This window comes from Loxodonta africana, chromosome 15 (assembly GCF_030014295.1).
Source record: "Loxodonta africana isolate mLoxAfr1 chromosome 15, mLoxAfr1.hap2, whole genome shotgun sequence".
In the NCBI taxonomy this organism is placed as follows: Eukaryota; Metazoa; Chordata; class Mammalia; order Proboscidea; family Elephantidae; genus Loxodonta; species Loxodonta africana.
Genome location: NC_087356.1, coordinates 2,078,167 through 2,198,026, shown reverse-complemented (window position 1 = coordinate 2,198,026; position 119,860 = coordinate 2,078,167). Strand labels below are relative to the sequence as shown.

Sequence of the window (119,860 nt, the reverse complement as noted above, 5' to 3'; positions counted from 1 at the left end):
CTGGGCCCGCTGCGCCTCCGCATGCGCGCACCTGGGCCCGCTGCGCCTCGCGTGCACGCACTCTCTTAATGGTGGCACTGACTCCACCGGGCTGTGAGGAGAGCGCACGGGGCACGGAGTCGGGCTGAGGACCCTCAGGGCCCAGCTACTCGGCGTTGCCGGGATGGCACAGGGGGCACTGCCGGCCCTCGGCTTCGCTCAGCTTAGCTCAGGGGAGAGTATATTTATCGGGAACCTAGGTATGAGGATGATGGTGGCAAAACTAGGAATTGGCAGAGGTCAAGTTTTTCCCATTCTGGAGTGGCCTGAAGAAAACAGTGCAGGAGACAGTGTTTTCAGCACCCTTCACCTGCCTCGCTGCTGCCCCACACCTGGCTTTGGGTCTCCCTACTTCCTTGTCCCATCAGAGTGATTATAGTGAAAGGACCAGAGGCTCGCAAAGAAGTCCTGGCTGCAGGCCCAACTGGCCCCTCACTAGCCCTATGGGAACGAGAGTGTTAAACCTACAGGGTAGCTCTCTTGATGAGAAAGAGCTTTATAAAGTGAGGAGAGCTGGGTGAGCAAGCCAGGATTGTTGATATTATGAGACAAACATTAATTGACAGTGAGACAAGGCTTACAGCTTTAAACCCGTCGTGGAATTTCAGGTTCTTTGACTTCGTGTCTTCCCAGCCCCTGGAAAAGTACTTGAAATTTATCTGCTCGCCTTTCTCACACATTAGGCACACTGAGCATTCAAGATAAACACGTGTCTTTCCCAATAGCCCTGGCCTTGTGTAATACCCCTGCCCCAACTGCCATCCTTTACAGTTTGCCTGAAGTATGGAACCTAGAGGAGAAGCTTAGAGAAACCTCAGTGCTAGCCCAGATGACAGCGGTGTCTGGGAACATGAGTCATGATATTTCCTAATTACACAAGACCTTTCTTTCTGAGTGGGGTCCCTGAGTGATGAACAGTTAACATGACAACTGGAGGTTCCCCCCAGAGGCATCTCAGAAAAAGGCCCAGCAATCTACTTCCCAAACACCAGCCATCGAAACCCTTATGGAGCATTTTGATCAAAGGTACCTGATCAAAAGGGGGAAAATGCAGAACAGATTTCCAAATTATCATAGGTTTCAGACTTCTTGGAGCCAAGGGAGATGGATGAAACCCTGAAACTATTACCCTGAGGTAATCTTTAAAGCAAATGGAAAATATTCCCTGAAGTCTTCTTAAAACCAAACAGTAGTTAGCTAGCAAAAAACGTCTGCCTTGACCATCATGCTGTTTTAAGAACTAGCTGTATGGAATCAAAGTGACAGTGACTGGAAAGATTAGACAGGAAACTTAGGGGGCAGTGAGCTTCTGTAAATGCGGGAGGAACAACTCAGAAAAGGAGGTGAGAATGGTCACACAACTCAGAAAATGTCATCAGTGTCACTGAATTGTCCATGGAGAAACACTTGTGTTGGTGTATGTTTTCTGTGGATATGCTTGACAACAACAACAAAATAAAATTTTTAAGAAAAAAAGGAAACCTTACAGAGCAGATTTCTACTCTGACACACACGGGATCACCATGAATTGGAATCAACTCAAAGGTAACTGGTTTCGGTTTAATCATCAGATAGTTATTTCCAAGCAGGAGTTGGCAAACTACAGCCCGTGGGTCAAACTCAGCCTGAGCCAAAAAAGGTTTTTATATTTTTAAATGGTTGGGGGAAAATATCAATAGAAGAATACTCTTTTGTAGCACACAGAAGTTATATAAAATTTCGCTGTCCACAGATAGCTTTATCACACACAGCCTCGCTCACTCCTCTGCATACGGCTGTTTTCCCTGCATCAGCAGAGTTGAATAGTTGACAACAGACTATAGTGGCCCACCCATCAATCCAAACTGCACAGCAAACTGCAAATCACGGTGACGCAGGTCTGACTCAGTGACGTTCCCAGTGCTATGCATCACTGTACCAGTTTTCCTTATTTTTTTTAAACTGGTGTCTACCCATCATGTCAAAACAAGAAAAGTAGACTTTGAATATCACACTTTCAAGGCTCAGCAGGGTGTGGATTATTTTGTTGTTAAAATAGATGGAAAAGTATTTTGTTTGTTATGCTACACTAGTATAACCCGTTGCCGTCAAGTCGATTCCAGCTCATAGCGGCCCTGTAGGACAGAATAGAACTGCCCCATAGGGTTTCCAAGGAGCGGCTGGTGAATCCAAACTGCCAGCCTTTTGGTTAATAGTCAAAAGCTTAACCACTGCACCACCAGTGCCTGGCTATACTGCTATGCTAAAAAAAACCAAACCCACTGCCGTCGAGTCGATTCCAACTCAAAGCGACCCTATATAGCTGTGCTAAAAAGATATGATATGGGTTGGCTTTACCAGCCTAAGCACTCATCACAGTATTCCTAACTCAGGAAAACAACAGTCAGACAAGTTAGGGGATTTAAAACAGACTATCTCATCACAGCAGAAATTCTTGACAAAAATGAAAATGAGGCTGCAACTGTGGGAAGTTCCTGAGTGGCACATTTGTTAGGCAAGCAAGGAAAGCCACTTACCTGTGGTGAATCAGTTGAAGTGTTTGATGGATCCAGAAGAAATAAACTTGCTTAAGATAATTAGCCTTCTGGTGAGAACGGCTACCAAAGACTTGAGAAGGTTGGGAGAAACAATAATCTGAAAAACAAGGCAAATGGTTCTGAGTGGTTTTCCTTGGCTCTTGACAGGAATTTCCCATATTGCTCAGTTGTTGTTTATTCAAGAAGTCAAAGTAGAGCTTGAAAGCACTGAAAAACTTGCCTCTGTGGTTAGTTTACATGGAACTACAGGTGAGAATATTTCAAAGAAGGTGAGAAAACATGAATTCAGTACGATTTCAGCTGGCACCTACTAAGACGTGCTATAACTAATGGTGCAAAACCTTATGTGGAGCAGAAAAAGGCTTCAAGGAACCACAACCAAACCCACTGCTGTCCAGTTGACTCTGAACCACCCTGTAGGACAGAGTAGAACTGCCCTGTTGGGTTTCCAAGGAGTCACTAGTGGATTTGAACTGCGACCTTTTGCTTAGCAGCCAAGCTCTTAACCACTGCACCACAAGGGCTCCGAAAAAGGCTTAGCTGGACAAATTTACAAAGCTCGTGAAAATGTAGTGTTTAAAGCCTATGACATTCATTGCATAATTCATCAGTAGGTACTTTGTGGAAAAGAGTTGAATCTACCCTGTTTTAGTGAACCAGTAGTGTCAATGGTGAGCTTTGTTCACCTTCGTGGGCTTAATCATCATCAGTTCTGTGAATTTTTGTTAGAAATAGAAGCTGAATATCCTGACTTGCCCTACCACGCAGCAGTTTGATGACTTGACAGTAGTAAAGTTTTATTGTGATTTTTGAGCTCCGAGCCGAGAGTAAAATTTTTCCGAAGAGGAAGAACTGGCTTCAACCACTATTATCAAACACTGAATGGCCTTGGAAATTGGCTTTTGCTGCTGTGTTGATGTTTTTTAATCAACTGAACCTACAGTTACCAGCAAAACGGCACATGTATGTGAAACTTATACTGCAATGAAGTCATTTCAGCAAATTTATTTGAATCACAAGAGATATCAAGCAGCTTAATACCCTTTCTGTGCTGTCAGAAGTTAAAACGTAGTAAAATTTCCATTCCCACGCAAATTTGCAGACCTACATTTTCTGAGAAAACCTGGCGTAGTGGTTAAGTGCTATGGCTGCTAACCAAAAGGTTGCCAGTTCAAATCCACTGATGCTCCTTGGAAACTATGTGGTAGCTCTACTCTGTCCTATAGGGGTCACTATGAGTCAGAACTGACTCGACAGCAATGGGTTTGGTTTTTGGTTTCTATTTTCTGAGATAAATCACAGCTCCAGCAGGGTTTTTCAGATCCCAATGCAAGTGGAAAGGACATTTCCGTATTTCAAAAATCCGTTTAACTGTGCAGTTGAGCTGCTTCCACCTAACCTTCAATTAAAAAAAAAAACAAACCCTTCAATTAGCAAGGATTAATCTGCAACTTAACGACATGCTAGAAGGCAAATATCAAAGAGGAGAATCTAATTATAAAAATGCCTTCCCAGCAATGTGTACGCTCAATTAAAATCATATGCTTGTGGAGTAATACCAATATATAGCAGCATCTGGTAGGGTGGTAGTTGAGAACTATGGCTGCTAACCAAAATGTGGGCAGTTCGAATCCAGCAGGCACTCTTTGGAAACCCTACGGGGCAGTTCTACTCAGTCCTATAGAGTCGCTATGAGTTGGAATCGCGTCGACGGCAACAGATTTGGTTTAGTTTGGTATCTGTCTGGAGGAGCCCTCGTGGTGCAGTGGTTAAGAGCTATGCTAGCCATGGCTGCTGACCAAAGGGTTGGGAGTTGGACTCCGCCAGGGGCTCTTTGGAAACCCTGTGGGGCAGTTCTCTCCTGGCCTCCAGAAATCGACCTGATGGCAGTGTGTTATGGGATCTATATGAAGAGGTTCCTGGTGGCACAAACGTTTTGTGCTCTACCTCTAACCCAACAGCTCATGGCTCAAACCCACCCAGTGGGGCCGCAGAAGGAAGCCCTGGTGATCTGCTTCCAGGAAGGTTTGGTTGTTATTAGTTGCCGTCGAGTCGGTTTCGACTCCCAGTGACCCCATTTGTGCGCAGTAGGGTCAGTGACCCCATTTGTGTGCAGTAGGACTGCTCCATAGGGTTTTCAAGGCTGCAGCATTTTGGAGGAAACCCTGGTGGCGCAGTGGTTAAGTACTATGGCCGCTAACCACGAGGTCGGCAGTTTGAATCTGCCAGGCGCTCCTTGGAAACTCTATGGGGCAGTTCTACTCTGTCCTGTAAGGTCGCTATGAATCGTCAACTCGACCGCAGTGGGTTTCAGCCTTTTGGAAGCCAATCACCAGGCCAGTCTTCTGAAGAGTTTCTGGGTGGGTTTGAACTGCCAGCCTTTGGGTTAGCTGTCAAGTGCCTAACCATTTGCGCCACCCAAATCTTTCCATAAAGATGACAGCCAAGAAAACCCTATGGAGCTCAGTTCTATTCTGTAACACATGGGATCAGCATGAGTGGAAATTGACCCCAAGGCAACGGGCTTAGTTTTGGGGTTTATTTGTATGAAAAGACATTTTCTAAGAAGAAATACATAAAATCTCCTAACAGATGAGCAGTAAGAGACGAACATTTGCAACTACTTTGGATGACAGAAAACACTCACTCTGAGTTCCAGTTAAATGGCATGCTGTTTCCTCTCCCCACCAAAAAAAGAATTCCATCCTCAGTAGGCCTGTATCACAAGAAAAATTGTGCTGTGTTATTATAATCAGTATTATATATTAAACTCTGTAAATGAAAAGTTGTGGAAGTTTATTTTCTCTTGTTATATTCGTATCTACATAATAGCCTCAATTCTGCCTCTTGGCCCACAAAACTTTAAACAGTTACCATCTGGCCCCTTACAGATATCTGCGTTTAAGAATCAAAATGTGCACATTGCTCCAGAAGTTATTTTTTAGGTTTTTTCTTTTCATAAAAATGATACATGCTCATTGTAAAAGTGCATACTTTATAGGAGAACTATAAGAAACTGCCCCCACACCCCAGCACCTGGAGATAAATGTTTCAAATTTGGGGACCACCTTCTAGACATGATTTATGCCTTTTCTTTCCAAAAGAAAGTGCCCCTTGAAAAAGCTAGTTGCTCAAAATGACCCTCAACAAAAGGATCCTGATAACATTGTAAAAAATCATAAATGCAAAACATGATCGTTATGGGAAGTGTGGAAAATAAAGTATGAAAGTATAAAAAATCAGTTTTTTAAAAATCCCCCTTGTCTTAGGGCTCTTTAGAGAAACAGAACCAGTGGTTGATATACACAGATCTAGAAGAACACAGAGAGCAGGGAGCAGGCAAGTCCAACATCCATCCACAGGTCAGATGCAGGCTGGAAGCTCCTGCCATCTTGTGTCTCAAAATCAATAGGTCAGTGTCTTAGTCATCTAGTGCTGCCATAACAGAAATACCACAAGTGGACGGCTTTAACAAAGAGAAAGTTATTTTCTCACAGTCTAGTAGGTTACAAGTCCAAATTCAGGTCGTTGGCTCCAAGGGAAGGCTCTCTCTCTCTGTCAGCCAGGAGGAAGGTACTTGTCCTCAATCTTCTCCTGGTCAAGGAGCTTTTCAGGCATAGGGACCCTGTGACCAAAGGACGTGCTGTGCTCCTGGTGCTGCTTTCTTGGTGGTATGAGGTGCCCAACTCTCTGGTTGCTTCCCTTTCCCCAGGGAAGCTCCCTTTACCTTGGATCAGAGAGGTGACCTAAGTAAGGGTGGTTTTACAATCCCACCCTAATCCTCTTAATATAAAATTACAATCACAAAATGGAGGACAACCACACATGGCCTAGCCAAGCTGATACACACATTTTGGGGGGGGACATAATTCAATCCACGATAGTTAGGCAATGGCAAGAATGAGGAGTAAGGTTATTCTGGCAAAATGTCTATTTATAACCTGGAGGCAGAACACACCTTAGGGAAACCCCTTTTTTGCTCTCAACTGATTGATTGAACCCACACACACACAAGCACACATTATGGAAGGTAATTTGCTTTACTTGAGGCCAAGTGACCTCATCACATGTAACAACTTCATAACAGCAACTAGACTAATGTTTTACCAAACAACTGGGCACTATAGCTTGGCCAAGTTGACATGTAAAATTGACCATCACAACCCTTAACCCTGCAGTATCAGTTAGGATCCCCAGCAGGATTTGATGGCACAAACTGGGTGATTGAGGATAGTTTAATAAAGGCCCTAAAGGGTCTGTCAGTTTGTTGTACTGTGGGGCTTGCGTGTTGCTGTGATGCTGGAAGCTATGTCACCAGTATTCAAATACCAGCAGGATCACCCATGGCGGACAGGTTTCAGCTGAGCTTCCAGACTAAGATGGACTAGGAAGAAGGACCCAGCAGTCTACTTCTGAAAAGAATTAGCCAGTGAAAACCTTACGAGTAACAGTGAACAAACAAATCTGTCTTGGAAGAAGTAGTACACCCAGAATGCTCCTTAGACTCTGGACATGTTATCAGGAGGGACCACTCCCTGGAGAAGGGCATCATGCTTGGTAGAGAGTCAGTGAAAAAGAGAAAGACCCTCAATGAGAAGGATTGACACAGTGGCTGCAACAGTGGGTTCAAGCATTGCAACAATTGTGAGGATGGCGCAGGACCGGGCAGTGTTTCATTCTATGGCGCGTAGGGTCACTATGAGTCGGAACTGACTCAGTGGCACCTAACAACAACAAAGCGTTTCAGGAAAACAAGAGATGGTTGTTGTACAACTAGGGGCTCACCCCCGAGTGAGGGCAAGGGGGAGTGTTTTAGTCATCTAGTGCTGCTATAACAGAAATACCACAAGTGGGTGGCTTTAACAAAGAGGAGAAGTTTATTTTCTCACAGTCCGGTATGCTAGAAGTCCGAATTCAGGGCGCCAGCTCCAGGGGCAGGCTTTCTTTCTCTGTCAGTTCTGGAGGAAGGTCCTTGTCATCAGTCTTCCCTTGGTCTGGGAGCATCTCAGCACAGGAACCTCAGGTCCAAAGGACGCGCTCTGCTCATGGTGTTGCTTTCTTGGTAGAATGAGGTTCCCAACTCTCTGCTTGTTTTCCTTTCCTTTTACCTCTTGAGAGAGAAAAGGTGGTGCAGGCCACATCCCAAGGAAACTCCCTTTACATTGGATCAGGGATGTGACCTGGTAAGGTGTTACAATCCCACCCTAATCCTCTTTAACAAAATTCCAATCACAAAATAGAGGACAACCACAGAATATTGGGAATCATGGCCTAACCAAGTGGATGCACACATTTTTTGGGAGGGGGACATAATTCAATCCATGACAGGGAGGGAGTTATTTGTTACCCAAACGTGGAGAGGGTAGCTATTTGGAGAAGGTGCCTGGTAAGAAGAGTGATCTTCAGTTGAGAGGACACAGCCAACCCTCCCACCCTACAGGAAGAGTTGGGTCCTCTCATCAACTCCCAATCTCCCTTCACTTCACACTGGCCAAACCAACTGGAAACCAGATGGCAAGGGAGCCCTTAATGCAGTCCTAGGCCAGAGCCCCGGGTGCAGGGCAGGATCACCCATGGCGGACAGGTTTCAGCTGAGCTTCCAGACTAAGATGGACTAGGAAGAAGGACCCAGCAGTCTACTTCTGAAAAGAATTAGCCAGTGAAAACCTTACGAATAACAGTGAACAAACAAATCTGTCTTGGAAGAAGTAGTACACCCAGAATGCTCCTTAGACTCTGGAGGAGAACAGAGAGAACCTGCAGAGGCAGAGAACAGGCAGCACACCGCTGGCAAGGGCGCCAAGCTGATTTTAGATAAGATCCAGTCTATGGTTCACGCTCCAAGACAACGCTGCTTCTGCGCGTATCTCAGGGTCACGCACGTGTTGTTGTTGCTAGTTGCCATGGAGTCAATTCTGACTCATGGGGACCCCAAGTGTGCAGAGTAGAACCGTACTCCACAGTGTTTTCACAGCTGCGCCCTTTTGGAAGCAGATTGCCAGGCCTTACTTCCGTGGCACCTCTGGGTGGTTTGAATGGCCAACCTTTCAGTTAGTAGTCTGGCAATTAATCATTTGCACCACGCAAGGGCTCCTTTCAAATTTGGGCCCATTGTGCTTGTCTCCTTTCAAAGGAAGCAGGACTCCTTGGAGGGTGACAGCACAAGACACCAGAACATCCAAAAGTAAGCTGAGCCTGGAATGTCTTGGTGATGTCAGAAAGTAGGGGTGCTGTTAGACCTGTCTCAGATGATTTCGGAAAAGATCACAAAGAAGCCACAGACAGGACTCCCATTGCTAAAGGGAATGGCAGGCTATGCATGAGAAAATAATCATAATCATTGGGATAAGCTGAGCCATGGGTCCACGGTGATATTTTCAGAGTAATACACTTGCATGCAGATTTTGTAAAATACTGCCAAGGCGTATCCACGCGTTTCCGATATTTTTACCGAAATTAATCAAATCAACTACCCTCATGTTTGGTTCTTTGCACAATATACCTATAAAAATATATACTGTATATACATAAAATACACGCATATATTATCTATGCATATAGTATATATGTATACGGAGCCCCGGTGGTGCAGCGGTTAAGAGTTTGGCCGCTAGACAAAGGTTGGCAGTTCCAACCCACCAGCCAATCCTCAGAAACCTTATGGGGCAGTTCTACTCTAACCTATAGGTTTGCTGTGATTCAGAATGGCCTCGGCGGCAACACGTTTGTTTTGTTTTGCTTTTTTGATATGTATATACTATATGTGGGAACCGTGGTGGCGCAGTGGTTAAGAGCTCGGCTGCTAACCGAAGGTCTGCAGTTCGAATCCACCATCCACTCCTTGGAAACCCTATGGGGCAGTTCTACTCAGTCCTACAGGGTCGCTATGAGTCGGGATGGACGTGACGCCAAGAGTTTTTTAATACTACACGTGTATATACTATCGGTGTACATTATATATAGAGAGATGCAGCTTGACATTTATGAACATGAAAAATAGACCACAACACTAACACAGCAAGTGGTGAAAAGCAAGTTACAAAGCGCCCGTTGTGTCTTACCTCTTCATACACGCGTGTTCATGTGTATTACATGCCCAGGAAAAAAGTCCCCAAGAGTGGATTCCAAAATGTTGCAGTGGTCTTCTGAGTGTAGAGGGCTTGACTAAGGTGGCGTTTACCTCGTTTCACTGCCTTTTGGAACTGCCTGTTTAACAATAATCAGCTACTGTTCTCACAAAATAAAAGTAACACAGACAGCTTCCAGCTCGTGAACAGGCTGTGTGCTCAGAGCTCCAGGGTGCCTTAGCCGACTGGAGCTCAGAACGCGTTTTCTGGACACAGGTGCGCCCCCGACGGCGGCTGCCCCAGGACCGGCAGGAGACGGCGCGGGCGGGTCCACGGGTGGGGACAGCCAGGAGGGCGGCTCCTGCCCGCGCGGCCTTCTCCCCGGACCCCTACCCGGCCGCGCCGCCGTCTCCCCGGGCCCCCGTCTCCCCGCGCCGCCGTCTCCCCCGGCCCCCGTCTCCCCGCGCCCCCGTCTCCCCCGCGCCCCCCACCCCCCTGCCGCCGTCTCCCCGGGCCCCCGTCTCCCTGCGCCCTCCACCCCCCGCCCCCGTCTCCCCCCCCCGTCCCCGTCTCCCCCGGGCCCCCGTCTCCCCGGGCCCGCGTCTCCCTGCGCCCCCCACCCCCCCCCGTCTCCCCGGGCACCCCCCCCCGCCCCGCGTCCCACTCGCAGCGACATCGCCCCCTGGGGGCGCCTTGGCCACCGCGGAGAGTTTGGGGTACCAATGAGGAGGGCCCACCTTGCCGAAGGGAGAAAGCCTAAGAATGAGGGTCTGAGCCGGCATTCCACTCTTTTCATACACAAGCAAAGTACTTTTTGCACGGTTTTTACTTTTTGTATGGTCTGTACATTTTGCACAGCTTAGACTTTTTGCACGGTTTGGACATTGACAGGCTTTTCCTCGGCCTTCTGGGGCGCTAGGCCCTGGGCTGACTGGTAGAAGCTCTTCTAAGCTCTTCTTTTCCTCTGGCAAATCCCTCAACATCTCACCCTGCAGCTAGGGCCTTATCTTACTTTTCAACAATGTTTGAGAGAGTAGTTTTTATTTTACGAATTTCACTCTGGGATTTTTAAAAAGGACGCGAGGTTTCCAACCAGGTCAACTGTACAGCTGGGTCAGGTCCTTCCTCCGGGGGACCTGCCCCCCGAAAGATTACCCTTGTTATCAGTGCTGTCAGTAGTGGGGTGCATGGATGGTGATCACACTGTCAGGGTGACACCAAATGACTGTCTATAAAATTTTCTGTAGTATTTCAGCAGAGGTTTATTATTTTTTTTTATAAAAATATCCTGTAGGTGGAAAGGAGTGTGCTGTCACATTATAGGGAGAGCAACTAGGGTCACATAACCATGTGTGTATGAATTTTTGTATGAGAAACTAACTTGAACTGTAAACTTTCACTTAAAACACAATTTTAAAAAATCCCTGTAGTTGGTTACAACAACAAAAACATTTTCCTAAGCCCAGCTTACTTGGGTCAACATACCCACAAGGCTGAACCTCCACGCGAGTTTCCGTCCTGAACCTCTGAACGGCCTGGGTTGGAGCCGTCGTTACCGCCAGTTACAGGGAGGCTTGGGGCCTGTACGCGCTCTGTGCTCTTGTTTTCCCTGCTGCTGTCTTTATAGTCACTGATGTTGTCAAATTTTCTAGTGTTTTAGCTACAATACTGTGGTAAGTAGTATTTGTGAACCTATATCAACAGCTTTTTTGAGAATAAAGTAGTGATTAATGGAAAAAAAGGAGTGATATATGGGAATTACAATTTATGGGTAATCTTATTACAAAAAACATTGCTAAGGATTCTGTATGGCCTGGTCTGGGGGGAAGTCTGTGGGGGGTGACACCATGAGTCACTGCACTGGTTGACACCAACCCTAGTGATGCCACTGCTTGTTGGAATGATCTGGAAATGAGTCCTAGGGTGCAAACCCAGCCGGCAGAAGCTCTGAGGCAGGGAACTGAGGACCCACTGGTGGGCCCACCCCAGCCCCCACGAAGGCCCGGATTCCCTGACACCCCCTCCCTGCCCGAGGTTGAGGAGGAAATTCGTCCATCACTGCAATCCATCCCTCAAGGCCCGAGGGTCCTTCCTCCCTGCAGATGGTGTAGGGAGCGAGAGGTAAGCACCCCCCCACCCCTGCTGCCCCAGTTGAGCCTGGGGAAAATCCAAACCTCCCTGAACCTCAGTTTTCTTATCTGATAAACACATGATAAAAGGAGTTCCTCAGTTTTCTTATCTGATAAACACATGATAAAAGGAGTTCTCTTTTAAGGCTGGTGTAGTTAATCTGGATAAAGGCTGTACGAGAATTCGTCTTGCAATTTTTCTGTATGTTTGAAATTACTTCAAAACAAAAAAGACAAAATGCATTTTATCCTTATAAATGCTTTAGAGTACTCTATTAAATTCAAAATACAACGCACATGTTAAACAAACATGTTACACTTCAAAAAAATTCTATATGTAATTTCTAGTTCATTAATAGATATTAAGAAACTCACGTTGAATCAGTCACTTCCTGCCTGTCACCCGTCTATGTTGACGTTCTTCAATAACAAATATGGTTCTCATGTGACACTACATGCCTGCATGTTCTTTGGTTGAAGTGACCCCATGAACGCCACACCCAAGTGAACCTTTGGGAAACACACCCACACAGAACGTGCCACACTTCAGCTTGGCAGTATGCAAGGGTTTGGCTGTGAGTGTGGAGAGAGATCAGGGCAGAGCGGTGTGGGACTTAGAAAATATGACATGACGTTGGGCCATGTCAGGAATGCTTCCAAATAACTGTGGAAGTTTTTAGGTGTACCCACAATATATGTAATATATGCTTTGAAACGCAGGTACATAAAAGGAAAGGAAATAAAAATCATCCACAACTCTACCACCCAAGATCACTGCTGTCAGCAACTTGGTTTACATAGGTTCAAAAGATGTGTACCAGAGACGGCAGAGCGGTGAAGAGCGTCAGCTTTGGGGCCCCAGCTCTACTGCCCTTCAGAAGAGGTCCTGGTAAGCTATTTGGCCACTTTATGCCTCAGCTTCTGTTCTGCAGCTGTAAAATGGGAAAAATAATACTTCCTTCCACAAAAGATTGATATGAGCACTTAGAACCGTGCCTGCATATAGCAAAGACAATAAGCATGTATTTAGTTGCCTTGAGTTGCTGTAACAAATACCACCAAATGGGTGGCTTTAACAAAAAGAAATTAATTTTCTCACAGTTTAGGAGGCTAGAAGTCTGAATTCAAGGCCCCAGCTCTAGGGGAAGGCTCTGTCTCTGTCTGCTCTGGGGGAAGGTCTTTGTTCCCTTTCAGCTTCTATACCTAGGTTCCTTGGCAATCATGTGGCTTGTATCAGCCCCATCTCTGCATTCTTGCTTGTTGGCTTAACGTGCTTTTATATCTCAAAAGAGATTGATTTAAGTGGTTAAGAGTGCAGGCTGTTAACCAAAAAGTCAGCAGTTCGAATCTACCGGTCAATCCTTGGAAATCCTATGGAGGAGTTCTACTCTGTCATATAGACCCAGTGATATAGGGTCGCTATGATTTGGAATTGACTCAATGGCAACGGGTTTGGTTTTGTTCTTGTTTTTATTGTGCTTTAAGTGAAAGTTTACAGTTCAAGTTAGTTTCTCATACAAAAATTTATATACACATTGTAATGTGACCCTAGTTTCTCTCCCTATGACAGCACACTCCTCCTTTCCACCCAGGATTTCCCATGTGCATTTGACCAGCTCCTGTCCCTTTCTGCCTTTTCATCTCACCTCTGGACAGGAGCTGCTCATTTAGTCTCATGTATCTATTTGAGCTAAGAGCATGCACTTCACGAGTATCATTTTATGTCTTACAATCCAGTCTAATCTTTGAAGAGTTGGCTTCGGGAATGGTTTCAGTTCTGGGCTAACAGAGAGTCTGGGGGCCATGTCTTCCGGGGTTCCTCCAGTCTCAGTCAGACCATTAATTCTGGTCTTTTTACTAGAATTTGAGTTCTGCATCCCACTTTTCTCCTGCTCCGTCAGGGACTCACTGTTGTGTTCCCTGTCAGGGCAGTCATTGGTGGTAGCCAGGCCCCATCTGGTTCTTCTGACCTCAGGCTGATGGAGTCTCTGGTTTATGCGGCCCTTTCTGTCTCCTGGGCTCATAGTTTCCTTGTCTTTGGTGTTCTTCATTCCCCTTTGCTCCAAGTGGGTGGGACCAATTGATGCATCTCAGATGGCTGCTTGCTAGCATTTAAGGCCCCATACAGCACTCACCAAAGTGGGATGCACAACATTTTCTTAATAAACTTTGTTATGCCAATTGACCTAGATGTCCCCTGCAGCCATGGGCCCCAGACCCCTCCCCTACTCCTCTGTCCCTCGAAGTGTTTGGTTGTATTCAGAAAACTTCCTAGCTTTTGGTTTTTTTAGGACACTGAAATAGATGTTCACTGAGGTCATTCAATTTAGCCTCATTTTAACCCTATAAGGGGGCCCTGGTGGCACAGTAGTTAAGTGTTTGGCTGTTAACCAGAAGTTCGGCAGTTCGAATCCACCAGCTGTTCCTCGGAAACCCTATGGGGCGGTTCTACTCTGCCCTATAGGGTTGCTATGAGTAGGAATCAACTCAGTTGGCAACTGGTTTGTTTTTTTTTTTTTCTTTTTTTAACCCTGTAAGGTTATGGAAACCCTGGTGGCGTAGTGGTTAAGTGCTATGGCTGCTAACCAAAGGGTTGGCAGTTCAAATCCGCCAGGCGCTCCTTGGAAGCTCTATGGGGGCGGTTCCACTCTGTCCTATAGGGTCGCTATGAGTGGGAATCGACTTGATGGCACAGGGTATAAGGTTATAGGTCAGGAGGCATTTCACCATCCAATATACAAGTTACCAAGCTCATGAGGGGCTTTTAAGTGACCTAGCACTCCCCGTTCCCAGCTCCCAGAGCTCAAACAACCTCATACCTTCCTGGACACACCAAAGACAATCACCAAGTCCCTCCGAGTTTTGCTCTGCATTCATCTCTAACGTTCCATAACCCCTGCCATGGTACCCCCTCAGGCAAACCTAACCTCTTGCACGGCACTGTGAGGAAGCCCTGTAGCAGGGGGAGAGCCTGAAATGGGACCTGGCTTTGAGATAAGTGAGACTAGCTGTCTTGGATTAGAAGGGAAATCAATTACCTTCTCTGGGCCTCCATATCTTAATTGGTAAAATGGGGGAAATAATAATCTATTTCGCCGGACTTTATGGGAATTGAATGAGACAATGTATGCTAAAGCAGTACTTTGCAAATGCTTGTCATATGATCTAAAAAAAGAACACCCTAAATCCATTGCCGTTGAGTGGATTCCAACTCATAGCAACCCTATAAGCCAGAGTAGAACTGCCCTATAGGGTTTCTGAGGCTGAAACCTTCGTGGAAGCTGACTGCCACATTTTTCTCCCGTGGGGCAGCTGGTGGGTTCGGACCACTAGGTAACAGCTGAGTGCTTAACCCCTGCACCACCAGGGCTCTTTGTCACGTGATAGGCACTCAATAAATTTTTGCTTAATCTGAACATTGGTCTCCTTAATCAAGTATCTGCTATGCAGGTGTGAAAAACAAGCAAGCAAACAAGAAACAGAAACCTGCCATGGTTTTCTGTTACCTCCTGGCTGAAGTAAGCATTCTTTACTACAAGACTATTTCTTCAATAAAGAGATTCCCAGCTACACGTGTAGCCACCCTGTTCCTATTCCTTACATTTGCCGCAGGCAGGTGAACTGACTCTGACAGCTCCCAGGACATGCCTGACTTCCCTGCTCCATGCTTTTAGCTCTTTTTGTGCCCCGCCCTCGGAAGCCCCCACCCCTCACTGAATCCTAGCCAGCCTTTACACCACGGGCAAATGCTGTCTTCTCTGCGAAGTTTCTCCAAGTCTCCTCAGAGTGACTCTACCTTCCCTGTCTCCCACAGTGCCCCTTGTGGCACTGACCATATTCAGACTTTTCATTGCAGTCATCCGCTCTGGTGGCTCTCTTCTGACGTCCATTTTTTTTTTTTTTTTAAAGAATATTTCAACTTTTATTTCTAGGATACATTCATCTGGAAACTTTTTGTTTCTTTACAGTTTTCCTCCTAAGAGAAATGAATACATTAAAAATATAATCCAACTACCAGCAATGTTTGTAACCAGAAAAGAATCTAAAATCTCTGGTGTGATGATATAGGATTTAAAAAAGAAAAAAAACTTCATACCAGAAATAAAGCCTGAATATTCTCTTTTCTTTAAAAATATAGTTTTTTTCTTTACTTTTCCATGTAAATCTTATAATCAAACATTTAGTTCTAAAGTCTATTTTTAAGTCAGCAATTACAACACTAGAGCATTGCTTTCTTTCCACTTTGTATCCTGTTCTGTGCTATGAATCAACTAATAATTGAAGAAGTCTTAAAAATGAGATGCCACCAGGCGATAGCAAGATTCACGATATACTGACCATAAAATAAACTCCCCAGTAGCGAACTGAAATCTATTTACAGGTTGTATTCTATTACGTTTATGAAATGAGCATGTATAGGAAGCACTTTTGCGAACTGTAAAGCTATTTTTTAAAATTTATTTTGCCTGGAAAGATTGGGATGAGGTGTCAGGGACACACGGGTGTGAAACCTAGTCCTTTTTTTCCAAAACTACTTAGACTTGTGGGGGGAGAATAATAACTGCAAAGAAGTTGGGGGTATGGATGCAGGGATTTCTCTTAAAGATTGATTGGTTTGCAGCAATGTACTATTTTTCTTAACTGAGAATAAAAAAGTGGGGAGGGCAAAGTAACAGCTCTCTATAGACCAATACTTTACACCAGACTGAGAGGTCAGGCCGTCTGTTTCCAAATGGGAATAAGAAACAAGAGAGCTTGGATGGTTTCTTCCCCACTTCCGAATAGGTCCTCTATGCAGAATTTCATTACTTGAAGTATAATCTATCCTAAAACAGTATTCAAAAACCCAACACAAATAGTTTGAGGATGGTTTCCCTTCTTTAGGAAGATAATCAAAGAGCCAAACTTAAACATGTACATAACATACCTGAACCACAGAGTAACACCTTCCTCCTACTCCTACAACTTTTTTAGGGTATTTGTAATACATGGAAAGGTAAGTAAAGAATGGAGACCTGGTGGTGCAGTGGTTAAGAGCTCGGGTGGCAGTTCGAATCCACCAGCCGCTCCTTGGAAACCCTATGGGGTGGTTCTACTCTGTCCTATATGGTCGCTATGAATCAGAATTGACTTGAGGACAACAGGTTTTTTTTTTTAAGTTTTTTTTAAAGAATAAAGAAGCTCAGTAACAATATCAGTGAGGGTTTTCCTCTCCTTTGCAAAAACAAAAACAACCCATTGCCATCAAGTCAATTCTGACTCATAGCCACCTTATAGGACACAGTAAAACTGCCTCATGTCTCTCCAGTCTTTTTAATGACCTTTGCTTTTTTCATGTATGGTGCTCTTGATGTCATCCCACAACTCATCTGGTCTTTGGTCATTAGAACTCAATGTGTCAAAGCTGCTCTTGAGATGGTCTCTAAATTCAGGTGGGATATACTCAAAGTTGTACTTTGGCTTTCCTGGGCTTGTTTTAATTTTCTTCAGCTCCAACTTGAACCTGCATAAGAGCAATTGATGGTTTGTTCCACAGCTGGCCCCTGGCTTTGTTCTTACTGATGATGTTGAGCTTCTCCGTTGTTTCTTTCCATAAATGTAGTCGAGAGGTCCACGTGTATAAACCAAAACAAACAAAAACCAAAAAACCAAACCTGGTGCTGAGTTGATTCCAACTCACAGAGACCTGTAGGACAGAGTAGAACTGCCCCATGGGGTTTCCAAGGCTGTAAATCTTGACAGAAGCACTTTGCGGGAGAAAGATGTGGCAGTCTGCTTACACACAGGTAACAGCCTTGGAAACCCTACAGGGCAGTTCTACTCTGTCCTGTAGGGTCGCTATGAATCAGAATCAACGCGATGGCAACAGGCTGGTTTTATACCTAGAAGTGGGGTTGCTGGATCATACGACAGCTCTATTCTTACTTTTTTGAGAAAGCGCCATACTGTTCTACATTTCTCAGTCTCAGCAGCAACAGATAAGGGTTTCAGTGTCCCCACATCCTTGACGACATTTGTTACCTGTTTTTTTTTTTTTAATCAATGCCACTTTTGGGGGAGGAGAGGGATAAGAGGGTTTCTCATTGCAGTTTTCATTTGCATCTCTAACAGCTAAGGACAGCCCTCTTGGCCCAGTGGTTAAGAGCTCGGCTGCTAACCAAAAGGGTCGGCAGTTCAAATCCACCAGCCGCTCCTTGGAAGCCCTATGGGGCAGTTCTACTCTGCCCTATAGGGTCGCAATGAGTTGTAACTGACTCGTCAGCACCTGACAACAATGACTAATGCTTTTGAACATCTTTTCATATGTTTGTTGGCTGCGTAGATGTCCTATCTGGTGAAGATTCTGTTCACGTTCTTTGCCCATTTCGTGACTGGGTTGCCTTTTTGCTGTTGAGCTGTTGCAGTTTTCCATAGATTTTAGAGATTAGACCCTTTTTGGAAGTCATTTCCAAAGATTTTTTTTCCCAGTCTTTAGGTTGTCTATTTACTGTTTCAATAAAGTCTTTTGATGAGGGTAAGTTTTTTTTTTTTCTTAACCTTACGAGGGCCCATTTATCTATTTTCTTCCTGCATTTGTTGTATGTGTTATCCTATTCTTATACAGGTCCCACAGTTTTCTCCCTGTATTGTCTTGCAGGAATTTTAGGGTGTTAAGATTAACATTTAGGTCTTTGATCCATTCTGAGTTAAATACAGCTGCGGAACCCAAAGGAAAGTAGCCATTACACAGACTAACTCCCGCTCGCTGGGTGCTTCGGGTTCCTCAGGCGGAGAAGGGGGTGATCAGTCTCCTAGAGTGCCTACCTCACAGGGCGAGAGTCAGAGGAAGAAGCGGGTGGAGAAGGGTCTAGGTCAGCACAGCGGGCTGGACAGGTGTACGTTCCGTTACGACCTGAGGGCCGCAGGTAGGGGGTGGGGAAGTAGAGTCACTGAGTCCGCCGCGCCAGAAGGCCGACGGAAGGGACGCAGGAACCAGAGTGCAGGGGTCGCGGGATCCGGGGAACCGGAGACTCAGAGGCGCCAGCCCCGCCCACCTCTCGGAGACGTGCCCTCCCCACACTCTCTGCGCGCGACCCGGAAGCGGAAGTGAGCTCCCGTCTTCCTCTCAGGGCGTCCCTCCTGCGTCTTCCGGCCTGTGGCAACGGGAGCGGCGGTTCGCGGCGTGTGGTGCGGCGGCGCGGAGCCCTGAGGGCCCGGCTGAGCTGCAGTCATGGCGGATGTGACCGCCCGCAGCCTGCAGTACGAGTACAAAGCGGTGCGTGAGGGCTAGGGGAAGACTCCGGGCGAGGGAGCCGGGTGGGGAGCGAGAGGCCGAGGAAGGCCGGCGCGCGAGCCGCGAAGGTGGAGGGAGGTTGAATCGGGCGCAAGTGGGGCTGCACGGCCTGTGGGCGCCCGCTGGGCCTGGCGGGCGGGACGGCCGGGGCCTCCTCGGAGGGCTTCCCCGGGCCCCTGAGCGCCGGCCGGGCCCTGCGGACACTCGCCGCCCAGGCCGGCCGTCGCGCGTTGTGTGGGCGGCGGGGGGTCAGGTCGCTCGACGGGCCGAGCGCAGAGCCGAACTCGGCCCTTGGTCCGCCGCAGTCTCGCGCGGTGCCGTCGCTTCTGAAGGAAACTGTTTATTTACTCCGTCTGGGGACTGTTAGCGCTTGGTGGCCTCGGCCCGTCCTGAGGTATTACCAGCTCTTGTCCCCGTAATTAGCAGCTGGCCCTGTTCACGTCAGAGCTCCGACAATGTGATCTTTCCAGAACTCGAATCTCGTCCTCCAAGCTGACCGCTCGCTCATTGACCGCACCCGCCGCGATGAACCCACAGGAGAGGTGCTGTCTCTGGTTGGGAAGCTGGAGGGCACCCGGATGGGGGATAAAGCTCAGCGGACCAAGCCGCAGATGCAGGAGGAGAGAAGAGCCAAGTGAGTACCAAGGGAAAGCTTTTTTCTTCACATTTAGAGCCCGTGTTTTCTTTAGCATTTGAGTTTCAAGTATATTTTGCAGAAATGCTTGGTGCAAGGTGAGACCTCGGTGGTTATTAAATTATCTTAGTGAAGGTAAACACAGAACGCAAGAGCTAAAGGGTCTTTGGCCTAGGTGAGTACATTTGCAGTGGAAAATAACTCTTTGTTACTTTTTTTTAGTAATCTCTTTCTGGTCCACATACAGATCTTTTCTTATGGGGTATTTTCAAGTTTCCTTGTCTCAGTAACTTTTCTTCTTCCATTCTTAACTTTTCACCTCAATTTCTTTCTTCTGCTTTTGCCTACTCCCAGCTATTTTGTTGTTACAACTAACATTTAGCGGTCATATTACTAAAGGTGCTTTGTTTCCTTTTAGTTTTCTTTACTTTTTGAGGTATTTCAAAACCTAGACAATGATTGAACTTTATCTCACCGTTTTTTTCCGAACATCTCTGTGTTTCCTCCATTCTCTGTGATAAAGTCTCAAAAATTCCTAGGCCCACTCTTGATTAAAGTAGTTATATTTGAAATGAGTGAATAGATTATTAGTTTTCCATTTTGCAGCATATGACCTCTTTTCCAATTTTATTGTACCTTGTTGGGAGTTTGTAAGAATGGCATGGTGGCAGTGTCACCCTTCCTTTTTGTCTCACTTTATGATTAGGGAGAGCTTCACCATCAGCATCAGCCAGCTGATCGCTATGAGATGGAGGTCAGACAGCCCTTGATCCTCCAGTCTTTTTACCAGTTCTGACACCGGCCAGCCCTCTCAGGAGCTGTCTGCTGCTCTGCTGAGTTCGATAACTCATTGCAGTGGCTACCGTATTGTCTGGTGCTGGTCTCCTGGTTCTGCTGCTGCCGTTTCCCTGCTGCAGCACTGTCTCCGATATTGGAGCTCTCTTTCTCTGTCTCCTGGGTCTAGGAGGTTCTCAGCGCAGGGACGCCATGTCCAAAGGATGCACTCTGCTCCCATCTCTTCTTCTTGGTGGTAGTGAAGCCCCGCTCTGTTCTGGGATGAGCTCATTTTAAGCATGGTGGGATGGCAAAACTGATAGTCTCCTCATTAGGGGGCCACGTACCGTATGTGCGTGGTTCCACCCCCACGGGTGCCACACACCTTATTTGCATTTTTAGCAAGCTGTCCAGTCCCCTTGGTGGACCACAAGCACTTTCTTTCTGTAGTCACATTCAGTCATTTGGTGGAAGTTATGAGACCATGCTTAGAAAGGCCACATAAAATCAGTCCTCACACCGCAGGAGTCAAGAGCAGTGGATTCCTTTGGAGCTTCCGTTTCTCTGGCTAGGAAAAGGAAATGTCTATGAGAGGTGAAAAACTAGCCAGGATCGGGTTACATAAGATCTTCATACGAAGTGATTCTTTTAAATGAATGAGGAGGCTATCTCATTGTATCAATTAGCGCAGCTGGTGCACCATAGGGCTCCTTTTCTGTCGATGAGTCCCATCAAGAAATGTTTCATGCTAGGGACTTAAGGTCAAGTGGGAATCATCTGCTGAGGTACAGGTTTCTCTTTTCAGATATAGGTGTGTATCACAAAACTGAAAAAGAGGGGTGTGGGTTTGATTTAGCCTTCGCTTGGCGAGGGAATCTTCTCTCTGTTGAACATCATATTGTGTGTCCATTAGGCGAAGAAAGCGTGACGAGGACCGGCATGACATCAACAAGATGAAGGGCTATACCCTGTTGTCGGAGGGCATTGACGAGATGGTGGGCATCATCTATAAGCCCAAAACTAAGGAGACCCGGGAGACCTATGAGGTGCTGCTCAGCTTCATCCAGGCTGCGCTCGGGGACCAGGTGAGGCAGCCAGAGCGTGAGGACCAGCATTTGGAAGGGAGAAGGTCACAGCTGGGATCACTGAAGAGCCTTGTCTCTGGATCTGCCTGTATGGGCCACACCAGTTGGCAGAAGGACTAATAACGGTGGCTCACGTTAAGTGACCGTTTTTTTCATGTGGGATGGCGCTTTCTGTGCCTGTTCTCTTTTAGGTCTCACATTCGCTCTGTGAGATAAGGTGCCGTTAATACTCATTTTCCATTTTACGGAAGAGTGACGTGAGGCACAGAATAGTAATTTCCCCAAGTCACAGAGGTTGTATTTGGCAGAGCCAGGATGAACCCAGGTAGTCTGTCTCCAGAAGCTGTGCTGTTAACTGTTACACGTGTGTGATTAAGTTGAGGACCGTGAGTCTCTGGAGGGTCCAGTGAAGTGGATGGTAAAGGAGATGAGGTCAAAGAATTACCAAAACTCTGGTGAGCTGGGGCGGGGGTGACTGCAGAATGCCTTTACCACCTGGAGACCTGGCAGACTGTTGTGGAGGTTGTATCCCTCTGCTTCCTAAGACCAGCTACCTGTGGTTTTTAGAAGCACATGAATGTTTCTTCAGTTAGGTGACTCAAGTGGCATTTTTGGTCAGCGTTAATGACCCTGGTCTGGGCCTGGGATCCTGCAGGTTTTGACGAGGTGCAGCTCTTCACATCCTGCTCGTCAGCGATGGTCTGCGTGTCATCCTTCTACATTGTCTCTGCTTTTTGCCACCAGCCACGCGATATCCTCTGTGGTGCAGCTGATGAAGTTCTAGCTGTCCTGAAGAACGAAAAGCTGCGGGACAAGGAGAGGCGGAAGGAGATTGACCTGCTGCTGGGTCAGACAGATGATACCAGATACCACGTGCTGGTGAACCTGGGCAAGAAGATCACAGACTACGGTGGAGACAAGGAGATCCAGAACATGGGTAACCGAGCTCCCTGTGTCCTTGACCCCCAAATGTGCATCTTACAGCATCGTTCACTAAAACCTTAAGTGTTAGTGAGTTCCCATGACCTTTTTGGTATTTACTGAAGAGCTATGATTGATGGACACCAAAATTCCTAGATTCCAACAGCTGTCTCTTGTGGGTTTTCCTGAGACCCTTGTGTTGTATGGAGTGTGGGAGAAAACTTGGTCAGAACCTGGGGCTTGAGTGACTGAGCAAGTGGAGCAGGGGTGACTCCAAGGTTAGCAGGTTGGAGGAGGCCTCTGCAGCCGCAGCACAGGTGGCAGCTCTGTTGATGACCTGTGTTGACGTGTCTGTGTTCCTGAGTCCGAAGACCACAGACCTAGCCTGATAAGAGTCAAATCAGGCCGTTGAGAAAGTCAGCCCCATGGTGCCTCTTGTTCCACTAGCCGTCCACTGCCCCTTCTTTATCATCCCTCATCGTTTCAGATGACAACATTGACGAGACATACGGTGTGAATGTGCAGTTTGAGTCTGATGAAGAGGTGAGTGATAAATGGACCCAGTGTATTCTCGGTTTTGAAGTTCTCACAGTAGTGGGACGACTTTTGGTGTAAAGACGCTCTCTAGTTTGAGCTACATACATTTTATGGAGTTGTGTGAGCGTTAAACTTAGACGTTAAGTATAATTTTGCCAAAAAACTGTTAGTTATCTTCAGGTTTTGTAAAACAAATTTAAGTTAATAATGTTTTATAACAAACCAGCTGGAACCACAAAAAGAAAGACGAGATAAAGTCCAGTGAATACCTTCATTGACGGTGTATTCTGTTGTTTTTCTTACGAAATTAGAAGATTGTCGTTTAACTTTTGCATTCTAATCTCACTGCCATAGTAATCTTCTATTTTTTCACTACCGTGTTCTACTCTCAGTTTCAGAAGAATGCGTATTTACCCTGAGTAAATAAGTCACAGTTGAAGCCACCGCCGGGGTTAACGTTGACCAGCTCACCAGAACGTCCTAAATATGTGCAAAGGAGCATGAGTCGGGCACTTGAAAAAAAAGTTTTAAGTTGCTTTAGAGTTCTCAGTGAATGGGTTTGGCTCCTAAAAGATAAAATGCCAGCTCTTGAATATTTTATGTAAGGACAGGAAAAAGGGATAACAAGGGAGAGCAAGAAGGAAGGGCACTGAACCTGAGACCAAGAAGGAGATCTGTATTTCAGTCCTGTATTTTGGGGAGGTCATTTGGCCCTTTCTGTCAGATGATTTAAGTGGATGACTGCTAACCCCCTTTGTGCACTATGGTTGCGGGCTTTTATAATTTTAAGTAGTAGCAGGCTAAAAGAATGTTTTTCTCACAGGAACTCATTCATTTAGCAAATATTATTTATTTGCTTATTTATTTATTAAGTACCTGCCTGAAATGTGACGCTGTGCCTAAGTACTGAAAATACAGTATTGTGCATACAGTGTGGTCTCTACATTTCTGCATCAGTTTCGGCTTTCTAAGCATGCTTCTGTGTAGCTCTTCTCTCCTGTTAGCCTAATAGCCTTTTTTTTTTTTTAAAGTACCGATTGTGCGTATGAGAGGGAGAGGCTGTGATTCCATTGTCCGCCCTCGTGGCCGCCTAAGGAGAGAAGTAGAAGCGAGAGTGGAAGCATCCGATGAATCCATGCCAGGCAGACTTAGAATAGCGAGGCCGTTCTGTTCAGTGTACTCTGGAATAAGGCTCACCTTGGTTTCAGTAAGCTCTTGGTTCCTCCCTGTCTTAGTCATCTAGTGCTGCTATAACAGAAATACCACAAATGGATGGCTTTGACAAAGAGAAGTTTATTATTCTCTCATGGTCTAGTAGGCTAGAAGTCTGAATTCAGTGTGTCACCTCCAGGGGAAGGCTTTTTCTCTGGAGGAAAGTCCTTGTAATTAATTTTCCCCTGATCAAGGAGCTTCTCAGTGCAGGGACCCAGGTCCAAAGCACGCACTGTGCTCCTGGTGCTTCTTTTTTGGTGGCTTGAGGTCCCCCCATGTCTGTCTGCTTGTTTTTCTTTTTTTATATCTCAAAAGAGATTGGCTTAAGGCACGATCCAGTTTCGTAGGTCTCATCAACATAACTGCTGCTAAACCATCTCATTAACATCGTAGTAATAGGATTTACAACACGTAGAAAAATCATATCAGATAAGAAAATGGTGGAGAATCATACAATACCAGGAATCGTGACCTAGACAAATATGGGGGGACACAGCTCAATCCATGGCAGTCCCCAAAGCCATTGCTGTAACCATGGAGCTGATCTTGGGTGACTCGAGGTTCTGTGGTGATGCCAGGATCAGCTCCTGATTATGGGTTGAGGCTGGGACCATCTCCACAGGAAGGCGATGAAGACGTGTACGGGGAGGTTCGAGAAGAGGCGTCTGACGATGACATGGAAGGGGATGAAGCAGTTGTGCGCTGCACCCTCTCGGCTAACGTAAGTACCTTCTTTCCTGCTGCTGCAAGGCTAGGTCATTTCTGGGGACAGGACTCCTTCCCCATGCCTGCGTCCTGTTATACGTTACTTATCGAGCAACCTATTGATAGGGTGAGCCATGATGAACATTTAGTGACGTGATTTTGTTAAGGTTTTTACTGAGTTATCGTTCATTCCCCAGGCGTGTGTCGATGAAATCTTAGTGTAAACTCAGTGTCACAGAGTTTTTCCCGGTAGAAAACTCTCAGAAGAATATCAGCTACGGGATGGAGTGTAGAACTTTGCCTCAGGTGATGAGAAAGCACTTGGGGCAAATGGATCTGGTGAACTGAGTACCCGGTTATTTTTTCTAGCTTGTAGCCTCAGGTGAACTGATGAGTTCCAAGAAGAAGGATTTGCACCCTCGGGACATTGATGCATTTTGGCTGCAGCGGCAGCTCAGCCGTTTCTACGATGACGCCATTGTGTCGCAGAAGAAAGCAGATGAAGTGCTGGAGATTCTGAAGGTGTGGCCAAGAAGGACAGGGTTTCTGTGGTTCTGTTCTGCACGTTTCTGTGTTCAGTGATCTTAGAAGACGGGGACAATGAATGAAGCAGATGGCTGCGTCCTTCATGCTGGTGTTGCTTTCTCCCTGCAGACAGCCAGTGATGACCGGGAGTGTGAGAACCAGCTTGTCCTGCTCCTTGGTTTCAACACTTTCGATTTTATCAAAGTGCTGCGGCAGCACAGGATGATGAGTGAGTGGGCCTGCGATGGAGGCTGTGTTGCTTTCACACTTTGGCGCCTGTTTGGCTTTTCCCTCCTCCGTTCTATACCTAGGTTGAGGGTTGGTTCCGTTTTTTCTTTTGATGTCGGCAGTTTTGTACTGTACCCTGCTGGCCAGTGCCCAGAGCGAACCTGAAAAGGAAAGGATCATGGGAAAGATGGAAGCTGATCCAGAGCTGTCCAGGTTCCTCTACCAGCTCCATGAAACTGAGAAGGAGGATCTGATCCGGGTGAGAGCTGGTTGGTTTGTCTGATTTCTGAGCTGGATTGTTTACTTTGACAAAGGGAAACTGGGTAGAAGATTGCAACGTAAGCTCAATTCCTCGTAAAAGAGAGAGTTTAAGGAGTGATGTATTTCTCTGAATTCTTTGGGATTTGTCAGTGGGCACAGATTAGAATGGATGCATTCACGTTGGTTGTGGTTGAGAACCCATCAAGCTGCTGTCCTCACCAGCACTCTGTGGGCCACTCTCTGTTTAAAAAACTGAAATACAGGGAACACAAGTGTTAGTTTAACACAGAACCCACACTCCTGCACCTCTGGGGTAGCTGTCGATGCTGAGTTATAGAGGCTGTACTTCTGACATCTTTATATTGCACGTTGTCGCTTTAGAGAAGCTTGTTTGCTCTGATCATCCTGGTGGTCTCTGTGGCAGGTATCTGAACGTGAAAGGCAGTCTTTCTGTTTTGGGACTTCCTAGGCAGCATGTTGTTAGTCAAGCTTAGCTAAACAGGCACTGAACAGGACAAGAAGCTAGGATGGCAGACAATTATTAGTTCTTTTTATCTCTCCAACTACAGGAGGAAAGGTGCCGGAGAGAGCGCGTGCGTCAGTCCCGAATGGACACAGACCTGGAGACCATGGATCTGGACCAGGGTGGAGAGGTAGTTACCGGGGCTGGCTCCAGGGGTGTCTGTGTGGAGAGGTAGTTACCATGGCCGGCTCCAGGGCTGTCTGTGTGGAGAGGTAGTTACCGGGGGTGGCTCCAGGGCTGTCTGTGTGAAGAGCTAGTTACCGGGGTTGGCTCCAGGGGTGTGACGCACAGAAAGCTCTTCTGTTGAGTGTCTTCTCTCTCTGTGTCTTTGTCTTTCATATCCTTAGGCACTGGCCCCACGGCAGGTTCTGGATTTGGAGGACCTGGTTTTTACCCAGGGGAGCCACTTCATGGCCAATAAACGCTGTCAGCTCCCTGATGGGTCCTTCCGTCGCCAGCGCAAGGGCTATGAAGAGGTGCATGTGCCTGCTCTGAAGCCCAAGCCTTTTGGTTCAGAAGAAGTGAGTGAATTGCTTTTCTTAGCCTTGCACTCAGTTCACCTCACTTCCAATTTGGATTTCAACCCACTGATCAAAACGTGGCTGTGTCTCATAGATAGATCATTCTAGAACCAGAAGGAGCCCTGGTGGTGTAGTGGCTGCTAACCAAAAGATTGTCCGTTTAAATCCACCAGCCGCTACTTGGAAACTCTATGGGGCCGTTCTCTGTCCTGTAGGTTCGCTATGAGTCGAAATCGACTTGACAGCAATGGGTAGAAGCTGCTTCAGGGTTTTCCCATTATGATCTTGAGCCTGGGGGACATTATTGGTCTTTCTGGACTGGCCTTCCATGGAGAGTTATGCAGGGAGGTTGCCAGGAAATGAAATCCTGACGGCCCTGCAGAAACAATCTGCTCAGGAGTGCTGCCAAGCTGACGTGAGTGGTATTTGTTCCTTTCAGCAACTGCTTCCAGTGGAGAAGCTGCCAAAATATGCCCAGGCCGGATTTGAGGGCTTCAAAACGCTGAATCGGATCCAGAGTAAGCTCTACCGTGCTGCCCTGGAGACAGACGAGAACCTGCTGCTGTGTGCGCCTACCGTAAGCACTGCCCCGGCTGTGTTTTCTTGTGGAATGTGGGCTGTGTTTCTGGTGGCAGGCTAGTTCTCCATCTGCCCACCCCGCCTCAAAACAAAAATCCCACGACGTGCTCTATTTTCTATTGTAGCGAAAAGCTCACGGTAGTTTGGGCAGTGAGCATAACCAGGTAAATGTGGCTTCTTATCCGTGGCCTTTGACTTAGGGTGCAGGAAAGACCAACGTGGCCCTGATGTGTATGCTCCGAGAGATAGGAAAACACATCAACATGGATGGGACCATCAACGTGGATGACTTCAAGATTATCTACGTTGCTCCCATGCGCTCCCTGGTGCAGGAGATGGTGGGCAGCTTTGGCAAGGTGAGGGGGAATGGTGGGTGGCTTTGGGAAGGTGAAGGGGGATGGTGGGCAGCTTTGGGAAGGTGAGGGGTTGGTGGGCAGCTTCGGGAAGGTGAGGGGGGGTTGGTGGGCAGCTTTGGGAAGGTGAAGGAGGAGAACTTTGCTGCTGAAGACGCTGAGTGCAGCTGTCGAAGTACTGAGACAGGCATGGTGCAGCTTTGCTTCTTGTATTAGGGTGTTTCTGGAATACCTTAGGCAGTGATATTTTTTCCCATTCCAAAGTTGGGACTTGGCCCAGAGACAGAGTTTCTGAAGCAGAACTGTCTTGAGCCCGTGTTGCACTTTTACAGGGGTTTGCTGTCTCTTTCATGCTCTCCATAGCAGGATCATTTCCATTATTGAGGGATGGTCCTGGTTACCTGCTGGTTTCCATTTCCCCCCCTTGAGCGCAGAGCTCTCAGATCTCTGCTTGCTTTATTTGCCTGAGTATAAAGCTGGGTTGATTTTAGGAGCATATGCTTATGTAATCTGACTCACTTGATAGTTACCGGAGGGGTTGGTAGCTATTCAATACCCTGGGCTAAAACTTCCCAGACTAAAAGGCAAGGTTATGTGGCCCCCTTCAAGCCCTCTTGCCTGACATACCTTTTATCACCAGCGCTTGGCCACGTATGGCATCACTGTTGCTGAACTGACCGGGGACCACCAGCTGTGCAAGGAAGAGATCAGTGCCACCCAGATCATTGTCTGCACCCCCGAGAAGTGGGACATCATCACTCGAAAGGGCGGAGAGCGCACCTACACCCAGCTGGTGCGGCTGGTCATCCTGGTGAGGGCGCATACAGAGTGAAGACTGGTCCTGGTCGGGGAGGACAAGCTTACGTGGGTGTATAGGCTAGTCCTGGAGGAGGGCACACTTACAGAGTGTGTAGACTGGTCCTGGTCGGGGAGGACAAGCTTACGTGGGTGTATAGGCTAGTCCTGGAGGAGGGCACACTTACGGAGTGTGAAGACTGGTCCTGGTCGGGGAGGACAAGCTTACGTGGGTGTATAGGCTAGTCCTGGAGGAGGGCACACTTACAGAGTGTGTAGACTGGTCCTGGTCGGGGAGGACAAGCTTCCGTGGGTGTATAGGCTAGTCCTGGAGGAGGGCACACTTACAGAGTGTGGAGACTGGTCCTGGTCGGGGAGGACAAGCTTACGTGGGTGTATAGGCTAGTCCTGGAGGAGGGCACACTTACAGAGTGTGGAGACTGGTCCTGGTCGGGGAGGACAAGCTTCCGTGGGTGTATAGGCTAGTCCTGGAGGAGGGCACACTTACAGAGTGTGGAGACCGGTCCTGGAGATGGGCGTGCTAACACTGACTGTTTCTTCAGGGCCTTTCCTTAGTGGGCTTCGTTGTTACCGTTAAATGAAAATCTGTGTAACTGAGAAACTTCACAGTAGGTGCATGGTGTCCGTCATACTCTTTATATTGTTTTGTCTGAAATGTTTTGAAATCAAAGTGAGCGGAAAGCTAACTGTGTCCTCCGAGAGCATTACAGGGCTTTAGTAGCTTCTGTTCACGGAGTAAAGGAGCCAGGGTTCTGTGTTCTGTAGCTGCAGAAGCACCCAGAAGGGAATGATGGACTGTGCGTCAGAGGACCCTCCACGTTGCTTTCCTGTGCTGTAGAGCAGGGACTGGCACTCGGGCCACCTGTCCTACAAGTAAAGTGGTTTTTTGGGAACGCAGCTGGGCCATTTGTTTGTGTGTTGTCTTGGCTGCTTTTGTGCATTGGAGAGTTGACTATTTTGCAGCTGAGATTGTATGACTCACAGGCATAAAATGTTGACTGTGTGGCTCTTTAAGAAAAAGTTTGCCAGCCCTTGGCTTTAGAGTCTTGCTGCTGAAAGCCCGACCTGCAGACCAGCCAGGGCATTGTTGAATGGGAGCTTGTTAGAATGCAGAATCTCAGGCCCCACCGCACACCTCCTGAAATACCGTCTTCATTTTAACAAAACCTGTCAGTGCTTTTATGCAAGCTAAAATTTAAGAAACACTGGTCTAGACCATGTGAACTTACCATTTGATGCATACTGTTTTTTGTTCTTGGTAAGGATAACTGCCTTGGTAAGGGTCCTTGGTAAAGATAACTTCATGTAAGTATGGCCTGATCAGAAGCTTCCATTTTAGTAAAAAAATTTACTTTTGAGTAGAGTTAGGAGCTCATTTACCTGAAGTATCGTATTTTGTTACTGTGAGTTGTTGTGTTTCACTGAACATGGGCAAAAAAGCTTATGGTTATTTCCTTGAGTTTTTCACGATGAATGTTATCTTTAGTCTTTGGGTGTGTAACAAGTCCTGAATTGGAATGCTCTCTTTTCTTTACTAGGTTATATAATGGGGTTATATGCCTACAAAATGGCACTAGTCTCAGGGAAGGGGGCTAGATTCCTGTGGTCCTAGAGTCAGTGTGCTGCCCTTCCTGTTCCTAGGATGAGATCCATCTTCTCCATGACGACAGAGGTCCTGTCTTGGAAGCTTTGGTGGCCAGGGCCATCCGAAACATTGAGATGACTCAAGAAGATGTCCGACTCATTGGTCTTAGTGCCACTCTCCCCAACTACGAAGATGTGGCCACCTTTCTGCGTGTCGATCCTGCCAAGGGCCTCTTCTACTTTGATAACAGGTATAAGAGAAGACTGGGGAAAGTTAAACTAGGGTAACCTTCCTGCTCTCCTCCCCCTTTTCCAAAGAGCTCTATTGATTTGGTTTTAAAAGGGCCTTTGAGTTTTGCTGTGTGAATCTCAGATACATGGGCTTCTGGGGCCATGAGGACTGTTTTACTCTCTTGGTATTCTCTGCCAGCAGCTTCACTTGTTTAATTGTTGGGCTTCTAGCTTCCGCCCAGTGCCTCTGGAGCAGACTTATGTGGGTATCACAGAGAAGAAAGCCATCAAGCGTTTCCAGATCATGAATGAAATAGTCTATGAGAAAATCATGGAGCATGCTGGAAAAAACCAGGTGTGTTCATGGTCCCTCGTGAGTTATGAGGTGTGTTCATGGTCACTTGTGAGTTTTGAGGTGTGTTCATGGTCCCTTGTGAGTTTTGAGGTGTGTTCATGGTCCCTTGTGAGTTTTGAGGTGTGTTCATGGTCCCTTGTGAGTTTTGAACTCTGTCCTTATGAATTCTTGATTTACTGACAATCAGGCAAGCTTGACAAAGAAGAAGAAACAACACAAATCCCCAGTTATTGTGAAAGAGATAGGATGTCATTACATGTCTTGTAGACATCAAGAGGGTAATAAGGGAATGTTACAAATTTGACAAGTTAGGAGAAATGGACCAATTCCTAGAAAAGCGCAAGCTACTAAAGCTCAGCTAAGATGAAATAGATAACCTAAATAGTCCTATAACTCTTAAAGAAATTGAATTTGTAATTCAAAAGACCCTGAAAAGGAAAGCCCTGGGCCCAGATAATCAGTTTATCTGTCTGCATTACTGAGTTTGTAGGACAGTGTGCTTTTATTTATACGACTGCATACGTAAAATTTTTGGGGTGACTTGCACTAAAAATAACGATGAAAAATAAAAACTAGTGAAAGGACGTTTTACCAAAAGTTAGTCTAATACAGTTTCTTTAATTGAGCGCGGAATTTAACCACGTTAACAAAGAAAAAGCAAGGAAAAGTGATAGTTTATTTCATTTGCCGAAAAGAAGCATATGAGTGTATATGAATAGAAATCTTTCCTTGGCACTGAATACTTGGAGGACTTTTTATTTTCCACAAAGTGGTTACCAGTCTCATGTGAGGACTTATTTCCTAAGTCTTTTCCTAGAGGATTATACTCATTTCATGTAATGTTATGGCTGATATTTTGCAGACAGATTTTTCATATGATTTAGAATTTTAGTAGGTGCTTGAACACAAATTCTTAAATGAGATTCCTGAGTTTGCATCCATACTATATTTAGTTTCGTAGTTCCAGCCAGGACTCTTTATCTTTAGAGTCTTGCCAGCTCTGTTGCTAGGCTTCTCCTGAGTTTGCTCTCGCTCTTGCAGTTTCTCCTCATTTCAAGACCTTGGCCTCTGGCCGTACCATGGTGCAGCCTCTGCTTCCTGTTGGGTGGTGCTTGGGGCTTGGAGAGTGCCTGTGGAGCCTGTCTCTGGGCTAGAGCAAACTTTGGTTTCTGCTTAGGTACTGGTATTTGTCCACTCCCGGAAAGAGACTGGGAAGACGGCCAGGGCCATCCGGGACATGTGTCTGGAGAAGGACACTCTGGGTCTGTTTCTGAGAGAGGGCTCAGCCTCCACAGAAGTCCTTCGGACTGAAGCTGAACAGTGCAAGGTGAGGAGGGGTAGGCCCAGGTTCTTATTCCCACCAGGTGACTGGCCTGCTGGAGGTCCCAGATGACTCCCCTAGGCCTGTGTTGTGGTGCTGTTGTTTCATGTGGGTAAGATTGATGACGTGGATGTGGTTCCGTGGGATAGGTCAGAAGGTGGGCTCTCATTTTATTTGCTCTGATACGAAGGTATTTACTTATTCCTTGGGAGAGCTCCCACATGAAGGCTCCCCTCCTTAACTTCTATTTCTGTTCCACAGAACCTGGAGCTGAAGGACCTTCTGCCGTATGGCTTTGCCATTCATCATGCTGGCATGACCAGAGTTGACCGAACACTTGTGGAGGATCTTTTTGCTGACAAACACATCCAGGTGAGGGAGGACAAAGCTTTTGGGGGAGCAAGTGGCTCAGGCTTCAGAAGACCTGAAGTGTCAGAGATTGGGCCGTGTGTTTGTCTCTGGCTCGGAAAGGCTGTGGCAGGGACAATAAGCATAGCTTACAGTGTAGAAGGGAAGATGAGTGAGTTTAGGAAAAGTGTCTGAGGAGCAAAGCCAGCGCTTTGGTAACAATGGAGCTCCAAACATGGGTTTGTGAGGTCAGGATCCTGTTCGTTCTCAATGTCAGGATAGCCTATATCTTCAATCGCCTTCCAACCTTCAGTTGATTAATATATAGGTCTGCATTTATGACTCATGTACCTCTGGAACCTTGAAATGTTAATTGGTGAATAGATGAAGAACTGTTTATGCTTTATGTTGTATTAACAAGTATTGAGACCTCAGTCCTGCTGGAAGCTCTGAGGCCAGCTGCTTAGAGACGCCAGCGATACTAACCCTCTGATGATGATAGCTGTTTTCCTTCTTACCTGGCTTTGCCTCTGTAGGTTTTAGTTTCCACAGCAACTCTGGCTTGGGGTGTGAATCTCCCTGCACATACAGTCATCATCAAAGGCACCCAGGTGTATAGTCCTGAGAAGGGGCGCTGGACAGAACTGGGAGCTCTGGACATTCTGCAGGTAGAGCCTTTGTGTTCATTCTCAGCGAGGAAAGGTATCTTGTGCGTGGCATGAGAGGATGTGGGAGAGACTAAGCGAAGGGCAGGTTTTACAGTGTAGGCGCCCTGAACCAGACCCAGAAGCTCTGTGGCATAGCCCTTGTACGTGAAATGGAAGGGTGTGGGCAAGACCAAACGAAGGCCGAGTTTTACAGGTAGGGGCCCTGAACCAAACCCAGAGTCTCTGTGGCCTAGGTCTTGGTGTACTGTCTCTGACCTAGATGCTGGGACGTGCCGGAAGACCTCAGTACGACACCAAGGGTGAAGGCATACTCATCACGTCTCATGGAGAGCTCCAGTACTACCTGTCCCTGCTCAATCAGCAGCTCCCTATTGAGAGTCAGATGGTGTCCAAGCTGCCTGACATGCTCAATGCAGAGATCGTGCTGGGGAACGTCCAGAACGCGAAGGTAGGGGCTCCGCCCTTGGAGCTTCTTGCCTGTCCTAGGTCAGCTGAGGTACCTGGGGATGGTCCCTGTTGTGCTCTTGGGCAGCAAGCATCCAGGGTTACCTATCCGTGCACCTCCATCTTCTTCATTGTAGGCAAACTCTCAGAAGATTCTTGGGTCTGTGGCCCATAGTTTCCCTTGTTACCAAGATCTTACAAAGGACTCTGTCTTTATGATGAAATACCACAAACTCTCAGAAAATGATATAGTATATCTTTGTAGTTGGGAATTGACTTTTAAAGGATCCACAGGAGCTTCTTATCTGAGCATCAGGAGTTCCTCATGTGGTCTCTTGTAGGATGCAGTGAACTGGCTAGGCTACGCCTACCTGTATATCCGAATGCTCCGCTCCCCAACGCTCTATGGCATCTCTCACGATGACCTCAAGGGGGACCCCCTGCTGGACCAGCGCCGCCTGGATCTGGTTCACACAGCTGCCCTAATGCTGGATAAGAACAATCTAGTCAAGTATGACAAGAAAACAGGCAACTTCCAGGTGAGGGGTTGGGAATTTTGAGGCAAAGATCTTGGCAGAAGTTGTAGGTCCAGGAGAAAACTTCTCAGTTAGATTTGAGCACTTCCTGTCTGATTCCCTACTGCTTGAGAGAGTAGAAAGATGGATCATGATTGGATTGAGCCCTTTGGATATAGGAAGTTCCAAAACGGTACAGTAACACCCGACAGTGCTTCCTCCCACATGGACTTAACGTTCACTGTAGGTCAGTTTATTGTGGCATCTTTCCTCTTCCACATGGGCCACTCACTTTTATTGCTGTGAGCTTATCCCATGGGTACCTTTTGTCCACAGATAGAGGTTGGAGCTTGTTGATGGTTAGCTTTGGACTGAGTCTTCCTTCTCTGTAGGTGACAGAACTGGGTCGGATAGCCAGCCACTACTACATCACCAACGATACAGTGCAGACCTACAACCAGCTGCTGAAGCCCACTCTGAGTGAGATTGAGCTTTTCCGGGTCTTCTCCTTGTCCTCCGAATTCAAGAACATCACTGTGAGAGAGGTGAGCCTCTGAGGTGTGCAAGGATGGGGAGCTGGTATTCCTGCAGAGCAGCTGGACGGTGTTTCCCCTTGGCCACCTGGCTTTTCCTTGACTTGTTTCTTCCTCATGGCAGGAGGAAAAGCTGGAGCTGCAGAAGTTGCTGGAGAGGGTGCCCATCCCTGTAAAGGAGAGCATCGAGGAACCCAGTGCAAAGGTGAGTCCTCTTGGGATGAGGACCAGATAGTTTCCATGATCCCCTAAAAGACAGACCTTCAACTGGGGTTTGTGCTTGGTGACCTCAGTTCTCCCAGTTTTTGCATCCTTATTGTGCGTCTTTTTACAGAGGGTAACAATTATTTAGTATTTGTAAATCAAAAACTATAGAAGATCTTGCCTGGCGTTGGCACCCAGAGCACTTTCTTGTATTGTTAAGTGATTGTCTTCATTCTGAGCTGACCTGGCTTTTTTCCAGATCAACGTCCTCCTCCAGGCTTTCATCTCACAGCTGAAACTGGAGGGCTTTGCGCTGATGGCTGACATGGTGTACGTTACACAGGTGAGGTCCGAGTTGTGCCAGGCTGCGGGAGGGGCCCAAACAACCCCAACTCCTAGTGTTCTACATGCATCTTGACGGAAGTAGGCCTGGCGCTAGTGAGATAGAAGGAATGCTTAGTTTGCGCTAGTTGGTTGCTGAACGCGTGGGAGAGCCACTCTGCTGCCTTAGTTTTGAGTGTATGGGAAAGGATACAGCCTTAAGAGAGAATGCCGGCAAGGCTTCATAGCCCCTCCGACAGGGAGATCCGTAAGGCAGCGCGTGTGTCCCTGCAGAGAAGTGACTTCCTGCTGTGATTACAGGGTTCATAAATAAATCCAGAAATGGTGAAGCTGCTCTTTGACTTTGCCTCTAAAGCTGAGTCACTAGTGCCCTGACTCTTGGGAGAATCCTAAATGCTGATGAACCAAAAGCTTTAAAGTCAGGCAGTGAACGTTAGGTTAAGGCGTATGGTAACCTTGAGCTGTACTTTTCTAACTGTCCTCAGTTAGCAATCGTCAGTTATGAAGAAGAAAAAAAGTAATCATAGCAGGAGTTTTGCTTCTGAGGTGGTAAGGGTGATGGCGTCAGAGCTTGAGGTAATTAAACTATATGCGTGTATACCGTATATAGAGTAGTAGCTGCATTGGGCTTCGGGATAATTGAGACTTAAAAAAAAAAAAAAATTTTTTTTTGTTGTGTTTTTGGTGACAATTGAGACTTAACGGGACGCTTTGTGTTTTCCCAGTCGGCTGGTCGATTGATGCGTGCAATCTTTGAAATTGTCCTGAACCGAGGTTGGGCACAGCTTACAGACAAGACCCTGAACCTTTGCAAAATGATCGACAAGCGCATGTGAGCTGGGATCCCTGGGCTGATGTGTGCTGGGAAAGCCCTGGCTCTCTGGCCCTGATGCACAGGATGTGCTGTGAACCTGAGCGGGAGTTGATGGAGGGAGGGAAGGCCATCTGGGTTGGGCTGGCAGGGACAGAGAGTGTTGCCTCTGAAGGCTTGCTGCAGCACCGTTTGGCGTGTCTGTCAGGAAGGACGTATCTTTTGTAGTCACAGCTCATCACTTGAAGGGTGTTTTGTTATGAGCCCTACCAACGGGACTGATGCCTTCGTTTCCTTCCTGGCTAGGTGGCAGTCCATGTGCCCTCTGCGCCAGTTCCGGAAACTACCTGAGGAAGTTGTGAAAAAGATTGAGAAAAAGAACTTCCCCTTTGAGCGCCTGTATGACCTGAACCACAATGAGATTGGTGTGTGGGAGCTGTCAGCCTTTTGTCCTGAGAACCCCGGGGTCTTTAAGCCTTCCTGCTTCCCTGGCTGCTGTGCCTCCTACCCTGACGTTCTACTGAAGTACCAGGCTATGCCTTGGTTTGGGGTCTTTGAAGTCTTCAGGGTTTTACCGAGAGTGTAATGGGATTGGCTACTTTCCGCAGTGGCCAGTTAGCAGGTTTATCAGGCTGACTGGTCTGCAGCCCTGTGCTCACCCTCAGTTCCTCACAGGTGAGCTTATCCGCATGCCAAAGATGGGGAAGACCATCCACAAATACGTCCACCTCTTTCCCAAGCTGGAGTTGTCGGTGCACTTGCAGCCGATCACGCGCTCCACCCTGAAAGTGGAGCTGACCATCACGCCAGACTTCCAGTGGGATGAGAAAGTAAGGCTTTGTTTGGCAGAGGTTTCAGCGTGGTCCTGAGGAGAGGTGGAGTGAAGGGGCCGCTGCCTCGCTGTCTCACGTCCGTCTCCTTGTGCTTGTGTTGGCAGGTCCACGGTTCATCAGAGGCCTTCTGGATTCTGGTGGAGGATGTGGACAGTGAGGTGATTCTGCACCATGAATACTTTCTACTCAAGGCCAAGTATGCCCAGGACGAGCACCTCATCACCTTCTTCGTGCCTGTCTTTGAACCACTGCCTCCGCAGTACTTCATCCGAGTAGTGTCTGACCGCTGGCTCTGTGAGTGTCTCCTCTCGGGGTCCCAGAAACAGGTCATCCAAGGCAATTGTGAGAATGTCTTGTGCTTTTTTTTTTTTTTAATATAAATTCATGTATTTTTTGTGGAGAGCATACACAGCAAAACATAAACCAATTCAGCAGTTTCTACGTGTACTGTTTAGTGACGTTGATTACGTTCTTCAAGTTGTGTAACCATTCTTGTCTTCCTTTTGTGAGTTGTTTCTCCCCTGTTAGCATAAACTCACTGCTCCCTAAGGTTCCTGTCTAATCTTTCTAGTTGATCTTATCCTTTGATTCCAGGTAGGTAGTTCTTAAAAGTATAATACCGAAGGCAGGTGTTTTTTAGTGGTTAAGCTGAAGTTTTGTTTGGTTTTAAGAAGACTTCAGGGAATATTTTTGGTTTAAGGCTTAAAGATTATCTCAGGGCAATAGTTTCAGGGGTTCATCCATGCTCCATGGCTCCAGGAAGTCTAGAGTCTGTGAGAATTAGAATGTCTTGCACTTTGTACTGGGCATAACTTTGTTGGCGGGGAGAGTGGTACCTGTGCCTCTTGGGGTTACCAGTGTTCCTGAAGGGGCTTTGGAGCTCTGTTAGGTGAAGAGTGTAATGCTTACCCCTTCATGTCTCTCCTGGCAGCTTGTGAGACCCAGCTGCCTGTCTCCTTCCGGCACCTGATCCTGCCAGAGAAGTACCCACCTCCAACTGAGCTTTTGGACTTGCAGCCCTTGCCTGTGTCTGCTCTGAGAAACAGCGCCTTTGAGAGCCTTTATCAGGATAAATTTCCCTTCTTCAACCCCATCCAGACCCAAGGTAGGTGTTCCCATTCCTGGGCGGTCCGTTGCCTGTGAGGCTTTTTAAGGTAACCCAGAGACAGGTATGTTCTGTGGCAGTAAGGAAGTAGGCTGCTCAGGTGCTTGGCAGGCCTGAGAGCTCATCACAGCCAGCTGTGTGAGCACAGCAGGATGATTTCCTTTCTCGAAGTCCTCATTACTGATAAATTTATTTGTGCTTTGGATGTCTCACTGAGGGAGGTCCCTAGAGCAAAATGTTGTCACTGCGTTGTCATTCCTCAGGCTCAGGCGGCTGGATGACTCCCCTGCTGCTCAAATGCTGAGGCCTCCTCCCCCATCTCGTTCTCAGAGCACTCACTGTAGGCGCTCCTTGATTTACTGCTACAAATACTGTTATTTTGTCCTGTTTTATAGGTAAGGAGCCACAATGGCACGGTGGTTAAGCACTTGGCTGCTAACCAAAAGGCAGTTCAAACCCACCAGCCACCCTGTGGGAGAAAGATGTAGCAGTTTGCTTCTTTAAAGGCCGTTGTTAGGTACCGTCGAGTTGGCTCTAACTCATAGCAGTCCTGTGTGCAGCAGAACGAAACACTGCCCTGTCCTGCGCCATCCTTACAATCATTGTTATGCTTGAGGCCATTGTTTCAGCCACTGTGTCCATCTACCTCATTGAGGGTCTTCCTCTCTTTTGCTGACCCTCTTACTTACCAATCATGATGTCCTTCTCCAGGGACTGATCCCTCCTGATAACATGTCCAAAGTACATGAGACAAAGCCTCACCATCCTCACTTCCAAGACAGATTTTGTTCTTTTGGCAGTCCATGGTACGTTTAGCATTCTTTGCCAACACCGCGATTCGAGGGCATCAGTTCTTTTTTTGTTTTTTTTAGAGATTGCAGCCTTAGAAACCCTATGGGGGAGTTCTACTCTGTCCTACTGAGTCCCCATGAGTTGGAATCGACTTGACGGCAGTGGCTTTGGTTTGGTTTTATAGATGAGGAAGCTGAGGCATAGAGAGGTGCCCCCAGGTGACCCGGCTAAAGGGTGGTAGAACTTGGATTGTAACCCATTCTGATGCCAGGGCTTAGACTCTTCCATTTTAGACTATTTTCTTGGAAAACAGGAGAATGTTGAAGAAACAGAGAAAGGCCAGTGACCTTTTGTTGTGTGTCATAGTCTCTGGGAGCCCTGGCAGAGTAGCAAAGGACACCTGGTTTCCTTCTTTTGTCACCCCGCAAGTCTCCATGGGGCCTGAACTCTTGATCATGGTCTCTTTTCCTTTCCATTTTGTGTGGGAGGGTAGAAAACGAGAAGGGAGAGAGAAGTGGCCAGTGAGGGTGTAGTGCGAGTCTCTCACACCACTCACTGGTCCCCAAGTACTCTTTTCTCTCTTGGAGCCTCTGTCCTGATGAGTGGCTTGCTGCAGCCCTCCCCCACCTTTGATACCCACGTCTTTGTCCTGATGAGTGGCTTGCCCCACCCCCCCCTTTGATACCCACTGCTCCTCTTGCTCTCAGTGTTTAACACAGTGTACAACAGTGATGACAACGTGTTTGTGGGGGCCCCCACGGGCAGTGGAAAGACAATCTGTGCGGAGTTTGCCATCCTGAGGATGCTGCTGCAGAACTCGGAGGGGCGCTGTGTCTACATCACCCCCATGGAGGCGCTGGCAGAGCAGGTGTGTGACGTGGTGTTAACACGTGGGCGTTCCATGAGTGATTCCAGATCAGGGTTTTCTCAGTCCCGAAACTTGCAGGCTCAACCGGGGCAAAGCTGTTTACTTTCCCATGGTCGTTTCTTCAGTTTGCATCCTGGAGGAGAGATTTCCCGTGCTTAAAGATGGTTGTGGGATCATAAAGCAACGTGTACTTTACAGACCAGTGGATCTCTCTGACTTCTCAGTTTTCCTCCTGACAAATGGCCTGTGGTGCTGTTTTGTCTGCCGTTCCTCCCCTGCCAGGTGTACATGGACTGGTATGAGAAGTTCCAGGACAGGCTCAACAAGAAGGTGGTGCTGCTGACGGGGGAGACCAGCACAGACTTGAAGCTCCTGGGCAAAGGCAACATCGTTCTCAGCACCCCCGAGAAGTGGGACATCCTCTCCCGGCGGTGGAAGCAGCGCAAGAACGTCCAGAACATTAACCTCTTCGTGGTGGATGAAGTTCACCTTATTGGAGGCGAGAATGGGGTATGGACTTGACTTTGCTGTGCAGATGAGGGGCTGGGACTGGCCAAGTGACCTTAGCGTTGGGCCTTACGTTTGGGTCTGAGGCTGACACAGGGGGCTTTCCCAGGAGAATTCTGCCCCTTGCGTTTCTCCAAAGGGACGCTGTGAGATTTTTCTTTAGTGCTTTTAGGAAATAGCATTATTTAGTGAGGATTGGCTGTTCTGGAGTGGGTGGCACCAAAGATAGGGGAGCTGCAGTTTGGAAGGAAGAGCTATGAGATCATTTCTGGGTGTTGGGCCGTTCACTGAGGGGTTACAGGGTAGATGAGGGAGCCCGTGCCTGCACTGAGGAACCCAGGGCAGAGGAGGAAGCCTGAGCCTATACTGAGGGGACCAGGGCAGAGGAGGGAGCCTGAGCCTGCAGTGAGGGGGCCTGGGCAGGGGAGGGGACCTCTGCCTGCACTGAGGGGGCCAGGGCAGAGGAGGGAGACTGAGCGGCACTGAGGGAACCAGGGCAGAGGAGGGGGCCTGCACTGAGGGGGTCTGTGTCTGCACTGAGGGGCCCAGGGCAGAGCAGGGAGTCCGAGCCTGCACCGAGGGGCCCAGGGCAGAGCAGGGAGTCCGAGCCTGCACCGAGGGGCCCAGGGCAGAGCGGGGAGCCCAAGCCTGCACTGATTGGCACAGGGCAGAGCAGGGAGCCTGAGCCTGCACCAAGGGTCCCAGGGCAGAGCCTGCACTGAGCCCTTCCTCCTCCTCACAGCCTGTCTTAGAAGTCATCTGCTCCCGTATGCGCTACATCTCCTCCCAGATCGAGCGGCCCATTCGCATCGTGGCACTGAGCTCCTCGCTCTCAAATGCTAAGGACGTGGCCCACTGGCTGGGCTGCAGCGCCACCTCCACTTTCAACTTCCATCCTAATGTGCGCCCTGTGCCCCTGGAGCTGCACATCCAGGTAGGACCCACCCTTACTGTTCTCGCACACCTCAAACAGCCAGCCCCCCCGGGTCTTGTCACCTTAACCTCTTCTCTTCTTCCCGTGTCCAGGGCTTTAACATCAGCCATACGCAGACTCGCCTGCTGTCCATGGCCAAGCCCGTATACCACGCAATCACCAAGCACTCGCCCAAAAAGCCTGTCATTGTTTTTGTTCCATCTCGCAAGCAGACCCGCCTCACTGCCATTGACATCCTTACCACTTGCGCTGCGGACATCCAGCGGCAGAGGTGGGGGTTGGGCCTGGCTGGGTGCATCCACTGCCTCTCACTGGCCCGACTTGTGGGGTGGATACGGGTCCGGGGGTTAGTGAAATTGGCCCACCCCAGGGTCCTCTTTTTGAGATTTGGGTTCTAACCTTGTTCCAGAAGGAGACTTGTTCTGTTTACGTGAGGGTGGGGTTAGCGCCCGTCTGGGTACCGCAATGGCTGAGGGACTATAATTTGAAGGGTTGTTTGCCAGAAATTGAACAGCCTGAGTGAGTCAGTGCTTGTGCTACCCAGGTTCCTGCACTGCACTGAGAAGGACCTGATCCCATACCTGGAGAAGCTCAGCGACAGCACACTCAAGGAGACACTGCTGAACGGGGTGGGCTATCTGCATGAGGGGCTCAGCCCCATGGAGCGGCGCCTGGTAGAGCAGCTCTTCAGCTCAGGTGAACACACACGCGGGCTCATGACTGACTGAGGTGGTAGCTGAGGGCTTCACCAATGCTGGGTATTAAACTTTAGAGCGTGGGTGATATTTTTTTTCTGCAGCATAGTAACCATTTTCACAATACTTACATGGTTATTCTTTGTTATCCCATTTGGTCCTTCCCAGAGCCTTGTGACATAGGCAGGACAGGTAACGTCACTCTTTGCTAGGTGAGAAAACAGGCAAAAAGGTGGCACTCTCTTGGAACCTAGTTTTCCAGAGTCCAGGCCCTTGGGCAGCTAGTCCCGGTTTTCTGTGGATACCGGACCTCCGAGGTCGCTAGATCTTAGAGATGCAATAAACTGCAGAGCTCTGAGTCCCCTGGGGAGGTCTGAGCACCATCGTCTCTCATTGACTGGTGGCATTTCATGCTAAGTGTTATTTTGACACCGCTTGGTGGAGCATCAGTGGAGATGTTTCTGCCAGAATCACATACTGTCACTCTCTGGCCATAGAATCTGGTGGGTTTGGGGCGTACCTACTTTATAGAGAGCTCGATTTTGCTGCCATGTGTTGAGCCAGCGCATGACTGAATTGGCATCAGCACCTTCAAGTTCACAGGGCGAGCTCTTCAGGCAGCAGTCTAAGCCCCAGTTTCTCTGGGCTTTGGATTCTGTTCCAGGATTACCTCATTTCCTCTGGGATAGTCTCCAGAGCAAGGCAGCGAGGGCACCGGTCTCTCTCTCGTAGGACTGCCTTAGCCCTCTTCGTCACAGTAGACTTCGTTCCCAGGGAGCTTTGCTTTGAGTTCAGAAACAGCGCAAGATAAGCCATTGCCTGTGCAGGAGGCAGTAAATCCTGCTTCACCCAGGGAACTCTGAACTCACTCTCCTTTCCGCTATGCTGCCCAGGGGCTATCCAGGTGGTAGTAGCTTCTCGGAGTCTCTGCTGGGGCATGAATGTAGCTGCCCATCTGGTGATCATCATGGACACCCAGTACTACAATGGCAAGATCCATGCGTGAGTATAGTTGTGGTTCAGCATTAAGGGAAACTTCTGTCCTAAAATAAATGTTTGGTTTGCAAATGTGGGTGTTAAAATATTCTGGAGAAAGTATTCTGTCCTCATATTATGTGGAAGGTTCAGACATGAAGTCTTCAGGGGCATTGTCTGAAGGCATTCTTTTTATGTCCAGTTCGTGCTGCTAGAAATTGTACTGAGGTGGCTGACAATAGGTTCCAGCGATAGAGTTGTAATTTTCTTGCCGCAATTACAGCAAGAGGTACGCTCCTTTACAAACAGTCGATATGCTGTTAACAGCTAGTCTGACGTTGAAGGATAAAGTGGAAGCTAACTTGTATTTTTCCTGGAGAAAAAACAGTTGGGAGTATAGAGCCGAGACTGTCACTGCTAGGTGTCTGTGAGAGTTTTTAGTCTCAGAACCTGAGGTCACGTTTGCTTTTAGTCATTGTCCTTCCATTGTTCAGCAGGTGGGAGAAACAAAGTTAGAGCCAGAAGGGATTTTTGAGATTCTGTAGTCAGCCTGTTTGTAGATAAGGAAAAGTGACTTGGTCAAGGTCACATGTGCATCTGGTGACAAGAAGTGGAAGGTTGGGGTTTTCTCAGAAAAAGCTTGAATAATTAACTCACAATAAATTTTCTGCCCAAACTCGGATTATTCTGAAATGGGTTTTATTTTATGGGGCAGTTTTAACGTCTTTACGTACTTCTAAGTTTGGATGACTTGATAACTCATGAAATACACAGCTGTTAAGTTTGAAAAAATTAATTTGCATATTTGATCCTTTAATATAGAGGGTTATTTTGTGTTTGGCTCTAAATGGGTTTATAGGAGTTATTTTGTATTTGGCACTAAATGGGTTTATAGCTTTGGCTCAAGGGCCCTGAGCAATCAGTTCACTACCCTTACACTTGAAAACTAAGGCCATGTGTGGGTGAGTGAGTGGAACTAGTTCCTAAGCACAAAAGTTCGTAAAGACAGTTGGGCTGCAGCTTGACGTCTCCCCACGCTTGGCGTTTCCATCTTTCTTTGCATTCTGAGGGAGTCAGACCTCCTGAGTGTGGTCTCTGGTGACACACCTGTTCCTTCTCCCTTGTCACCAGGTACGTGGATTACCCTATCTACGACGTGCTTCAGATGGTGGGGCACGCCAACCGCCCTCTGCAGGATGATGAGGGACGCTGCGTCATCATGTGTCAGGGCTCCAAAAAGGTGAGTCCTGGGTGCGTGTATTTTCTTAGGTACTGAGTTTTAAATTCTGTACTGTTTCTCTTGATGGGTGTCTTTTTAACAGGCTTTCTGTTAATTTCTACAGCTTTTGTTTTCTGCATTGCTTTCGTAATAAGCACTTTAGCCACACAGAGTTTTTCAGCCTGTTGCTGCGGAGTCCATGTGTTTAGGTCTCCTCCTCTGCTGGTTCCTTTGGTCCACACGCACAGCTCTCCCTGCATGGCTTGGTGTAGCCGGTCCCACTGCACGTTACAGCCAGTGATGCTGCTTCCTTAACTGTGTGGCTTCCTCTATTTTGTGACTAGCCGTGTGTGTCACACCGGGGCCATCCTCTGTTGGTTGCTCGTGGCTCTTCTTTGTGGCCATTCATTGTGACCATTTATTGTCGTCCACTCTTCGTTACCTCTGCCTCCCTGCCTGCAGGATTTCTTCAAAAAGTTCCTGTATGAGCCATTGCCAGTGGAGTCTCACCTGGACCACTGTATGCATGACCACTTCAATGCTGAGATTGTCACCAAGACCATTGAGAACAAGCAGGACGCTGTGGACTACCTCACCTGGACCTTCTTGTACCGCCGCATGACTCAGAACCCCAATTACTACAACCTGCAGGGTGAGGGCACCGTGGGGCACACAAGCCCTTCGTGATTCTCATGGCCGCTGCTGGGCACCTCTCTCAGAGTCCCCGCTCATCTCTCACCCCCACAGGCATCTCCCATCGTCACTTGTCTGACCACTTGTCAGAGCTGGTGGAGCAGACCCTGAGCGACCTGGAGCAGTCCAAGTGCATCAGCATCGAGGACGAGATGGACGTTGCGCCTCTGAACCTGGGCATGATCGCTGCCTACTATTACATCAACTATACTACTATTGGTGAGGGGCCGTGGGGGCTTGAGTGTGTACCTGGGAGCCCATGCTAAGGGAGGGGTCTGCAGGGGTCTGGAGCTCACAGAGACGAGAGGTGACAGGGCTAGTCGTGCTCTGTGTGCTTGTCAGAGGGATGGTAGAGCAGGGTAGCCCAGGCAGCTAACCATCTGCTCCGGCTCCCTTTTCCTCCTCTTCCTCTCTTAGAGCTCTTCAGCATGTCCCTGAACGCCAAGACCAAGGTGCGAGGGCTCATTGAGATCATCTCTAATGCAGCAGAATACGAGAACATTCCCATCCGGCACCATGAAGACAACCTCCTGCGCCAGGTGAGCGTCCTTGGGCTTGAAACTTGGTTTATGTTCCGAGAGCGTGTGGTGTTCCTGTCACTGCAGGAGAAACCCCGGCATGCGCATGCACGCCCGCACACACACACCTGGGTATCGAAGGGTCAGGTCCCTGGGCCAGGTGGTGCTTTTGGCCTGAGAGCCGGTCTCAGGCAGGGTCACCTGTTCCTCACCAGCGATTTTTTGTCCATTCTCCAGTTGGCTCAGAAGGTCCCCCACAAGCTGAACAACCCGAAGTTCAACGACCCGCACGTCAAGACCAACCTGCTTCTGCAGGCTCACCTGTCCCGCATGCAGCTGAGTGCTGAGTTGCAGTCAGACACAGAGGAAATTCTCAGTAAGGTACAGTGTGGGCACAGGTGTGGGTTGCAGGGTCAGTGGTGGCCTAGGAAGTAGCTCCTCCAAGCCAGCCTGCTCTTGTACTCCTGTTCCTGTCCAGGCAATCCGGCTCATCCAGGCTTGCGTGGATGTCCTCTCCAGCAATGGGTGGCTCAGCCCTGCCCTGGCAGCTATGGAGCTGGCACAGATGGTAACCCAGGCCATGTGGTCCAAGGACTCTTACCTGAAGCAGCTGCCACACTTCACCTCAGAGCACATCAAACGCTGCACAGACAAGGTCAGCAGGTCTGGACCTGGGTGCCGGGCGAATAGGCCAGAGAGCTGAGGCCCGGGGTCCTGGACTTAGGCTGGGTCGGGGGAGGTGGGTCACAGTAGAGAAACACTTGGCTCTGGTTCCTCCAAAGGTGTTGGATGTTGAGATGCTGAAAGAGCCTGCTAGCCGTGGGCCATATTCTTTCTGAAGCTGTGTCTTGTTTAGATGATTCCATGGTAGAAGTAAAAACAGCAGATGTTTGGCTAGTTTCTGTTTGCCATTAGGCTGTGTTCTCTCTCTCTCTGACCTCTGACTTTGCACTGCAGGGCGTGGAGAGTGTTTTCGACATTATGGAGATGGAGGATGAAGAGCGCAACGCGTTGCTTCAGTTGTCTGACAGCCAGATGGCTGACGTGGCCCGCTTCTGTAACCGCTACCCTAATATCGAATTGTCTTATGAGGTGGTGGAGAAGGACAGCATCCGCAGGTGAGTCAGGGCCAGGTGCTCCGCCCAGGGTCCCTGCCGGGCACAGCGGGACATGTGCTCTCTGACCCCCTGCCCTGTATCTGATGTGCTGCGTCCTTCTCCCTGCAGCGGTGGGCCAGTGGTGGTGCTGGTGCAGCTGGAGCGAGAGGAGGAGGTCACAGGCCCTGTTATCGCACCTCTGTTTCCACAGGTACGTCCTGGTGGCTGGCTTCACCAGAGGTTTGCTGGAGTCCAGGATACCAGGCTACATTGTCACTAGGGGAGAGAACTTTACTAGTGAAGTTACAAGGCTAAGAATTAATTCTGGGGTCGTATTTTTTTTCCTGCTCAACTTGAGTTTAGTTTAAAACCATTTAGATGGCTGGACGTTGTCAGAGTCAGTTGAGCATTACTGTCCATCCCTATGACTCTGAAGGTGCATTTGTCTCTGACCCTAAATCGCCCCGGGATGCTGGGCTTTCCTGGTTGGTGTTTTCTTCTGTCTCCTTTCTTAGGGCCACTGGCTCTGCTTCTAGTTGCTGGTTCTTTACCACCAGACCTCTTTATGTGTGACGTTTGAAGTTGAGAGGAGAAACCAGACCAGCTGTAATGCTTAATTTTGTAACCTAGTTGTTCAGTAGGCTGGGGAAAGAGTGCTTTAAACTGTCGTAGTTTGGTTTTGTGACAGTGGAGTGACCAACAGATAGGGTTTCTTTCTTCTTTTTTTAAATAATTAAATGTGCGTATATGTATGTATATACGCGTATACGTGTGTGTATGTGTATCTTGTTCTTGAGCGTATACATAGCAAAAACGTAGACTAAGTTTCCACATGTACCTTTCAGTGACATTGACGACATTCTTTGAGTTGTGCAGGTGTTCTTACTCTCATTTTCTGAGTTGTTTCTCCTCCATTAGCATAAACTCACTGCCCCCAGAGTCCCTATATAATCTTTCAAATTGCTCTTTTTTTTTTTTTTTTTTTAAAGATAAACTATTGTTTGGTTTTAAGAAGACTTTAGGAGATATTTTTGGTTTAAGGTTTAAAGATTATCTCAGGCCAATAGTTTTGGGGGTTCATCTGGCCTCTGTAGCCAGAAAAGTCCAGATTCCAGGAGAATTTGAAATTCTGTTCTACATTTTCCTCCTTTTCATCAGGATTCTCCTACAGGGTCTTTGATCACAGCATTCAGTCATGGTAGCCAGCAGATAGGGCTTTTTTAATTTTTATTGTGCTTTAAGTGAAAGTTTACAGATCAAGTCGGACTCTCATACAAAAATTTATAAACACCTTGCTGTATACTCCTAATGGCTTTCCCCCTAATGAGACAGCACAGTCCTTCCCTCCACACACTCTTTTTGTGTCCATTTGGCCAGCTTCTGACGCCCTCTACCCTTTCTTCTCCCCTTCAGGCAGGAGATGCCAGCATAGTCTCATGTGTCTACTTGATCCAAGAAGCTCATCCTTCACCAGTATCATTTTCTATCCCATAGTCCAGTCCAATCCCTGTCTGAAGAGTTGGCTTTGGGAATGGTTCCTGTCTTGGGCTAACAGAAGGTCTGGGGACCATGACCTCTGGGGTCCTTCTAGTCTCAGTCAGACCATTAAGCCTGGTTTTTTTGCAAGAATTTGGGGTTTGCATCCCACTGCTCCCCTGCTCCCTGAGGGGTTCTCTGTTGTGTTCCCTGTCAGGGAAATCATCGGTTGTAGCTGGGCACTATCTAGTTCTTCTGGTTTCAGGCTGATGTAGTCTCTGGTTTATGTGGCCCTTTCTGTCTCTTGGGCTCATAATTACATTGTGTCTTTGGCGTTCTTCATTCTCCTTTGCTCCAGGTGGGTTGAGACCAATTGATGCATCTTAGATGGCCGCTTGCTAGTGTTTAAGACCCCAGACGCCACTCTCCAAAGTGGGATGCAGAATGTTTTCTTAATAGGTTGTATTATGCCAATTGACTTAGATGTCCCCTGAAACCATGGTCCCCAGACCCCCGCCCCTGCTATGTTGGCCTTCAAAGCATTCAGTTTATTCAGGGAACTTCTTTGCTTTTGGTTTAGTCCAGTTGTGCTGACCTCCCCTGTATTGTGTGTTGTCTTTCCCTTCACCTAAAATAGTTCTCATCTACTATCTAATTAGTAAAAACCCCCTTCTCCCTCCCTCCCCTCCTTGTAATCATCAAAGGATATTTTCTTCTCTGTTTAAACTATTTCTCGAGTTCTTACAATAGTGGTCTTATATAATATTTGTCCTTTTGCAACTGACTAATTTCACTCAGCGTAATGCCTTCCAGGTTCCTCCATGTTATGAAATGTTTCACAGATTCTTCACTGTTCTTTATCGATGTGTAATATTCCATTGTGTGAATATACCATAATGTATTTATCCATTCATCCGTCGATGGGCACCTTGGTTGCTTCTATCTTTTTGCTATTGTAAACAGTGCTGCAGTGAACATGGGTGTGCATATATCTGTTTGTGTAAAGGCTCTTATTTCTCTAGGGTATATTCCAAGGAGTGGGATTGCTGGATCGTATGGTAGTTGTATTTCTAGCTTTTTAAGGAAGCGCCAAATCAATTTTCAAAGTGGTTGTACCATTTGGCATTCCCACCAGCAGTGTAGAAGTGTTCCAATCTCTCCACAGCCTCTCCAACATTTATTATTTTGTGTTTTTTGGATTAATGCCAGCCTTGTTGGAGTGAGATGGAATCCTGTTGTAGTTTTGATCTGCATTTCTCTAATGCCTAATGATGGTGAGCATTTCTTCATGTATCTGTTACCTACTTGAATGTCTTCTATAGTGAAGTGTCCGTTCATGTCCTTTGTCCATTTTTTAATTGGGTTGTCTTTTTGTAGTTGAGTTTTTGCAGTATCATGTAGATTTTAGAGATCAGGCGCTGATTGGAAATGTCATAGCTAAAAACTTTTTCCCAGTCTGAAGGTAGTCTTTTTACTCTTTTGGTGAAGTGTTTGGATGAGTATAGGTGTTTGATTTTTAGGAGCTCCCAGTTATCTAGTTTTTCTTCTGCATTGTTAGTAATGTTTTATATACTGTTATGCCGTGTATTAGGGCTCCTAACGTTGTCCCTATTTTTTCTTTGATGATCTTTATCGTTTTAGATTTTATATTTAGGTCTTTGATCCATTTTGAGTTCGTTCTTGTGCATGGGCTGAGGTATGAGTCTTGTTTCATTTTTTTGCAGGTGGATATCCAGTTATGCCAGCACCGTTTGTTAAAAAGATGTCTTTTCCCCATTTACCTGACTTTGGGCCTTTGTTAAATATCAGCTGCTCATGTGTGGCTGGATTTATGTCTGGATTCTCAATTCTGTTCCATTGGTCTGTGTATCTATTGCTGTACCAGTACCAGGCTGTTTCGACTACTGTGGCAGTATAATAGGTTCTAAAGTCAGGTAGAGTGAGGCCTCCCACTTTGTTCTTCCTTTTCAGTAATGCTTTACTTATCCGGGGCCTCTTTCCCTTCCATATGAAGTTGGTGATTTGTTTCTCCATCTCATTAAAAAATGTTGTTTGAATTTGGATTGGAAGTGCATTGTATCCATATATAGATGGCTTTTGGTAAAACAGATACTTCTACAATGTTGAGTCTTCTATCCATGAGCAAGGTGTGTTTTTCCACTTATGTAGGTCTCTTGGTTTCTTGCAGTAGTGTCTTGTAGTTTTCTTTGTACAGGCCTTGTATGTCTCTGGTTTGATGTATTCCTAAGTACTTTATCCTCTTGGGGGCTGCTGTGAGATAGGGCTTCTTGATAGAAGCAAGGCATACTTAACGTCTTCCACAGGTCCTGTTTTGGATCCTTTCTGCTGGCAGCTCATCTCCATGTTAAGATGCTTTTCTCATCAGGCATATGTGCCTTCTTCTTAAGAAAGGGTCTCTGAGGAACTCAAAGCTTCCAGGCTCAAAAGACTAGGTCTCTATATGGTGGAATCTTACCTTCAGTGGCAAGCACCAAGTGGAAGAAAGTAAGTACTTTGGGATGTGGAAATGAGCCAGAACCCACAAATGAGTCCATCTACTTAAAAATTGAGTCCGTTTGAGACACCTTTTGACGGTTTCAAAGTCTTAGTTACTATAAAACCAAAAGAACCAAACCCCTTGCCATCAAGTTGATTCCAGCTCCTTGAGACCCTATAGGACAGAGTAGAACTGCCCCACAAGGTTTCCAAGGAGCAGCTATTGGATTTGAACTGCCTACCTTTTGGTTAGCAGCCATAGCTCTTTACTATATCTAAGTATATTTTGGAAAGCTTTCTATCTGGCTTTTGTTTTCCTACTTTTGTAACTGTTGTCTTAGTTCTCTGTGGTCCTTAAGTTTTGAGTGCTGAAATTCTTGGCTTTGGTCCCTGCAGAAACGCGAAGAGGGCTGGTGGGTGGTGATTGGAGATGCCAAGTCCAATAGCCTCATCTCCATCAAGAGGCTGACCCTACAGCAGAAGGCCAAGGTGAGCGTCCACCAGCCAGTGTTTGTTCTGAAAGCAGGGACGGGTCGGGAACTCTTCCTGTGTCCATGCTCATCCTGATGTCTACCTGCCCTTTCCAGGTGAAGCTGGACTTTGTGGCCCCAGCCACTGGTGCCCACAACTACACTCTGTACTTCATGAGTGACGCCTACATGGGCTGTGACCAGGAATACAAATTCAGTGTGGATGTGAAAGAAGCTGAGACCGACAGTGACTCCGATTGAGTCGTAAGGCATTCGCTCGTGCACAGAGAGCAGAGCTGCCCCTGGGTCAGGCACATGTGCAGTCGTGTGGGGTCTTGCCATGGAGACCAGGTGTGTCAGAGGCCTGCCAGTCAGGGCCGGGCGGCCCCAGCCCTCTGCTCTTTCCCCTTTGTCTGTCTTATAGCCTAGACTTGGGTTCCAGTGTTTGCAGGCGTCATGTCGCTGATCCATCGTAAACCCGTGTACAGCATTTATAGGCACGTTCTTTGTAGTTCTTTTTGAGTCCCACATTCTAATAAAATAACTTGGAGAAACCATTTTCTTCTGTCTTTGCAATGATTCCAAATTGTTTCCTTTCTTAGTTGGATGGCGTGTTTGCTTTTGTAGCTGGCGACCTTTATAATTGGTACTTCTAGAGGACAGACCTGTTCTTCATTGGGCCGTCACCCGTAGCCATTTCAGCCCACCTGGAGGAGGGAGTGTTGTGTTGCAGCTTCTCTTCAGGCCTGGGATGCTGGTCCTCCACCTCAGTATGTTACCCAGATAACCAGCACGGCTGCAGGAACCAATGTGAACCTCGGTGGACAGAGCCATGTCGCCACTAGAGGGCAGCACCAGGAGGGGGATTAAAATGCACAGGGGGCTATGACCCACTCTTGGTAAATGAACGTCATAATCCAGATACACGAATTTCCTCAGATTCTTGCCTTCTGTTGTTTTTGTAGGAATATAAAACCATAAAAAACCAAACCCACTGCCATCGAGTCGATTCTGACTCATAGCGACCCTATAGGACAGAGTAGAACTGAGTTTCCAGGGAGTGCCTGGCAGATTCAAACTGCTGACCTCTTGGGTAGCAGCCGTAGCACTTAACCACTACACCACCAGGGTTTCCTTGTAGGAATGCACGTGCATTAAATTGAAAGATTATTCTGAAGGATGTTTTCCCCAGGTCAGTAATTTTCAAATTACTTGGTCTTAGGCCCTTTTACACTGCAGGTGGTTAGGGCCCCCAGAGTTTTATTCTCTAGGTTACGTCCATTGATATAAATAGTATATATTGAAAGTTAAAAAAATCAATCTTAAAACACTAATTCCATATGTTAGCATTTTTTTTTTTTAAATGAAAAATGACTTTTCTAAAATAGCAACAAGCGTGGCATTTTACGCTTTGCAAATGTCTTTAATGTCTGGCCTAACTGAAGACAGTAAGATAGCTGCTTCTGTAGTCAATCCATTGTTTGAGTTGAAGTACAATGAAGAAAAACTAGTTTAACGTAGATACGTAGTTGGAAAAGGGAGTTTTTTTTTTTCAATAATACAAGCCAGTATATTCAAAATGTCATTTCAGCATGCAAGCAATATAAAAATTAGTATAAACAAAATTATTTGAGATATTTTACATACTTTTTTTGTACTAAATCTACAGAAGCCTGTGTGCATATTATACTGAAAACAGTTTTCTATTTACATGCTAAAAATTTTTTTATTGTGCTTAGAGTGAAAGTTTATAATTCAAGTCAGTTTCTCATGCAAAAACTTACACACACATTGTTATGGGACCCTAGCTGCTCTCCCTACAAGGTGACAGTGCACTCCTGTCCACTCAGTATTTCCTGTGCCCATTCAACCAGTTCTATCTCCCCTGCCTTCTCATCTCCCCTCCAGACAGGAGCTGCCCACATAGTCTCATGTGTCTACTTGAGCCAAGAAGCACACTCACCAGTATCATTTTCTGTCTTGTAGTCCAGTCTAATCTTTGTCTGAAGAAGTGACTTCTAGAATGGTTTTAATTTTGGGCCATGACCTCTGGGGTCTCTCCAGTCTCTGTCAGATAATTAAGTCTGGTCTTTTTTACTAGAATTTGAGGTCTGTATCCCACTTTTCTCCTGCTCCATCAGGGATTCTCTTGTGTTCCCTCCTTGTCAGGGCAGTCATTGGTGGTAGCCGGGCACCATCTAGTTCTTCCAGTTTCTGGCTGTTAGAGTCTGGTTTATGTGGCCCTTCTTTCAGGCAGGAGCTTTTTAATAGCCTCTTTAGGTAATCGTGGCTATTCTTTGATACTACACCAAGACTCTACAAGTGGTAGTTTGTTAAAGGCTAGATGAAACGTTCTGTTGTATATAGGGTCGCTGTGAGTCAAACCAACTCGACGGCACCTCACAATTTGCTGTCCTGTCTACACTTGGAATGGATCTCTTATCATAAATGACCCTAACATGCATTGATCATCTGGGAAATGCTGGTTCAGAGTCAAGCGTATCTTCCAAAGGTCGAATCTAATTGTACAATGTAAAAAAAAAAAATCACATTTTTTAATGTTACCACCAATTCCATCAGAAAAGGCTTTAAATCCTGGGAAGCTATCAAGGTCACAGTGGCGATACAAGTTTTTAAAACTATTTTTTGCTTGAATGCTTTATCATTGGCAATACTGTTGTTTCCATTGAAGTGAAAGGCTTATTCAGTTATTTTCAAGAAAATGCCGGATAGTCAAGTCCAAATACCAGAATTTGCTAGGTCTTAAGTAAAATGGTATGTCACGAAGAACACAGCTAAGCTTGCAACGCAATCGCACAATTGCGTTTTCTCGTTGACAACTACTATACCTCAGTGTATAGAAGTGTTTTATGTATGCTTCCTCTATCAGTGTCCCAGGCCTTTATAACAAAATACCACAAACTAGGCAGCTTACAAGAGTATAAATTTATTGCCTCAGTTCTGAAAGCTAGAAGTCCAAACCAAAATGCCGACCAGGCTATTTTCTCTCCAAAGTCTCTAGATCAATCCTTGTCCCTCTCAGCACAGGTAGCCCAGGTGTCCTTGGCTTGTGGCTGCAGCAAAACTCTGGTCACACAGCTGTCTTCCTTTTATAAGGACACCACACCATGGATTCAGACCCACCTACTCCGTATGACCTCATGTTAACTGGTAACATCTTCAAAGGCTCTATTTCCAAAGTCACATTCACAGCTACCAGGGGGGTTAGGATTTCAACCTCTTTTGGGGGAATACAATTCAATCTTAAATTCCCATTTTGTCACAGGATGCAAGTGTTCTCAAGGGTCGAGATTTTAAAAAAGTTTTTACTGGTTCTATCAAAGTCATTTTTAAGCAAGACTGGCAGTATTATGAGTTGGAATTGACAACAGCAAGTTTGGTTTGGCAATATTTTTACTGCGTGTAGCAGTGAAGACTACGCGTCTCACGGTTTCCAACCACTGCCGTGATTCGTGCCAGATTCCCCCTCAAAGCCTCGGGCTCCCAGGGCTCGGCAGACTACCTTTTCAGGACTGCTGCTCTAGATGTCGCCCTCAGCTGTCTTGAAAATGAAAGATCATTTCTATAATGTAAAAAATTAGTTAAGACTGTAGCTTTAGAGACAGCCCTACAGTGAAGACCAATTTGGAAGTGACTGTCAGAAGACTATCTGACAAAAACTGAATAACTGATTGCCTACGGCAGTGTTTCTCAACCTTCAACTCAACTGCCATGAGTCAGAACCGACTGGACAGCAACTAACAACAGGGAGCTGTGTTAGACATCTTTTTCTAATTGCCCCATACCCCATGAAACTTACACATGACAGGTACATGATGTACACAGTGGACCTTTAAATAACTACAAACCATTGTATTTTCAAATTTTTGCCCTTGACCCAAGAACCAATTTTATCCCTGTTAAGAATTTCCCTCTTGGGGTTCCTGTCTTCCCCTATTTATTTTTCCGCATTCCCGTTGGTATCACAGTGTAACAGCTCAGAAGGTAGGTGAGCTTCTAAGGGAAAGTGGAGGTGTCCCTTACTCTAAACAAACCTGTATTAGAAAAAAATCCTTTCAATATTGACTGTCTTATATGCAAGGCTTTGCCCAGAAATTGGGAAGGCAGAACCTATTTCAGAAAAGGATTCACCATGGAATTCCTTTGAATTGTGAAGATCCTTAAATATAAAATAGGATTTGGGACTCAGGTGAATTATTTATATAAACTTTACAATTTCAGACAATATTCTCTCCCGCGTATATACAGTATACTCGCCCCCCCGCCCACCAAATTGAACACTGTATTTTCTCCCTATGCCCTAGAGCAAGCAAAACCTGGGGTGTAACAAAGGTGTTAATCATCCGTAACTCTTTACTGACGACCCCGAATCCAAGGAGGGAAGAATGAATGGCTGCATAGCTCCCCACTTCTACCAAAGCCTGAATGGAAGAGCTGTTAAATCAAGGTTAAAGGTGACCCTCCAAGTCCTCTCAGGGGCTGAGAAACTCCTGTGTCTTCTGGGGAGCCATGATTCTGCCCAAAGCAGAGACGGCTCAGAGGGCTTCAGGTCGCTGGTACTTCCAGAAGGCCACCTCCCCATCATCACTGCAGGAGGCCAGAAGCCCTAGCTCCTTGGGGTTCCAGGCCACACAGTTGACATCCTGGGAGTGGGCCTGAGGCAAGTGGGCTGTCAGAGAGAAGGTGGGCTGCTGCGGATCAGAGCCGGGGTCTTCCTCAAACACTCGGATGGCATCGTCCCCACAAGCTGTAGCCAGGGCCCCTGTCAGCTGACACCTGGGAGAAACACGGCCATCAGCAGGTGTGCAAGTGGCTCCTCCCCCCCAAAACCTGTTGCATTGATCCTGACGACCCTACAGGACAGAGAGGAACTGCCCCATGGGGTTTCCAGGGAGTGGCTAGTGGATTCAGACTGCAAACATTTTGGTTAGCAGCTGAGCTCTAACCACTGTACCACCAGGGCTCCCTTCCCTCCCCAACTCTAGCAAATTAGCTAGGAGAGATTTGTTCTACAGTCCTTGGACCACTCTCTTCCACATCTTCGGGTCTCTGCTAGAAATCTCTTATTGAAGTGCCCCCTTACTCTAATATACGGCCACAAACGTCATTCTCCAAGTTTTCAAGTGCTTCCTTCTAATAATTTTCCCCAGTATAACCTAAGACGGCAGTGGCAGTGGCGGGTTTTTATAACCTAAAAAGCCACAGACAGTTCTGAATTGTGCTTTGCTCACTAGGTGTAAGCAGCTCTCTACACCATGAAGTATTCTTAACTCTTTTTTTTTTTAACAGCTATATTATAGGTCAGAGTTTTACCATAATTTAAGTCCATTTTTTTTTCAAACATATAGGTTATTTCCAAATGTTTGCTAATACAAAGCTTGGACGCACACCAGTCTTCATCATCATCCAGGATTATTTCCTCGGGATGGATTCTCAGAGCCAGAACTGCTCCCTGACCTACTCTCGTGTAAGTGGTGTGGCTTTTCCAGACACCATGAGGAGGAAGTCAGTGTTACCAAAGGATAAGAACCCACTGACAGGTAATTCTGGATGGAACAGTGCTGTGTGAACTCCAAGGGCTGGTGCTGACCACACAGCCTGGAATCTCCACAGAGGTAGAGACCTGAGCCTTTAAGTCTGCTCCTTGCTCCTCTGAGTCCCAGGCCAGCCAGCTTGAAGCCGGTATGGTGAAGAGCTGGGCCTGAGCCGAGAAAAGAAGGCAGCTACCTTCAATTCCAAGCACTGCCAAATAGGCAGAGGACAGCACAGGCTCTTCTCCAAAATCCTTGAGGGTGAGGGTGGGGCGTCTTGCCAAGCCACATGGTAAATGGTCCTGGAGTGGATGGGGCTGGGGGGGTGGGGGCGGTGGGAGTCTCACCAAGCAATGTCGTAAATGGTCCTGGAGTGGAAGCCCGACAGGGTGCAGACACACTTCCAGCTGAGGTCTGAGCTGCTGCACGCTACCCCTGCAGGACAAACTTCTCCTGAGCCTACAGAGTGTCTGTGTCCTGGCGCCTCGAGGGAGTAACTGCCTCACTGAGAAGGAGACCCTCCCTCCTTCTTCTCCACCATCAGTTATGACTCAGTTATGGGTTCCATCCCACTGTCCCCATTCTCACTGATTGACCTCACACACAGAGCCAAGACTGGTCTTTCTAACACAGAATCCTGAAAATGAAACATCCTTGTTCTTTAAAAAACTTTCTGCCGTGCACTACGTCTGACTAGTCAGTCTGCTTTGAAGGCCGCCCACCAGGTTGCCCAGCCTACGTTATTCCTCCCCAAACCCCTTACACCTTACGCTCTATCTAAACATCACCATCTCTGGGCAACGTCCTGCCTCCGATGCCTTAACTCATGCTCTTTTCACCCAGAATTCTCTCCCTTGCCCCTTCTCCTCAGGTTAAATTCCCACACACCCTTACAAGTTTAAATGAAGCGGCCCCTATTCCACAGAGCTTTCCTGACTCAGCACTCTCTCCGGGGCCTCTTGTGGCACATCTCACTCCTATCCAGTATACTACAGTTCACATGTGGTATCTTAGCTTCTAATTTTTTTTATCTTAGCTTCTAATAGACTGAGCTCCTTGACAGAAGGCAAGTCTCCTTCAGCTCTCCCATGGATCCTCACCTTGCTCATTGCCTGGTAGATACTGCTGCCAGATGCGCACGGTCCGGTCATCGCTGCAGGAGGCCAGGCGCTGCCCGCTGGGGTCAAAGGCCAGGCTCCACACGGTGGATTCATGGCCCTCGAGGGTGGCACAGCATACCCAGTCATCTTCCTCCTCCCGATAGAGCTTCACTGTGTCATCGTAGCTGGCAGAGGCCAACAGCTGGGTGGGGGGGGATACAGCATGGGTCTGGACAGCCCAGAAGTGGCTGCAGTTCCAACGTCCCTACTGGCCAGGACAGGACAGCCCTAAGGATCTATTTTTACAAAAGGACTAACTTTTGTGGGTCAGATGACGATCCCTAGAAAAGCAAGGTTGGGGCGAAGAGCAGAGGGAGGCTGGGCACAAACCCTGGCCCCAGATAATTTCCCATCAGACACCCAGCCTGACTCCTACCTCCTGGCTTGGGTGCCAGACCACATGCTTGACATCTTGTGTGTGGGAGCTGAGGACACTGACACACTCATACTCATCCTCTTCGTCAACTGTGGGGGAAAGAAGTACACTCAAGAGCCAACCCTACCAGGGACACAAAGGCGGGTATCTGACAGCTGGCTCCCAACTCCACCTGGTGGGACCTGGGCTCACCTTCCCAGACCCATACACTTTTATCTCGGCTGCAGGTGGCCAGAAGGTTGCCAGATGGAGCCCAGGCCACTGACTTGACCTCATTTTCATGGCCCTCAAGAGTAGTTACACACTGTAAAAAATGAAGAAAGAAAACCAATGGTAGCAAAGACTCCTAAGTCCTTCTCATGGGCACAGCCCAATTGGCCCAGGTTAGCTCAGGCACCCGAACCAGCCCTGGGGGGGCAAACAGGCAACAATTCTGATCCCATCCCGCCTCATTACCTCAAAGCCATCCTGGTTCCTTTTCCAAATGCAAGTGGTAGCATCGAAGCTGGCAGACGCCAGGTAATTCCCACAGGGAGACCAGGCTACCTTCCGCACGGTGCGCTGGTGGCCATCAGAAAGGACAGACTTGCAGACCCAGCTGTCACCTGAGGCAGGGAACAGGCCAGGCCTGGAGCTGGGTGCACAAGAAGGTGCTGAAGCACTATCCACACCATCTGATGTGGAGGCTAGCATGGAACCAGGCGGGTGTAGCAAACAACTTGCTTTTAGAGACACATTACACGTAGGGTCGCTAAGAGCCAGGACAGTCTCCACGGCACCGAACAACAACTGACTCTATTTCCCCTGAAGGCATCTTTCTGAAACAAACCTGGCAAATCATCTTTCTGATTTAAAACTGTCCGTGGCTCCCAAATGCCCTCGGAATAAAACGTAAACTTCACGATCGGGACCCTAATTGCTCTTCGGGGTGCTGCGCTGCCACCCCTCCGTCCCTATTTGCCTGCTTCCCCGACACTTCCAGCCGGTCTCCTCCTCGCGTTTTCGCTTCGAGGACCTGCCGCCGCCTCTGCCTGGAACGCGCACCTCCCTCCCTCCCCTCGGCCTGTGCCCGCGCTCAGGGTCTGCCTCTCCGGTAGCTGCGCACTCCCGGGCCCGGCACCCTCACGACGCGCGCGCAGGGCTCCCGGGGCGAGGGGTCGCGCAGCCGTGCCAGGCCTCACCCTCGGTGCCCCAGATGCGGACCCTCCGGTCGCCCCCGCACGAGGCCAGCAGGGTCCCCGCCGGGTTCCAGGCCAGGTACCAGCAGCGGGAGTCCGGGTGCGCCGGGACACGGCCCAGCAGCACCAGGGAGTCCTTCATGGCGTCCGGAGCAGAGCGGGGAGCAGGTGGGTAGCAGTGGGCAGAACCAGTCACGCCAAACGCGGACCCCGCGGCGCAAGGCCCCACGACACCCGCCCCAGCCTCCCGCGGCCGCAGCGCCCGGCCGCTTCCGCCCGGGGCCCCGGGTAGTCCTGGGAACTGAAGTGCCCGCCGCTGCGGCCGCGCTGCCCTCTGGGAGTTGTAGTCGTCGGCCCTCTGGCGGAAAGCGGCGAAGAACTCCGCTGAACTACCAGTCCCGTGAGGTCTTGCGCAGGGAGCCGGCGGAGCGCCGGGCGTATGACGTATGCGGGGAGCCGGGCGGGGAGCCGGAGTGGGGGCGGAGGAGAAGGAAGCCGGAAGTGGGTCGGCCCCGGGTCGGTCCGGGCGTTGCGGGATCAGGGCCTGGGATCTGTCGGCCCCGGGCAGCTGAGGAGCCCTTGACCCGGCGGAGCGGCGCCATCCCGGCCCTGAGGCCTGCCGACCGGTGAGGAACGGGGCCGGCGGGGGCAGGGTCCTCTCGGCGCAGGTCGCACCTCGGGAGCGCATCTCCCAGTCCCCGATCTCTGCGGCCCGGCGGGGCCTCCGCACCTCGGAAACCCCCGGCCTAGAACCGGGGTTCGGGTCTCCTCACCGGCAGCCGATCCTCGGCCCTCGGCCCCTCCTCCCTGTCTGTCCGGACCCCACCGGCCTCCTCCCCAGCAGCCCCATCTCGGGGACCCGCTCCCCGCCCCCCGAGTCCCTCGGCTCCCGTCCCCGCCCCCTGAGTCCTCTTGTCCCCGCACCCCGAGTCCCTCAGCCTCCCCATCGCCACCCGAGTCCTCTTGTCCCCGCACCCCGAGTCCCTCGGCTCCCGTCCGCACCCCGAGTCCTCCCGTCCCCGCACCCCGAGTCCCTCGGCTCCCGTCCGCACCCCCCCGAGTCCTCTTGTCCCCGCACCCCGAGTCCCTCGGCTCCCGTCCGCACCCCGAGTCCCTCGGCCCCCTCATCGCCCCCCGAGTCCTCCCGTCCCCGCCCCCCGACGTCGGCTGACGGCCCTGCACCGTCTCCCGCGACAGGCAGACACCGAGCAGCGACCCGGAGCGGCGGCGGGCGGCCCCGGGCATGTACGCCCCCGGAGGCGCAGGGCTGCCCGGCGGGCGGCGGCGGCGGAGCCCGGGAGGCAGCGCTCTGCCCAAGCAGCCGGAGCGGAGCCTGGCCTCGGCCCTGCCGGGCGCCCTGTCCATCACGGCGCTGTGCACCGCCCTCGCCGAGCCCGCCTGGCTGCACATCCACGGCGGCACCTGTTCCCGCCAGGAGCTGGGGGTCTCCGACGTGCTGGGCTACGTGCACCCCGACCTCCTGAAAGGTGAGGGCGCTGCGTGCCGGGGAGCAAGCGGGGACAGCGGGGCGGGCGCTGGGCCTGGGGTTCGTGCTCATCAGGTTACTCTGTTTGGGGTCCGGCCTTTCGCTAATTCTAAGGTTATTCGCCAAGCACCCACTCTTGGCGCCATGCTAATCCGGACCGCTGCTGTTTTAGGATTCTGCCAGAGGAAGGGCGCTGTACATGGAGAAAAGATAAAGGTGCTAGGCGTCCCGATTAGCTGCCGCCTTCTACGGAACCTGCGGGATACAGGAAGGCTTCTTTGGAGCAGGCGGGATCAACGGAGAGAGCAGGAGGCTTTTAATATGACAAAAACTTAGAAGATATTTTAGAGTTTTGAGTGCATTTTTATTAGAGAACAAGAGAGTCTGGCATTTAACTAGCAGTCAGCTACATTGTCTCTCTCCCTAAGACAGTTGGAATTTGGCTGATAGAACCATTACAAGTGTGCGTGAGGTAAGTCATGCCTCCTGGGAGGTAGGCAGAGGAAAGGAAAAAGGGGCTGTTCTCTTTCCTGGACACAGGGGAAGGTCAGGGCCTACATCCTTCCCCATGGATAGGTTCTTCCTGCTTGTGGCTGTTCCTTGGCCATTGCTGTCTGGACACTATAGGTGCTGGCTAACAGGAGGGGTGGTCGCTCCTTGGCCACTGCTGTCTGGACACTCTAGGTGCCGGCTAACTGGAGAGGTCGCCGCTCCTTGGACACTGCTGTCTGGACACTCTAGGTGCCGGCTAACGGGAGAGGTGGCCGCTCCTTGGCCACTGCTGTCTGGACACTCTAGGTGCCGGCTAACGGGAGAGGTGTCCGCTTCTTGGACACTTCTGTCTGGACACTCTAGGTGCCGGCTAACGGGAGAGGTGGCCGCTCCTTGGCCACTGCTGTCTGGATACTCTAGATGCCAGCTAACGGGAGAGTCGGGAGTGGTGCTCTCACAGAAGAAGGTGAGGAGCCAGAAGGCCTGTGATTGCTTCTCCTTTCTCTTTTCTCGAACCTGTTGGTTTTTTGGTACCCAGTCGGCCTTTGGACAGGTTCCTGGCTGGCGCAAACGGTTTTCACTTGACTCTTAACCTAGAGGTTGGAACGCACCCAGCAACGTCACAGAAGAAAGGCCTAGCAGTCTGTTTCTATAAAGATTATAGCCGATAAAACCCTATGGAGCAGTTCTATTCTGTAACACGCACGCAACCATGAGTTGGAATGCATTCGACAGCAGTGGGTTTGGGTTTTTTTTGAGGGGTTGGGCCTTTGGATACATGATACCCTGTACTGACCCTAAGGGTATAGAAATCTAGGGTATGCCCCATCTCAGGAGGGAGTAGGGCTGAGGAGCACAGAGAGGATGCTTCCAGAGTGGGAACAGACCCTGTCAGGTGACGGGGAGCAGGGAGGGCTGGCAGGTGGTGGAGCACTGCTGTATATTTCTCAGCCCTGTGTTTGAGTGTCGGGCACTGCTGAGCACTCTCTATGCCTGTTTTTGGCTTATCCTAAGCAACGTCTTTGTTTAGTAAGTACTGACTCGATGGCAATGGGTTTTTTTGGTTTGGTTATCATCCCAAGGAATCCTGGTGGTGCAGTGGTTAAGCACTCAGCTGATGACCAAAAGGTTGGAGGTTCAAACTCACTAGCTGCTCCGTAGGAGAAAGAGGTGGCAGTCTGCTTCCATAAAGATTACAGCCTTAGAACCCCTGTGGGACAATTCTACTCTGTCCTAGAGGATCGCCGTGAGTCGAAATGGCAGTGGGTTTGGTTTGATCTGATCGTCACCCCCACTTCGCACAGGACCCTGGCTTAGGGAGATTAGGTAACTTACCTAAGGGCCCACGACTAAGTGGCGTCAGACTCCAAAGCCCATACGCTTTCCACCACACTTCAGGGCCTCACAGGTTTCTTTGTCCTTCAGCCAGAGCTGCCCAAGGCTTATCATTCCCTCATTCTAGTCCCCCAGCTGTTACTCTTGGGGCCTTGTGGGCTTTAGCAAACGCAGGCCAGCTCAAAAGATTCCGTCCTGAGTTCTTCTGCTCCCCTGGGCCCAGGTCCAGAGATATCCTTGGACCTCTAGGGGCCCAAAGCTGGGGGAGCCTCAGTAATCATGCCTTCTGAGCCCAGACCCCTTTCTGCCTGTCACGTGTGGCTAGCAGAGGGCAGCACTGCCAGCAGCCTCAGGAGGCATATGTGGAGAATGAGGAAGTTTGGGATGTGGAGTCAGGTGAATGGTAATTGGCAACAAGCTACCAGATGATCAGGTGGCTTCCAGGGAGGGCCCGTGTGCCTGAAGGTGGTGACTGATGCAGCCAGCACTTCCAGGTCCAGCAGGCCTGTCTCCCAAGGCAGCTCATCTAGGACCATTGGCAACTGTGGTGGTGGCCTGGCCAGGCAGTAAAGGGCCCTGGTGGACTCCTGTGTCAAGCCTGTCTGGAAGCTGAACAAGTCCCAGTGGGAGAGGTTAAGTCAGAGGACCAGCGGGTGCTGGGAGGGATTGGGGCAGGTGGACATTCCCTGCGTTCATCAGGAAGTGCCTCTAGCTCACAGGGACTGTGGTGAGGAGAGAGGGAGAAGAGATGAGATGGGGGGGCTGGGGCGCGGTGGAACTAGTGGGAAGCCACCTCAGCCTTCCTGGCTCAGCGTGGTTGGGTTGGGTGGAGTTAGAGCAGTGGACAGGAGGCAGGAAGAGCCCAGGGCCTTCAAAACAGACCTGGCCCAGGGGTGACTCACCAGTGACCTCGGGCAAAGTCAGTTCCTGGGGATCCTATTACAGCAGCCACTGCCTTCCCTGATGACTGGAGGGGATAGTCACACAGTGTTTACCAAAATAAACTGGCCGAGCACGTTGGGAGGGTCGGAGGTGCTGCAGATGACCCCACTGGTTTGAATTTCAAATCTGGCCCCTGCCCCACCTGCCATTTTTCTCTCACAAAGAAAATAATAACATGTAAGGTTTGGGTTTTTGGTTTTTTTGCTCTGTCTGGTAATCTCTTCAAGGGAACAGACATCCATTGCCCGCCTGGCATACTGCTGTCTGGGAGGGGAGGAGAGAGAGACGTTGAGATACTGTGGACAGGAGAGCTGGGCTCTGAGTGTGTCTAGGACAGCTCGGCCTGTCCCTTCCGTGTGCTGTGAGATCCCCCACGATGTGCTGTAGAGCAGGCTCCCAGGGTATCAGCTAGCATCACCCCAGGGGAAGTTTACATTTGACGTCTCCATTTGACCTGATAGTTTACTCACAGCTTTGGAGTGGAGAAAGGCCGCTGCCATCGAGTGGATCCAGCTCATAGGGACCCTGTAGGACAGAGTGGAACTGCCCCACAGAGTTTCCAAGGCTGTGTAATCTTTACGAAAATGGGCTGTCACATCTTCCTCCCATGGAGCAGCTGGTGGGTTCGAATTGCAGACCTTTTGGTTAGCAATCGAGCGCATTAACCAGTGTACCACCAGGGCTCCGGAGGAAGGCTGTCAGGTTGGAACAAGCCTCCTCTACCACGTTCTCACCCTGGTGGGGCAGCTGCGTAGTCTGGTTTGAGCGGGCTCCCCTGGCCCGTGTTGGCAGACGTGTGGCTGAGGAAGTCTCGGTCTAAGAAAGGCAGGAATGCCAGAAGTGGTGCTGCTGGGGCCAGCTGAAAGCGGCCCTGGTCTCAGCGCAGAGCTGACAGTCTGCTCCCTCGCTGTGGGCCCTCCACTGCTCGAGCTCCCTGTAGTTGATGGAAGGTGAGGGAACGGGCCGAGGGAAGCTGAGTAACCTGCTCAGGGTTACACACAGTCCCTGGTAGGCCTCGTGCCTTCTGCTGGCGGCCCACCCTGCTCCCCAGGGCCAGGCTCTGACAGCGCAGAAGCCCCTTTGCAAGCCTCTGGTACTGTCATCCCAGTAGGAGCACTTTTAACTGCTTAACGACCCGGACCTTCTCCCTGAAAGAGATTGCCTGCTTCCAGCTGTCCCCTTAGTGAGCTCGTGGCTCCCCGGACCTTCTCCCTGAAAGAGATTCCCTGCTTCCAGCTGTCCCCTTAGTGAGCTCGTGGCTCCGACAGCATTCCTGAGCTTTGGACCCCTCATTCTAATTTGATTCTCCCCGTTGGCTAACTCTGCGCTGGGCGGTTCCGAGCAGCCCGGGGCAGGACAGTCTGGCTGTGCACTGTGTGGCCTGGAGGAGGTGGCCTAACCTCTAGAGGCTCCGCCCCCTGGCCGGGGCTGTGCCCAGAGGCCCCTGAGGGTAGCGAAGGCGAAGTCAGCATCTGACTGACCTGCAGGCAAAGGCCGCCCCAGGAGGAGGTACTGGACGCTGCTCGCAGGTTTGCCTGTGGGGAGGGGCGGTCGGGCAGCTAGAAGGGGAGGAATGTCCTCTCGGGTTTTTTTACCATGTGCATGTCTCCTTTATTGATTGTGAGACATAACGCACATGCCAAAACGCAAACCAGTTGCAGGTGAGCGGATTTCGACTCCTGGCGACCCCGTACGTGTCAGAGTAGAGCTGTGCCCTAGAGTTTCCCTGTCTGTGGTCCTTTGGAAGCAGACCACCAGGCCTTTCTTCCAAGGTGCTTCTGGGTGGTTTCAAACTGCAAACCTTGTGGTTAGTAACCGTCTGTACCGCCAGGGACTCCATAACACGCACAGAAGTGAGCGTAACACACATACGCATCAAACGAGCATCCTGGTGCTAACACCTAACCTCAGAAACAGAATGCCGCCAGGATTTTTAAGACAAAAGGCCAAACCAGCTGCTATCGATTCCTCATGTAGTGCTTTTTCAGTTAAAACTAGTTGTTAAATTAAAGCTTAGTGAGTTTTTCAGAAACACGATTAAAGCAGCCCTCGGTGATGCTTGTTGCCGCAGGCAGGGCGGCACGTGACCTAAGCCCTGAGCTCTGTCTCTGCCAGGTTATTCTTGGAGGCACTAGAAGAAGGTTTGCACTCCTGCCCTGCCCTGCCACGTGGACCTCAAGGAGCACTATCTCAGAGAACTTTTCAACAATATTCCAAAGACCCTGTCTCCTGGAGCTTTTGTTTCAACGAGGCTTGGTGGGTTTCTAGACTCTCTACCAGCCCACGACATTTTCTCAGGCCGTGCAGGGCTGGATTTAAGGGAAGACTGGCCGTGGTCGCTGGCAGGGCTAATTTACAGACAAGCCTCTTGGCAGTAGGCGATCCTCTAGGCTGGACGCGTGGGCAGATGGTCTGCAGATGGGAGCGTGACAGATGGCTCTAAGGGCAGCTTGGTGTGTGACCTGAAGCTGGACCAAGGCACAGGTGTCTTGTCTGGGCCCCACCAGCGTCTCCTGGTGAAGTCTGACTGTGAAGCAGGGTGTGTTTGGTGTCAGAGGTCTGGGGCCTCTTGTATCTGGGCTGGTTCTCCAATGTGGGAGGCTGGCTTCTGATGGTTTGACTCTGCTTTGTTGGGTTCAGGTCCCTTCCCCAGGCTGCTTTCCTCAGCCCACCTCGCTCTGAGGTCCTAGACCAGCGTTTCTGGAGTGTAGGGCTTGGGCCACCTGTTTGGGAGTTCTCTGGGCTGTTTTTAAAATCTGGATTTCTGGGCCTGCTCCAGACCGGTAGCTCAGAATTTCTAGGGGCTTGGGCTCGTGCTTACAGCCAGCACCCCAGATGAATCTGATGCTCACAAGGGCCCATAACCACCACCTATAGCCTTTCAGCCTGAGATCAAGATTTGGGTAAGGGGCCTAAGGCCTGAGTCTTGCCAGTCCTCTCTGAATTGGCACAAATCATTTGGTGACCCACGGCCTAAACGAGGAAGAGCCTGTCAATGACTGGAATAAGGAGGAAATTAAGGCCCGTTTCCTACTTGTATTAAGGCTTAGAAAACGTCACAGTCTGGTTTCTTTTTGGATCAGCCTTTATTCTCTCTGTGTACCTCTGGCAGCCATGCAACTTTGCGTTGCTATCGAAGGATTGACAATGTTTGCCTAGTTGAAATGTAAAAAAAAAAATCATATTGGTATTAAAGTGTTGGAAGGAAATAGGGTTCTCGGTGCCTGGTGCACGGCCTCCTTCCATCATGATGCTGGGAACTCTGTGAACACCGGGTCTCCTGTTTCCACATCTTCCTTTTCCTTGGTTTACCCCATCATTTTGGTAGAGTGTGCACCCCTCAGTGGCTTTGCCCTCATCTTGGAAGTTACTTGGTGCTGTCCATTTATGAGCTTTTTGAGCTTCTGTAGTGTGAATCTGGTTGCCTCTTAGTTTTTACCACTGCTGGCCTGTACTTCAGTTATCGGGTGTGCTGAGTCAGTCCAACTTCCCCCTTTGCTTTTCCAGTTCCCAGAATTTTGTTTTGCCCTTCCTCTCCTTGCATGGGTTTATGCCTTTAAAAAAAAAAAAAAAAATCTGTGGTTTTACAATGAAAGTTAATAAATAAATAAATAAATAAAAGATGAAAAAGCCCAGGTGTTGGGTTGAGAGGAGGGATATGCATAAGATAATGTTGGAGAGAGTAGAACTGCCCCAGACTGATGACATTTTGGTTAGCAGCTGCTCTCTTAACCACTGTTGTCTCCAGGGCTCCATTTGTCTCTAGCGCCTTTAAAAAATGGGCTGGTATTGCATATCCAGTGCTTAACCTTACAGCCTAATGGTTCTCAACAGTGGTCCTTGAGATAGCAGCGTCAGCGTTTTCTGGGACATCTAAATTCATGGGTCCACCTCAGACCTACTGAATCAGAAACTCCCGGGGAAGAAACCGGAAACTGTTTTAACAAGCCCTGCAGGAGATTATAAGAAGCCCTGGTGGAGCAGTGGTGTAGCACTTGGCTGCTAACCAAATGGTGGTTGATTTGAACCCACCAGCTGTTCAAAAGGAGAACGATGTGGTCGTCTGCTTCTGTGAAGATGACCACCTTGGAAACCCTGTGGGGAAGTTCTGCACTGTCTGATAGTATCACTATGAGTTGGAATTGACTCGATAGTAACCTTTTTTTTTTTCCTTTTATTTTTGTTACTGAAAGATTATATGCACACTTTAGTATACGAACCAAGGCTATAGTGTACTATTGCTTTGTGTACACCTGCAGCTCTTTGAAGAATTATACATTGTGCATTATTATATCTTTACGCACTTGCCAAATACGGTCGGTAGAGTTGTTTTTATAAATTAAAAAAAAATTCTGTGGTTTTAGTAGGGTTCGGGGAGGGAGCAAAAATAAATGTGGAAGTGCAGTCTACCATCTTTTGTGATTAGTTTAGTACTCCTTTGTAGTTACACATTTCTGTAAATTGCTCCTACTTCTTAGAACAAAAAGGGAATGAATGAGTGACTTGGTCAGGGTTCTCTAGAGACACAGGCCAGTAAGGAGAGAACGTGTGTCTTAGGAGACGCCCACCGACATTATGGAAGGGGATCTGCTTCTCTTAAGGCCAACTGCTGTCGTCACATGTAAAAACTTCATAGCAACATCTAGACTCCAGTTTGACCAAAGAACTAGACTCTATAAGCCTAGCCAAATTGTGACATAAAATCCACTGTCCCGTGACTGAATGGAGACTCAACAGTAACCGACCTTGGGGCTTAGCCTTTCTGTTTGTCTTAGCTCCGAAGTCAATGGGCTTTTCCTCCCAGTCCAAAGCTTGCTTGAGCAGAATGAGTTAGGATGCCTGGTTAATTTTCAGGGTCTTTAAAAAGGGCTAGGAGAGCGTGGCAGCCACAAAGTAGACTCCTACACCTCAGTGAACCTTGTTGGAAAGAGAAGAGGGCTTGAGGTGTATGGGACCAGTGGCCCAGGGCTCCTGGCTGCTGATGGGGAGGTTGTCCCACCTCCTCTGAAGGCCAGCTGGGAGCAGGAGCTAAGACAGCCTCCTCCAGGGCTTCCCAGGTAGTTGGTGACCTGGAAGGTTTGGTTCTCCCTGCACAGACTTCTGCATGAATCCCCAGAGCAGGAGCTAAGACAGCCTCCTCCAGTGCTCCCCGGGGAGTTGGTGACCCGGAAGGTTTGGTTCTCCCTGCACAGATTTCTGTATGAATCCCCAGAGCAGGAGCTAAGACAGCTTCCTCCAGTGCTCCCCAGATACCCGGGGCTGTGGAGGAGGGGGGACAAACCCCTTCCTGGGTAGTTGGTGGCCCTGAAGTTGTGGTTCTCCCCCCACAGACTTCTGCATGAATCCCCAGACAGTGCTGCTTCTGCGAGTCATTGCAGCCTTCTGCTTCCTGGGGATCCTGTGCAGCCTGTCTGCCTTCCTTCTGGATGTCTTTGGGCCCAAGCACCCAGCCCTGAAGATCACCCGTCGCTATGCCTTTGCCCACATCCTCACAGGTAACTCACGGCTGCCCACAGTGGGGAAGGAACTGGTGTAGGGCGGGCGCATGCTGCATGGAGTTGCAGGTGGGCACTGGGGTTTCTATGAGCAGACACTGTTCCAGGTGCTTACTTCAGCTCTAGCTTTTCACGGCATCTGGGTGCATTGGCAGCTCGCTTCAGTGAGCGCATGTCCACTCGCCAGGACCCCAAACCCACTCAGCCCAGCTGTAGAGAGGTAATATTGTTAGAATACCATAAGGAATTCATGGCTGTCTAAAAACTGGATTTCAAGCTCAAGTGGGTGCATGGGCCCTACAGCCAGCAGGAAAGAGTCAAGGCGTTTCCCTGCGTGTCCCAGAGCGCACAGCCTCAGCAGGTTCTCCCCCCTACCCCCCGCACCCCTCTGTGCTCTGCAGACCTGCCTATCTGGGCCTGCTGGTCTGTCTGACTGGTAGTGGTGTCAACTCCAGCTTCCAAACTGCTGCCATATCTGTTCCTCTCAAGTCCACAGCAGCATCCAGCAGCCTCAGTAATTCAGTATCCCAATTGTAAATTCCTAAGAGAGAATCTGACCCAGGTGGGGTAAGGCATCTGTCCCCAATCCCAGGTGTCCTACAAGACAGGTCCACCTCGTGGTCTGGGGCCAGGGAGGTTCTCTAAGAAGGGGAGTTGGGGAGAGAGCTGTGAGGGGCTCCTTGAGCGTCCTGGCATCAGGTGTCCTCCGTCCCCCAGTCCTGCAGTGTGCCACCGTCATCGGCTTTTCCTACTGGGCTTCTGAGCTCATCCTGGCCCAGCAGCAGCAGCACAAGAAGTACCACGGCTCCCAGGTCTACGTCACCTTTGCTGTTAGCTTCTACCTGGTGGCGGGGGCTGGTGGAGCCTCAATCCTGGCCACGGCAGCCAACCTCCTGCGCCACTACCCTACAGAGGAAGAGGAGCAGGCACTGGAGCTGCTGTCTGAGATGGAGGAGAACGAGCCCTACCCAGCAGAGTATGAGGTCATCAACCAGTTCCAGCCGCCCCCGGCCTACACGCCCTAATGCCAGCTGCTGGGGTTCTTCTCAGCTCCTCCCCCAACTGCAGCTCCGTTCACTCCCAGAGTTGTTCCTTTTCCCCAGCAGACCTCACTGGTAGCACCCCGAGCGTCTTCTCCCAGCCTTCCCCAGGAGAGACTCTGCCTTTGGGTTGTTCATCTACCCCTGCTCCTGAAGCCGGGGTGCATGGATTTGGTGGGATGCACTATTCCCCACTTGCACCTTCCTCTCCCTCACATTCAGTAATCATTACCAACCAGGGATGGTCATACAGCTTTCTCCCTTCATGGATCGTATCTTTGGGACTGGAACCCCTGCGGGACCACTGACAGTGCACAGTCCCAGATAGACGTGTCAGCGGGGTGCGAGGGAAAGGGGGTTGTGCACTGCAGGCTGGCTTCAGAAGGGTTAGTGTGTCTTCCACAGCCGTAGTTCTGGGCTGACCACCCTTTTCCTTCTCGGGGTGCCCCAGTACCAGGCCACCCACTCTGCGGAGTTCTCTGCACTTTAGTCTTTGGACTTGCTGTCACGTGTGTTCTTGTTTTATGGGGAGAATGAATTGCTGTTGGTAAGCGGGGCAGTTGCTGTCCCCACCCTGCCCTTGCTTTGTGTGGCTGGAGCCCCAGCAAGAAGAGCAGGATGTGGCATGAGACTGAGGCCCTCTGGTGCCTACCACGGATCAGAGTGAAGGTGATAAAATCTTCCCAGCCCTTTCACCCTTTAAAATGGGGATGGTTTTAAAAGGAAAAAACAAAACCAAGCGACAGCATTACTCTCTTTTTAAAATAGGGACAAGGCTGTTGTCATTTTCCAGAAACTTCTCCCGTTCCTTTTGGCTCTGCAATAGTTTGGGCCTGAGTTCCTCCCAAGCCCATGAGAGTTCCTCCTGAGCCTCCCCTAGCAGAATGCAGCCCTCTTCCCCTGCCCCTCCCTCCCCAGTGCCTGCAGTGCCCTGGGGCTTCCCTATGGAATCTAGAGCCCCGTTGCCCCTCCTAGGGGCCGAGGACTGTGTGGCCTGGCTGGCTGGCCAGCATGGTGCTCCTCAGGACCATGGCACTGAGATGTAACCTGGCTTCAGTTGAGGAACAGGGGCCACAGTGTGGCGGGGAAAACCACCACTCTCTGCACGGGAACCACACCACTGGGACCCAATCGCCTGAGGCTTCAGAGCTGCCTGGTCAGACTAGCAGACCTGGCTGTGTGCTCAGGCTCAGCACGTCACCCAGACTGTAACCTGGGGCTACAGCTTGCTGCATGCCCCCTCCCCTTCTCGAATGTACTCTGGTCTTGCCACGTGCTACCAGCTCTTTCTTGCCCAGCCGTCACTCTGGTGACCCACATGTGGCTCGGAGTCTGACCAGATTGTCCACCCTGAGATCTGGGACATGAAAAGGGTGAAACTTGAGAGTCTTTCTGTGTGAGTTCAGAGGGCCAGACTGCCCTCGGTCAATTACTGGCTTTGGAATCTGTGTCCAGTGCTGAGCTGAGAAGGGGACAGATCCCAGCCACTCCCCACCCCTGAGGCCATGAGACAGTGAGACTGGAGAATGGATGCCACTGTCGAGCTGTGCTGGAAAGGGGCTGTCTTGTCATTCCAGTGTCCCTATCTGTCTTCAGCCAGACTGACAGCAGGCATCCGGACAGACAGGCTGGGAGGGTGGTGAAGGCATGGCCTCACACGAGTGAGCGGCTACCCAGAGTTCACTGCTATGGTGCCAGCACGTCCCAAGTGACTCTCACACTCCAAGACTTTCTCCTCAGCAAGAAAGACCGCTGTGTAACCCCAGAGCACAAAGCAAGGAGTATATTACGCTTGTCTTCTCTTAAGTATCCAGTTTGTCATCGGCAGGTTTCTGAGATGTGGCCAGCTCCCTCTGACCATGGGTGTCTGAGCAGGCAGGCCAGGAGACTGGGCGCTGAACCCGCATGCCAAAGTGACCGGTCATCTCATGAGGACTTGGACATGACCCTGTGGGCCGTTCCACGTGATTCGGAACCCACTTTTTATTACCTTCCTGTGCCTCTGGCCTTTCTCTTTCTCCATATCATCCTGACTTGGATAGTTTGTCATATAAATTCCCCTGGTTGTGTTTTGTTTTTTTTTTTCTAGAAAATAATTAAAAAACAAAAAAACAAACTACAAATAAGAATGTAAATGTCAATGGCTCACTGTCATTTTTCTGTCACGGTTTTCCTGATTTGGTTTATTCTCTTTTCAGAGAGAGCAGGAGAAATTGATGAGGATTGTAACTAATAAAAAGTTACTGCCTTTCCCCTAGAGAACAGGGGAATTGACGAGGCTTGTGCTTAATAAAAAGAAAGGAAGGATTTGCACGTGTCTCCTCCGTACACAGCCGTCACCTGCCTGAGCCCACTCATCCTGACAGCCTCAGAGTCCACAGCCAGGGCCCACAGTTAGGAACTGTCCATGGACAACTGCTGCCCAAGTCCTTGACTTCAGACCCTAGCACTTCTCTCTGCAGCCCTGCTTAGCTGCAGAGGCAAGAGCTGCTCCTGAGTGCCAGGCATCACAGGAAGACAGACACCTCTTTGGGGCCAGCCCTTGCAGAAGAAACTGCACTTCCTTTTGAAACCACAGGGAATGGTACTTACTGGGAGGGGCATGTGAGGGGGAGGTTTCCTGTGTGACTTCCAGAAAAGCTCCACAGGGTCAATGCCAGGCCCAGGGCATTCTTGCGTTCTCTACACTCATTCACACATTCAGCCCACACACTGAGCCCCAAATGTGTGTCAGGGTAAAGGCTTAGGGCTCCCTTTGGGGAGCAGCCCACTTAGGTGTTGTTTTTTTTCTTTTATTCCTGGAAAGAGTACACATCTTGAGAGCTGGGGGTGTGTTCTCATTTCAGACATTTATAGAGGTCACCTTGGGCTATGTAGAAAGAACTTTTGGGCTTTATGAGAGAAGTATGCCTGGCGAGGGGGGCCCGTCTCCAAGGATGTCCTGTGCCTAGTTGAGATGAGAGCTCACACTTGGCTCCATGAACAGGCAGGATGAGGTAAGTGGTCTGCTGGACATCTGGGGCAAGTGCTGTGGGTGCCAGGAGGGGAGGCTGCTTTTCACCTGAGTGATCTGAAAGGCTTTATGAGGTGGGCGTGGAGGTGGCAGGGAAATAGCAAGAGGAGAAACACAGCTGGTGGTGGGTGAGGAGCGCCCACCTAAGGCATTGGTCCTCACAGGAGTAGTAGGGAGCTCTGGAAGGATTTTGAGAAGGGAAGGGAGCGTCCCAGCTTTATTCAGTGATGATGGCTGATGTCAAGAATGGTCTGAAAAAGCATCAGCCTAGAGGGGTTCAAGGAACCAAGGTAATTCAGCAGCTCACATGACAGGGTACGGGCTCTAAAGGGCAACAAGGAGAGGATCTTGGGGAATAGATGAGGTAGTTTCTTCTGGGTGGAGGGCGGTTTTCTTAAGATAACTGGAGAAGCTTTTCAGCTGATATCTAACCACAGATGTCAACACTAAGCCGCTGCGCTAATGGGACACAGGTTATGTGGGAAGACACATAGGAACTAATAAATGTGGTGATCCTTGTTTTCGAATAACCTAGAATCTGTTCCTCCCCTTGCAGGGTTTTTTGGTTGGTTCGTTTGGTGGGGGGAGTGATGTTTTAATGAGGCAGGAGTGCATGGAAGAAAGAAGACACCTCTTGGAATGGATCCACTTGAAGTGAAGGTACCCAGTTAGGGACACCGGTTTGAGAATTAAGACATCAGTTCCTCACTAAGCTGTCGGGGAAGTGCTAGGCTTTGTTGCTGGGGGCGGAAGTGAGGGTACAGATAAAGATTTCACTGGCTTCTTAGAACTGAAGAATATATGTTGGACTGGCTTGCCCACTCAGGTGAGTGGGAAAAAAAAGCAGTGAGTGGTGAGAGGCTTCATAAGATATTTAAGGAGAGAGACCCCTCAGCTCAACCATGTGTTGAAGGAGTTTGGTAATGAAAGAACTTTCAAGGAGACAGCTATGGTTCCAAACCTTGTTTAAGGGACTGTCCAGGTCTCTCAGATTGGGGCCTTGAGGCCCCTGCAGCAAGCCCTGTTTGGAAGGTTCCTTGTCCTTCCTGTCTCTTTAGCAAAAATGCCAAGTAGCTCTGTAAAGGACCTTCTCAATGGTGAGGTCTGGTGTAGCCCAGATCCCACCCCTTGATGTCACCTTCCTCTAGAGGTTCTCTCACCTAGGTTTCTACTGCTGCCAACAGGAGTGTTTCCTTCTGGAATAACCTCAGGGTGGTGTGTAGGTTTTGTTTTAATAAGGGGAATGGCATCCCTTATTCATTTCTTTCCCACCCATTTGCCTCAGCACCCTTGTGCTCTAAACAGGTGAGGGAAGTTTGCACAGGTATATACATACATACACTATTTGTATTATGTTGACAAGGCTTATATCTTTCTTATTTTTTACATTATAAGTTAATTAGGGGCAAAGGGTCATGCTTTTTATGCAACATTCACTCACCAAATATACTGAACACTGTGCTCTGTGGAGGATGTAAAGACATTACCAGATAAGGTCCTTGTCCTAAGTGCCTTCCAGTCCAGCCACCAGGAAAAAGGAAACCTGACAAGGCTGAATCTGGCAATGCCAGAAGGGGCAGCCTTCTAAGGCTGTAATGGCCAAGGAAGGGTTAATGAAGGAGGAGAGACTTGATCTGGGCCTTCTTGCAAAATAGGTAAACGCTGGTGGGAGAATGATGTAATCAGTGGTGTGAAGGCAGGAAAGAGAGGGTATGGGTTTGGGGAGACACCAAGTTGGTGTCTTGAGCAGTGATGATACCCACTGGAAGGGAGTGGCAAGTGATAATGAGGATGGACCCATCCCATGAGGGCTGGAATGCCACCATTATTGTCAGAACACAGCGTGGCAAGGTGCAGAACTCAAGTTATTATGAGGATGGACCCAGCTCACGAGGGCTAGAATGCCACAGTTATTGTCAAAACACAGCACGGCAAGGTGCAGAACTCAAGCTGTCTTAATTAAATGGGATTTATTGGTTTTCATTACTGAGAAGTTCACAGTAGTCCAGGAACTTGGCTGCATCCAGGAACTCCAACGGTGGTACGATTTCTCTGTTTCCGCTTGGCTTGCCCTCTCAGGCTCTCTCTCCCCAGAAGTGGTGAAGATGGCCACCAGCAGCCCCAGGCTCACAGAATCTCTTTATTTAAGGTGCTGCCCAGCTTAGATCCTGCCCCTTTCCCTGAACTGTGGCCGAGGACTTGGAGCTTCATCCTGTGGCCCAGGACTAGGATGGGACATTGCCGTTGAAGATTTCAGAGATGATACCACTGATGGAGTCCCTGGGTGGCACACATGGTTAAGCATTAGACTACTAGCCAAAGGGTGGCGATTCAAACCCACCCAGAGGCGCCTCAGAGGACAAGCCTGGTGACCTGCTTCTTAAGGGTCACAGCCTTGAAAACCCTCTGGAGCAGTTCTGCCCTGCACGCCTGGGGTCACCATGAATTGGAATTGATTCAATGGCAACTAACAACAATCACACAACCACTGATGGCGGTTGGGATATGTAAGCGTGAGGGCAGGCCTGCACCAAGCAGAGATCCTCGTTGGAAGGAGACTACACGATGGAGCTAAGTCCTCCATGAATTCCGCACCCCCCGCCCCCGCCCCTCGTTTGCCGTGATAATAAGTCATGAGGCCACTGACCAGCTCTGCTTCTTTGCAGAAGTTCTGTGTATCCTGTCTTTGAACAGAGCTGGACCCTGAAATCAGACTCATCCACTCTCAAGGAGTAAGGAAAAACTGAGCCTTGAATACACTGGCCTTGATGGGAGGCATTGTTTCTCCTGCTTCTCTCCTGCCTGTGTCCCCTCCTGCTCCGTCCCAGTGCCCATCCAGGTTCTGTCATTCCTGACCTTTTCCACTCTGAGCTCAACACTTCACTTGAGTAATGTTTGCATACATCCTAGCTGCTCGTCCCCTGATTCCAGTCCCACCCCCATATCTCCAACCTGAAGTCAACCCCATAGGGTGGGAAGGGAGTGGGCAGCAGCGGACAAGCAGAAGGCAGTGAGGCTGATGCCAGGTACTATCATTCAGGTACATTTTTAAACACTTATAAAATTAACCATTTTAACTATTTTAAAGTGTTCAGTGGCATTAATTACCTTAACCAAGCTGTACCACTTTTGCCCCTATCTACGTCCAAAAGTTTTTCATCACCCCCAACAGAAACTCTGTAGGTACTACACACTGCCCTCTTCCCCCCAGCCCCTTGGTAACCTATGATCTACTTCCTGTCTCTATGAATTTGCCTATTACAGATATTTCATATAAGTGGATTCCTACAATATTTGTCCTTCTGTGTCTGGTTTATTTCACTCAGCATAATGTGTTCAAGATTCATCCACATTGTAGCATGGATCAGAGCTCCATTCCTTTTTATGGCTGTATAATATTCCGTGGTGTGTGTATACCACATCTTCTTTATCCAGTCATCTGTTGATGGATGCTTGGGTTTTTCCACCTTTTGGCTATTGTGAATAATGCTGCTATGAACACTGGTGTACAGGTGTCTGCCTTCCATTCCTTTAAGTATATACCTAGGAGTGGATTTGCTGGATCATATGGTAATTATGTTTAACTTTGAGGAACCTCCAAACTGTTTTCCATAGCAGCTGCACATTTGGGCGTAATTTTGCATTGATTCATCAGAACTCCTAAAATTTCTTCTGTGAAACAAATATCTTAACACATGTTCAGTATCAATCAAATATTATCTCTATGGTGAGTTCTTCCCCAACCTTGGAACTCTCTGCTTCAGAAAGATGTTAAGAAATTGGAAAGGGTCCAGGTGAGCATTCCAGGCAGATGAGAGGGTTGGGAGATTGGTTCTTAGAGAAAAGTAAACAGCTCTAGAAAAAGGAATGGAATGACAGTCTTACTAGCCACTAACTCGATGTTTGACCTTGAAAAGGCACTTCTCTCTGGGGCTCGGTTTCCTCCTCTGTTGTACATGAGGGGCTGAACGGGATGTCTTTAAAGTTTCCGAACTCCCCTGACTCCCTGAGAAGAGTGCACCCTCCGCATCCACCAGGATGGGTCAAGAAGGAATTAATTTTAATCTATTTTAAGAAGCTTTTGAAAAACATTTTGTTTTGAAAAATATTTTATACCTACAGAAAATGAAATAGGACAACAAATTCCCATATACTTTTTAGCCAGATTCATCAAATGTTAACTTTTTTGCCACCTTGTTTTTTTTTATAATTTTTGTTGTGCTTTAAGTGAAAGTTATCGAGTCAGTCTCTCCCACAAAAACCCATATACACCTTGCTACACACTCCCAGTTACTCTCCCCCTAATGAGACAGCCTGCTCTCTCCCTCTACTCTCTCTTTTCATGTCCATTTCACCAGCTTCTAACCCCCTCCACCCTCTCATGTCCCCTCCAGGCAGGAGATGCCAACATAGTCTCAAGTGTCCACCTGATCCAAGAAGCTCACTCCTTACCAGCATCCCTCTCCAACCCATTGTCCAATCCAATCCATGTCTGAAGAGTTGGCTTCAGGAGTGGTTCCTGTCCTGGGGCAACAGAAGGTCTGGGGGCCATGAACACTGGGGTCCTTCTAGTCTCAGTCAGACCATTAAGCCTGGTCCTATGAGAATTTGGGGTCTGCACCCCACTGCTCTCCTGCTTCCTGAGGGTTTCTCCGTTGTGTTCCCTGTCAGGGCAGTCATCGGCTGTAGCCAGGCACCATCTAGTTCTTCTGGTCTCAGGATGATGTAGTCTCTGGTTCATGTGGCACTTTCTGTCTCTTGGGCTCGTAATTGCCTTGTGTCCTTGCCACCTTTATTTTTATTGATATAATTCACACACCTTAAAACCCATCTTGTAAAGTGTACAAATCAGTGGTTTTAGGATATTCACAACCATCACCACTATCTAGTTCCAGAACATCTTCATCACCCCAGAAAGAAACCCGTTCACATCAGTGTCACCCCCCGTTCCCACCTCCACCAGGCCCTGGCAACCACTCATCTGTTTTTCTCTCTGTGTGGATATGCCTATTCTGGAGATTTTGTATAAATGGAATATACGGCCTTTTGTGCCTGGCTTCTTTTGCTTAGTGTGATGTTTTCAAGGCTCATCCATGTTGTAGCATGTATCAATATTCCCTTTATAGCTGAATAATGCTCCATTGAATGGATATGCCACGTTTTGTTTATCCACTCCTCAGTTGATAGACATTTGGGTTGTTTCCACTTTTTGGCTATTAGGAATAACGCTGCTAATTAACATTCATGTACAAGTTTTTGTGTGGACATGTTTTCATCTCTCTTGTGTGATGTAGGAGTGGAATTGCTGGACCTTATGGTAACTAATGATTTGAAGAACTACCAGCCTGTGTTCCAAAGTGGCTGCCCTGTTTTACATTCCTGCCCGTAGCGTACGAAGGTTTCAATTTCTCCACATTCTTGCCAACACTTATTATTTATCCTTCTTTTTTGTTCTAGCCATCCTAGTGAGGGTGAAGTGGTATCTCACTGTGGTTGCAATCTGTGTTTCACTATAATTATTCATGTGCATATTTTGTGTGAATATATGTTTCACTGGAATTGCTGAGTCATGTATGTTTAACATATATGTAAGCATATGCTTACATTATTAAGAAACTGCCAAATTATTTTATTTCCCACACTTTGCTGCATTCCTAAGAGTTTCAGTTGCTCTGCATCCTCATCAGCACTTGGTATTGTTGGTATTCTTTATTTTAGCCATTGTAATAGAAGTATCTCATGCTGGTTTTAATTTGCTAGTGATGTTAAGTAACTTTTCATGTGTTTATTGCCATCCATATGTCTTCGTTCATGAAGCATATGTTCAAATATTTTGCCCATTTTTTAATTGTGTTGCTGAATTTTTGTATTCTGGATACAAGTCGTTTATCAGTTATGTGACTGTAAGTATTTTCTTCCAATCTGTACCTTAAATTTCCATTCTCTTAAGTCATTCACAGAGCAAAAGTTTTTAATTTTGGTGAAGTCCAATTTATTGGTTTTGTCTTTATGAGTCAAGCTTTTGGTGCTGTAGCTAAGAACTCTTTGCCTACCCCAAGATCACAAAGATTTCTTATGTATTCTCTTAAAACTTTTATGGTTGTATGTTTTACATTTAAGTCTAAGTTCCATTCTGAGTTAATTTTTGTGTAAGGTGTGAAATATAGGTGAAAGTTAATTTTTTTTACACATAGATGTTCAGTTGTCCATTTGAACATGTTGTTAGGTACATGGAGTTGGTTCGACTCATAGCAACCTTGTGTACAACAGAAGCAAACACTGCCTGGTGCTGTGCTATTCCCACAATCATTGTTATGTCTGAGCCCATTGTTGCAGCCACTGTGTCAATCCATCCCGTTGAGGGTCTTCCTCTTTTTTGCTGACCCTCTACCAAGCATGACATCCTCCTCCAGGGACTGGTCTTCCTGATAACATGTCCAAATTATTCCTTCTGATTTGACCAACTTGGGATTGATTCCATCCCCGAATGAGTGTTGTGGCCAGAAGGAGTCAATGCCCTGATTGGCTAAGAATGGGGTCACTTGTCCACCCCTGATGATGGGAATAGAACTACATGGATGAGAGGAAGGAGGGGTGGTACCATGAAAGGGAAATCAAAGTACTTTCACTAAAAGAAGGGAGAATGGTTTCTGAGCAGCTGACATAACAAATGTCTCCCAGTTACGGCGAGGACACTGGGCTCTTGAAGCCGCCCCTGATACCCTAAGCTTTTCCTTGTCTTGCAGAGTTGGGCTCCCCTCCTTGATGCTCCTGATAGAGCCTTGTCTTCAACTTCTACAAGCACTTCCATCATATTGGGTTGTCATTGTTTGTTTTCATGTCTGTCTCCTCAAATTATCCTCTTCATTCATCTTTGTATGCCCAGCTGATCTCCAGAGTGTCTTCTCTGAGCTAGTAAAAAAAAAAAAAAGGAAATAAAGTAGCTATCAAAATAATGAAAAACCATACTAGATATATACCAAAAAAAAAAAAAAAATGCAGTGGAAATTCCATGAAGGGAAGGATTAAGTGGATCAGGAAGCTATTCCACAGTCTCTGAGAGCTCTGAGAAATAAAAGGAGTAGCACACAGAGGCCAAAGTATCCCCTTTATTATTGATAGAGAGGCTGGCTCGGAAGACATGGCTTTAGGTCTGTTAGCTAAGTGGGCTGCTGATAGAAATCCCATGAGGCAGACTAACAAACGCAGTCATGGCAGCACTAGACGAGGCCTCCCTTGTCACCCTGCAGGGGTAGACTGGAGAGGGCGAGTGTGTAGTGCCCCCAGCACTGTCCAGGTAGAGAGAACCCAGGATCTAATGCCCAATACCAGTTACCTGGACAGGGGTACTCTGTTGTGTTCGATGACAGAGCCTGTTTCAGACTGTTGGGTTCTCTGGGAAGCAGACTTTGAGATGGAGTTCAACATGGAGGAAGCATACTGGGGGTGCTCTAAGGTTTAACACCCATGGGGAAGGGAAGGAAGCAGAATTGGTCAGAGTGAGAGAGTTGGGCTGAAAGTAGTCTCAGCAAAAGCCTCAGCTGACCCCACAGAGAGTTCTGAAGCTGGGATGGCTGTTAGAGCTTTCTGGAAGTGGGGTGAGGTGGCCAGGTCTTTATATCCCAGCTTCAGTCAGTCATTGGATGCATGCTACCCCAGAGAAGGGTGTATGACCTTCAGTGGGGAAGTTCTCTTCAGCTGAGGACAATCCCTGAAGGGGGCTGTTAACCAGCAATAGCCTCAGGTCGCTGTGAGTTGGAATTGACTCAATGGCAAGGGATTTGGGTTAAATTAGGGGCAGAATTTCTTCAGTCATGAAGTGGGATCTGGCTGGTGTATCACGGTGTCTGCTACCCCGTGTGCCACTCAGATCCACGTCTTGGATAAGTTCTGGGAACAGCTCTTCTATTTCTGGGGGAAACTGATGGTGGGATGAACCAAAACCTCCACCACTGTAGCTGGTCTTGAGGTCTCAACTGACACTCATCATCTACCTCCTCTGCTATCTACTTTATGTTCTCCTCACGCCCAGCAAGCACCTCTGCTGAGCCCCTGGTTACAATGCCTTTTCAGGTCGTGGCTGCTGCACTTGTCTATTTACCATCATAATTTGGCAAGGGCCTATGAAGGGACACCCAGCTTGAACTGCTGGGTGCCAACCATTCCTTTTCACTCCCCTTGTATAACTGCAGCCCTGCCTTTTCCTGATGATCAGGGTCAGTTACCCTTGCCAGGATGGTGACACTTGTTTCTTGCCTGCTGATCCCTTGGCACAATGAGATCAAAGTTCCTGGGTGGTAGCTGTGAAGTTTAATGGGTCTTTGGATGTATCCAATGATGGAAGCACTTCCTCTTTGGGAACCAGCACTTTAAAACTCTCAAAGCTCAGAGCTGTGGTGACAGAAATACCTCCAGGGGACCACTGGGAGTGATCATAAGTGGAGCCACTCCTACTTCCACCCTTTGGTCCAGGACCTATGTATTCCTTCCGTTGGGACACAGCACCACATTGGTTGTTGATACACTGTGTAGTGTGTCCTGGGAGGTGGAACCCCATCCTTGTTGTTGTCTGGTGCTGTCGAGTTGATGCTGACACACAGCTACCCTACATACAACAGAACGAAACACTGCCCGGCCCTGTGCCATCCTCACAATGGTTGTTATGCTTAAGCCAATTGTTGTAGCCACTGTGTCAGTCCATCTCATTGAGGGTCTTCCTCTTTTTCACTGACCCTCTACTTTACCAAGCATAAAGTCCTTCTCCAGGGACTGGTCCCTCCTGATAATATGTGCAAAATATGTGAGACCAAGTCTCACTTGTGCCAGTTGTCGCAGGAAATGCCCATCGCTCGGTGCTGGTTGGGAAAGGATCTAAGTCTTTCCATCCTTGCTTCTAAGGGGCATTCTGGCTGTACTTCTTACAAGACAAATTTGTTTGTGCTTCTGGCAGTCCAAGGTATGTCTATTCAGTATTCTTTTCTAACACCATAATTCAAAGGCATCAATTTATCTTCCTTATTCACTGACCAGCTTTCGCATGTAGCCCCATCCTTACTTGGTATCATCTCTGTGCTAGCACTTCAATTATGCCTTCAACAGGCCATTCCCTCAAACAGTGATGCTGCCTGAAGCCCTGTGGGCAGAAAAGGCAAATGATACCCAGAATGTGTCAATTAGTTAAAATAATTGCTGCCATTTCCAGGGTGGGAGGACTCTAATGTAGTCAATTTGCCATCAAGTGGCTGGTGGTTCTCTTTGAGGGACGGTGCCATTTTGGGCGCTCAGTGTTCACTCCACTCCGGCAGCCTCCACATTCAGCAGTGGCAGTAGCTACATCAGCCTTGGTGAGTGGGAGCCCGTGCTGCTGCACCAGGTGCTGCCCCCAGAGCTACTCCATTCATATGCCCACAGTGCCAGTATTGGGGTGGCCAATAGCATATGGCTGACATTGAGTTATTCTGCTTGGTTGTTTAGTGCCTCTCTCATGGTAGATGCTCTCTGGTGGGGATTAACATATGATACAAAGATTTTCACACTTCTTGTCCTCTCACATAGTTCCATCCACATCTCTATCCCAGACCACCTTGTCCTTGATCTGCTAATCTTTCTAATCCTCTGGTCAACCAGCCAAGCCAATTCTAGTGCTCAAAGGGCCATGTATGTTCTAATCCTGGGCTATATTTCTTTCCACACAAAGTGATCAGGTGCATAACCAAGAGAATTTATCCAATGGGAGGATTTCTCTCACCAGTCTTTTAAGAGCATCCCTGGATGGGGCTAGAGTACAGCTGTACTTCACTTTTGGCTTGTACCTACATACCAATTTGATCCATCTGTGAATCAAGCTTTGCCTTTTTTCCTCCTTCGTCAGCTGGTCATAAGGGTCCCACCTTCCATCAGCCATAGGTGTGAGCTGAGGGAGAAGCATTGGTGCCAACAAAAAGCAGATGACATGGGTGTCTAGGTCACCTGTTTGTATAGCTTACTTGTACTCTCTGCCTTGCTCATGCCCAGTTCTGGATGTACCACTTTCATCTTACTATGGATTGTTGCTAGGTCCACTCCACTTTATGTCTTGGTGGGTCCGACAGGTACCCCACCCAGTGCCATCGAGTCACAGGTAGAACTTAATTTATAACGGTTCTAGATACATGGTCATTTGATGTCCCTTGGTCAAGTCTTAGTGCTCAAATTGGGAGAATTTATAAATTTAGGAACTGTGGATCAGACATATTTATGTAAAAGAAAAGCAAAGAGGATTGGGATAGGATTTGGGATAAGTGAGGAATAAAGCAGGTAAGTAAAAATAAACAAGAGACCACACAGCTCTGGAGATGCAGAGTAATTAATTACCGAGATTTTTGCGTTGAGTCCTCCAAGAAGCAGATGCCCAGACAGCAAGAGATGTGTTGGGAAAAGGCCTGTGAGGGAAACTGGGGAGGGAGCCAGAGTAGCCTGGGGGAGCTACAATGTAGATCTAACCCTGTGGAAGAAGGAGGGAGGGAGGAAGGTTGGGTTGGAGAAGTTTTGGGGTACAGTTCAGTTCTAAGAAAGCTTCAGCAGTTGATGGGAGTGCCTGAGCCAGGCACCTTGTCAGAGGAGCCCCTCATCTCCCAGGAATGGGCCTGCCTTAGTATCCTTGCTGCTCAGCAACTCGGTGGAACAGCCCAAGGGAAGCTGGTCTCAACGCAAATGTGGGACCCGGATTTCAGAGCTCAGTAGCTGCAGGCCTTGGACTAATTATGCTCCCTGCGGTCAGATTTGAGAGGTGTATTCTCATGGCCCTTACAGTTCCCAGTGACATTTCGGCCTGTAAATTTTAAGTTTCTTGAGATATTTTTATACCTTTCAAATTCTGTTCCCTATTTAAGCTTAAACTACTTTGGGTGGATTCTAAGTATTTGCAACAACAACAAAAAGAGAACCAAAACTACAATGAGATTCCATCTCACTCCAACAAGGCTGGCATTAATCCAAAAAACACAAAATAATAAATGTTGGAGAGGCTGTGGAGAGACTTGAACACTTATACACTGCTGGTGGGAATGTAAAACAGTTACAACCACTTCGGAAATCAATTTGGCGCCTCCTTAAAAAGCTAGAAATAGAGCTACCATATGATCCAGCACTCCCACTCCTTGGAATATATCCTAGAGAAATAAGAGCCTTTACACGAATAGATATATGCACGACCATGTTTATTGCAGCACTGTTTACAATAGCAAAAAGATGGAAGCAACCAAGGTGCCCATCAACGGATGAATGGATAAATAATGGTATATTCGCACAATGGAATACTATGCATCGATAAAGAACAATGATGAATCCGTGAAACATTTCATAACATGGAGGAATCTGGAAGGTATTATGCTGAGTGAAATTAGTCAGTTGCAAAAGGACAAATATTATATGAGACCACTATTACAAGAACTCAAAAAAAGTTTAAACAGAGAAGAAAATATTCTTTGATGGTTATGAGAAGGGGGAGGGAGAAAGGGAGAGGGGTCTTCACTAATTAGATAGTAGATAAGAACTATTTTAGGTGGAGCGAAAGACAACACACAGTACAGGAGAGGTCAGCACAACTAGACTAAACTAAAAGCAGTTTCCTGAATGAACTGAACACCTCGAAGGCCAGCATGGCAGGGGCGGGGGTTTGGGGACCGTGGTGTCAGGGGACATCTAAGTCAGCTGGCATAATAAAATCTATTAACAGAACATTCTGCATTCCACTTTGGAGAGTGACGTCTGGGGTCTTAAACAGTAGCAGGCAGCCATCTAAGATGCATCAATTGGTCTCAACCCACCTGGAGCAAAGGAGAATGAAGAACATCAAAGACACAAGGTAATTATGAACCCAAGAGACAGAAAGGGCCACATAAACCAGAGACTACATCAGCCTGAGACCAGAACTAGATGGTGCCCGCTACCACTGATGACTGCCCTGACAGGGAACACAACAGAGAACCCCTCAGGGAGCAGGAGAGCAGTGGGACGCAGACCTCAAATTCTTGTAAAAAGACCAGACTTAGTGGCCTGACTGAGACTAGAAGGACCCCAGAGGTCATGGTCCCCAGACCTTCTGTTAGCCCAAGACAGGAACCATTCCCAAAGGCAACTCTTCAGACAGGGATTGGACTGGACTATGGGAAAGAAAGTGTTATGGTGAAGAGTGAGCTTCTTGGCTCAAGTGGACATATGAGACTACGTGGCCAGCTCCTATCTGGAGAAGAGATTGAGAGGGCAGAGGGGGACAGAAGCTGGGCGAATGGACACGAAAATAGAGAGCGGAGGGAAGGAGTGTGGTGTCTCATTAGAGGAAGAGCAACTAAGAGTATATAGCAATGTGTATATAAGTTTTTGTATGAGAGACTGACTTGGTTTGTAAACTTTCACTTAAAGCACAATAAAAATAAAAAAAGAGAACCTTGATTGAAGTAATAATGTGGGGGTTATAATTTCAATTTTCTTTCTATCTAAAGGAGGGAGAGATGAGGCAATAATAATTAGAGTAATTATCTCTTCTAACCTGCATAGGGTTCTACTTATTGCGATGTACTTTCAAAATCTCAGCTGAGCCCCTTTACAACCCCTGAACATTGGCAGGGCTGGCATCATCATCTGTATTTTTACGTATGAGAAAGCTAAGTTTCAGAGGCAATATAAATTACTCTGAATTGGAAAAGGAAACTGAAAATACAGGATGGATGAAAATAAACATATTAATATTAGCCTTCACCAATGAAAATTACCACCCATCTGTCAGTTTATTGTACTGTGGTGGTTTGCATGTTGCTATCATGCTGGAAGCTATGCCACCGGTATTTCGAATACCAGGAGGGTCACCTATTGTGGACAAGGTTCAGTGGAGCTTCCAGTCTAAGACTAGGAAGTAAGACCTGGTGATCTACTTCTGAAAATTAGCCAGTGAAAACCTTATGGGTCACATCAAAATACTGTCAGATAATAGTGCTGGGTTGGAAGGCACTTAAAATACGCGGTGGCCACAACAACAGACTCAAGCATACCAATGATTGTGAAGATGGTGCAGGACCGGGCAACTTTTCGTTCTATTGTACGTGGGGTCACCATGAGTTGGAAGCAACTCGATGGCAACTAACAACAACAAAGTGATACAAAACTGATGAGATGTGATTTCGTGTGTGTGACACAGAAGTATGATGGGGAATCAAAAGCTATGCTATAAATGTATTTCATTACGATAAAATTCTACGAGAAAGTAGAATGGAAATACTAGATCGAGGAAAAAATTGTAAGATTTCCAATTCATAAAACAAAGAGCCTGTTTATTTGTTTTTAATGGGTAATCAAAAAAAAAAAAAAAACCGTTGCTGTCAAGTCCATTCAGACTCCTAGTAACTCCACGTGTGTCAGAATAGAACCGCGCGCCACAGGATTTTCAGTGACTGATTTTTCTAAAGTAGATCATCAGGCCTTTCTTCCAAAGTGCCTCTGGGTGGACTTGGACCTCCAACTTTTCTGTTAATAGCCCAAAGTGCTAACTGTTCGCAGTACCTAAATGAGTAATGGTGGGTCCAAATTACTGTAGTAATGGATTTCATTGGATACATTTGACAGTGAGGAAAGTTTTATTTTAAAATAATATTTACAACATACCAGAAATGACATGATTTGCTGCCTTAAGTCCATGATGAAAAATTTTGGGTCAACTTAAAAATACGCAAAGAGGGAACAGGTTTTCAAAATTGCTCTAAGATTGTTCAAATGTTAAGTTACAGTAAGATTTCAAAATGTAGACCACGTTGCTTTGGAATGAACACAAAGGCTCTTTCACATCAATATGCCTCCTTGCAATTTTTTTTTGTGAGTAAGATACTAAATATTATGTATAAAAAGTGAGAAAACAATTTACCTAGAGCTTTCCTATCGGACGTGAGCAGTTTTAAACGAAGTCTGGATACTGAACAGTACAAGAGCATTTAGCCAGGCTGCTCGTGGGCCACACAAGACGGGTTTTAGGAAACCTGTGTGCCTTCGGATCACGGGGACAGACAGCTGCCACTCGACCTGGGCCATCTGCCCCAAGTGACTCCATCTGCTGCACCTGCTCACGCGGCCCCTGTGGGAAGTGTCCTGGGCTCTGAGGACGTGGCCCCGTCCCCTCGCGCGCCGCTGGGTCCGCCGAACCACCAGGGCTCAGACTCCGGCCCTCGGCCCTCTGTGGCGTCCCGGATTCTCAGCGGCGCTCCCGGGAGAGCCCGGCCGGCGGACTGAGGGGGTTTTACCTGAGCCTGGGGCCGCACCCCCAGATGCGTCTCCGCCGGCCCCCAGCTCCCGCCCGCAGAGCAGCGTGGGGACCCACCCCACCCGGGCTCCGGCTAGAGAACGGGGCGACGGCCCCCGCCCCTCACTACAATTGAATGTCGCGCCAAGTTCCATCGGGCACCCGGCCGCAAGATGGCGGCCGCGGGGCCCGACAGTCACGCTCCGCGGCGCCCTTGACCGGCTCCGGCGGCCGCACCACCAACCTTGTCGGAGAGAAGCCCCGCGCGCTCGCGAGGGGCGGGAGGAGGGGGTGACTGGCACTCGGAGGCCCCAATGAGCAGCCAGGAGGCCGCGCCGCGCCCAATCAACGGCCGGGGCGGTGGAGCGTGGCGGGAGGCCGCGAGCCTTCTGCGCATGTGGCGCCGAGGGGTGCCTGGGAGCTCTGGGGCTTCTGGGCCCGGCCGCCCGCCTCGCTCCTTCCCGCGCGCTGTGCACCGCGGCCCCTGTGGCGGCTCGGGGGCGCCAGGAGACCGGGAACGCCTCCGCGGCCCCTGCCATGCCCGGCTCGCGCCCCAGGGCGGACTTTTCCTCAGCAGTTGATGCAGACGGCTGAGGGGCGGCTGCGGGTCTCAGCTCAGTGAGGCGAGCTCCGGCCGGCCGGCCAGCTGAGGAGAGCTGCGGAAGGGCGCCTGCTCGCTCCCGGTCCGGTTCCCCTGCCACAGCCCGAGCGCGGCATGTTCCCGCGGAGGCCGCCGGCCGCCGTGGCCGCTTGGCTGGCGGGCGCGGCGGCGGCGGCGGCGGCGGCGGCGGGGGCGCGGGCCGGGGGCCTGCCGGCGCTGCTGGCCAGCCAGTGCCGCTTCGTGACGGGGCTGCGTGTGCGGCGCGCGCAGCAGATCGCGCAGCTCTACGGCCGCCTCTACTCGGAGAGCGCGCGCCGCGGCCTCCTCGGTCGCTTGTGGCGCCGGCTGCGTGGCCGCCCGGGCCCGGTGAGCAGCCTCATGGCGGCCCTGGCCGGCGCCTTCGTGTGGGACGAGGAGCGGATCCAGGAGGAGGAGCTGCAGAGGTGGGTCCGGGGTGCGCTGCTCGGCCGTGCGGCGGGGGCGTCGGGTGGCAGGGGGTCCTGGGCCGGGTCTGCGGTGACCCGGGGCGGTGCCCTGGGTGGATCCGGCCTCCGCCAGCCGCGTCCCTCTCTTGCCCCTTTTGTGTTGATTTCGGGCGGAAGGTGTGGCAGCCTGCGGGCGGCGAGGTGCGGCCTCGGGACCCTATGGGCGCTTCCACGCTGCCCTTCAGGGGCGCCGGGCGTCCGTCGGCGCCGGGTTCGGGGTTGATCCGTGTGCTCCTCGGGTCTGTCAACCGAGAACCTGGAGCCGGACGTGCGGCTTCGCGTGGGACGGAGACTCGGAGGGGGAGCAGGACGCGAAGGGAACAACGTTGGGGAGGGAAACGGGGACGTGGAGGCAGAGGCCGTTGCGCGTGTCGCCCCCAAGGCCCTGAAGGGTGCAGACGCCCCGCAGGCTTTCAGCGTGGCCCGGGGTGGCGTTCTGCAGTTTGCCGAGTGGCACCCCCGTCGGGGCAGAGTCGCGAGGCTGGGAAGGCCCGGCGTTTAGCCCGGAAGCGCCCGGCCGGAATTTCGGGAGCGCGGGCGCCGCGGGCTCCGAAGCCGTGCAGACGCCACACTGCCGTGCGAGGAGCCGGGCGCCGCCGTGGCTCCGAGGCTCCGCGCAGCCTCAGCGTTTTCGGGTGCCCTCGGGGAAGCCCCGTCGGCGCTGCCTTTGCGTCCGTCGCCTCGGGGTTCTGGCTCTTGGTCATTTCTGACCTGTCTTCCATGGGGCTTATTCACCTCCCCCGACTCTGCCCCTTCACGCGGAAGCGTGTGTGAGGCTGATTTCAGGACCCTGGAACAAACCCCTCTCCCTGATAAATCCCACACCAAGCCATGACCCATTGCTGTCGCGTTGATTCTGACGTATAGCGACCCCATAGGACAGAGTGTAAGTGCCCACAGGGTTTCCAAGGAGCAGCTGGTAGATTCGAACTGCTGTCTTTTGGATAGCAGCCGTAGCTCTTAACCACGGTGGTCACCAGGGCTCCGATAAATCCCACACAAGTATGTTTATTCTAGACATTTCTTCAGTAGGGAGCTAACCATTTCACAGTTTTTGGTTAAGTAAAGTCTATTTTAAGAACTGGGAATATTTTTCCTAGCGGTGAGGATGGCTGTTTTATAAACACCATTTAAAATCAGAACCACACACAACCTTATTCACAAAACTGGGGTAGCAAAGCCTGATAGGTAGATCGCCTAATTTACATTGTATTCTTTTGCCACTTGTCCATTTGCTTTAATCAGTCTCAGGTGTGAGGAAATAAAAATTATTACTAGATGAAAACTTTTAAATTGCACCATTATTAACTGTTTGAACTTTCATTATTCTATTTTTGACAATATACCCCTGTTCCACAGTGGTGAGGTTTGGGATAAAAATCCCCAACTGGATCTGTTTGTGGAGGAGGGGATAGCCTAGGTGTACTGGGTGCCAAAGAGGGAAGATGATATCTTGGAGGCAGGCGCTGAGTAGTTTTGAGGCTTAGGTGGTAGATGACACTGTTAGGCTTACTTCATGTGTTTTCAAGGATATGTTCTAGAGCCTCTGTTCAGCAGTTCTCTCCTTCACGTGAGCTGGAGCAGAAAAAAAAAAAAAAATCCCGGCTAGGCAATGAGTGTGGTGAACATTTGAGTCAGTAGTCATTCATTGCCCGCTGTGGTGAGGTAGGATACCAGGCGAGGTATCCCTTCTTTTACCCTCCCTTCCAGCTGTCTCTGAAACCGCAGTACAGTTGAAACACTCTTGGTTCTAACCCAACTCCTGAAGAGGCATTGCTCCAGGTTACCAGCTTTGGAATTTCAGAAGGTCAAATGAAGGCCAGCCAGAGCACTTCTAAGGTGCCTTTGACCGGCTTCTGGGTGGTTCTGTTAAAGCTCTCATTTAACATTTCATTGTCCAGTTTACACTTGAATTGTTTTTCTCATGCTTAAAATTGGATCAAGTTTTCTATCCTGAGGTTTTTTTTTTTTCCCCCTAACATTTGCAAAGTCATATAATAAAGCTTTTCAGTATTCAGCTACATCTTGGTTATACTGTGGTTCTTTAGCTCTTTGTTTTGAGAGCTTGTCGTGTTTGTATTTTATTGAATAAAATATTCTGGGTACAGGTTAATTTTTCTTGCTTGGTTTTTAAGTGTTCTGTTTGCTTTAAAATAAGCCCCGCTGAGGTTGTCATAGCTAGCTTGTGACATTTTAGATTTTTTTTTTCTCTTGTTAGTTGATTTTGGGTAGCTTCCATAATGGAGCACAGTTGAGTGTTTCCCGGCAAGTGCATTTCTTTTTCATTGTTAGTGGATGAAAAGCCTGATTGTCACATGGCCCCTAAATCACAGCTGTTGGCTCTTTCTGTGCTGTTTCTGTACCAGCTTGTCCTGGTGCAAACTAATTCTGATACTGCTGTCTGGGCTAAGCAGTGATGGGGTGGCAGGTTATCTCTTTGAAGGTATGCTTTAAACTGGCATGTGTTATTTTTATATTATTTGAGTTTTAATTCAGAATGAAGAATAACCTTGCTTTCTATTCTGTTGCACTTAAGAACATCTTAATAAAAATTTTTTTTTTTTTTTTTTTTAGGATCTCATTAATCTAGCAGCAGCAAGGAAATTCTAGAAAGGAAGCAACTTGTGTAAAGTGATTTTGACTCACTGCTAGGGCCAGGAGTAGAAATCAGATCTTTTGATGCATGCATGTTTTAGTATTCTTACCCAACTGGCTTCAATTAAACAAGCAAACAAAGTAACTTTTGATCACTGTTTTTGAAATACTGATCAAAAGCAAGCTGTTATTTTGTGAGCCCAGGGCAAATTTTAAGGAAAAATATGGTAGCAATTTTTTATTGCTTTGCAAAGTTAAAAAAACTAAAGCATTAAAAAAGAGGAAGGAAGTTAAGAAATACGGAGAGCTTGGGGAAAGTGTTCCATAACCCCCTCCCTCCCATTTTTTAAGTTACGGTTCATTGCTCTAGAAATTTGAGTAAATAGGTGCCAGTAACGTTTCATGAAGAAAATTGGCTATTACCCCCCATTTCTGTCTTCCAGGGCATTCAGAATAACTTTAACCTTTCAGTAGGGTATTAGCTAGATAAATCATCAACATAAAGTCTTTTTGGCTTAAAGGAATTATTACTGTTTTTTGCCACTGTCACTTCAGGGTGTCTTATTGACGTACCCTTCCTAGATAACCAGAACTACATAAGAGCTGACCTCAACTTTTTGAGATTGTCTTCATTATTTAATGGTTAACTGGTTAGCCCAGAATTGCAATGAGTTCTTTGAAGTCTTTTATTTCTAGGTATGTCACATATCAATAGTACTTGAAAATTCCTAACTTTGACTTAATTTGGGATTTGAGGAGGGGAGCATGTAAGATGAGGCAGGTGTCTTGTTGACATTTCTAATTGCAGGGTTGGCTCATTTGAATAATTTTGGAGTTTTATATCAAGTTCTAGACTGAAGGCAAGACCACTAGGTGAGCCAGATGTGTTGTTATTCTGTTTTCATGGTTGTATGTCCCTGTCTCCATAGCTGTCAGTCCAGCCTTTAAATTAAATACTGAAATGGAAGCATTGACTTTCTTTGATCCACTGCTTCTGTTACTCTTTTGGGAGTAATCTCTTTTGTCCTTCTTTTCTCTCCTTATTACTTGTTGAAGTCTCTTAGATACCAAGGTTTGGGTGCCCTTCCTGTCAAAACAAGATTTGGGAGAAAAGGCTACAGAGATATGTATAGAGGTTTTTCCTTTCTCCATGTCTATGACAGTGAGTGACTTTTTGCTCCTGTGTGCTAATTATGTCTGCCATGTCAACATTTAGAAGTTGAGAGGTCCCTCAGGAATTGTTAAACCTTGGGGCTTAATAACTATATTAGTAATTTGCATTTGCATGATACTTTCTAGCTCCAGCATTCATACTGTGCTTTTGAAAGAATGCCTTCACAAGACATTTCCATCTCTTTTCCAAGACTTAGTCTCAAAGTTTTAATCAAGGCTACCTAGTGACCTTTCATTATATAGGAGAAGCTGATTAAGCAGTGGGTCAGAGGCTCTAGTCCATCTTGGGTCTTAGAAGGCCATTAAAAAATATTGCCTGTAGACATTCATCTTAAAACTTCATTACTTTGTAATTCTTTTAGGAGCCCCTGTTGTTTTAATAAGACATTCTACTGGTGGAAACATCCCTGCCCTTTTTCATTATGTGTTAAGAATGACATTCAGGAGCGATATTTAGTTGTTATTGAAGGAAAAATGCCATAATCGGTACCATAGGATACCTGAATTTTTCTGTGAGAAATCTAGATGTGATTTTGCTTTTGCTTTCTCCTCTGCAAGATCTTCTTGCCTGCTCTAAGGCTTCTTCACTATTTCTATATACATTTGCAGTCAGTCTTGGTTTTAAACTTTAAATTACGAATTAAAACATTTTTTTTTTTTTGCCCAAACTTTAATGTAAATTGTATCGGTCAGAGTTCTTGGTTGCAGACAAAGAAACTGAGATTGCTTAACTTAAGCCAAAAAGGAACAAACTACTAAGTGGAGAAGGGTATTATGTCACTCAGAGCACTGACAGGAAGACCAGTGTATAGGTTGGCTGAGAGAGCAACCCTGACCTGCAACAGGAGTGATCTATTTAGGGCAGTGTTGCTTGTGTTGCTGCCCCTAGACCAGTTGCACTGTTGGACTCTTCAACCTCCGTGATCACTGAGAATGATGTCCAAAAGCTCCTGTGCCTTTGTGTTATTTCCATCAGATGCAAAGCCTGTATGAGGAGTCTCTAACCTCACTTAATACAGAGCTGTGCTCTAACTACTAAGGTGCAGGTGCCTCATCGCACCTATTTTGGGATTCTCCTCAAATAGGGGAGTCCTCTTGGTGTAGTGGTTAAGAGCGTATCTGCTAACCAAAACATCGCAGTTCAAATTCACAGGCTACTCCATGAAGCTCTGTCCTACAGGGTTGCCATGAGTTGGAATCAACTGACCGGAACGTGTTTGGTTTTTTCTTTTTTTAGTCCTCAAATAGGAAGATATTTCAGGTGGTCAAAACAACAAATGTCCTCCATATAAATATTTCAAGTTCAAGGTTTAAAATTCAGCAAAATAAAATTTTAGAGCTAATAGGAACCTTCAAGAAATCTTTATTTCACAGGTGAAGAAAAGGAGATCATTTCAAACACGACTGCCTTAAGTTCACACAGCCAGCTGGAGGCACAGTCAGAACTAGAACACATCTCTAGACTCACTATCTCTTTGGATTGCTCTAAACCTTTTATCCTGGATTACCAGTGTAACTTTATTTTTTTTGGCTTTTAAAACAATAATGTAGTCTTTTAGTAGGAATTTTAATGATTAAGGCCTACTTCCATCTTATTTTGACTTGTTTACCTAATGTATTCAGTAAAATTTCGTTACATGTCTAATGTTAGCAGGCACTTCTTAGGCACTGGGAATACAAATAAGAGAAAGACATTCAGGACCTTTAGGGCATTTATAGTTTAGTAAGGGAGGCAGATATAGAAATACATTAATTACTGTATAATGGGATCTGTCTCTATAGAGGAATAAAAGTAAATGTCTAGAGGAAACCCGTTGCCAACTCACAGCAACCCTATAGGACAGAGTAGAACTGCCCCGTAGGGTTTCCAAGAGGTGGCTTGTGGATTCAAGCTGCCGACTTTTTGGTTAGCAGCTGAGCTAACCAAATTAACCAAGGGCTAGTTAATTCTTCATGAAGTTAGGTTTGAGGCATGAGGCTTTTCAGAGGTTGAAGAGGAGTTTGCTAAGGGTAAAAGGGCATTTCACATAGAGGGCATCAGTAGTTGTTATCTTCATCAGCCTGCAGAAGAGTTGTATCAGACATAGACAGCCGTAATTTCTCTATCTGCCGTTTTAAAGGTTAATAGAAAAATGCAAGTCATGTTTTTGTTTATTAGTATTATAAAGAGTCGTAGACTTCTAAAAAGTTTTAAGAATAATATAAAGATTATGAATGGGATTATTTTTAAGAAGTAAAGTGTTATAAATAATAAGTCTTTCTTTTTACCCTTTTCCAATTGAATTCTCTCTCCCCCTGATGCAACCATTATCCCAGTTTGTTGTATCTAATTCCCACCCATGTCTTTCTCTCTCTCTCTATATATACATCTCTAAATTATATATGGTATAATATATGGTATCATTTTGTATGTTTTAAAACTATGTAATCCCAAACAAAATACTAGCAAATATTGAAACCAGCAACATCTGAAAAGAATTATACACCATGATCAAGTGGGATTTATAGAGGAATGCAAGTGTGGTTCAAAGTACAAAAATCAATTCCACATATTAATAGAGCAAAACGCAAAACTCACATGATCATCGCAACAGACATAGAAAGGTTTGAAAAAAGTCCAGCAACCATTATGATAAAAACATCCAGCAAACTAGGAATAGAAGAAAATTTTCTAAACCTATAAAAGGCATCTGTGAAAAATTTACAGCTGACAAAATACTAATGGTGGAAGATTGAAAGCTTTCTCCCTAATATCAGGAACATGACAAGGTTGTCCACTATCACCACTTTTCTTCAACATTGTACTGGAGGTTCTACCCAAGGAAATTAGGCAAGATGAAGAAATAAAAGGCATCCAGATTGAAAGGAAGAAGTAAAACTGTATTTACTGATGATATGATTTTGCGTATGGAAAATATTAACAAATCATCAAAACTTTGAGCTAATAAACAAATTCAGTAAGGTTGCAGATTACAAGGTCAGTATACAGAGATCAGTTTTGTTTCTATACACTAACAATGGACAATCAGAAAATGAAATTAAGAAAACAATTCCTATTCACAGTGCCATCAAAAAGAGTCAAATATGTAGGAATACATTTATCAAAAGAAGTATAATACTTTTGCACTGAAAACTACAAAACATCATTGAAGGAAATTAAAAACAACAGAAATACTGTGAAAGCCAGAACTGTGTAATGTGGGAACCTCTCAGAGAAGGAAAACTCAAATATTTTCCTCTAAAGCAAGTGATAGAAAGTGATAAGACTGCATCCTATCAAAGGTGGAAAACTCGTGAGACCTGGAAAAATAAGGCAGTCCAGTCAAGTTCTGGCTCTCACAGGTTTCACTGTAGATGTAAAGGTATCCCATATTCATGAATTGGCAAAGTTAATATTAAGATGGCAATACTCTCCAAATTAATCTGTAGATTCAATGGGATCCTTATCAAAATCCCAGGTGGCTCTTTTTTGTAGAAGTTGACAATCTGATCTTAAAATTTATATGGAAATGCAAAGGACCCAGAATAACCAGAACGACCTTGAAAAAGAAAACCAAAATTGGAGAGTTCACACCTGCCATTTTAAAAATTATTCACAACATTGTATTCTGGATATTGATTCCTTACCAGATACATGATTTGTAAATATTTCCTCCCGTTCTGTAGGTTATCTTTCTTGTTGAACTTGTTTATTAGCTCTAGTAGTTTTTTGTACCCAGAATAAAACAGTAATCAAAGCAGTGTCGCACTGGCATAAGGACAGAGATATAGATCATTGGAATAAAATTGTGAGTCCAGAAATGAACCCTTACATTTATTGTCAGCTGAGTTTCAACAAAGGTGCCAAGACAATTTAATGGGGGAAAAATAGTCCGTTCAACAAATGGCTGTGTAATAACTGGATAGCCACATGCAAAAGAATGAATTTGACCCCCACCTCACACCGTATAGAAAACGTTACTCAAAATGAATCATAAACCTAAATGTAAGAGCTAAAACTGTACAACTCTAGAAGAAAATGTAGGTATAAATTCTCATGACCTTGGATTAGGCAATGGTTTCTTAGATAATGACACCAAGAACACAAGAAACCAAAGGAAAAAATAGATAAATTGGATTTCATCAAAATTAAAAACTTTTGTGCTTCAAAAGACAGGATCGAGAAAGTGAAAAGACAGCCTACAGAATGGGAGAAAGTATTTGCAAATTTTCTGTTAAGGGACCAGTATCCAGAATACAACTTTTTTTTTTTTTTTGATGGTGCTTTAGGTGAAAGTTTACAGCTCGAGTTAATTTCTCATTCAAAAATTTATATACATATTGTTTTGTAAAGAACTCTTAAAACACAACAATAAAAAGACAAATAACCCAATTTAAAATGGGCAAAGGATTTGAGTAGCTATTTCAATAAAGAAAATGTACAAATGGCCAATGATCACATGAAAAGATGTTCAAATCACAACCACAGTGAACTGCTACCTCATACTCACTAGGGCGGCTTAGAATCAAAAGATTAGATGGTAAATGTTGGTGAGAATATGGAGAAATGGGAACTGCTGTGAAAACTTACTTTACCCAAAGAATTTGGCCTTTATCCTCTGTTTCTGTGAAGCGACTTTGAAACACTTGGAATTTTCTGGATGATTGGAATATCTTCTGTTATTCCTGGAGGGCTTCCTACCACACCTGATACGTTCTGCTAATGAGCTGATTCATGTTGTGTAGGAACTGGCCACACCAGAATGACCAGAAAGACCTACTGCATGTTATCGGCCTGACCTCTGGGGAAGGGAGTAGGCTGGAGGTTGAGTTTGACCATCTGGGCAATAATTCAATCAGTCATGCCTATATTATGAAACCCCAGTCAAAACTGAACACTGAAGCTCAAGTGAACTTCTTGGTTGGTGATAGACATTGATGTACCAGGCAGTTAATACCCCTGGGAGATACAGAAATTCCATTTTGGGCGCCCTCCCAGACTTGACCCTATATGCATTTCTTCTGTGTATCCTTTACAGTAAAACTGTAATCATAGTGTAGTACTTTTCTTGGACTCTTTAAGTCATTCTAGCAAATTATCAAACCCGAGGGTGTAGTGGGAACCCCTGAACTTGTAGCCAGTAGGTCAGAAGTGCAGTTATCCTGGGGACTCCCAAACTCTGGCTTATGTGGAAGACTGTGCCCTTTAACCTATGAGATCTGACCTAGCTTCCCGTGACTAAGGCCAGAAGAAAAAGAACTGTACTTGCAGTTGGTGTCAGAGAAGATATTTAGACTTGATACTGTTCTACTCTGTCCTATAGGGTCGCTGTAAGTCGGAATCGACTCGACAGCACTGGTTTTTTTGGGGGGGGGGCGGGGATCAGAAGACACATTTTAGGGACCCTCATACATTGCTGATGAAAATGTAAAATGATGCAGCCACTTTGGGAAACAGTCTGGCGCTCCTCACAGGGGTTAAGTATAGAGTCACCATATGACCCAGTACTTCCAAACCAAAAAACCTGTTGCCGTCGAGTTGATTCTGACTCATAGTGACCTTATAGGACAGAGTAGAACTGCCCATAGGGTTTCCAAGGAGCGCCTGGCAGATTCACAGTGCCAGCCTTTTGGTTATCAGGCGTAGCGCTTGAGCACTACACCACCAGGCATTCCCAGCCCTTCCACTCCTAGGTATATACTCAGAGCGTACTTCAAAGAACCGTCTAATGTTTTCTTAATTAAGTTTTATAAAGAAAGTCTCATTGATGAAGACCACCAAAGGCACAAGGTAATTATGAGCCCAAGGGATAAAAAGGGCCACATAAATCAGAGACTACATCACCTGAGACCAGAAGAACTAGATGGTGCCCGGCTACAACTGATGACTGCCCTGACAGGGAACACAACAGAGAACCCCTCAGGGAGCAGGAGAGCAGTGGGATGCAGACCCCAAATTCTTGTAAAAAGGCCAGACTTAATGGTGTGACTGAGACTAGGAAAGGACCCCGGATGTCATGGTCCCCAGACCTTCTGTTAGCCCAAGACAGGAACCATTCCCAAAGCTGACTCTTCATATAGGGATTGGTCTGGAATATGGGATAGAAAATGATACTGGTGAAGAGTGAGTTTCTTGGCTCAAGTAGACGCATGAGACTAATGGCAGCTCCTGTCTGGAGGGGAGATGAGAGGGCAGAGGGGGACAGAAGCTGGCTGAATGGACACTAAAACAGTGGGGGAAAGGAGTGTGCTCTCTCATTAGAGGGAGAGCATCTAGGAGTATATATGAGTTTTTGTATGAAAGACTGACTTGGTTTGTAAACTTTCACTTAAAGCACAATTAAAAAAAAAAAAAAACCTCTAGGAGAACAATTCATCGTCATTGCTTGTGATCTCTGGTCACTTCAGTCTTGGACTCCTGCCCTTTTATTTACAGTACCTTCAAAGAGGTTCCAAGGCATTAATTACTGTTTAGGCCAATTAGAAGAGGTTAGCACTCCTGGAGAAATCACCAGACCCAGGAGGCAGAGGCGGCTGCGCCTACCTCGGGTCCTGGCTTTGCCCTCTAAAACATAGAAGAACCCAGAGGTGATAGGAGCGGCCCAGCTGGGCTGTACGGCTCGCAGAAGACGGAAACCCAGAGGTGATAGGAGCAGCCCAGCTGGGCTGTACGGCTCACAGACGATGGAGAGGCCGTGGGCGGATGGTACTGTGGCTTCACTTCAGCAGAACAGATGTGAACACGATGGCCAGGTTCAACTAATGACTTAAGCACAGTAACTTGCTATTAAGTGAAGAAAAACCTTGGGGAAAAGCTGGTTTGATAACAATTTAGTAAATTTAGCCTGGGTGGGCAAAGCTTTGTACGTCTGATTGTGATGTGACACTCAACAGCGTATGTCTAACCCAGGTGATGAACTACTTGAAAGCAAGGACCATTCCATCTTTGCCTCTCTAGCACACAACAGGAGCTTAGTAAATATTTGAGTGAATGAATGTGTGGATGAGTGAATGAATGGGTAGGAGAATGGATGGGTGTAAGAGGATAAATATGGGGCTGAACAGGTAGGAGTAAATGTTGAGTAATGTAAAACAATTCATTAAAATAGTTTGTAAAATAAAGAAAAGGTCTCAGCAGCAGCCTAACTGAAGTTATGGGAGTACTTGGATTTATCTGTCATTGAAGTGATGATCCTGTTTTACCAAGTTTTATTTCTGCTATAATTTGGAAGATACCCCACTTAAGGAATATTATTGAATTTTAAGTTATAAAAAGTATTGGAAATTAAAGCAGAAAAGCCAGTTTTCTATTCTCTAGAGGAATATAAACAGAACATTTTGTTCGTGTCACCTGAATATTCAGAAATTCTCACGTTTTGTGAGTGAGTTATGGAAGGAAAACACTAAATACTTCCACTAGCGTTTAGTTTTATTTAGATGTAATAGCTTGTAGCATGTTTGATAAAAGTAGTAGCTTTTCTTAACATGACATAATAAAACCATTTCTCAAATAGCTTTAATTACCTGTTTAGTTGGAGATAGACACTTTTAATAAGTTTCTCAGGTTAACTGCTTAAATTGGTTTTGGTAATTTTCAGTGAAGCAGATCAGATTCTGATGTAAAATATACCTGCAAGAGTAACAGATTATTCTTAGTGTGGTGCGTGCTTCACCGAGTTAGGCTGAAGTCTTAGTAGCGATGCACTTTAACAAATAACTTTGAATTTCTATTTAATAAGAGGAAAACGTGTTCATAGTAAAACTGTAGAAAATACAGATAAGCAAAAAAACAGAAGCTCAGTTATGGCTCTACTACCCACAGGCACCTGTTGATATTTCAGTTATATTTTTTCCAGACTTTTAAATGTATATAAACATATATGTGTGTGCCTTGCTGTGCTTAAGTTTCTCAACCCGTTTCATTTAATAGTATATCATGAATTTTTTCCTACACTATCAAGTATTGTTTTCAAAACAGCATAATTTTTAACAGCTGTACAATGTTATGCTATAATCTCTCTCTTTTTTTTTTGAAAGCAGGTTTAGGTTTATTGGAAAATTGAGCAGAAGGTGCAGAGAGTTGCCGTGTAACCTCTTTTTCCCCTGCACTGTTTACTCCCTTACTCACATCTTGCATTGGTATGGTACTTCTTTTTTTTTTAAGTAATATTTTATTGTGTTTTCCGTGAAAGTTTACACAGCAAATTAGGTTCCCATTTAACAATTTCTACACAAATTGCTCAGTGACATTTTTCACAAAGTGTCAACATTCTCATTATTTCTGTTCTGGTTATTAGGTTTCCAGTAATCTAGTTTCCCTGCTCTATTACCTTCTCATCTTTGCTTTAGAGTAATAGTCAACTATTTGGTCTCGTATAGATGATTTTTGCTACTACCTTTTGTTGCATGGTTAGGTGGTTTCTAATATTTTGCCGTTACAAATAACAGTATTTAGGTAAAATCTTCTTTATGTGAAACCATTAATACATAACGTTCATAAATTTCAAGAAGTATAATTTGTAGGTCAAAGGGTATACACATTTTTTTAGCATTTTCTTATGGTTTGTCAGTTATCCTCCAGAACAGTTCTGCCAGTTCATACGTAAAAACCCAGTGCCCACATTTTAAATTGGGTGTCAAGACAGTGAAATCAGATTTTTCTGTACCTGTTAGTTGTTTGTCAACATCCTAATAGTTAACACTTTATAGCTTATTATGTGCCAGGTACTAAGCGCTTTACATCTAAGTTTACTTAATCTTCACAACCAACCTGTGAGAGGCTGTTATTTTCCCCATTTTACAGATTAAGAAATAGATAAGACTGGTTAAGTAATTAAAATTCTAGTTAATGAGCATTGGGCTAGATTTCTAACCCAGGAATCCATATTTTTATTCAGTACACTATGTACTGTTTTAAACCCACGCCATGAGAGGGCGTTCATAGACCTTTTTAGAATTTTCCCAGAATACAGATACTCTGTGTAAGATTTTTCACTGTACTGTAAAAGACATTAAAGTGGTCACTTTGGGAAAGTCTGATTGAGGCCAAAACAACAGAAGCACTTTGCTTTCTAAATTAAGTAGCCGATGTCGTTTGTAAAGCGATTCTTGTAATCCTAGCTCCCTGTACCGAAATCACAGTGCCTCACATTCAGGCTGAGGAGCTATGTGGTTATCCTTTGTTCTGACCGAGTGCTACGGTTTTTCATTCTGCAGTTGGAATTTGTTTTGGATTAGGCCAGGGGAGGTGTTGAATTGTAAACACGCTCCTTTTTATTTCCATGCACTGAAATGTTACTGGTGCAGCTCCCTGTTCCTTCCAGTCCTCAGGATCAAGAGCCTGGCCTGGTATTATTGGGCCAGAATGTTGGACTCCCCCACTCCCCCCCCCAATTTTTTCTTTTTTAATTGTACCTTAGATGAAGGTTTACAGAACAAACTAGTTTCTCATTAAACAGTAAGTACACATTGTTTTAGGGCATTGGTTAACTACCCCATGACACATCAACGCTCTCCCATCTAAACCTCAGGTTCCGTATTACCAGCTTTCCTGTCCCCTCCTGCCTTGTAGTCTTTGCCTTAGGGCTGGTGTGCCCCTTTAGTCTTTTTTTTTGTGTGTGTGTGTAATTTTTATCGTACTTTAAGTGAAAGTTTACAAATCAAGCCAGTCTCTCATACAAAAATTTATATATGCCTTGCTATGTACTCCTAGCTGCTCTCCCCCTAATGAGACAGCATACTCCTTCTCTCCACCCTGTGTTTCCGTGTTCATTCAGTCAGCTTCTGTCCACCTCTGCCTTCTCATCTCCCCTCCAGACAGGAGCTACCTCATGTGTCTACTTGAGCCAAGAAGCTCACTCCTAACCACTATCATTTTCCATCCCATGGTCCAGTCCAATCCCTGTCTGAAAAGTTGGCTTTGGGAATGGCTTCTGTCTTGGGCTAACAGAAGGTCTGGGGACCATGACCTCCAGGGTCCTTCTAGCCTCAGTCAGACCATTAAGTCTGATCTTTTTATGAGAATTTGAGGTCTGCGTCGCACTGCCCACCAGCTCCCTCGGGTTAGTCTCGTTTTGTTTTATGGACCTGTCCAGTCTTTGGCTGAGGGGGGATCCTCGGGAGTGACTTCATTACTGAGCTGAAAGTGTGTCTGGGTGGAGTTTTTGTAATGTTGGACTTTTTAATGGTGGGACTCAGTTTGGGGTGGCTGGAATCACTTGTAAAATCACACAGGAGTGACAAAGGGAGCATTTCACATATTGTGCTAGGAAATTTTAAAGAAGAAAATTCTGCCGTTGCCACACCATCTTGAATACCTATTGCCATCAAGTCAATTCTGACTCATAGCGGCCCTGTAGGACAAAGTAGAACTGCTCTGTAGGGTTTCCAAGGCTGTGATCTTTATGGAAGCCCACTGCCACATCTTTATCCTGCATAGTGGCTGGTGGGTTTGAACTGCTGACCTTTGAGTTAGCAGCCTAGAGTTTAACCAGTGCACCTCCAGGGCTCTTTCCATCTTGAATGGTATTTGTCAATTTAAGGAGCACCCTATGTTGATCGCCCCTCTAAGAATAGCCGTACGAATGACCTTTGCCATGGATCAGTGTAAATTATTGGGACCTTGGCTATCCTAGCCTTCCTTAACCTCGTCCTTTAGAATGGGTCCTCTTTGTATCCAGCTTTCAGGGAGTCAGAGATAATGCCTCAGAAATTCTAGTTCTTTCATTTTACGTTGTTAAATTTTGAGGTTTCAGTGTGTACGGAGGATTGAATTGGTGTATAATTACATTAGAAGACTAATTGTTATTGTTGAAATATTTTTAAAGACTGTAGCCCTGGTGGCGTAGTGCTTAAGTGCTATGGCTGCTAACCAAAAGTTTGGCTTTTCGAATCCATCAGGCACTCCTTGGAAAACCTGTTGGGTGGTTCTACACTGTCCTGTATGGTCGCTATGAGTCGGAATCAACTCGAGGGCAGTGGGTGTCCTCTTACAAACTGCATTCCTTTCAGACCAGTGGTTTAGAGGAATTTAAGTAGTAAATATTGGTTTCCTTTCAAATCAGTCTTAAATACAACCAGAATGTTCCTTAGACGCGAGGATGGCAAGGCTTTGGCTTGCTTACTTTGGGCACATCATCAGTAGAGACCAGTAACCAGAAAAGAACATCTTGTTTGTAAAAGTAGACTGTCAGCAAAAACAAGGGGGATAATGAGATGGACAGACACAATAGCTATAGCAATGGACTCAGACTTATCAAGGTCATGGAGATGGCACAGGATCGGTCAACCTGCAGGGTTATACCTAAGATCGTCGTGAGTCGGAGCGAACATGACAGCAGCTAGCAACAAACAACAGCTAGGGACTCAAAGTGAATAAAATATTTGTCCATTTCGGAGAATGTTTTCATATTTTAGTTTTGTCTCAGTTGTTATTTAATTAGTTCACTATTGGATTTTTTCCCACCTCAGTTTTTCTGTTTGTGTAGTTTCTGAAGCTGTGAGTTCAATAATTCAGATGTAAATCTCCTAAGCCTGTAGGCCATTTCCCTGTTTTGTTTTCCTTGCAGTGCCGTCTGTGTATATTGATTTGTTGCATTTATTATGTGCCAGACACTGTGCTAGTTTAGCACAGTATCTGCTCATTAAGTGTTAGTTCAGTGATGTAGGAAAGACCGTTTCAGTTCACTTAATGGTTCAATTCAAGCCTCGAGTTGCAATAGTGAAGGATTCCATGGGGAAAATATTTAACCCGACGCAGGAAGCATCAAAAGAAGATGGGAGGAATACACAGAGTCATTATAACAAAAAGAATTAGTCGATATTCAACCATTTCAAGAGGTGGCATATGATCAGGAACCAATGGTACTGAAGGAAGAAGTCCAAGCTGCTCTGAAGGCATTGGCGAAAAACAAGGCTCCAGGAGTTTATGGAATATCAATTGAGGTGTTTCAACAAACAGATGCAGCACTGGAGGTGCTCACTCTCCTATGCCGAGAGATATGGAAGACAGCTTCCTGGCCAACTAACTGGAAGAGATCCATATTTATGCCTATTCCCAAGAAAGGTGATCCAACCGAATGTGGAAATCATAGTACAATATCATTAATATCGCACACAAGCAAAATTTTGCTGAAGATCATTCAAAAACAGCTGGAGCAGTATATCAACAGGGAACTGCCAGAAATTCAGGCCGGTTTCAGAAGAGGGTGTGGAACCAGGGATATCATTGCTGATGTCAGATGGATCCTGGCTGAAAGCAGAGAATACCAGAAGGATGCTTACTTGTGTTTTATTGACTATGCAAAGGCATTCGACTGTGTGGATCATAACAAATTATGGATAACATTGTGGAGAATGGGAATTCCAGAACACTTAACTGTGGTCGTGAGGAACCTTTACATAGATCGAGAGGCAGTTGTTCAAACAGAACAAGAGGATACTGATTGGTTTAAAGTCAGGAAAGTTGTGCGTCAGGGTTGTATTCTTTTACCATACCTATTCAATCTGTATGCTGAGCAAATAATCTGAGAAGCTGGACGATATGAACGGGGGATCAGGATTGGAGGAAGACTCATTAACAACCTGTGTTATGCAAATGATACAACCTTGCTTGCTGAAAGTGAAGAGGACTTGAAGCACTTCCTAATGAAGATCAAAGACCACAGCCTTCAGTATGGATTGCACCTCAACAAAAAGGAAACAAAAATCCTCACAACTGGACCAGTGAGCAACATCATGTTAAACAGAGAAAAGATTGAAGTTGTCAAGGATTTCATTTTACTTAGATCCACAATCAACAGTCTTGGAAGCAGCAGTCAAGAGATCAAAAGACGCATGGCATTGGGTGAATCTGTTGCAAAGGACTTCTTTAAAGTATTGAAGAGCAAAGTTGTCACCTTGAAGACTAAGGTGTACCTGACCCAAGCCATGGTATTTTCAGTCACATCATACGCATGTGAAAGCTGGACAATGAATAAGGAAGACCGAAGAAGAATTGACGCCTTGGAATTGTGATGTTGGTGAAGAATATTGAATATACCATGGACTGCCAAAAGAATGAACAAATCTGTCTTGGAAGAAGTGCAGCCAGAAAGCTCCTTAGAGGCAAGGATGGCGAGACTGCGTCTTACATACTTTGGACATGTTGTCAGGAGGCATCAGTCCCTGGAGAAGGACATCATGCTTGGCACAGTACAGGGTCAGCAGAAAAGAGGAAGACCCTCAACAAGGTGGATTGACACAGTGGCTGCAACGATGAGCTCAAGCATAGCAATGATGGTAAGGATGGCACAGGACCAGGCAGTGTTTCGTTCTGTTGTGCATAGGGTCACTATGAGTCAGAACCGACTCGACGGCACCTAACAACAACAACAGTGGTTCAATTAACTAGTGTGGTTTTGTTTTTTAATGATTATCAGTGGTTTATTGCAGTTCTGTGTTCCTTGCTACTTACTCACCAGAATGTCTAAAATTAAAAAGAATGATAACGCCAAATTTCAGCAAAGAGGTGGAGCCACCAGAATTCTTATATGATACTGGTGGGAGTGTAAAATGGCATAACCACTTGGGAAGACTGTTTGGCCGTTTCTAATAAAGTTAAACATACTGTGATCTAGCAGTTCTTCTCCTACATGTTCACCCAAGGGAAATGAAAGTACAGTAGTCCCTGGATTAAGACAGGGTTCCATTTTGGTGATTTTGACATGTCTGTTTTGACATAAGTTGAATACTTCATTTTTTTTTAAGTTCTCATTATTATTGCCTTTTATTATCAGTATCTATAAAACCGATCTATGTTTGTCTTTGGAGGTTGATGTAAAAATAATAACATCAACAAATTACGCGCTGCAACATTGTATGTAGTACGTATTACTAATGGTAAGATGTACAAAAAAAGGATGGTCGTAAGTGCGGTTCACAGTAATTTGAACAGAAATTCGAATACGTCATAAGTTGGGACCTACCTGTATATGTCCACACAAAGAATTGTCTAAGAATGCTTTTAATCAGCTTTATCCATAATAGCCCAAAACTGGAAACAATGAAATGAATGAGTAAATAAACCATGGTGTTTTCATGGAAACCCTGGTGGCCTACTGGTTAAGTGCTACGGCTGCTAACCAAAAGGTCAGCAGTTCGACAACAGAGAACCCCTGAGGGAGCAGGAGAACATTGGGATGCAGACCCCAAATTCTCATAAAAAGACCAGACTTAATGGTCTGACTGAGACTAGAAGGACCCTGGTGGTCATGGTCCCCAAACCTTCTGTAGGCCCAGGACAGGAACCATTCCCGAAGCCAACTCATCAGACGTGGATTGGACTGGACAATGGGTTGGAGAGAGGTGCTGATGAGGAGTGAGCTACTTGCATCAGGTGGACGCTTGAGACTATGTTGGCACCTCCTGTCTGGAGGGGAGATGGGAGGGTAGGGGGGTTAGAAGCTGGTGAAATGGTCACGAAAAGAGACTGGAAGGAGAGAGCGGGCTGTCACCATAGGGGGAGAGTAATTGGGAGTATGTAGTAAGGTGTATGTAAGTTCTATAAGTGAGAGACTGACTTGATTTGTAAACTTTCACTTAAAGTTCAATAAAAATTGTTTTAAAAAAAAAAAAGGTCGGCAGGTCGAATCCACCAGGTGAGCCTTAGAAACTCTGTGGGGTAGTTCTGCTCTGTCCTGTAGGGTCACTATGAGTCAGAATCGACTTGATGGCAACGGGTTTGGGTTTTTTTTCTTTTTGGTGTTTTCATGTAATGGAATACTAAGTAATAAAGAATGAGGTACACAACATGGATGAAATTCAGAAACATTAGCCAGTTACAAAAGAGTATGTGTTTTATGATTCCATTTATGTGACATTCAAGAGCAAGTGAAACTAATCCATGGTGATAGCAATCAGAATAGTGTTTGCCTGGGGAGGGAAGGGGCAGAAGGGAACCTGGAACCTTCTAGAGTGCTGGAAATACCCTGTATCTTGATTGGGGAGATGGTTACGGAGGTGTCTGTATTTGTCAGAATCCATTGAGCTGTATAGTTAAGTACGTTACTCTATGTAGATTAGACCTCAAAGTATTGTTAGCATAAAAAATAGTGAAAATAGCCCATCAATCATAATTAACATTGTCTGTTTTCTAAACCAGTATACAACTACCAAAGAGAATTATCTGTATTTCAGTATGACAGTATTTGCTTTTATTAATGACAAATGAAAATCTTAAAACTATATGGCTAACGTTAAAAAACAAAATTGTTTCTCTTCTGGTGAAAGCGGGGCCTGACTGCTTGCATCATTCCTGTTTGTTTTTCTCCTTCCAGATCCATTGACGAGATGAAACGGTTGGAGGAAATGTCAAGTGTGTTTCAGAGCTCTGGGGTTGAGCGACACTCCACAGAACCAAAATCCCAAACAGAAGAGAGTGCAGATTCAGGGGACAGAGAGCAGCCATGGGAAATGGTGATGGATAAGAAACACTTTAAGCTATGGCGGCGCCCAATTGCAGGCACCCCCCTTTACCAATACAGAGGTGAGCGCTAGCTTGGCTGCCTTTTAAGTGCGTTCCATGGTTGCCTAGGTCCTTGTGCCCTTTTAAACCATTCTGTTCTGACTGTTCTTCGAAAAATGTGCTGTGCTTTTCTGTCTGCCTGTTTTTGTTCTCTCAGATGACAAGAGTCCAGTGTAGTCCTTGCCATAGGCCGTCTTTGTGTTTCTCTGCTGCCCCGACATGACTTCTGGTTTCTGAATCTGGCTTTAAGGTCTATCGTACTCTGTAATTAAAATGCAGTTAAGCAATAGGAATAGGGTGAGTGATGCACCTTGTTCTTTCTTGTCATTCTAGTTTTTGGAACCTACACAGATGTGACCCCGCGGCAGTTCTTTAATGTTCAGGTGAGCTAATTTTTGTTCCCTGGTTTGGTGCTTCTAAGCCTAGAAAGCCAATTTCTACTGTCAGATGAATAATTTCTGTGGCTCAGATGTGACGCTGGCTTCTGTACATCCATCTAGCTCTTCGTGCCTCTCATTCTGTGTTGCACAGTGTCTGGGCAAACATTTGTTTATAATTTCTTCATCTGTCCTCTGGGGATGAAACCTGTTCTGCCTCCTTACAGGGCTCTTGGGGAGATAATGGAGGAATGAATTTGAATGCTTTAATGTATTTTATACAAAAATACAAAACAAAATAAAAATCCTCAGAACTGAACCAATGAGTAACATCGTGATAAACGAAGAAAAGATTGAAGTTGTCAAGGATTTCATTTTACTTGGATCCACTATCAACAGCCGTGGAAGCAGCAGTCAAGAAGTCAAATGACGCATTGCATTGGGCAAATCTGCTGCAAAGGACCTCTTCAAAGTGTTGAAGAGCAAAGGTGTCACCTTGAAGACTAAGGTGCGCCTGAGCCATGCCGTGGTATTTTCAGTCGCATCATATGCATGTGAAAGCTGGACAATGAATAAGGAAGACTGAAGAAGAATTGATGCCTTTGAATTGTGGTGTTGGCGAAGAATATTGAATATACCATGGACTACCAAAAGAATGAACAAATCTGTCTTAGAAGAAGTACAACCAGAATGCTCCTTAGAAGCAAGGATGGTGAGACTGCGTCTTACATAACTTTGGACATGTTGTCAGGAGGCATCAGTCCCTGGAGAAGGACATCATGCTTGGCACGGTACAGGGTCAGTGGAAAAGAGGAATACCCTCAACGAAGTGGATTGACACAGTGGCTGGAACAATGAGCTCAAGCATAACAATGGTTGTAAGGATGACTCAGGGCAGGGCAGTGTTTCGTCCTGTTGTGCATAGGGTCGCTATGAGTCAGAACCGACTCGATGGCACCTAACAACAACGATGTATTTTATAAGGCTTTATAGTTTCATATTTATCATTTTTAAAATCATCTTTATGACTAAGGTGTTAAAGCTTCAGCCAAAAGAATTTAGACAATTCCCTGGAGTTCCTTGGGCCTTGTAGTAATTTATCTGACCTACAGTGTGACTGTGTGCTTAGATTGTATGTTTTGATCTTGTTCCACAGTCTAGCTCACCTGCCTGCATCATCAGATTCCTTCTGTTTCCCACGTAATTGGCTCTATTTAGAGTTAGTGGAGCCCTGGCAGCGCAGTGGTTAAGAGCTTGGCTGCCGTTCGAATCCACTAATCACTCCTTGGAGGCCCTGTGGGGCAGTTCTCTGTCTTGTAGGATCTGTATGAGTCGGACTCAACTCTACAGCAGTGGATTTGGTTTTGTTGTTTTTATTGAGCTTTGTTTCATAGCTTCCTTTATAGATACAAACGTGCGTTGATGAGCGTGGCCCAGGTCACCTAGGTATCAGTGTCTGGCTGTAAGTGGTTTTGCCTCTTCCCCTGCTCCAGAGTCACAATTCTGTGCTAGGTGAGTTGATGACCATTATCCACAGAAAAGTATTTGGAAGGCTTTTAAGGAATAATCTCTTATTATAACGGTTAACACGGTTGAACCTTGGAAGCAGTACTCTGACCAAAGAAGCCAGACACAGAAGAGGTCATATTGTAGAATTCCATTTAAGTAGTGCAAAAACAGGCAAAACAAACCAATGATGATAGATTTGCCCCGTTTTTGAAATTGTGGTAAAGTATGTATAACAAAACATTTGCTGTTTCGGTCATTTTTACGTGTGCATTCTCTGCACAGTTCGGTGACATTAGCTCCGTTCTCCACGTCGTGAGCCATGCAGCCTTCGCCACGACTTGTTTCCACAGTTTGTGGTCACCCTTGACAAAGCCAGTGCCACATGGGCAGTACCTCTTCTCCCTCTCCCACCCTGCCCTGGCAACCACTCACGCAGCTTTGTCTCCATGCACTTGCCTATTGTAGATATTTCCTGTAGGGGGATCATACAGTATTTGTCCTCTTGTGACTGACATTTCACTCATCGCAGCGTTCTCAAGGGTCATCCATGTCATGGCATTGGCCATGTATTCGTACATCTTCTGTATTCAGGTCCTTCGCCCTTGTTTTGATTGGGTTGTTTGTCTTTTTGTTGTTGAGTTGTAGGTAGGAGTTCTTTATATATTCTGGATATTAAATTCTTATACGTGGTTCCCAGATATTTTTTCCCACTTCTATAGGTTGTCTCTTCACTTTTGTTAATAAAGTCCTTTGATGCACAAGTGTTTAATTTTGGTGAAGTTGAATTTATCTATGTTGTCTTCTGTTGCTTAGGCTTTTGGTGTCATGTCTAGGAATCCATCGTTGTAGACTAGGTCCCAAAGCCTTATCCTGGCTTTTGTTCTAAGAGTTTTATGGTTTTAGTTCTTAGGTTTAGGTCGTGGATCCATTTTGAGTTAATTTTGTATGTGGTGTGAGGTACGGGTCCAGCTTCATTCTTTCGCATTCTTTTCATTTTCTTAATGGTGCCTTGAGGAGCAGAAGTTTCAAATTTTTAGAAACTTTTTATTTGGATGTAATTTCAAATTTACCGAAAAAAATTGCAAGGATAAAAATAGTGTAAGAAATCCATATACTCACATTTATCTGTTTTTAATGTTTTTCCCGTTTGCTTTACATTATGTGAATATACACAGTTTTTTACCCGAACCTTTTGAGGGTAAGTTACTTACATACATCATGCCCTTTTATCCCTGATTCCTTCAGTATAAATTTCCTAAAGTGAGGTGTGTTCTTTTACCCGACCATGGCACCATTATCAGAGTTAGTAAATTTAATGTTGATGCAGCACTGTTAGGTAATCTTCTGTTGCCATCCATCTTTGTCAGTTGGCCCAGCAATGCTGCCTTATAGCATTTTCCCCTCCAGTGCAGATCTAGTCAGATGACATTTAGTGGTCACGTCTCTTTAGCCTGGAATGTTTCCAGAGAAGGCCTTTGTTTCATAAAGATGAAGAGCTTCTGTTTGGAGACGTCTTTCCTCTTGAGCAGTGTGGGAAACGTTTAAGACAAAAACGAAAAGGGGGTGTAGGGGAGTGGTATCACCCAGAGTTCTACAAGGAAATTTTTTTCTTCCTGGATTTTTTGATTTGTTTTGTCAGACTCTCAGAACTAGTACTGAGCTATAACACTCACTAGTCATATGCAAACATGCACTTTCGCCTAAGCACTCATCGATTTGTATTGAATTTTTATTGGTTTGGATGTGCATGTTTGTTTTAATTTGAAATTCCTTGATTGGTAGTGATACCAGGAATTTAAAAAATACGCTACTTGCAGTTCTTTACTCTGAGGTGTCTGCTCATACTTCTGGAATTTTTGGTCTGTATAAAGTTTTTAGAATTGTCTCATCCTTATACTTTCTCTCACTGTTGGCTGTGTCTTTGACACATCTATTGCAATATCTTTTCTTGCTCCTTACTTTGCTTCGTCCTTTTCTTTTTAGCCTTCACATTCAGTGTAACGATAATGGGCCTACAAACAGGAATTTTTAAAAAGTCATTTGTAATAAACTGTATACAGCCATGTCTCTCACACTTTGACACTGTCTTTGAGATCAGATCACTGTTTCCTCACAATAAGGTCCTTGAGTTGGAGGCCGAAGCACCTGGAGAACAGCTTTGTCATGGATCTCAAGTCTGCATGCTCTTCTCTCTTTCCGTAGCTGGACACAGAGTATAGAAAAAAGTGGGATGCACTGGTAATCAAGCTGGAGGTGATCGAGAGGGACGCAGTTAGTGGTTCTGAGGTTCTTCACTGGGTAACTCATTTTCCCGTGAGTATTTTTACTTCTGGTTTTGCTTTCTCAAGACTGTGATGCATAGCACTAATCCTGTCTCTTCATTTCTTTAGTATCCAATGTATTCACGGGATTATGTTTATGTTCGACGGTATAGTGTGGATCAGGAAAACAACGTGATGGTATTGGTGTCACGGTATGTATGATCGGCTGTTGCTAAGTTCCTTTAGCTGTGTCCTTCATTCACCGGCATCTGGTGGGAGGTTGTCTTTATTAGTGTCCTTACGTGTTCTCTTATATGATTCCCCACAGCCAGTACCTCACCCATTCCAGGTAGAAGGTGAGCATTCTCTGACTATCTAGGAAGATTAAGGGATGTAAACTTCTAGTTAAACAATTTCTTTAGGTTCCTTAATGTTGGTAATTCAAGAAAAAACAAAACAAAACTGTGGCTTCCTCAACACAAAGCCTAATGAGCCATAAATTTACCAAAAGACCTCAGTTTATTTTTAGAACTTAGTTGTGTTCACTCAGCCTAGTGACTCTACTCTTTGTTTATTTTAAAATTAGAGTTAGCTTTTTAGGTCATCTTTGGTCTTTAGCACCCATGTTGTTTTATACATAGACGTCACCGAGAGTTCACTTCACATTTTCTCCTCCTCACCAGAGCTGTGGAGCATCCTAGTGTACCCGAGTCTCCTGAATTTGTGAGGGTCAGATCATACGAATCCCAAATGGTTATCCGTCCCCACAAATCATTTGATGAGGTGAGTTTTACATCATCCAAGATGATGTGTGGTGGCTCTGGGTTTTTCTCAAGAAATTCCTCTCAGCCAAATTCAGGAGGGGCTAAGCTGCTGTAGGGCATTGGTTTCCAACTTGGCATAAATCAGAGTCAATTAAATGTTCAGTGAAACACATTGCTGGGCCCCGGCCTCAGAGCTTCTGGTGCAGTAGGTGTGGGGTGCAGTAGGTGTGGGGTGCAGTAGGTGTGGGGTACAGCCCAGGAACCTTCATTTCTGACAGGTTCCCAGGTGAGGCTGATGCCACGGATCTGGGCCCACATTTTGGGGACCCCCAGCTATAGGGTGACAGAACTGGAAGATCCCTGGGACCGAGTGGTGACAATCTGAGGGCTCCCTTTTTTCTGAGAGGCAGCTGTTGACTCACTGCCTGGTCATTAGTAGTACCTTAGTTTCCTAGAACTGCTACAATAAGATACCACTAAGTGGGTGCCTTTAAAGGAGAGAGATTTATTTTCTCACGGTTCTGGAGGCTGAAAGTCCAAATCAGGGTCTCAGGAATGTCGATTCCTCCCCTGGTCCTCTCTCCTAGTTTCTGGTGGCAGCTGGCTTTGGCGCTCCTTTGCTGCTTACAGATGTATCTGCCTATCTTGTCACCTGGAGCCTATATTCCTTTGTGTGTCACTCCACTTTTATAAGACTCGACTCGGGAGGCATTACAGCTAGGACCCACCCTGCTCCAGCCCCGTGTCCAAACAAAGTCTCCGTCACAGATACAGGGACTAGGACTTCAGCACACCTTTTTGGAGGATGCAGCTCAACCCGTAACAAGAAGCATTTTTTTAGTAACAAGAGCAAGCTCCTTTTCAGTGAAAATTGTGCCACAATGAGCAGGGCACTTAAAATCTTTCTGGACTTGGGCTTTCTTGTCAGTAAGATGAGAGGATTGGACAAATGCCCTCTGCAGTCCTCCTTTAAAAATCTGCGACTTCTCTTCAAGAAAAGAGTATTTACTTCAGCTTTTAAACCAAATCTCTTTTGAGTGTATGTATTGATGCCAGTGGTTGCTGTTTTTAGTTCTATTTCACTTTATAATGGCTTCGTTTCTCCTCCTAACTTTTGCTAGTTTTAGACCTGGATGGATATGTCCTTCTAGTTGGCATTTATTGTTCTCATCAGATGGTTCTGTTTATACTTCCTGTAGAGGGACTTTTAAATGGGACAGAGAAACAGTGCTTCCCCTCAGTCAAAATAGTGTTTGACTCTCATGTTTTTACTGGAAGACCTGTGTGTCTACCTCTATGTTATTTCTAGAGCAGTACTTTTCAAATCACGGATTGTTACCTATTAGTGGAAGATAAAATTAATTTTGTAGATTATGACCAGTTTAAAAAAAAAAAAAGAATAAATGGAATAGAATAGAAACTACCTGAGTGCATCTCACATAGTGAGAGTATTTCATGTTAAGCCTTCACCTACAGCACAATTTAAAAAAAAAAGGAGTACTTCATGAAACTTCTGTTTGGTTACACAGGTGCGAGAGAGCGTGTGTGTGTACACTCAGCATATAGCGCACTTGTGGCTAAGATTTAGTCCAGCAGCGTAGTAAGGAGACACAGCCAGCTCATAGGGATAAAGACAGAAGCAAAGTGGAGGCTCTCAGGTGCAACCTGCACTCCCCTTCCATGAGGCGTCACCCAGCTACACGTGTGCGATGTTGCTGCCCGGGGAAGCCCGTTAGAGACTCAGCATCCAGGGTTTTTGCTGGAGGCTGGTCACATAGGTACCCTTTGCCTAGCACGTACCAAAATTCCAGACCCCCAGAAGGAAAGCAGGTGTTCAGTATAAGCCACGGCGAGCCACCCTTGTCAGTAACTGTTGACTGGGAACACTGAGAGCCAAGATTCCAGGTGCCAGCCAAGGGCCAACCTTGCAAGCAGGCCTTTCTAAAGATAACAGTCTTAAAAAAGACTGTTAACTCTTTTCTGCACAGGGTTTGAAAAAAAAAAAAAGGCAGTCTCCTGGCCCACAATCAGAGGGTGGTTATTCTGTCATACTGGATATGGAGGTTGTAGCAGTAGTTCAGGAACCTTCCTCATCTTTGCTGCTTTTCATTTCCAGAATGGCTTTGACTACTTGTTGACATACAGTGACAATCCCCAGACTGTTTTTCCCCGCTACTGCGTTAGTTGGATGGTGTCCAGTGGTGAGTGGAAACTTCTGTACAGGGCCTGGAACCTGGGTGGAGCAGTTTGTTTTTCTCTGGCTTCTTAATGGCAGCAAGGAGATTGGTCCTTGTCTCACTGGAGTCCTGTTGGGGAGAATTAAATGTCCTTCAAAGTTCATTCTTGAATACTTTGAAGATATCAAAGCCTGCAGTCCGGGTTTGGAGGGATGACAATTACAGGGTCCCAGAAAGGAACTTGTGCCCAGAAAGTAGTTTTAAGAACATTTGCTTCAGTGACTTAAATATGGGCCATGTACATGAATGGATTTTTAAAAAATTTCTCCTTCTTAGATGGTACTGGGGACTATAAAATCTGGCAAAGAAAATGTGGCTGTTGTAGGGTGGACACCTGGAGACAGGCAACGGCCTGTCTTCAGAGGCTCACGTCACGGCTGTGATGGCATCTTTCCCTCTTGAGTTCTCGTATCAGAAAGCACCCTTATGTGAATTTCTTGCTTTTGGTTGTCTGTAGGCAGCTTCTTCTACCTCAGGGAAGAAGAAGGAAGAATATGAGAATGGAGAGGAGATGGATGTTTCTCCTGCACGTTTGTCTAAATACGATTGGCAGCTGTTTAGGCTATGCTGTTACAAACCAGAAAACCAAACCCATTGCCATCAAGTTGGTTCCGACTCACAGTGACCTGATAGGAGAGGGTAGAATTGCCCCATGGTTTCCAAGACTGTGATCTTCACAGAAGCAGACGGCCACGTCTTTCTCCCTATGCCCTGATAATTGATATTTAATCACCTGAAAGAGAGCCTTTGGGGATTTATCTGGCCTGATCAGTACCCCTTTTCAAAGGATTAGGGGTCATGGGTTGTTTTCCCTCCCTATACATTCTGGGAGGCAGCTGTCGCTCACAGGTGGTTCCTCAGGCGTGAACTCCCTACCGCCAAAGGCACAGGGCCTTCTCATTTTGAGCCTACTCCTGGTTTATATATCGGCCTAACCACATTTTCCCCCTCCTGACAGGCATGCCGGACTTCCTAGAGAAGCTGCACTTGGCCACTTTGAAAGCCAAGAACATGGAGATCAAAGTAAAGGACTACATCTCAGCTAAGCCTCTGGACATGGGCAGTGAAGCCAAGGCCACTACCCAGTCGTCCGAACGGAAGAAAGAGGGTAGCCATGGCCCTGCCCAGATCGAGTATGCCTGAAGGGCTTTGGTATGAGGAGGGACGGGCTGCTTCTGCTCCCCTTTCAGTCCTTTATCCCTCTGCCAGTACATGTGGGTGAGCCACGTGTATTACAAGGCGTCTGCTGGAACTACCAGTGGGATAATTCAGTAACTGGTGTTTGACTTCATTCAGAGCCCTGACTGGTCTTACTCAAAACACAGAGAAGAAGGCATCCCTGGGGACGTTGTCAGATCCTCAGGGCAAGCATTTTGAAATTCAGTATTTCACTGAGTTAACCTGCAACAGACCTCTCACCTCATGCCAGAAGGGGACGATGTCCATCTGCTTCCTCTGAGTTGTTTGCTGACATTCCATTTGCCACCATCAGTTCTGCAGTGCTTTGGAGTCCCTTCAGTTCTGAAAGTCCAACTGGAAAGTGTAGCTGGCTGCTTGATTCTTTCAGGGAGGGGGTTATTGGGAGTGCTCTTGGTGTAATGGTCTTTAGTATTGAATGAATATGAAATACTACTTTGTGGTGTAAGTGCCTTGTCTTCGCCTTGGTTTTGTCTTTGGGAGCATAAAGGCTGTACCAAGAAGTTTCTCTCCTCACCTCCTAGAACTTCCCCACTGACCCACCCTTAGCCATAGCAGTTTCCTTTGAGTCTGGCCAGTTCTTCCTTCAGATGTTTTCATTTGGATTATTGCCTCCTTCCTAACCTTTCCCCCTTTACCAAGAGCACTGGGAGATGAATCCTTTAGGCAGTAGCTTTCTGCATCATCGATGTTGTGATAGGGTCAATGGAGGTGCTCAAAACGTTACATATAAATTTAGTGGGGTTTTTTTGTTTTGTTTTTTTAATCTTGTGTCAAAAGAATGCGTTGGGGAGTTGGTGTTTCTTCACGGTCTCACTGTGTAGAAGATACCAGTTTGTTTCACACGCTGTTTTCCACACTTCAGGTTTGCCTGAGTGTAAAGACGTGCCCTTCTCAGAGGCTGAGTGAGGACAGAGAAACGGGGGTGTGCTCCTCCCTCAGAGCTCTTAGAACTTTAGACAAGCTGTGTGAAAGGAATTTGGTGTAATCTTGCCCAGAATACTAATATAAGGGGTCTGTGGCTCTCTTTTTCTTCTGAAAAGTTTTTCCTCTTCCCTTCAGAGCTAAAATAAAATCAAACCATGTTCCACATCAGTTGGTGTCACTGTGGCCTCGCTGGCTTTGCTGCGGTCGTTGGGAGAATAGGGATCAAGTTTTAAATCCTCCCTCCCTTTTATTTCTAGAATTCCAATATCAGGATTTTTCCCCTTTTTTCTATTTGCTGCCCTTTTGTGACAGTGAAGAAGGATCTCAACCTGAAACTAATGTAAGCTGCTTCTTGACCGTTTTGCCTGTTTTGTGCCAAGGAAGGAACTGCGCCGGTGCTTCCTGTCTTGCCCTCTCTGAGTCCGTGGCAGAGCAGAGAGGTACCTCGAGCAATCCCAGCTGCATTTTATTCATCACTTCTCATCTCCAGGAGCTGACCGAAGCCAGGGAAGAGTCGGGTTATGTCTGTGCTTAGCACCTGTGATTATCGGGGTGTTGGTGGGTGTACAAGAGAACGTGTATGTGGGCACAGTGCCAAGGAGTTGTGTGTTGCTCCATGTTCTGATTTATGGCAATTTGAATCTGCACGTGGGGTTTGTCTGTACAGTCACATCATTATAATGATTTCACTCATAACTGACATTTTTATCAACTGTGTGAATAAATATATAAAGATTGATACAGAAAAGTGTTTGTCTTTGGACAGATGGTGGTGGGGAAACCTTACATCTTGGGCCTGTGGTTTGGCCCCGATCACAGACGTTGGAGGATGTCCCTGCTGGTAGAGGTGTCACGTGGAAGCTGCAGGGCTTGTTTTTTCTCGGTAGCTAGTGGCTGATACACAGCTAGCCTTCTTGTCTAGCGTGTGAACCCCGGAAAGGTCACCGCTTTGGCAACTCAGACCACCTCTTCCTACTTCTTTGTCTTGTCCCATAGCCTTTGTTCTTAAAGCAGGGACAAGTTGGGGGACCAGTGACAGAGCTTTGCAGATAGTAAAGCTTGGAAGTTGGCGGGGGCATGAGCGCAGGCCTAGGGCAGCTGAGTTGTAATTAATTCAGTATGCTTGGCGGAGAAGGAAGGTGTTGAGCTCAAAACCCACCCTGTGTGGTGGACGGTAGGCTGGACAGGCAGCTCTGCGATGACACTTCAACGTGCAGACGTGTTCCCGTGTGATTGATGACATTTGGAAACACAGCATCAGGTGAATTTGGGGTTTATGGGTGATTTTGCCTGTGGGGACGCTGGGTGAAGGTGGAGAGCCACAGCAGCTGAATGGAGCCACGTGGGAATGCGCAGAGCCTACACCCAGCCTGACACCTGCAATCTTCCACCTGATTTCAGAGACCCCTCCCACACCACCCCACAGCCATGCAGGCTGCGGCCTTCCACGGCCAGCCACCCTGGCCGTGCACCCACGCCTCTTTAATTTCCCTGTTTCAACCTTTTTTGTATTTCTCTGTTCTGTGCTGTTCTTTTTCTCTATCTTTTCTCTCATCCTTTTCCTGTCTCCCTTTTGTTGTCTTTCTCACAGCGTGGCGGTGGGGGCGCGGGGGGCAAGGCCCATGCTTCCATGAGCAAACAGCAGATCGTTCTCGAGATGAAGTGCTGTGTTGATTGTTGTCTTTCTGTATTTCTTAACCGTTTGGCTTATATAAAACCGCTCCTATTTCTCTGTGTCCCTGACTGTCATCAGTCTTGTCGCACTGTTCGACATGTAGAAAACCGCTGCTGTTTCTCTGTGTCCCTGACAGTGTTATCAGCCTTGTCCCACTGTTGGCGTCTGCTAAACCCATAATAGCTGCCATTACAGAGCACAGGGTGTGCCAGCCACTGAGTGACCTGCTTTCCTGCACATCTCATCCTACCACAGCCCTGCCCTATAGACGAGATGTGTCTTAGACAAGGAAATGGCCTCAAGGCTAAGCAGCCTCTTTACTCAGGGAGCACAGGAAGTGACAGCCGGGATGCAGACCTAGATTTGCCCTCTCCAAAGACTCTGCTGGCAGCATGTCTAAAACTGAGGTTCTGCCCTCATAAATGCCGTCGTGCTGGATCCCTTTGCTGGGTTGGTGGGTGTGTTTTGGAACTTGGATCAGACATAGGCTTTCTTTGTATCCATCCCTGTTAAACCGTGTGCAGTTTAAAATTTGATTTATGTATCTTGCAGCCCTGTCATTAGGTGTGTAAATATTTAATATGGTTATGTCTTCCTGATCAATTGTCCCTTTTATCATTATATAGTGTCCTTCTTTATCCTTTGTGGTGGATTTAAGTCTAAAGTCTATTTTGTCAGAAATTAATATTGCTACTCCTCTTCTTTTTTGCTTATTGTTTGCTTGATATATTTTTTCCATCCTTTGAGTTTTAGTTTGTTTGTGTCTCTAAGTCTAAGGTGTGTCTCTTGTAGGCAGCATATAGATGGATCGTGTTTTTTTATCCAGTCCGTGACTCTCTGTCTCTTTATTGGTGCATTTAGTCCATTTACATTCAGCGTAATTATAGATAAATAAGTTTTTAGTGCTGTCATTTTGATGCCTTTTCTTGTGTGTTGTTGGCCATTTCATTTTTCCACATGCTTTTTTGTGCTGAGATGTTTTTCTTAGTAGCTTGTGAGATCCTCATTTTCATAATGTTTAACTTTGTGTTTATTGAGTCGTTACGTTTTTCTTGGCTTTTTTCTTGAGTTATGGAATTGATATTCCTTTTTGTGGTTACCTTTTTATTTACCCCTATTTTTCTAAGTAAAAACCTAACTTGTATCCTTCTATATCGCCTTGTATCACTCTCCATCTGGCAGTTCAATGCCTCCTATATTTAGTCCCTCTTTTTGATTATTGTGATCGTTTATCTATTGATTTCCATGATTTCCTGTTGTGTGTATTATTTATTTATTTTTTAGAATTAGTCTTAATTTGTTTGTTTTTGTGCTTTTCCTATTTGAGTTGCGTTGATATCAGGACGTTCTGTTTTGTGACCTTGTATTGTGCTGGTACCTGATATTATTGGTCATCTGGCCAAACAGTCTCCTTTAGCATTCCTTGCAGTCTTGGTTTAGTTTTTGCAAATTCTCTAAACTTGTGTTTATCTGTAAATATCTTAATTTCT

At 46.9% G+C, this 119,860-nt stretch overlaps 4 protein-coding genes across 4 annotated transcripts; 3 read left to right on the top strand and 1 right to left on the bottom strand.

Moving 5' to 3' along the window:
- Positions 1 to 18,892: 18,892 nt before the first annotated feature.
- Positions 18,893 to 51,310, top strand: SNRNP200 (small nuclear ribonucleoprotein U5 subunit 200). The gene is made up of 45 exons (XM_003421999.4): positions 18,893 to 19,027; positions 19,516 to 19,679; positions 21,367 to 21,538; positions 22,283 to 22,475; positions 22,947 to 23,002; positions 24,831 to 24,929; positions 25,283 to 25,435; positions 25,568 to 25,667; positions 25,789 to 25,925; positions 26,497 to 26,580; positions 26,798 to 26,971; positions 27,411 to 27,548; positions 27,751 to 27,906; positions 28,544 to 28,714; positions 30,361 to 30,554; positions 30,766 to 30,889; positions 32,067 to 32,216; positions 32,472 to 32,582; positions 33,095 to 33,226; positions 33,486 to 33,674; positions 34,012 to 34,209; positions 34,578 to 34,730; positions 34,843 to 34,923; positions 35,182 to 35,265; positions 35,990 to 36,096; positions 36,382 to 36,500; positions 36,751 to 36,905; positions 37,013 to 37,202; positions 37,840 to 38,013; positions 39,513 to 39,673; positions 39,956 to 40,183; positions 40,923 to 41,114; positions 41,207 to 41,385; positions 41,659 to 41,810; positions 42,703 to 42,811; positions 43,916 to 44,024; positions 44,466 to 44,655; positions 44,751 to 44,915; positions 45,114 to 45,235; positions 45,452 to 45,595; positions 45,693 to 45,869; positions 46,172 to 46,332; positions 46,441 to 46,522; positions 50,680 to 50,772; positions 50,871 to 51,310. The coding sequence occupies exons 1-45, from the start codon at positions 18,983 to 18,985 to the stop codon at positions 51,012 to 51,014; spliced, it is 6,411 nt and encodes a 2,136-aa protein (XP_003422047.1). The 5' UTR covers positions 18,893 to 18,982; the 3' UTR covers positions 51,015 to 51,310.
- Positions 51,311 to 53,684: 2,374 nt separating this feature from the next.
- Positions 53,685 to 59,277, bottom strand: CIAO1 (cytosolic iron-sulfur assembly component 1). Its single transcript, XM_003422020.4, has 7 exons — positions 59,023 to 59,277; positions 58,298 to 58,446; positions 58,034 to 58,145; positions 57,842 to 57,930; positions 57,406 to 57,607; positions 56,653 to 56,740; positions 53,685 to 55,550 (listed from the first exon to the last, which is right to left on the bottom strand). Exons 1-7 carry the CDS (start codon positions 59,159 to 59,161, stop codon positions 55,310 to 55,312), a joined length of 1,020 nt encoding a protein of 339 aa, XP_003422068.1. The 5' UTR covers positions 59,162 to 59,277; the 3' UTR covers positions 53,685 to 55,309.
- Positions 59,278 to 59,520: 243 nt separating this feature from the next.
- On the top strand, positions 59,521 to 86,182 carry TMEM127 (transmembrane protein 127). Its single transcript, XM_064268406.1, has 4 exons — positions 59,521 to 59,645; positions 60,217 to 60,506; positions 68,605 to 68,769; positions 69,487 to 86,182. The coding sequence occupies exons 2-4, from the start codon at positions 60,263 to 60,265 to the stop codon at positions 69,792 to 69,794; spliced, it is 717 nt and encodes a 238-aa protein (XP_064124476.1). The 5' UTR covers positions 59,521 to 59,645; positions 60,217 to 60,262; the 3' UTR covers positions 69,795 to 86,182.
- A 1,383-nt stretch (positions 86,183 to 87,565) lies between these two features.
- STARD7 (StAR related lipid transfer domain containing 7) lies at positions 87,566 to 116,203 on the top strand. The gene is made up of 8 exons (XM_010601356.2): positions 87,566 to 88,132; positions 107,236 to 107,444; positions 107,757 to 107,806; positions 111,512 to 111,622; positions 111,700 to 111,782; positions 112,254 to 112,353; positions 114,451 to 114,535; positions 115,530 to 116,203. Exons 1-8 carry the CDS (start codon positions 87,804 to 87,806, stop codon positions 115,712 to 115,714), a joined length of 1,152 nt encoding a protein of 383 aa, XP_010599658.1. The 5' UTR covers positions 87,566 to 87,803; the 3' UTR covers positions 115,715 to 116,203.
- Positions 116,204 to 119,860: the final 3,657 nt, after the last annotated feature.

What these genes read in the sequence shown, in the direction of transcription:
- STARD7 (XM_010601356.2), top strand. Translation starts at nt 87,804, where the DNA reads ATGTTCCCGCGGAGGCCGCCGGCCGCCGTGGCCGCTTGGCTGGCGGGC. An exon ending in ACTGGGTAACTCATTTTCCC is followed by an intron (nt 111,623 to 111,699) that starts GTGAGTATTTTT and finishes TCATTTCTTTAG; the next exon opens with TATCCAATGTATTCACGGGA. An exon ending in TAGTTGGATGGTGTCCAGTG is followed by an intron (nt 114,536 to 115,529) that starts GTGAGTGGAAAC and finishes CCCTCCTGACAG; the next exon opens with GCATGCCGGACTTCCTAGAG.
- CIAO1 (XM_003422020.4), bottom strand. Translation starts at nt 59,161, where the DNA reads ATGAAGGACTCCCTGGTGCTGCTGGGCCGTGTCCCGGCGCACCCGGAC. An exon ending in CCGCATCTGGGGCACCGAGG is followed by an intron (nt 58,447 to 59,022) that starts GTGAGGCCTGGC and finishes TCCCTGCCTCAG; the next exon opens with GTGACAGCTGGGTCTGCAAG. An exon ending in AAGTGTATGGGTCTGGGAAG is followed by an intron (nt 57,931 to 58,033) that starts GTGAGCCCAGGT and finishes TTTCCCCCACAG; the next exon opens with TTGACGAAGAGGATGAGTAT.
- TMEM127 (XM_064268406.1), top strand. Translation starts at nt 60,263, where the DNA reads ATGTACGCCCCCGGAGGCGCAGGGCTGCCCGGCGGGCGGCGGCGGCGG. An exon ending in GCACCCCGACCTCCTGAAAG is followed by an intron (nt 60,507 to 68,604) that starts GTGAGGGCGCTG and finishes CTCCCCCCACAG; the next exon opens with ACTTCTGCATGAATCCCCAG. An exon ending in CTTTGCCCACATCCTCACAG is followed by an intron (nt 68,770 to 69,486) that starts GTAACTCACGGC and finishes TCCGTCCCCCAG; the next exon opens with TCCTGCAGTGTGCCACCGTC.
- SNRNP200 (XM_003421999.4), top strand. Translation starts at nt 18,983, where the DNA reads ATGGCGGATGTGACCGCCCGCAGCCTGCAGTACGAGTACAAAGCG. An exon ending in ACATGGTGTACGTTACACAG is followed by an intron (nt 35,266 to 35,989) that starts GTGAGGTCCGAG and finishes GTGTTTTCCCAG; the next exon opens with TCGGCTGGTCGATTGATGCG. An exon ending in ACTTCCAGTGGGATGAGAAA is followed by an intron (nt 36,906 to 37,012) that starts GTAAGGCTTTGT and finishes TTGTGTTGGCAG; the next exon opens with GTCCACGGTTCATCAGAGGC.